We start from the raw sequence: 144,179 nt of genomic DNA on the forward strand, positions 1-144,179 counted from the left end.
TGGGTCAGGCACGACTTAATCTTCAAGGTGACATCTCTGCTTTTCAACACTGTAAAGAGGTCTTTTGCAGCAGATTTGCCCAATGCAATGTATCTTTTGACTTCTTGACTGCTGCTTCCACGGCTGTTGATTGTGGATCTAAATAAAATGAAATCTTGGACAACTCCAATTTTTTCTGTTTATCATGATGTTGCTTATTGGTTTAGTTGTAAGGATTTTTGTTTTCTTCATGTTGAGGTGCAATCCATACTGAAGGCTGTGGTCTTTGATCTTCATTAGTAAGGAAGTTTCCATTTCAGCAAGGAAGGTTGTGTCATCTGCATATCACAGGTTGTTAACGAGTCTTCCTCCAATCCTGATGTGTCGTTCTTATTCATATAATCCAGCTTCTTATATTATTTGCTCAGCATGGAGACTGAATAAATATGACGAAAGGATACAACCCTGACATACACCTTTCTTGACTTTAAACCACGCAGCATCCCCTCATTCTGTTTGAAATATTGTCTCTTACAAGTTCCTCATGAGCATAATTAAATGTTCTGGAATTCTCATTTTTCTCAACGTTATCCATAATTTGTTTTGATCCACATAGTAGAATGCCTTTGCCTGGTCAATAACACACAGATAAACATCGTCATGGATTGAATTGTGTCCCCCCCAAAATATGTGTCAACTTGGTTAGGCCATGATTCCCAGTATTGAGTGGTTATCCTCCATTTTGTGGTTATAATTTTATGCTAAAGAGGATTAGGGTGGGATTGTAACTCCACACCTTACTCAGGTCACCTCCCTGATCCAAGGTAAAGGGAGTTTCCCTGGGGTGTGGCCTGCACCACCTTTTATCTCTCAAGAGATAAAAGGAAAGGGAAGCGAACAGAGAGTTGGGGACATCATACCACCAAGAAAGCAGCACAGGGAGCAGAGTGTGTCCTTTGGACCTGGGGTCCCTGCGCCTAAGAAGCTCCTTGACCATGGGAATATTGAGGGCAAGGACCTTCCTCCAGAGCCTTCCCCTGGAGTTGATGCCTTGAATTTGGACTTTCAGCCTACTTTACTACGAGAAAATAAATTTGTCTCTGTTAAAGCCATCCACTTGTGGTATTTTTGTTATAGCAGCACTAGATAACTAAGACAAACATAAGCAGCCTCAGTTCTACCCTAATATTAAAACCTGTTGGCGTTGAGTCGATTCTGACTCATAGCACTCGTATAGGAGAGAGTAGAACTGTCCCATAGAGTTTCCAAGGAGTGCCTGGTGGATTTGAACTGCCGACCTTTTCATTCACAGCTGTTCACACACTTAACCACTATGCCACCAGGGTTTCCAAATATTATACAACAAAATTGTATAAAAACATAATATTTTATTATAACAATAAATGTCCTTTGATTTGATTTAACTTTCTCTTAAAAGCTACCTCACAACTTTGTGTCTGGAACAAAGATAATTGTTTCTGAATTTCACCTTTAATTCTACAGTTTTGCTGTTAACTTGTCCAAGAAAATCGTTGTCATGGTACAATTGAATATGGATTTCCTGTATAAATAATTCATCTAAGATATTCTAAGTATAATCAAATTCCCAGGTAGTAGTTCCAGAGAATCTGAGGCCAACTTCAACTTATTTGTGTTACAGACATCGATGTGATTTGGTATTTGGTATTTGAGTTCATTCGGCACACGTGTGCCCATGTGTATTGGGAGATAGAGGCAAGACAACAAAATGTGCAAGCCAGCCAACGGCATGTCCCAGTGTTGCCTGGAGCATCATTCCACTTGCTCTTATACAATGTGGTCTCAGCATTACCCCTATCAAGAAGTCTTCCTTAAATCAACAATAGTTTAGCTAGTAAAGAATGTCTGTCTTGAGCACTGTACTCTTTTAAACTACTGTTTAAAAACAAACAAAAACGAAAAAACAAACCCTTTGCCTTTGAGTTGATTCTTACTCATAGCTACACTACAGGACAGAGTAGAGCTACCCCATAGAGTTTCCAAGGAGCACCTGGTGGATTCAAACAGTCAACCTTTTGGTTAGCAGTCATAGCTCTTAGCCACTATGCCACCAGGGTTTCCCACTACTGTTTACATGGGGTCAGATTGACAATGGTAACGCAAAAGGTTAGATGGGAAGCTTAGGGGGAAGTGAGTTTTTGTAACGGTGGAGGGATAATTCAGAAAAGGAGGGTGAGAATGGTTGCACAACTTGAAGAATATAATCAATGTCGCTGAATTATACTTGTAAAAACTGTTGGATTGGTATATGTTCTGCTGTGCATGTTTTCAACAATAACAACAACAACAAAAAGAGGTGGGCCCTGCCCCTGCCCCTTGATCTGAGTGGGCAGCGACTGGAACGGCCTCTAGATGGGAGCAACATTGTGACTTCTGCTTGGTCTTCTGGGAGGCTCCTTTCCTGAGCCTCCGCTTGACAAGTCCTCTCTCAGAATGCAGTCACATGGTTTGAGCAGCCCATGCCACGTTGAGAAGCTGCATTTGGAGACTGGTAAAAATCCTCAGCTGCACAAGCCTTCCGTTGATCATTGTGCAGGTGAATCACCTGACAGTGAAGAAGCCAGCTTTGAGGGAATTCCCTTGTCCATCCCTCAGCAGTAAGACCTTCCCCATTTTGATTTAGAGCCACATAATCAAACAGAGAAGTTGGAGGAATTCCTCAAATTCCTTGAGCATAACAAAATAGTCGTTAAATACAACAAAATTTGCCACTGTTTGTGACACAGGAAAGATAATTAGAACAAGTAAATATGATAGGAGTAAATGTTTCTTGCCTTAAATTACTTGCAGCATTCTTCTAGAAATATGCTATCAGATCATCCTAAAGCAGATGTGGATGTTCATTTGTTCGTTTTTTGTAGAGATGATGCATCCCATTGAATGATGTAATTTTATTTTGGATGACGTGTCTTATTTCGTTTGAATTTATGTGGTGTTTACTTGAATTTGTAAAAATTGGATCTTTCACTTTAACTTCTTTACCACCACGCATACAGCTTTGAGATCATTTGTCACACTTAGTCTTTCTTTCAAATACGCAAGCTCAGGGGATTTAGAGCCCTTGAGATAAAATTTCTGAATGTAGGAACCATAATTGGGTGTAACGAAGAGAAGTCAGAGTGAAAAAAATCTTTCAATGTGAAGCTAAGAGGTTTATGTATATATCTGTATTATATATACCCAACTGCTTTTTAAAAGATTTAAGTCCATTTTGATCCTAAAGTTTGCTTGTAATTTGGAAAAGTTCACATTCTTCAAGTTAAAATTCTTAAATGATTTAAAATGTTGGAATATTACACAAGAGAACATTGAAATGAATGTGTACAGTCTTTTCCTATAAAATGTAATTCTTGTTTGGCTTAAGCTTTAAGCTAAAATTTCATTATGATCATTGTGTCTGATTATAATGTGCCAATTAACTGTTCATTAGTCTCAAAATTTTGAAAGAAAGTGGATGAAAACTTGAATCAAGTGGCAACAGCATAAATTTCAAAATCCTGTTGGCTTTTTCATAATGATCTTGCCAAAATAATCCTCAATTTACTGCAAAATATACTACACAATGAAAGATCATGCCTAGTGTAACCATATAATTGGAGTCCAAAAGCCTTGAGTGGAAACAATTGCTATTATTATAGACTGTAACTTGCTAATTCTGCAAAAATAAATAAATGAATAAATAAATATTCCAAGGCAAAAAACTGAGAAGAATGATTTGTAAGTTGAAAAATATAAGTGACACTTAACATAATGAGAAAAATTATTCAGTATTAGGGAAAAACCAACCCACTGCAGTCAAGAATGATAAATGAACACGTGCTTACTCAGTGAAAAATAAAAGACTGCTCAAGAGGAAGCCATGGTAGATAACCGAGAAGAGCGACTACAGTAGGACTTTTTGCCAAGCTCTTGTCTCCGGCCAAGAGTTGAGAGGTTGACTGGTGAGAGAAGCATTCTAACTCTAGAATAGAGTATAGAGGTTGGCATCAAAGTAAATATTGGTATTTTAAGTCTAATTATAAGCAAACAAGATTACAGAAGAGTTGTGAAGAGAATTTGATTATCAGCAGAAGGACAAAAACAAAAAGTTTGAATCTCACTTCAGAAGCTTATGGCCAGGTGTTAGTGAGGCTTTCAAAACCAAAACCAAACCCATTGCTGATGAGTCAACTCTGACTCCTAGCGGCTGTATAGGACAGAGTAGAACTGCCCCATAGGGTTTTCAAGGTGCACCTGGTGGATTCAAACTGCTGACCTTTTGGTTAGTAGCCATAGCTCTTCATTACTATGCCACCAGGGTTTCCCAGTGAGGGTTAAAAAAAGTGAGGGTTAACAGGTCTAAATTGTAGTTTTCTTACTTGTGGAAATGGGAAAAACAAACAAATGAACAAAAAAACCCAAAATATTAAAAAGTACCTAGTAGCAATTAGTGATAATAATCACTACCATTGATTTCTGTTAAAAAATTGAGATGAGGGCTGTGAACACCCAGCTGTCTCCCTCCAGTTGCGGATTTGAGGAAAGATCCAACCATCAACCGCGTATTAGTGACAAAATCACTTACCAAGGCTGATCAGATACATCACTGTTTAGGATAAAGGAAGAAAATGGAAAAGCTGGGTTTCTGAAAATGTACTGAATCCCAACGAAAGATAACATCCCTGAAAATAAATGCTGGAAGAGCACATGCAATTTCCGAGCAGTTGAGAATCTTCAATAGAATACATGACATTCTGAAAAAAACAAAAAATATAAAGGTAAAGAAGTGAAAGAAATGAGATGAAATTAAAAATATAACCATAATCCACACTAAGGCAGTCACACTACCCATCCTTGTCATTCACTCTCTACCCTTCTATGTGCCGTTTCACACCTTCTGTTCTCTCCGCCAACACTCCACTCTTCCTCTCCCATCTTCATTCTCAGCAGAAGACCATGTTCCTTCCTTCACTGATAAAATTGAAGTTGTCACAAGAAAACTTTCACAGACATCTGCCAGCAAATCTACCACCAACCACCAACTCTTCTCACGTACTTGGACTTCCCGCTTGTGAGTAAATATGAACTATGAAGCCCCTCTCTGAAATAAATGACTCCACTGGTTGGTTTGTTCTCGGAATCCCTGGGTGAGGCAAGCAATTACCATGCTCAGCTGAAAGCCAAAAGATTGGAGGTTTCAGTCCACCCAGAGTTGCTTTAGAAGAAAGACCCGGTGATCTACTGCCCGAAAAATCCGTCACAGTTGTACTCTGACACACGTGGGGCTGCCATGAGTCAGAGTCTATTCCGCAAGTGGTTTGGTTTGGTGTATTTGTTGTCGTCTTCTCTTAACTACTCAAGGACAAAGTGTAAGCCATTTCCCCCTCTCTTTCTCATTCAAGTTTCTCTTTCTACTGGATTGTTCTCATCAGCACACAAACATGGTGTTTTATGTCCCATTTTAAAAATAACCTTTTACCCTGCAACAATGAGCTCAAGCATAAAAAGACTGTGGAGCTGACTCAGTATCAGGCAGTGTTTCGTTCTGTCCTACACACACAGGGTCAGCATGAGTTGGAACCTACTCGATGGCACCTAACAACAACAGCTACCCTACTTTCCCACCAACTGCTGTCTCCTTGCTTTGCTCTCCGTTAAAACAAAATTCCTCTGAAGAGCTGTCTACACTTGCTGTGTTGGATTTCTATCTTCTTCTTATCTCTTCAGCCTTCTTCAGCAAGTCTTTTGCCTCATTATCCCACCATAACTGCTCACCAGGTAACCTCCATGTTGCAAAACCCAAGGTCATTTCTCATTCCTTTATGCTACTTGACAATATTTAACACAGTTGATTACTCCCTCTTCCTGAATCCACATTCTTCCTGTGGATTCCCACTCCTGTGGTTTTCTCCTACCTGACTGGTTGTTTCCTGTGTTCAGTCTCACTCTCTCTCTCATTGCAGTAAGTATATATAAAACAAAACATTTGGCTTTTCGACATTTTTTCATGTACGATTAATTAGCTCAACCATGTGGTGCAACCATCGCCATTAGCAATCCATCTATTGCTAAGATTTTGCAATCCTGCTCCCCAGTTCCGGGGAGTGAGCCCACTTGCTAGCACTAATCAGAGACCTAAACTTAAAGGGACAATAATAACAGGACGACTTTGCAGACATTTGCGTAGGGGGTATGTTAAAGAGTTTGGGGAGGTCCTATGAATATTGTTTGCTTTTTAAAAAAAAATTTATACTATCTATTGCAATAATAACACTTCTGGAAACTTAAAACCCAAGCAGCTGTAAATTTTACTCTGTTTTCAAGATGGGAAATCCTCTTTTATATACATAGTTTGGGAACCCCATGATTTTTACGGCCCCTTAGAATTTACCTGCATTTAACGCTTTGAGGGAAGCTCACTTGCCATTTCATAACATACATTAAATTCAATGTCCACTGTCCACTCACCCAGTTCTCCTTTGCCAGAGAGTTGCTGAATAATAGTTTTAGTCTTTTATTACGTTTACATAACAAAAGTCAGATTTTCGTAACTCTTTTATTTCTAATCTCATTTTTCAATATCTATATGGATAAAGTTACCTCTTTATCATTTCTGGTATATTTTTATTTATCCACCCAAAATTGTACTTTCTTGTTCTTTTTAAATAAAAGAGAATATTATTTTACCTTATGAAATGTGCATGAAATCACAGAAGTGAAACCATCAGGATCACTCATGCCCTTTTTTATTATTACTTTCAGTAGCAATATATTGTAGGTTTACTCCAATTCAACAGCAGAGCTGAATTATTGTATGTATTTTGGCATCTTTCTTTGAACACTGAAAGGCAATATAAAAACATTACCACAAACAGCTTTATCTGAACAAACGTGAATTATTTACCTTTCTTTTTTACCTGAGTGTTGAAAATAGCTCTACAGGATTTGGTAGAACAGGTCTATATCCAAAACGAGAGGAAACAAAATTGTGTCTACATTGCACGTGCAACATTTATGTGCCTAATACAGGGCACACACACACACACACACACACACGTCCTATAACAGATGGATGCAACACCTGGCAGTGGATGCACAAAGCACAGAAAATGGTTAATTCTTCCTGAGGACAATGCGAAACCAGGAAGGTTTCATAGAGGAGCAAACTCTTGAAGTGACTCTTTGAAATTCATGGCAAGAGCATTCCTGTGAGAGGGAACATTTTCACAAAGACCTGATGCCCTAAACTACCTGGTGTGTCCAGGAAACAAGGAGCAATCTCACATGACTGTTGCACACAAGTGGGTCATGGGGATGGGGTCAGATTCAGAGAGCAATAAGGCCGGAGAAAGGGGCCTCCTGGGACATATTGGGAGCTCCCAGCAGGGAGCTTTCACAGGGGTCTAAGTGGGTTGCACCATGACAAGATTTGTGTCTTACAAAAATTACTTCAGAAAAGAATGTGCAAAACTGAAGCCAGATGGTGGCAGGTGGACAGTTAACACAATATGCCAAGTGAGAAAACCAGTGACCAAGTCAAGGAAAGGAATGAAGAAATACCGAACTATACTTAAGAGTTAGGATAATCTATTGAGTGATTTTGAGGGTAGAAGCATGGGACTCAGGGAGGCAAGCTAGGAATTCAGTTCCAAACATAGAAACATACGAGGTAAGATAAAAATGTTAAAAAAAAAAAAGTTCAGTGCAAATAGTGACAATAAAGATCTAAAGTGGAGTAGAACTGGCAGCACCTGGCACCGGCCAGCAGAGAGCTGGGCCGTGGGCAGGGCCAAGGAGGACTCTTAGCAGAGCCTGGGTAATCAAGTCAGGAAGACTCTGAAGGAGACTTCTGTCCCTGGAGGGATCTGGATGGACGGTCTTGGGGCTCCTTTACAGCCCTGAGAGTCTGAAGTTTTAAGATGGATCCTGAAGGTCTGTATGGTAAGTGTGACGGCGTCTCCAAGACCAGGCTCAGTGACTTGCCAGGAGGACTCACAGGAATCAGTATATAAATCATACTCTTGTCTATGACTTATTACAACCAAAGGATGCGAAGCAAAAACAACGGAAGGAAAAGGTGCATGGGTCGAAGTCCAGAGGAGATCAGGTGGGAGCTTCCAGAGTCTTCTCCCAGTGGAGTCGCACAGGACATGCTTAATTCCCCAGCAACACGTAGTGACAAAAAGTGTTGTCCACCATGGAAACTCTTTAGGGACCCAGCTCCCAAGGTTTTTATTGGCGCTTGGTGATATAGGCGACCTCTACCTAACATGTACCAGAATATCCAGAAGCCCGGAAGGAAGGAAGATGTTCAGTATAAACCATATTCTTTGCACAAACAGGCTAGGCATAGAGTTGTTGTTGTTGTTGTTAGGTATCATCAAGTCGGTTCTGACTCATAACGATCCTATGTACGAAACACTGCCAAGTCCTGCACCATCGTCACAATCGTTGCTATGTTTGAGCCTATTGTTGCAGCCACCGTGTCAATCCATCTCGCTGAGGGTCTTCCTTTTTTTGTTGACCCTCTGCTTTACCAAGCATGATGTCCTTCTCCAGACACTGGTCCCTCCTGATAACGTGTTCAAAGCACATGAGACAAAATCTTGCCATCCTTATTTCTAAAAAGCATTCTGGCTGTACTTCATCCAAGACAGATTTCTTCCCTCTTTTTTCTGGCAAGCCAGGGTATATTCAACGTTTTTTTGCCAACACCGTAATTCAAAGGCATCAATTCTTCTGTCTTCTTATTTATTGTCCAGCTTTCAAGTGTGTATGAGGCAACTGAAAAAACCACATCCTGGGTCAGAGGCATCTTAGTCTTTAAAGCGACATTTTTCCTTTTTAACACTTTAAAGAGGTTCTTTGTAGCAGATTTGCCCAAGGCAATGTGTCATTTGATTTCTTGACTGCTGCTTCCATGGGTATTGATTGTGGATCCAAGTAAAATGAAATCCTTTACACCAATATTTTCTCTGTGTATCATAACTTTGCTTATTGGTCCAGAGGTAAGGATTTTTGTTTTCTTTACATGGAGGTGTAATCCATACTGAAAGCTGCAGTCTTTGATCTTCATCAATAAGTACTTCAAGTTCTCTTCTCTTCAAGCAAGCAAGGTGGTGTTACCTGCATATCACAAGTTGTCAGTGAGTCTTCCTCCAGTACTGATGCCACATTCTTCACATAGTCCAGCTTCTCAGATTATTTGCTCAGCATACAGATTGAATAAATATGGTGAAAGGAAACAACACTGGCACACGTCTTTCCTGATCTTAAGCCTTGCAGTATTCCCTTGCTGTCTTTAAACAACTGCCTTTTTGTCTATGTACAGATTCCTTATGAGCATAATTAAGTGTTCTGGAATTTCCATTCTACACAATATTATCCATAACTTGTTACGATTCACACAGCCGGATGCCCTTACATAGTCAATAAAACACAGGTAAACATCTTTCTGGCTTTCTCTGCTTTCAGCCAAGATCCATCTGACATCAGCAGTGATATCCCTGATTCCATGTCCTCTTCTGAATCTGGCTTGAATTCTGACAGTTCCCTGTCAATATACTTCTGTAACTTTTTTTTGAAATATCTTCAGCATAATTTTACTTTCATGTAATTTTAATGATGTTGTCGTTGTTGTTATTAGGTGCTGTTGAGTTGGTTCCAACCCATAGCGGGACCCTTTGTACAAGAGAACAAAACACTGCCTGGTCCTGTGCCATCCTTGCAATCATTGTTATTTTTGTGCTTATTGTTGCAGCCACTGTGTCAATCCATCTTGTTGAGGGTCTTCTTCTTTTTCACTGACCCTCTACTTTACCAAGCAGTATTAATGATATTCTTTGATAATTTTCATATTCTGTTTGATCATCTTCTGTGGAATGGGCATGAATATGGATTTCTTCTAGTCAGTTGGCCAGGTAGCTGTTTTCCAAATTTCTTGGCATAGATGAGTAAGCACCTCCAGCATTGCATCAGTTTATTGAAACATCTCAATTGGTGCTCCATCAGTTCCTGGAGCCTTGGTTTTTGTCAATGCCTTCGGGACTGTTTGGACTTCTTCCTTCGATAGCATTGGTTCTTGATCAGATGCCACCTCCTAAAATGGTTGAATGTCGAGCAATCCTTTTTGGTACTGTGACTCTGTGTATTCCTTCCATCTTCTTTTGATGTTTCCTGCATAGTTCAATTTTTTGCCCATCGAACCCTTCAGTATTGCAACTCGAGGCTTGAGAGTTTTCTTCAGTTCTTTCAGTTTGAGAAATGCTGATTGTGTTCTTCCTTTTCGGTCTTCTAGCTACAAGTCTTTACACATTTTACTATAGCACTTTACTTTGTCTTCTTGAGACATCCTTTGAAATCTTCTGTTCAATTCTTTTACTTCATCAAATCTTTCTTCTGCTTTATTTACTCTGTGTTCAGAAGCAAGTTTCCGAATCTCTTCTGACATCCATTTTGGTCTTTTCTTCCTTTCCTGATTTTTAAATGACTTCTTGCCCTCTTCATGTATGATATCCTTGATATCATTCCACAACCTGTCTGGTCTTTGGTTATTGGTGTTCAATATGCCAAATCTATTCTTGAGATGGTCTCTAAAGTCAGATGAGATATGCACAGTTAGCCACCCTTATTATTTAGAAAACATTTTATATCTGTGTAGGGGACTGCTTAACTACCAAGTTCCTAGATGCTGGCCAGCAGGCACCCTTGCAAGAAGAGCTTTCTAAACCTAAAAGTCTCAGCCTTGCTATGTGAACTCTTTTCTGAACAGTGGGAGGCAAGGAAAAAAAGGAAAGTTTGCTGCCAGCTGGCTGAAGAGGATTAAGGAAACGGATAAATCCAAAATCATGACAAGCCTTCAACCAAGGACAATGATTGAAAAGACGTGTTTGTTGAAAAGCGGAAGAGTCAGAGGGGAAGAAGGGAGATGATGAATCTTATTTTGAATTTAAGTAGCCCAGGTGGTGAATCAAAGTGCTTGACTACTAACTGAAAGGTCAACAGTTTGAACCCACAGAGAAGCTACATGGGAGAAAGACCTGGTGCTCTGCTTCCATAGAGATTATAGCCTAGGAAAACCTATGGGGCAGTTCTACTCTGTCCTATAGGGTTGCTCTGAGTTGGAATCGACTTAACGGTAACTAACAACAACAGGTTGAATTCACTGAATCTCAGGTGAGGTAAGAATCTGAGTGTGAATATCCAGCATTAGTGGTACAGCTTTCTTGACAGAAATGATTGAACACAGGGTTTAAGAACAAGATCTGTGGGTGAGAAAGTTTTAAGAATCAGTATGAACTTGAAGTGGGCAAGGTTCTCTTTTGTTTACATTTTGTTTTCAATAATATTTAAGTACATTGATGACTGGTTTCAATATTTTCATTTTACTTCTATAACTGGTGACAATTAGCTCAGAAAAAGAATTTTTTTCTTATATACTATTATGGATTAAATTATGTCCCACCAAAAGATACGTTAAAGTCCTAAACCCTGTGACCCTGAATGTGATCTTGTTCAGAAATAGGGTCTTTCAAGATGTTGCCAGATAGATTACCATAAAGCCATACTGGAGTAGAGTAGGTCTTAATCCTGATCCCTTCTGACTTTATAAAAAGGAAGAACAGACATGGAAACAGAGATACATAGGGGAAAGGCAGATGCCATGTGACTATGTATCTCTGAGCCAAGGAATGCCAGAAATTGGGAGAGACAAATTGGGAGAGACGAGGAAAGAGCTGTCCCTAGAGTGGACAGAGAGAGAGCATAGCCCCGTGCTGTGGAGGCCCTTAATTTGGACTTCTAGCCTCCAGAATTGTGGTAAAATGACTTTACGTTCTTTAAAGTCACCCACTTTGTGTTTTGCTCTGGCAGTCCTAGGAAACTAAGACACATGTCCAGAAGGAATTTTTGAAACTAAGGCACAGGTATAGGTTTTGAGAAAAAACAAAACAAGATGCATACTATCAAACTGTATTTGTTCAGTTACCTTTTGTGTGTAAGGAAATGAACCAGGTACTTTGTATTTTTTTGTTAGTTGCCATCAAGACGGTTCCAACTCAAGGTGACCTTATGAATCACAGAACAAAACGTTGCCTGGTCCTTTGCCATCTTCATGATCTTTGATGTGTTTGAGTCCATTGTTATGACTATTGTATCAACCCATCTCATTGAAGACACATTAACAACCTGTGGTTTTCAGGTGGCACAACCTTGCTTGACAAATGTGAAAATGACTTGAGGCACTTACTCATGAAGGTAAAAGATTACAGCCTTTGCGTGGATTACACCCAAACTTGAAGACAATGAAAATCCTCTTACTGAGTTGATAAACAACATCATAATAAGAAGAAAGTGAAGTTGTCAATGTTTTTATTCTACTTGGATCAACAATCAGTATCCATGGGAACAGCAGTCAAGAAATCAAACAATGTGCTGCATTAGGAACACCTGCTGCAAAAGACCGCTTTTAAGTCTTAAAAAGCAAAAATGTCACTTTGATGACTAAGGTATGCCTGACCCCAGCCAAATTGGTTTTTTCTCTTATGTGTCCAAAGTAGGCGAGCTGAAGTCTCATCATTTTTGCTTCTAAGGGACATTCTGGTTGTATTTTTTGTAAGATCGATTTATTCGTTCTTCTGGCAGCCCACAGTATACTCTATATTCTTTGCCAACATCACGGTTCGATGCATCAATTCTTCTTCTGTCTTCCTTGTACATTGTTCAGCTTTTGAATGCATATGAGGTGATTGAAAAGATTTGGACAGGCTCACCTTAGACATAAAAGTATAATATATAATTATAATTCACACATTATTACATAATGTATAAACCAAAACTCGTTGTCTTTGAATCAATTTATACAGAATTATTACACCTTCTGGTGAATAATGAATTAGATACAGTTTCTCCAGTTCTAATATGAAAATTCGGTAACAGGTATTTCAACAGAGACAATGATTGATTACTTAAAATTGCTATTTTCAAAGGTTTTGCAAGCACTGTTTTCATGAAACTATCCGTAATGCATTCTGAACTACATTTCCTTGGGAACTATTTTGTCCTGGATATTTGAGATGATAAATAAAATATTTATAATCTCACTTCTTTATTATGTTTTTTAGTACTCAACTTTTATTTTCTGATCACAAATTGTTTATAACTCACTTTTACCCTTTCATCTAATATAAAAAAGCTTTATTATTATTATAACACTAAAATCAATACCTACATGTTATAAATTCTCAATGACATTGCAATGCTCTAGAAAATTTATCCTTAATATATTTTTATTTTTAAGTTGTTTAGGATTCATAAGAATTTGCAAAAGTAGTACCAAGAGTCTCTGTGTACCCTTACCCAGTTTCTTCCAATAATAATATCTTACATAACTATAGCACAATGTCAAAATCAGGAAATTGGCATTGGCAGATATTAACTATGTGTCATGGATTGAATTATGTCCTCCTCCAAAAATGTGTGTATCAGTTGGGCTGGGCCATGATTCCTGGTATTGTGTGATTTTCCTATATGTTGTAAATCCTGCCTCTATGATGTCAACGAAGGAGGATGGGCGGCAGTTGTGTTAGTGACGCAGGACTCGTTCTATAAGATTGGATTGTGTCTTGAGGCAATCTCTTGATATGTAAAAGACAGAAGCAAGCAGAGAGACAGGGGGACCTCATACCACCAAGAAAGCAGTTCTGGGAGCAGAGCAAGTCCTTTGGACTGGGAGGCCCTGCGCAGGGAAGCTCCTAGTCTAGGGGAAGATTGATGAGAAGGCCAACAGAGAGAGAAAACCTTCCACTGGAACTGATGCCTCTTTGTTAAACCCATTCACTCGTGGTATTTCTGTTATAGCCCACCCCACCCCACTGCTGTCGAGTCGATTCTGACTCATAGTGACCCTATAGGACAGAGCAGAACTGCCCTGTAGAGTTTCCAAGGAGCGCCTGGCGGATTTGAACTGCCGACCTCTTGGTTAGCAGCTGTAGCACTTAACCACTACGCCACCAGGGTTTCCTCTGTTACAGCAGCACTAGATAACTAAGACATTATAGTACAGACATTTCTCAAATTTTATCAGTTTTTATATGCAATCTATTTTTTTCATGGTGGGAGAATATACAAGACACAGACCTGGTCCATCACCACAAAAAATTCTTTCCTGTCACCTCTTAAAAGACACAAACTTCCCCAACTCTAACCCCTGAAGACCACTACTCTGCTCTCCATCTCTATAATCTTGTCATTTCAAAAATGTTACATAAACGGAACTGCATGGTATATTTTGTCTTTAATATTGACTTCTCTTGACTCAGCATAATGGCCTTGAGACCCACCCAAGGTATTATGTATATTAATATTATTTATATGATTCAGTGTTCCTTTTTGCCCAAAACATTCACATCTATTTTCAAGTCCTGACAAAACTGTAAGTAGAGAGAACCGGGTCCTGGTTTCACGGAATAAAGTTCCATGAATCCACAGATGATCATACGGACTCGGGGAAATCAGTCCTCACTTACTCCCCAGCTGAGATCCTTGTTCACCTAGAAGACTGAATTTTGCCCTTAAAAATAAACATGGAATGAGAGCTAATTCATTCATCAAGAACTTACTGAGCATATGTTATATGCCAGGTACTGTATCACACATAAGAAAAGAGACAGGCACTCTCTCTGCCCTCATGAAGCTAAGAGGAGAAACAGAGGGAGAGGGAGAGAAAGCAGCAGAGATTGATTATTATTTTGTCATTGTTGAAAATACACACAGCAAAACATATATCAATTCAACAATTTCTGCATGTACAATTCAGTGATATCGATTGCTTTCTTCAAGTTGTGCAACCATTCTCACCCTCCTTTTCTAAGTTGTTCCTCTACCATTAATATAAAATCACTGTCCTCTAAGCTTCTTATCTAAAATTTCAAGATGCTGTTGTCAGTTTTATCCCATATAGGTAGTTCTTTAGAAAAGCACAGTGATCAAGGCAGACATTCTTTAAATTAGGTTAAACTACTGTTTGGTTTAAAGAAGATGTCAGGGAATACTTTTGGTTTAAGGTTTAAAGATTATTTTGGGGATTCGTCTAGCCTGAATTTCATAAAAATTTGAAATTCTCTTCCACGTTTTTCCCTTTTTTATCAGGATTCTTCTAAAGAATCTTTGATCAAAACATTTAGTAATGGCAGCCAGGGAGAGATAGACTATTAATCAACAATCACACAAATACATAATTACAAACTGTGCTGCTAAGGGCTATAAGGGACATATATGGTGCTAATATGGGGATTCATGAAGTTTCTCGTAAGTGACGTTTGTGCTCAAATCTGAATAGTGTGTGGAATTAATTAGGCAGAGATGATTCCAAAGACATCGTATGAAAAACATGCAAGAGGAAAGGAACAAAGATTCGTTCAAGAATTGAGAAGAGGCCACTGAGTGTACAATCTAGCAAACAAGGAGATAGAAAGAAATGTTCTAGAATCATGCAAGGCCATCTGGTTAGGTTAAGGATTTGGGTATTTACCCTTAGATTGATGGAAAAAGTTTAGTCAGGAGGATATTATGACCAGGGTCTCTGAGTCAGTATTGACTTAAAGGCAACAGGTTTACCAGTTTTTAGTATATTAGAAATATCACTGGGATTCTGTGGAGAATAGTTTGAGGCATAACAAGGACATCGACTCTGAGGTAAATATACTCACTGACCAGTAGGCAGATTTCATCTTCCCTGACAGGCCTGACTGCGATGAAGGGTATCAGTGGTCCTTCTGGTCTGGGTGGAAGACGACTGTGACTGGTTAGTGATGTTTACCACAGAGACAGGTACTTACCATCTGCTTATCATTCCTGGACTAGGAAAACCAGTATCCTGTTTGACTGCCATGGTGTGTAACAAAGTAAGACACTGCCAAAGAAGGTTCTAAGCCATCTATTGAGTATTTATATACAGACAAGAACATCAGCAAGGGAAATCCCAGAGGCTTTTGCAGACCTTGACATCAGCTTCTCCTTCTGTCTCGGTAGAGCCTCTTCACCTTACTCAAATGAGGACACTAATCTGGGCACCGCATGGGGTCAAGTGTACCCTATACGGTTGATGTATTATTGTTGCTGTTATTAGGTTCTGTGGAGTTGGCTCCAGCTCAGGGCAACTCACGTATAACAGAATGAAACATTGACCAGTCCTGCACCATCTTTACCATCACTAGTATATCTGAGTCCATTGATGTGGTTAATATGTCAACCCATCATTGAAGGTTTCTCTCCTTTTCTATGAGTCTCCACTTTACCAACCATGATGTCCTTTTCTACTGTTGATGAATATAGACTATTTGCTGCACAGGAAACTCTCTGGACTAGAGCTGAATACTTTTGTCCACAAGAGTCTGAAGCAGTTAAACATTCTAACGTTAGCTCCCTTCTCTTATTCTGAGTAATGCAGGCCAACTAAACTTCTAGTAAAATCTGGCTTTCCCATTTTAGTTTTCCTACAAGGAGATAATATACTGTTGTCAGATGCCACCAGGTTCTAACTCATAGTGACCCTATGTACAACAGAACAAAACACTACCTGGTCCTCCACCACCCTCATAATCATTGTTATGCTTGAATGCATTGTTGCAGCCACTGTGCCAATCCGTCTCATTGAGGGTCTTCCTCTCTTTCGCTGACCCTCTAATTTACCAAGCATGTTGCCCTTCTCCAGGAACTGATCCCTCCTGATAACATGCTCAAAGTATGAGAGATTCAGTCTCTCCATCCTTGCTTCTAAGAAGCACTCTGGTTGTACTTCTAAGACAGATTTGTTCATTCTTTTGGCAGTCCATGGTATATTCAATACTCTTCTCCAACACCATAATTCAAAGGTGTCAATGCTTCTTCGGCCTTCCTTATCATTATTCAGCTGTCATGTGTATATGAGGTCACTGAAAACACCATGGCTTGGGTCAGGCACAACTTAGTCCTCAAGGTGACATCTTTGCTTTTCAAGACTTTGAAGAGGTCCTTTACAGCAGATTTGCCCAATGCAACGAGTCTTTTGATTTCTTGGCTGCTGCTTCCATGGCTGTTGACTGTGGATCCAAGTCAAATGAAATTCTGGACAGCCTCAATCTTTCCTCCATTTATCATGATATTGCTTATTAGTCCAGTTGTGAGGATTTTTGTTTTCTTTATGTTGAGGTGTAATCCACACTGAAGGCTGTGGTCTTTGATCTTTATCAGTAAGTGCTTCAAGTATTCTTAACTTTCAGCAAGCAAGGTTGTGTCACCTGCATAAGGCAGATTGTTAATGAATCTTCCTCCAGTTCTGATGCCCCGGTCTTCTTCATATAGTTCAGCTTCTCAGATTATTTGCACAGCATACAGATGGAATAAGCATGGTGAGAGGTTACAGCTCTGATGCACATCTTTCCTGACTTTAAACCATGCAGTACCCCCTTGTTCTGTTCAAATGACTGCCTCTTGATCCATAAACAGATTCCCCATAAGCACAATTAAGTGTTCCAGAATTCCCATTCTCCACAATGTTATCCATAATTTGTTATGATCCACACCGTCAAATACCTCTGCATAGTCAGTAAAACTCAGGTAAACATCTTTCTGGTATTCTCTGCTTTCAGCCAGGATCCATTGGACTTCAACAATGATATCCCTGGTTCCACATCCTCTTCTAAATTTGGCTTGAATTTCTGGCAGTACCCTGTTGATATACTGCTGCAGCTGCTTTTGAATGATCTTCAGCAAAATTTTGCTTGCATGTGATATTAATGATACTGTTCAATAGCTTCCACATTCAATTCTATCTCCTTTTTGAGAATAGGCATAAATACGGAACTCTTACTGTTTGTTGGCCAGGTAGCTATCTTCCAAATTTCTTGGCATAGACAAGTGAGCACTTCCAGTGCTGCATCTGTTTGCTGAAACATCTCAATTGGTATTCCGTCAATTCCCAGAGCCTTGTTTTTTACCAATGCCTTCAGAACAACTTGGACTTCTTCCTTAAGTACCATAGGTTCCTGATCATATGTTACCTCCCAAAATGGTTGAATGTCACCCAACTCTTTTTGGTATAATGACTTTGTATTCCTTCCATATTATTTGATGCTTCCTGTGTCATTTAATATTTTTGCTGTTGAATCCTTCAGTATCACAACTGGAGGCTTGAATATTTTCTTCAGTTCTTTTGGCTTGAGAAATACTGACCATGTTCTTCCCTTTTGGTTTTCTATCTCCAGGCCTTTGCACATGTCATTATCATATTTTGTTTTCTTGAGCTGCCCTCTGCGATCTTCTGTTCAGCTCTTTTACTTGATCTTTTTTTCCTTTTGTTTTAGCTACTTGGCGTTCAAGAGCAAGTTTCAGAGTCTATTCTGTCACCCTTTTTGGCCTTTCCTTTCTTTCCTGTCTTTTTAATGACCTCTTGCTTTCTTCATTTTTGATGTCCTTGATGTTATTCCACAACTCTTCTGGGCTTCAGTCATTAGTGTTCAAGGAGTCAGATCTGTTCTTGGATGGTCTCTAAATTCAGGTAGGATATATTTAATCTCACGCCAGGACGGTGAGGCCAGCCCCTTCCAGTACTATGGACTGGGAGCAAAGGGATAGGGGGATGGTTTCCCATAGAAAACTGGGTAAATCTTGGCAGAAAGAAGAGGAATAAACCCTGAACGTGTGAATTCAACCGATACAACAAATTATATACACTTTTTTTTTTTTTTTTTTTAGGGAATAGACTTTCTTCAGATTAAGAGTACATTTTGCTGTTTATAAACTTGTGCTCCAAGTATCATCTTTGTCTATGGTTTTCGAACTTTGTCAAGTTATTCATAAGACCAAAAGCCTCATCCCATGACCATGTTAAATGGCCAAAAGTAGCAAAATCAGTGAAATGAATGGAAATAGAAGTACCGTTTAGAAAGGCTGTTAGTGATGAGGGCATCTGATTCTTATTATGTGCCGTAAGCAAATGGCATCCAGGACAGAGCAACAAAGCTGTACTCCAAAGGTCACCAAAAAGATGTCCAAGTGCTTAGGGGACCAGTTGAATCCCTAGCAGCCCCATGCCACACCATGTGACTAGACAGGAATGCCAGAGTTCTGTCAGATGCATTCCTATTTCTTTGTCCCCAATACAGCACAGGGCTTATGCTGGTCACTCAACCAATGTGGGTTGAAAGGATGAAGGGGTAAGTCAACATCTCTTTTTCTTAAGAATCAATGTATTTGATATTCTTTAGTTACTCCTTGGAGCAATTGTGATAAAACTTCTATCAATGATTCATGGATATAAAAAAGACACCAGAAAAAAAATTAAGTGAATAGTAGAATAATTAAGGATGAATTTAGTGGCTCAACTCAGATTAATATTTAACTCAGTTACTACCTGTTTTTTTTTTTTTTTTTTTTTTCCATTTCCATCTTGGACCCCTCTGAGAATCTGATCAAAATAAATGGTATTCTTTACTGGAAAGTGCTCCCACACTCATTGTTTGGTGTGGACTTTCAGGTTGGGCTTCAGTCCCTTGATGTCCACCCACGGGTACTCTCATACCCTTCAGTGTCCATGGTCTCAAGGGTAAGGAGCCCCTATATTACATAATGTAGTCTGGAGCTCTCTAAGAGAGATTCCTGGACTGAACCGGTCTCTATCAATACTTAGAATCCTTTTTTTTTTTTTTTAATTTCCTTACAAGATATTCACTTATATCTTTAGAGAGTAGGTTTGCATACTCAGGGAAACTGACTAGACAATCATGAATGCATCTAGATTAAAAAATGAATAAATCAGCATTTAACACACAGAGCCATGGGGGTGATTGTTGTGCTGCCTTTGTTGTGCGCCGTCAAGTTGATTCCGACTCACAGTGACCCTATAGGACAGAGCGGAACTGCTTCCTAAGGTTTCCAAGGCTGTAATCTTTATGGGTGCAGATTGCTAGGCCTTTCTCCTGCAGAGATGCTGAGTGGATTCAAACCACCAATATTACGGTTAGCAACTGAGTGCTTAACTATTGGGCCACCAGGGTCCTTTGGTGATAATTACAATTACAAAATCCAAGCAGTAAAATGACCTTGAAGACAAAGAAGTCAAGAATCCAATTTGGACCCATTTCATAACTTAAAGTTCAAGAGAATGGCATCCACATTTACAACAACCACAATTCTATTTATATGTCTAAGTCTACTTTTTAAAGTGTTTTGAATAATAAAACTGTAATAATTTCTGTAAGTATAATTATCATGATTCTTTCCTTTCACACTAGTATTCTGAGCTAAAATAACACTTTAAAAATATTACAACCAGTAGTAACATGGCAAATTCAAGCAAATGGGTATGTTATTGGTAAATTAATAAAAATGTCTTGAAAATATTATTAAAATTAATGAATAATGACATATAAGTACATCTCAGAAAGACTACATTTCAGGAAGATCTTGGTATAATTGATTATTTAAGACAATTGTTGTCGCCGTTGTTAGCTATCACCCAGTCAGCCCTCAACTCGTGGCGGCTCCATGCACAACTGAATGGAATGCTGCCTGGTCTTGGGCCATCCCCAGGAGGGGTTGTAGATTGAATTGTGGGTTGTGGTTTTCAGTGACTGATTTTCAGAAGAATATCACCAGGCCTTTCTTTCTAGTCTGTCTTAGCCCGGTAGCTCCGCTGGAACTTGTTCAGCAACATAGAAACACAAAAGCCCCCACTGACAGACAGGTGGTGGCTGCACATGACGTACGTGGGCTTGGGAATCAAAACCAGGGCTCCAGACTGTAAGGCAAGAATTCCACCACTGAACCACTGCTGCCCCCGTATTTAAGACAATAGAAACGTTATTTCATCTGTGAAGAATGTCCTGAAAAATTTGTTTAAACTAAGACCCTGAAGAATATGTTCTACTTAACAATACCCAGTTTTCTCTATAATTGAAGAGATTTGTAAACATTTGGACTTCCTATACACTTACAGATATTTCCAAGCTGGACTGCTGATGGCTAGATGTTGGGTGTTTACTGTTGTTATTAGATGTTATCGAGCCGGTTCCCAAGCAGAGCTACCCTATGTACAACAGAATGAAACACTGCCCCGTCCGGCACCATCCTCACAATGGTTGCTGTGTTTGAGCCCATTGTTGTAGCCACTGTGTCAATACATCTTGTTGAGGGCATTCCTCTTCTTCACTTTTTCACTGACTCTGTACTCTGCCAAGCATGACATCCTTCTCCAGGGACTGATCCCTCCTGACAACATGTCCAAAGTATGTGAGATGCAGTCTCGCCATCCTTGCTTCTAAGGAGCACTCAGGTTGTACTTCTTCCAAGGCAGATTTGTTCATTTGGCAATCCATGGTATATTCAATATTCTTCTCCAACACCATAATTCAAAGGCTTCAATTCTTCTTTGGTTTTCCTTATTCATTATCCAGCTTTTGTATGCATATGAGGTGATTGAAAATAGCGTGGCTTGAGCCAGGAGCACATTACTCCTCAAAATGATATTTTTGCTTTGTAAGAAGACACTTATTTCAAGAATCCAGTACTGTTTCTAACTTTGGCTTCAAGGCTCTTATAATTTACTTGAGATGAGATTAATGCTCTTTTCTCTGTATGGAGTTTTCTGTGCCACCCTCATGAAAATTTTATAAACCACCGAATAGGTAAACTGAAAATGGAAAGAGATGAAATAGTAATTGGATAAGGAACATGAATCTTCAAGACAGTTCCTGAAAAATTCCTTCTCTGAATATCTTGCTGCATTACTTCGTATCCTTTTGATGTGCATTAAGTAAAAAAAGAGGTGTGAGAATTATATAGGATAACACACCTTCCTGTTGCAGTGAAAGGGGTGTGCCTCATCCTGTTGTTGTTGTTGTCCATACGTGCCCTTGAATTGATTTTCAACTAATAGTGACCCCATGTGACAGAGTAGAACTACCTCATATGGTGTTCTTGGCTGTGATCTTTATGGAAGCAGATCACCAGGTCTTTCTCCCACAGGGCCACAGTGTGGATTTGATCCACCAACATTTAACATTTAAGCTGAGTGCTTAACTATTGTACCACCAGGGCTCCTTGTCTGTTCCTGTAGTAAGCCAGTTGCTTCAACTTTGTTTACTTAACTTCCTGAAAAATACTACCTCTCTTTTGTATCTTTACCACCTCCCATTACCCAAACTTTCCTTCTGCTACTGTCTCAGCTCAGTCTAATGTGCGCATCTAAACTGCCTGAGGAACTTGGCTCTAACGCTGGCCTTTCTGCTCCATTCTCAATCCATGGCAGTATGACTGCTGCACATACTCCTGATGGAACTGCTCTAGTGAAGGCCACCGATGACCCACATGTCATGAAACCCTGGGGACACTTTCCTTCTTGCAATGTCAGTTACCTTTGCCCCTTCCTCTCTTTCTTTCTGGTCCTGGGGGCTGCCTCTGATCCCCAGACCCGGCTGAGTCTGCCCAGCTTACACTCCCAAGTGTCCTACATGTAACCTGACCCTGTGAATGCCAGTAAATTTTCATTAGTCCCTAGACCAGATTTGGGCTGCCCACATGCCTAGAAGGGCCAGCTGTGACTGTTAATTGACTTCAACAAAGGGAACAGCAACAGGTAGAAAAAATCAGAAGGAAAATCATCACCCAGACCCCATTCCAAAGGAAAAGGTCTGACAAGAACCATATCACCCTGTTTCTTGGCTGCTGTAATTTCTGTCTTCTAGAATTTTCCCTTCCCAGTACTTCTTTGTGGCTAACATTTTACTTCCCAAATCACATATAAGTCCTGTTTCCCCATAGCTTGGGGAATCGGATCTGAGGAACTTCCTCCTGGCTCCTTGCTGTGTGCATTGCGATAAAGTTTCTTTCTCTTTTTAAAAGGTTGTTGTCCACATTATTGGCAGGCCTGGGCATGCTGGACAGAACTCACTTTCTTGGGTTTGGCAACAATTTTGACGCCCAACATGGGGCCAGAGGGTTGCACAAACCCTCCATCTGGAGCCCGACACCCCCTCAACCATGAGTGGAACATCTACCGACCCTCAGCGTGCACCAAGCCTCTTGTTTGGGAGGATGGGGTGGGTCTTCTAACCAAGACCGAGGTGATGACTAGCCAAAGGTGCTTTTACTTTGAGAATTAGAAACTAACTCAGGTATGGACACCCACCAGGTAATTGCCCTTGATAGGGCTTATATGGGTTGGGTGGAGACAATACAGTAATGAATATTTAGTGGGCTTCTTTCAAGGGGTGGGTACTTCTCAGAATGGCAGTGCATGTTAATTAGGTTGTGCACCCATCTGGAATCCAAGATGGAACCTGCTGATATTCAAGATTGAGTCCTCTCGGCAGCCCTTGGCATCACTTATTATGGGATATAGCGCAAGCACACTGATCTTTGGCACTACATCACCATCTTCAGAGGGCTAAGGAAGGTTAAACAGCGATCACACTTTGTTCTGCACATGTGGAGCCTGTAAAGGAGGAGGGGACTAGGAAAATATTAAGAAGGAGATAGTAATTCATGGATTGTTTCAACCTTTTCTCATGTTAACAGAGTGAGTTCCTGTTTACCCAGCTTCTAGATGGTAATCTTTTAAAAGCTCTTTTGTTCCACGAGCACTGTTAACCCTATCTGTCTCACAACAGGGTGTAGTTCCTGTTTATCCAACTTCTAGATGATAATCTTTTAACAGCTCTTTTGCTCAGCCACTGGCACAGTTAGCCCTATCTGTCTCAATCCCCCCTAAAAGATTCCATACTCATGATTGTGAGGGCGTAGGGGTGGAGGTCTCTTCTTCTATAACTTCTTCAAGCTGACACCAGGTTGTTAGCCTGCATAGCAGAGTAGAAATCTCTCCCTATCTGGTCTAAAATTTTGTAAGGACTGGCGGTCTCACTTTCAGGAAGGGGCTGGAAACCCTGCATCATCTTGGAATTGTTGTAACCTGGAGGACACAAACTTTTTCAGAAGCTTGAGGAGACAAGTCCCCTAAATCAGAAGTAGAAATATAGCAACTAGGAAGCCCCAAAAGAGGAGAAACCAAGTAATAGAGGGGAGTGCCTCCCACACTGTCCACCAAATATCTTGGCCTCCGCCTCTTTCGTTTCTCAACCTCACAATGTTCTTTTCTTTATATTCTCTGTGTCTGTCTCCCCTTTCTTTTGGCCTCTCTCTTTCTCACATTCTCATTTTCTAGAACTCTCCCCAGTCTCACCTTCTAGTGCTCTCTCTATAATCTTTGTCTCTCTCACTCATCCTCTTCTCCTCTATCCTCCTGTATCACGTAAGTGCTTGGGATTGGAAATTGGGAAGTATCTGGAGGGTTGAAAGTAGGACTAAGGCACCCCTATTAAGGGTGATTGAAGCCCTACTAAGACATCCTTGTTACTTTCTCCGACACTCCCCCTAGCCAACGGCAGAGAATAGGCACCCTAGTTTCTGGTTGACTGCAGTCCTGATTCTAGTTCTGTGGTGGGGAAGTACCTGAAGGATTGAAAGTAAGAGTAAGACATCCCCATTAGTGGGGACTGAAGCCCTAGTGAGACATCCCTGTTACTTGGTCCGCCTCTCCTCCTAGCTGACAGCAGAGAACAAACAGTGTAGTTTCTGGTTGACCTTGATCAGTTTTGGGCTCTGGTTCTGAGTGAATGGGTGTGTGTGAGTGAAATATGGGAAACCAACCTAGAGCACCTTTACTGGTGCTCTTTGGTTTTTCATGCGGATTCTAATTACTGTCTGGGGTCACTTAACTATGATACTATCTTACAGTTGTATGTGTTTTGCAAAAGAGAGGGAAAATGGGATGAAATAACCTATATACTAATGTTTATTTCTCTCTGGAAAAATAAAAACCTACAAAAACAGTGCAAGCTAATGTTGCAGGGGAAAAAGGAAGGGAAGAAAAGCCACACCAGGAGAGGCTTGGGGCCAAGGCCAGGCCAGAGAAATAGGATGATTGATAGAGGGCCAGAGTTGTCTGGTTCCACCCAGCCAGAAGCCCAAGTCCACATGCATATAAATGGGAAGCTAATAAAGGTGTGGAAAAGAGGAGACAAATATGAAATGTTCTGAAAAGTGTTTTGTGTTTAGGATTATGGTTTTATCTCAATGTACTATGGATATTGAGGATATTGAATGTTTCTCCTACCTAACGTTGTAAAACAGACCAAAATGTATTCTAGAAATGAATATTGGGTGTTAGAGATTACAGAGAGCATGCAACTCTGCCTTCAGCCAATACTTAATTGGATATGCTAAAAGGGGAGCTAGTATTTACCTGGGAGAAACACCGGCTTTTGGTTTCAAGCCAGTAGTCCTATGTATTGAGTGGGGGCTTAGGTTCAAAACCCGAGCACCACCAGATTTGCATTTATTGGTACCTCTTCCACCTAGAGGTGTAGGCCTGGTCCCCAGCTTAGCACCAGCTCCTTTGGCCCTCCTAGCCCCGGAATGGGTGGCCCTTGCAGCCACTGCAGCAGCAATGACTTCTGCCCCTTTGGTGGAACCCTCTGCGCTACCCCTCCAGCGGACTGCTCACTGGCCCTTCATGAGTCAGAAATCCCCAGTCCTGCCCCGGGAATAGTCTCTCCAGCGCACATCCTTATGGGGTGCAATTTGGCCAGGGATCCACCCAATCTCCTCAGGGCAATTTCCACTGGGACAAAAGCCTGCTGGACCGGATCACAATGTGGGGTTTATCTGGGCCCATATACTGTTTGTTCTCCACCTCTGACCTATATAATTGGAAAGACAATCTCCCAGCATATAGAAATGACCCAAAACTCACAGAAGGTTTATTTGTGTCCTTCTTTGCCACACATCATCCTAACCGGGCCAATACTCAGTCACTCCTAAATATGTTTCTAACTCCAGAGGAACAGACGATTGTTTTAGAAAAGACAGGGCAAGAAGCTGACAGGTTGCGTAATCTCAACCCTCAGAATGGCACTACACTCCCGGTAGCCCAGGCTGTACCTACCGTAGATCCACACTGGGACTCAAACGATTGGCTGGGGGCAGGACAGCTAGAACACTATAAAAACTGTTCAATAGTTGGTTTGCAGCAAGGGGCCCCCAAACAGAAGAACCTTAGAAAAGTTCAAGATGTACAACAAGGCCCCAAGAAAAATCCCTCCAGCTTCCTATAATGGGTGTACGAAGCATACCTCAGTTTAGTGATATAAACCCTGAAGACCCAGAGAAAGCCAGGTTAATCAATATGACTTTCACCAGTCAAAGCGCCTTTGACATCAGGCCGAAACTTCAAACGTTAGAAGGAGGTCCAGGAATGAATATTTCACAACTTGTTGAGATTGCCTTTAAGGTCTTTAATAATTGGAACCAGGTACAAGAAAAAAGGAAAAATCAAAAAATGAAACAACAGGTTACAGTCCTGGCAACAGCCCTTGGAAGTAACCCAACACCCAGGCAGACCTCGTGTGGGGTATGTCCTCACGGGCCTCAAAAGGGCCGATGGCCAAACCAAGCGCCACAAAAGCTAGGCCCCAGACAGTGTGCCTACTGCAAACAAGAAGGTCACTGGAAACAGGAGTACCCCTTGCGACCTACCCAGTCCAGGCAGGGAACATAAGAAGAAACCCATAACACAACTTCCACAGCTGTCAGCCAGTGACTCAACTGCCGGGACCAGGGGCTCCTCTACAGGCCACTCAACCAATCCCCATTTTCCCCAAGTAGCCCTGTGTTACAATGACTGTGGGTGGACAACTTACTGAATTTTTAGTGGACATGGGCACAACCTATTCAAAATTAAACGCCCTGAAGTGCCCACTTTCTAAAAGAAACATGACCATTACCGAAAAAAAAAATTACTGAAGTGTCTGAAAAATCTGCCAGTAAACAACCTATGGACTGTCACTGTCAAACACAGGCAGAGGCAGCACACAGCTCCAGGGCCTGGCGAGACAGTCACCATCCTCACTTCACCCCAAACCCTGGCAGGCCCGTGACAGCGAAGAGCATCTTGGCTGGTGGGACCAGAGGAACGAAAGCCTACTAGGGATGCCTTTTTTGAATAACGTACTATGGTCAACAGAGGTGGCAGTCATACCCTGCCTAGGGCACCAGAAGGGAGAGTGTCACATAGTTAAAGGATCAGACGGCCAAACAAACCCCTAGAACAAAAACCTCTGCAATTTACTTTGCTTTATGTCCTAATCTTCAGCTATTAGAAAACCCCCAGTGCACTGAATGTGATATAAACAGAGCTTACGAATGGGGCTTTGACCTTAATAACAGAGCAGAAGATGGGTGGTTGTACAATTCCCAAGGACAGGTGTTAATACCAGAACACCTGACACACCCGATAATAAATGTAGCTCATGAGAGCACACATTATGGTCGGGATGCTGTGCTTCACTGGCTAGCCAAACTGATTAAAAGGTCCCATCTACAAATGACTATCCAGAAAGTAGTGCAACAATGTGTCACCTGTTTGAGGAACAGTCCAAAAACAGGCCCACCACCTCCCACACCTGGGGTACAAGCCCACAGGACTGGAGCTGAAGACTGGCAAGTAGACTTTACAGTTATGCCAATGGCTACAAGTGATTTCAAGTATGTTTTAGTGTTTGTAGATACATTTACCGGATGGGTAGAAGCCTTCCCCTGCTGAACGGGGAAAGGGATCTTAGTTAAGCAAAGCTCTCTTTGAGGAAATTATTACACATTGCCCTGTTGAGAGTCCTGGTGGCCCCTAGAAGCAGGCTCCAATTGGGCCCCTATGACATGCTGTATCAAGACCTTTCTTTCCCTCAGAAACCTAGTTCTCATAACGAGTGGGATGACCATCATCCTCGTGGCCAGCTTCAACCCACGTGGACTAGTCCTTACGAAGTTCTTCCAGTGGCTCACTCCCCAGTGAAGGTAGCCGGAGTCAAGCCTTGGACCCACTACGCCAGGGTAAAGTGTGTGCCACCACTCCAAATGGCCCTTAAAGGCTTCACCCACTGGCATTGGTCACCAAAGTGCAGACTATTTGTGGGACCAGAAGGACAGCCAACTTCTGGAACTCTTAAAATAGCAGTGGAAGTATAAGCCTCTGAAAGCTTAAGACACAACGTACGGATAAGTGACCTCTTTCTGCTAGTAGCCTCTTCTATCTTTTAAGCCTTCTTTGCCTGCTACACCCAGGAAAATTCAACCTAGGCCCATAAAGCTCCATCCTGTGTCAGCAGGAAGTAGCCAGATGAGTCACTGACCCTTATCCCTTAAGATTAAGGATTTGCTATAATTCGATGTGGGGGTGGGGGGTTGTAACCTGACCGTACAAATGCCAGTAAATTTCCATTAGTCCTTAAACCAGATGTGGCCCACCCACAGGCTCGGAAGGGCCAGTGTGACTGTTAATTGACCTCAGTAGAGGTCTCAGCAACAGGTGGAAAGCCTTAGAAGGAAAATCATCATCTGGACCCCATTCCAAAGCAAGAGGTCCAACAAGATCCACATCACCTCCTGTTTCCCGGCCACCATGATTCTTGCCTTCTAGAATTTTCCCTCCCCAGTACACCTGCACTGCTCCTGTCTTGCTGCCCAAATCACATTTAAAGCCCTGTTTCCCCAAAGCTTGGGAAGTTGGATGTGAGGAACTTCTTCCTGGCTCCTTGCTGTGCGCATTGCATTAAAGTTATCTTCTCTTTTTCAAAGACCTGTGGCCCGGTTATTGGCAGGTCTGAGTGCGCCAGACAGAACTCACCTTCTAGGGTTTGGCAACATATGCTTCTCCCAAGGCAACATGATTGAACTTTGTGAGGATTCCAGGCTTATTGTCTTCCAGGAAGGTGGTGATCAGGTCACCAGCATTTTCCCAGTACCCAGCACTGCACTTGACACATAGAAAAATAACAGTTGGCGTTGAGTTGACTCTGACTCTCGGCGACCCCGTGTGCGTCAGAGTAGGACTGTGCTCCACATGGTTTTCAGTGTCTGATTTTTCAAAGGTAGATCACCAGGCCTTTCTTCTGAGGTGCCTCTGGGTGGACTTGAACATCCAACCTTTCAGTTAGAAGCTAAGCATGTAACTATTTGCACCATGCATGGCTCCATTTGGCACATAGCAAGTATTTAAAAATTCACTGCTGCTAATTGAATAAGTTCTGTCTTTCAGAATCTTAGAATCTTAAGGATGTTTGATTTAAAGTGAATAAGTTTTTGGATTTTGTAATTTCCAAAACATTGTTCAGATGGCTTACAATGTCTTTGTTAAGAAAGAATGAATACCAGAAGAATAGCCTTAAAAGACTAAAAAAAATTTTATTTACAAAAAATTAACTTTTACATCCTGTAAACTCCCATCAGCATGAAAATAAGTGTCATTGTTCATTTAGGTAATCATGTAGCAGCGTTCCTGAAGAAGATAAAATGGTGTCGTTTTTTATTTCTCATGGAAGTCCATCAAATTGTAATTCCCTGGGGAAGGGGGTGTCTAGATTACTAAGAGAAAAATCTCCTCCATGACTACCTTTGTGACTTCAGCCTATTTTTACTATGACTATTCAACAGGTCATGGGCCTAACATTGTGGTGACACACAAAACATATCATTCCATCGCTGATTTTATTCCTTCCTGTATTTCCTGGCACTGTCTGTCTTACTTCCTTCATAAACAGCACCCAGGATCTATCACCGACCAAACGCAGAACTACATCCTTGCAGAACACCGGTGGGGTTAGTGTCGGCCTTCAAAAGCAATAAAAGCTTCTCAAACAAGAACACCGTGGTAGAGACACCTGGGTCCTTATTCTGAGTCACAGGTTGTGTGGACCACAGTGGAGCCTATAACCTGCTATCTGAAACGAGTGGAGAGAGACCCTCGGGTGCTGACTTGGGTCGCGACACTATTTTATCTCACGCGTCGTGATAAGAGCCTTTTTAGATCGATGGGCTAAAAAAACCAAACCTGCTACTGTTGAGTTGATTCTGGCGCTTGTATTGACCCCATATGTTGCAGATTAGGACTGAGCTCTATGGGGTTTTTAGCTGTAATCTTTACAGAAGCAGATTACCAGGCCTTTCTTCTTTGGTGCCACTGGGTGCATTCGAACCTAGAACCTTTAGGTCAGTAGTCAAGCTTAAACCATTTACACCACCCAGGGATCTATAATTAGGCGAGAGGGATGCTTTGGCTCAGAACACCCTGGCTGGGATGCTGCGTGGTGAGGGCAGGGGCTTGTGGAAAGTCCAGACGGCCCATCTGTGCTCAGCGCTGCAGGCACCAGGAGCCACAGAGGCCCTGGCACTACCCTGTCCTAGAAAACAGCCAGACTATTGGGCCAGACAAGGCATAGAGGACACACACGAACAGCAGAAAGTGAAAAATAGCACATGCCCCAAAGCTAGATTAAACTGGGGCGGCTATAAATACTATAGAAATTCATAAAAGAAGGGGGTGAATGGGGTCGAACTCTCGGAAAAGGCTTTGGGAGGATGAGTGTCTTTACTGTTTGGTTTAGATCTTCAAAAAGAGAGGGCAGCACGTTTTCATGCAACTGTTTTGAGGAACAGGAGTAGCTGGAGCAAAAGCCCGGCAGTGATCCCGATCTGGACTCAGAGGGCCCAGAAAATCAGGGGACGGAAGCGGAAATAAGAACGAGGATGAGCAAATAAAGCTGCAAAAGCTGGTGCCTAGTAAAATCACTCAAAATACCTGTGAATATTTCTACTGAACCCTTGCAATAATAGTTTAAAATAATCATCAACTTTGAGTAAAGGTTCTTTTACATAAGTAGGAAGTAGAAAACAACTTTGAAATTCCTGCAGTCTTTATTTTCAGAGACGATTTTGGAAGGGAAAATAAAATACTTGTTTTATAACAAAGAACAAATTAATGAAGTTTTTTGTTTGTTCGTTTTGTTTTTGCAAAAGACCAGAATAGGAGGGGCTCCAATAAAATTTTAAAACTAACCGAGGAGAGTGGTAGTATTTGGGTCTGGTTGTGGGAAGACCCTCAGCCTTCCATCCATAGACTGGGTGCTGATGGCTTTGGAGCCAGACGTCAGCTCTTCTTGGTGGTCGTCCTGTGATTGGCCCCTTAATTTGATTTTTAGCTAATTCTATTGAGGCTTCAAAATTTCAAAACAAGTTCACCAAGATCACACATGGGCCCTTGTTACTGAAATAACAAGTTTAGGCTAATGTGTATAGTTTGTGCTCTTCTGGATACTATTTCAGAATATACCAACCATCATGAAGGTGGCACAGATCCAGGCAATGTTTTGTTCCATTATACACAATGTGGCCATGAGTTGCAGCTGACTCAAAAGTAACGAACAACAACATTCTGTCCAGATACTAACAGTGGTAGTGTTTGGCAAAGAATAGACTCATCTGGGGGAAACCAAGTCTCTGGATTTTAATTCATATCCCCCAGAGCATTGGAACAACCCTGACAAATATTGAATATACCATGAACTGCCAGAGAATGAACAAATCTGTTTTGGAAGCAGTACGGCCAGAATGGTCCTTAGAAGCTAGGATGGTGAGACTTTGTCTCATGTACTTTGGTCATGTTATCAGGATGGACCAGTCCCTGGAGAAGGACATCATGCGTGGTAAAGTGGAGGGTCAGCACAAAAGAGGAAGACCCTTGACGAGGTGGATTGACACAATGGCTGCAACAATGGGTTCAAACACAGCAACAATTGTGAGCATGGCACAGGACCAGGCAATGTTTGCTATGAGTCAGAATTAACTCGTTGGCAGTGGATATGCCACAGGGTTGCTATGAGTTGGAACCGACTTGAGGGCACCTAACAGCAGCATCATGTCTATAACTAAGGAGCCCTAGTGGGGCAATGGTTAAGGACTTGGCTGCTAATCAAAAGGTCAGTGGCTCAAACCCACCAGCCGTTCTGTGGGAAAAAGATCCTGTAATCTGCTCCCATAAATATTACAGCCTAGGAAACCTTATAGGGTTGTTCTGGTCTGTAACACACGGGATCACCATGAGTCGGCATCAATTTGAAGGCAACGGTTTTTGTTTGTTTATTCATGATGTCTCTGGAGTCCGCTGGTGGTGCAAACAGCTAACATGCTTGGCTGCTAACCTACAGGTCAGTGGTTGGAACCCACCAGCCACTCCGAGAAGAAAGAAGTGGCAATCTGTTTCTGTAAAGATTCCTGCCTTGGAAACCTCTAGGGCAGTTCTACTCTGTCCTGTAGGGTCTCTATGAGTCAGAATCGAGTCAGCAGGAAGAAATATTTCTATAACTTAAACATTTGTGATTTCTACTTTCCAAGAAGTCACCATTACCCATTACTCTCACTTTTCTATTTAGAGGGAGAAATTCCATCTATTTACCCAGCTTTTATATTGGCCTTTTAAAGCCCTTATTTAACAATTATTTTAAAGCTGACTCATCACCAAACTTATTACACATATTTATTTCTAGAAATTATAAAATAAATAAAAGTATAAAAAGGATTTATTTATATCCCTAGGATCTAGAATTAACACAGAGAATGAATATTTTCCATATATTAGCTTCCATTTTTCTTTAGTGTAATCAATTACCGAAGTGTTCTGTGGTCATTAGAGAATATTCACAGTCCACAGTTATAATTTCTCTGGCATTGTAAATAGGTAATTTAGTGTTAATGCTAATTTCATCTCTCTAGCTTTTTAAATATTATGTGAATATATTTCAGTGCTGTTAAATGAATTTATTTCCAAAAAGTTTATGATTGCTCAACTTCCGAGACATTTATTCTGAGTCATCTCCTAATTGGATGAATTTCATTGTTTTGTCACTCTTGTTTTCCCAGGAAGGCTTAGAGAGTACCATTTCCTGAGATATTTCAGGCTGGCAAAGTTTTGCCATTCATCTGTCTACTCAACTAACACATTGATTATGTAGAGTACCCTTGAGTCACAGCTCCCCAGAACTTTACAGATCTTCCTTCTAGAGAAATATTCGATTCTAAAACATATCCACTGCCCACGAGCTGATTCTGACTCATAGAGACCGTATAAGATACAGCAGAACTAACTGCCCCATGGGGGTTTCAAGGCTGTTAATCTGTACAGTAGCGAGCAGACTGCTATGTCTTTCTCCAGCAGTGGATTTGAACCATTGACCTTTCAGTTAGCAGCCAAGTGCTTTAACTACTGTGCCAGCAGGGCTCCTTCTAGATAACAAGGCCAGCCTAATTTTCTCTCCAGATGTCTCAATATTTTCTTTTCCTTCAAAAGGAAAGCAGAAATCTTTAATCAGTCAACTAGTATTGGTATTTTGCCTCAGAAGACCCTGGAGTATGAAGTTATCAATTGACCTGTAATTCAGTATTTTATCATTTCAGGAGAAAATTTTGCTATATCTTCAATTTTTTTTCAAATACACCTTTTTCATTTGCTGAATTCTCTAATTTTGAAATAACAGCTACCTTACGTCTTCCACACCTCTTCACTTTTTCCTAGTTTATTTATTTTTGGTTTTATATGTGTTCGGGGATTATCTCAAGTATTTCCTTCAGGCAAGTGATTTGATATTTCTCAGCACTGTTCTAGTCCTTGCTCTGTCTGATTCATTATTTTGATCTATAATCATGATGTTTTAATTCTAATTGTGGTTCCCTAGTTGGAAACCACTCTTTGCATTTCATTTTCTTCTTTTTTTTTTAATTCTGTGTCCGAGCTCTTTAAAATGGATGTTCTTGCATTCTGTATCCAGAGACAATTATGAGGGTTTTTCTGTCATTCTACATTTTCTTCTAATTAAATCCATCATCTACTTTTACTTATGATGCCTAGTCCTCCTTATCCCGTGTTTGAGTGTAAAACATTCCATCTTGTTCATGACGATCAGATGCAGGCAGGCATCCTGCTGCTCCTCTCACGGCAGTAGGCTGACTCAGTGAATCCCGTCCTATCCTTTTGGGTAGCAGTGTTATTTTCTCTCTAGAAATGCAGTGCAGAGGCGTTTTTTCCAGATTCATCCACTTTTCTGTAGCCTGCAGGAATAATGGGTTCAGAAACTCCACAAAGGTGGTCTTCTCTTTCCTCAGACCCTGGGCCTCTGTCCTCTTTGAGTTTGTTAAATATCCTAGATGAGGCTTGTTACCATGTCTTAGCGGCCCAGGCTGCTATAACAAAATACCACAAGGTAGGTGGCTTTAAAGAACAGAAAAGTATTTTCTCCCAATTCTGAAGGATAGAAATCCAAATCAGGGTATAGTCTGTGTTTGAGTCCTTCTAAAGATTCAGGGAAAGAAACTATTCCATGCCTCTCTCTAGCTTCTGTGGTGCCCGCTGGCCACATTTGGCATTACTTGGCTTGCAGCTATCTGCCTCCATTGTCACATGGCCATCCTTCCTCTGTTCTGTCTGTGTGTCTCCTCTTACATAAGGACACTGGTCATACTGGATTAGAGCCCACCCTCCTCCAATATGGTTGTTAGGTGCCCTCGAGTTGGTTCCTACTCACAGCGACCCCATGTACGACAAAACGAAATACTGCCCGGCCCTGCGCCATCCTCACAATAGTTGCTATGTTTGAATCCATTGTTGCAACCACTGTGTCAATTCTTCTCATTGAGGGTCTTCCTCTCTTTCATTCACCCTCTACTTTACCAAGCATGATGTCCTTCTTCAGGGACTGGTTCCTCCTGATTTTACCTCCTGTTAGTCTAGTCTACCTGATAACATCTTCAAAGACTATTTCCCAACAATGCTGCATTCACGGGTATTGGGATTAGGACTTCAGCACATCATTTTGGGGGATACAATTCAATCCACAACATCATACATTGTGTTGTTTTTGTTAGTGAGTGTGAGTTTTCCTAAGAGATAATTCCCTAATATTTAAGATCATTCTCAATTCAGAATGAAGCTGTAGAGCTTCAAAGTGGGCAGAGAAAACAGCCTTCTTTTCCACTGTCCTTAATTTCATCCACTTTTCCTCCACCAGAAGAAGAAAAGGTTAAGCCCTCAATTTGATCATTTCCAAGTCTGAGGTACTAGTGAGCCCTGCTGGGATTTAATCAACTCTCATCACAGCTCTTTGGCGGGAGTGGGGCTGAGCTTAAGGCAGGAGCCACGCTGCAGTTATCTGCTCCCCTCCAGAATTTCATTTTTATTTCCTTGGCCATGCTTAAAAAATATACATATACATATATACACACATATATATGTGTATACATTATTATTATTGGCATGAGGTCATATCCCTTCTGAGGTGCAGTTGCTGTAGGTAATATTTTTTTCTCACTTACCTGAGTCCAGAGACATCTTCTGTAAACCTAAAAGAGGAGTCATAAATAAAATATGTTACGAGGATTAACACACGCCGTTAAATAAGCTGCTGCTGATTTTATAAGTGAAAATGTGGTTGTATCACGTGTGAATCACATTGAACATATATGTATCTGGAGTGGAGCTCTTCACTTTCTCTACCAAAACTTCACTGAATTACACATTGCTACCAATGTCACTCACACAGTGGTTACAGAGCTTGGCTGCTAACCAGCAGTTCAAACCCATTAGCCACACTGCTTGGAAATTCTATGGGGCAGTTCTACTTTGTCCTATAGGGTTACTGTAAGTCAGAATCGACGATGACAGCAGCGGGTTTGGTTTCTGGTCTGGCCTTCATCTTTATAGGCCTGCGTCCTAGGCTTCTTGCTCCCCTCAGTAACCAGGTGGTACTAATTCTACTTTTTAAATTCTAAAATAGGGCATTGTTCTTATCTAGAGTGTTGTTTTGTTTAGCTTCACATAATTCCTTGCCAGATTATTTGTAATAGCTTTGTGGTATCCTTTGCCCTCCTTCATGTTCCCCTCCTCACACGCAAATACTTGATCTGGTTTTTATTATGTTAGAGTTTTTTTTAAAACTCATGTATTTTAATTTTCTTGTCCTCAGAGAATTGAATGTATAATGTCAATCACATCTCAGTATGCAAAGCCTTTTTTTTTTTTTGTCCCTTTCATCTGCATCCAATTTTGTTATCCTTTCTGTGGGGACACTGACTCTAATATGTTTAATCCTAATTTACTTCCTGCATACTATCTACTATCTATGTAAGCAACTAGTGCTTATGGAAATAAGCAAATATTTACACAGACACAATTTATCAAACAAGTTTTTAATATACGAAAGTAAATCTATTAGTTTTCATTACATGTGAATGGTGAGCAAATACTGCTGGTTTTTATTTACAAGTTTTAAACAAATATATAATTCTTTTGTGGCACAATGAGCTCCTTCATATGGCCTTTGGCCTTGGTTCTTTGGAAAAACAGTTTGGGAGATTTCCCCTAAGCCCTGAGGAGTTGTTACCTTTGCCCTGGTTCTTTTCAGAAGCCATGTGAGGAAACTGCCAGATTGCTTTCTAGCCCAGAGGGTTGTTACTTTTGCCCAGGGGAGGAGCCACCTGTCTCTACCTGCAGAAAATGTTACTTTTGTACAACACCCGAGTTGATTGACAACTCATGGGTAATTGAGGATTGGTTGAACTCTGGTCTGGTGAGGGAGGCCTCACCTTGTAACTGATGAGGATAAGGATGTATAAATGGCTGAAACAGGTTTTCAAGGCCTCCTGGTTGACAGGAACTGGTAGAGGAGCATGTTATTTGGGACTCAGAGATCCCTCTCAGGCCTGGTAAAAAAGGCTGCAGCTGAGGAAGCTTCCAGATAAGAGCTGTCAGAGAATCAGAGCCACATGAAAGCAGAGCATCCCAAAACTGCAGCACTGGCTATGAGCTGGGCCGGTTAGCAGTGGAGAGGTTGATGGCAGACACCAACAGCAGAGAGGCCTGACAGCGGAGAGGACCAACAATGGAGCACTGCTGCTAGGAGAGCAGCAGCTGAGAGAACTGTGTGGGCTGGTATGCTGGCTATGAGCTGGGCCAGTTAGCAGCAGAGAGGCTGACAGCTGGGAGGCGGGACCCTGGAGAGGCTGATGGCAGAGAAGCCTGCATGACGGGGAAGGCAACTGCCCAGCCGAGAAGCCACACTCACTTATCACTGGAGAAGGACAGTGTCGCTGACAGAGAACTGTCTTAGAGCTGTTCCAGCAGAGAGCTTATCTGCTCCACGAGCCTATTTGCTCTGAGAGCTATCCTTGTCAGAAGCTGACCTGGACTGAAGGAGGAAGGATGTGCTCTATATTCTGGGGGAGCCTTCCAGACCTTGCACGTGTTGTTCCTAAGTCACTCCTGTTACTAATGCTAAGTTGTTGCCTTTTACTTCCCTAATAAAGTGTATAACTGTGAGTATGATCTGTGAGTTCTGTGTGGCCATTGCAAAGGGTTCTCCAACCCAGCAGATAAGTAGATAGTGCTGTGGAAGGGGATGGCTGGTGTCAGAAGTAACGGAGAAGGGGGAAAGCAAAGGCAAATCTGACCTCCACCTTATAGGATCCAGCTTTTTGCTGATACCGATTCTTATTCCTCGTGAATTTAGACAATTCGTTATGCTATATTACCTCTGTATTTAAAAAATGCTTATGCTTTTCACTCATAACTTTACTTTTGAGATGTATCTATAACTGTAAAACCCAAACCAAACCTGATGCTGTCAAGCCAATACCACATCGTATTTTCAACTATTGTGTGATATTTTAAGATACTTATCTACCAGGTTTATGTATCTTTTTTTTTTTAGTGATTTTCGATCTTAAAAACAATGATGAAATAAGCATTCTCATAGATGTTTTTGTGAGCCTGACTGAGATTTCCTTTGAGGCAGGTGACCAGATATCCAGATTTGACTGAGTCATTCATGGTTTATGCCTGCTGTTGATCAGATACTATTTTTATCACCATCTTTCATTCCACAGAGCACAACAAATTATTTTTTCAGCCTCCTTTTAAGTATATATATTGGGGTAAAACCGTTGGGTTTTAAGTCAGCATTTTATTCAATTTATTCTTCAAAATTCCTGCATCTGTTTAGGTTTCCAATAAAAGTTTATTTTTCCACATTGCCTTGCCAGGATGTGGTATCTAAGTTTTGAAACTTTTAGCAGTGATGGAGATGTAAAGCAGCATTTCAACTTTCAGTATACTTTTGCTATTAATAGGCACAGGAAGAGATGCTCTCACTTATTGGATCTTCAGATTTCCTCACTATGAAGACATCTTTGTAGATATTCTGCCAACTTACCTACTGGTCCATGTCTCTTTTTCCATGTTTACTTTAGGAACTACTAGGGTAGTCTAGATAAAAGCTGTTTTTCAGCTATATAGGGCACAAATCTCAAGTCCTACTCGATCATTTTCCACTTGTTTCTGGTATACTTTTCAATTTTAAAGTAGCCAGATCTATAAAGTTCTTAATTTTGGAGACCTTTCCTTAATACTGTTGCAAAAAGAAAAGTAAAGTAAACAAGCAGCACAAAGACTAGAAGAAAAAAGACAAACATTGTCATATTCTCTAGGGAATATTGAAATCTACTTAGAAAACTAAAAAAAAAATCAACAGGCAGACTAATGTTAAAATGTGACCACTGAGTGGTTGTGAAAATCATCACATGCATAGTATTCCTGAAAATACGTTTAGAAAATGTAACAACATGCCGTTTGCCTAAACAGGAATTAATCTGGTACACATTTTTAAAAATCAATTAAGTAAAATAAAAGTATGAACAAATGGAGCTTTGACTAAACATTTTAAAGATATACATCCTCCCTAGATTAATTAAAAAAAAAAAAAAAGCAGTTCCAGTAGGAAGGATCCTAAAAGATTTTAGGGTAATTGGACAGTTTCCAAAATTTCTTTGACAGAGTAAATCTTCCCAGGTTTAGACACCAATTCTGAAAAAGGACACGAGGGGACTTATTCTAATGTATAGGAAGGGACATTGCAAAGCCAGAGTCTGACACTCTTGAAGGTATAGAAAAATGGACCAAAGCCAAAGAACAGAAAGAGCCTAGAAGACAAATAGCATTTATCTAGATCCCAGACACCATGAGCCTAGACACTGGCAAACTACTCACCAAGTAGAGAAAATAAAATTGGATCAGTATCTCAGTCTACAGGTGTTAGAAAAATCTCCAGATAGATTACATTAAATGGCTATAAGAAGAAAACTATGAAAAATATAGGAGAATAGGTTTTTAAGACACTCTTCCGCATACCAATGTCGTAAACAGCTTGCAAATCTCAGAACACAGCAATTACTGGGTGATGAAAATGCTCTTGTTTATCTTGTCACTTCACTGAGTATAATGGGTTAAGAAGTATCTTGTTTTCTGCCAGACAAAACTCAAATGTTAGCCTATTCCTCATGAAAGAACTAATAGCCATACCTCAAAACAAGACGTCCCAGCCTCTTGGAGCCTGATGTGAGTCAAATTCCTGCTCACAGCTTTCCCTAAACACCCTGTGCACTACCAGCACAGATCTCATTGACTTTTTTTTTTTTTTTTTTTTAATTTTTATTAAGCTTCAAGTGAACATTTACCATTCCAATCAGTCTGTCACATGTAGGTTTACATACATCTTACTCCCTTCTCCCACTTGCTCTCCCCCTATTGAGTCAGCCCTTACAGTCTCTCGTTTCGTGCCAATTTTACCTTCTTCCATCTCTCTCTATCTTCCCATCCCCCCTCCAGTCAAGAGTTGCCAACACACTCTCCCGTGTCCACCTGATTTAATTAGCTCGCTCTTCATCAGTATCTCTCTCCCCCCCACTGACCAGTCCTTTTCATGCCTGATGATTTGTCTTCGGGGTTGGTTCCTGTCCTGTGCCATCAGAAGTTCTGGGGAGCATTGTCTCTGGGATTCCTCTAGTCGCAATCATACCATTAGGTGTGGTCTTTTAATGAGAATTTGGGGTCTGTATCCCATTGGTCTCCTGCTCCCTCAGGAGTTGTCTCTTGTGCTCCCTGACAGGGCAGACATCGATTGTGGCCGGGCACCAACTTGTTCTTCTGGTCTCAGGATATTGTAGGTCTCTGGTTCAAGTGGCCCTTTCTGTCTCTTGGGTTCTTAGTTGTCGTGTGACCTTGGTGTTCTTCCTTTGCCTTTGCTCCCGGTGGGTTGAGACCAATTAATGTATTTTAGATGGCTGCTTGTTGGCATTTAGGACCCCAGGTGCCACAATTCAAAGTGGGATGCAGAGTGTTTTCATAATAGAATTGTTTTGCCCATTGATTTAGAAGTCCTCTCAAACCAAGTTCCCCAGACCCCAGCCCCTGCTTCGCTATCCTTTGAAGCTTTCATTTTATCTCGGAAACCTCTTTACTTTTAATCCTGTCCAATTAGGCTGACCTTCCTTGTTTTGAGTGTTGTCTTTCCCTTCACCCAAAGCAGTTCCCATCTACAGATTGATCAATATCATTGACTTTTTATAATCACTCCCTCTACCACACTAGGCCAGTGGGTCTCAACCATGATTTTGCCCAGCTAGAGGGACATTTTCAAAACTCCAAAAGCATTTGTGATTGCCACAATGGGGGGCAGGAGAATACTGGCATCTAGTGGGTAGAGGTCAGGGATTCTGCTAAAACCCTGCAATGTACAGGACAGCCTCCCACACCACAACAAACAATTGTCCAGCTCCCATAAGTCTCAACAGTAGAGTCCCTGGGTGGAACAAATGGTGAAGTGCTCAGTTACTAACCAAAAGGTTAGTGGTTAGAATCCACCCAGAGGCAACTTGGAAGAAAGGCTTGGTGATCTGCTTCTGAAAGCTCACAGCCTTGAAAAGCCTATGGACCATAGTTCTACTCTGCACATGTGGAGTTACTATGAGTCTAAATCAACTCAACAGCAAGTGGTCTTGGCTAACGTCGATAGTGCCGAGACTGAGAAACCCTGGACTAGACTATGAACATCTCTGAGACAAAGCTGTGGCCTCCAAATCTGCACCCTCATCAGTGAGCACAGGGACTCAGACAGAGCTGAAAACCAAATATTCCCTACTGAAGAAATTACCAAATGAATCAACTTATTGCTGCTAAAGGACAGCTGTAAAATTCCCTTACCCCCTTCCTTTCTGTGCAAGACTGGCTAAAGCAATGACTTGTGCAAACTTCAAGCCCAGACAGATAGAATAGTAGTTGGTTTCTACTTCTCAACTCCCATTTTCCATCAAGAACCTCATGAGTGCATGGCAAGTGAAACGTTCTCAAAGGAAGGTAATCAAGAATGCAATTATGGGACAATAATCCTACAAACACAGGTATTAATGCATGGTGCAGCAGCAAAAAAAAAAAAAGAAAGAAAGAAAAAAAAAAAAGCCCTACAAAATAGGTGAACCCAAGACAAATCCCTAACTTAAAAGCTATTCCAAGTCATGACTTACCCTGAACTGGCATTTAAAGATGCTACAATAATTTTTAATTAGAACTGATTTTTTAGAACCTCAACTATCCTTCCTACAAAAACAACCTAAGGTGGATTTTAAAAGCCACGTTTCTACTTTAGATAACTTACATAGCAAGGTAAGAATATATATGAAATACAAAATGGGAAATGGAAGTTCATATTTACATTCAGAATCTCCAGTAATTTTTACAAATAGAAATGTTTTTCTACAAGGTTCGCCCTTGCTGTGTGGTAAGAGATGACATTTTCTTTAATGGCCTAAAAGCAATCTTTGTGGCTCAATTACACAAAGATTGGTTTCACTGGGATAATGACGAGATGCAGCCCCAGGCTACTGGTTTACCATCAGCTCTTGTTATTTTCAAACGGACAGGTTCTTTTTCGCTTTTTTGGAGGTAGCATGATTACTGCCGGGGAGCACGTGGACATCATCTTACTGCTGAGGGAACCTGTTGTGTGTCATGAACAAAGGTGGCAGATCACAGCGTTGCTTTTATTGGAGGGTAGGGAGGAAAACACAACTACGCATCTAATTTGCTTCAAATGCCAATATCCTGTGAAGGTTTTCTAGCTCACTTGTTTTCCAGGACTAGCACCTGAGGGATTGTGTTAGGGCTTCTCTAGAAGCTTGTCCTGGCTCTTCAAGTGTGGGGGACCTCCGGGCTGGGCAGATGGATGGGAAGGTGATACTAGCAAATTTAGTTTATGGGGACTTTACTCAGAAAATAGTGATAAATAATTCGGCTTTACCACACAGAGGAGACTTACAACAAAGGTGGGAGGAGAGGGCTCTGGGCAGAGAAGAAAGGCTGACAGAACACATGGGGGTGAGGGGTGCTTCACAAAGAATGTATCTAGCCTGGTGTCCACTGAGGACCTTAAACTACTCCAGCTCTACTTGCGTGTTGCCCACCCGAGCCAGACGCCTCTCCGTTCCCCAAGCCACAGGCACATGTCTGACTGTAACGTTCTCTGCGTGGTTGCCAAGGAATAAGATTTGCCAAAATTGTGCATTTTTGCTTTTCTCCTAGTTCAAAATTAGAAACCTATGTTTCTCACTTCCACTTGAGTAGTTCAGCATGAACTGTTTTCCTCATTTTATTCAGAGAAGTTTAGTCAAAACAGTTATCAGTTCAAAGCTGACCTGCCAAAAAATAAGACATGGCAAGACTTACTTTATTAAATGTGTTTCTTTACAAACTAGCAAATGCATTCAATTAGCTGAGACATGGTCGTGCGTCCTGAGTGCCATCGTTAGTGTTCCCTCCAGGTAGGAACATGCTCACAGCGTCATTAAGCCAGGGAGAGAAGCACGAAGAGCCATGTGGGGCTGTCACGTGCCCCAGTTCCTGGTTTGAAGTAGGGACTACTAATGGGATCCAGGACTTTCCATCTCTGGGTTTCTGTCTTTAGTGTGATCATGGTTACAGTTGAAAATAATTACCAACCAGGATGGCCCGCAGAGAGCTGGAGACTCTGACACAGAAACCCCTCCTGGGGCATCCCATTGGGCTTGGTGCCAGGCACGTCCCTGCAACGGTGGGGGTCAGGAGCCATAAATATTGTTAGAAGGCTCAGATGTCATTGCTGGGCATTTAGAAAGGCAGATGGCCACATCCTGGTCCAAGACTGGTCTTGTTGGTTGAGAGTGGTCGATGAAGAAAGCTAGGACTCAGACACAAAGGAGACAAATAACAGTTATCAATGCATTATAGTTCATGAGGTGAGAAGACAGGGAAGGAGGGAAGCCAAGTTTATCCATCACGAACCAAGCGTGCTGTCTCTCTCTCACATACTCATATATTGGTTTTCTTTAGTCCTCACAAGAACCCTTTGTGATAAGCAGTTTTATATCTTAATTTTCCACATAAACTGAGGTTTATAGTGATAGTATACCATACACAGGATCACACAGTTAGTGAGAGCTAGAGCTTGAATTTAAAAACGAAATAGACAGACAAGAAGGAAAGCAAGACTGCATATATCGTGTTTACAATTATCTAGCTTGTTTCCAGAATCAAGGGCAGTTCCAGGTACATGATAAGCACTTAATTTCATTAAGTCTGTGACAACAAAGCCCACATTATTTCCATTATATTCACATGCCTTACTAGGAACTTCTGATCCATTTTTGCCCAGTTTCAGGGCTTCAAACCAGTTCCATCATGGCCTACCAAGCAAAACAGGAACAGACCCAAAGTTTTAGGATTTGGCAGATTTGGCACAGTGCCTGGAATGGGCAAAATTACAGGTTGAAGCTCTGGGATAGGAGACTTGGGAGAGGTGTAGTGAGCCCTTTCAGGAGTCTGATGCATGAGACTGGATTGTTGGCAGGACTGTAGGAGAACAACACACATTCAAAGAGGCCTGATCAGCTGCCATCGTTGAGCAGGATGCCACCATCTTTGAGCTGGGCAGAGCTGCTTTGGACTATGCTCAAAATCTGAGGGCAAGATATTTGGTTGCTATGCAAGGCATATGCTGCCCTTGTTCTGTAAGAAGGAGATTAAGTTTCCAGCAGGGCTACAACCTGTAATTTTTCCTGTTCCAGCTACCTTTCCAGTTAACAGTAACTTAAAAAATTTGGGTCTGTTCCTGTGATACTTCTTCGGCCATTACTGAACCAGGGAGAACCAGTTCGAAGCCCTGCCCAGTTCACACATTCTGGAGTTCCTGGGTGGCACAAATAGTTAACCTCTCAACTTCTAACCGAAAGGTTAGTGGTTTGAACCCATGCAGAGGAACTTTGGAAGAAAGGCCTGATGATATCTCAAAAGGTCTAAACCAAACCAAACCCATTGCCATTGAATTGATTCTGACTCACGGTGACTTTGTGTGTTATAGAGCAAAACTGAGGTCTGTAGGATTTCCTTGGCTGTAATCTTTTGGAATAAGATTGCCAGGCCTTTCTCCCATAGCACCACTGGGTGGGTTTGAACTGTCAAGCTTTTAGGTTAGCAGCTGATTGCAAACTACTTGTACCACCCAGGGACCTTCTCGTCACAGCCTTGAAAACCTTATGGAGTGCAGTTCTACTCTGCACATATGGGGTCACCATGAGTTGGAATCAATTGAATGGCAACTGGTTTTTTTTTTAATTTTTTTGATGCATTCTAATGAAGAAATGTCTATGGAGCTATAGGGCATAATATTGAATATACCATGGACTGCCAGAAAAACGAACAAATCTGTCTTGGAAGAAGTAGAGCCAGAATGCTCCTTAGAAGAGAGGATGGAGAGACTTGGTCTCACGTACTTCGGACATGTTGTCAGGAGAGGCCAGTCAATGGAGAAGGACATGTTATCAAAAGAGACTAGTCCCCGGAGAAAGACATCATGCTTGGTAAAGTAGACGGTCAATGAAAAAGAGGAAGAGCCTGGATGAGATGGATTGACACTGTGGCTGCAACAATGGGCTGGAACATAGCAATGATTGTGAGGATGGTACAGGACTGGGCAGTATTTCATTGTGTTGTACATGGGGTCACTATGAATCAGAATCAACTCAATGATACCTAACAACAACAACATAGGTCATAATGGAGCTGCCATTTTCCTGCCATGAAGTTCAAGTATTCACTTAAATCCATTCTTATTATATGATTATGGAGACCTGGTGGCGCAATGATTAAGTGCTCAATGGCTAATTGAAAAGTTGGTGGTTCAAACCCAACCAGCAGCTCCACAGGAGAAAGACCTGGTCATCTGATCCCGTAAAGACTACAGCCAAGAAAACTGTATGGGCGGCTCTACTCTGTGCATGGGGTCACTATGAGTCAGAACTGACTCACTAGCGCCCAACAACAGCATTATGTGACCAGTGCTGTGCTTTCAGTAGCAGGAGAGTGAGGGAGATGAGCTAGAGAAGACGTGGATGACACAGAGCCTGCTCTAGAAACACACTAGTCACTCATACAGGTAACACTTAGTGAGCATCTGCCACATGGATAGGGTCATGCCAGGTGCTGGTGACGCAAAAGGGCCAAGCATCCCCTTTGCCTTCCAGAAGCTTCCATTCCCATGACCCATATACCTGGCCATTTCAGCACAACCGGCTCTCCTATGCTCCTCATTTGTTTGAAACTATAAATTCAAAGGATTCTGGTATTTTCAGGAGCTACACCCTGCTGACCCCTGATCTATGCTTTTCACTTTGAGACTAATATCAATTTTAATATCAATTCTGGTAATCAGAGCAGCTTTCTATAAAGGAAATGAGTCTCAGGAATTTTTAGTACTTTCCTCAGTATGGTTGATAAGAGAGCAATATTTGAAGTTAACACGCCTAACTAATTCAAATGCAGCTCTAATACTTAATGGCTGTGGGACTTTGGGAAAATTATTTAACTCGCAGAAGCTCAGATTACTCATGCAAAAGATACTGATAATAATGGCACATACTTCAAAGACTTGGCATAAAGATTAAATCAACGCATTTTTGTAAAGTGCTTGGGACATTGTCTTGAACATCACACATACTCAGGCATGCAAACACACACACTCTTTCACATACACACACTTAATAAATCACATAGCAAGTAACTGACAGACATGGGGTCTGAATTTCAGTCTTCTGACTTGAAATACGTGGACACAGGTTGTTTTGTTTGTCTTGTAGAGGGGTGCAAACCACCTAAGAGTCCATTGGGGGGAAAGTCAGAGTGACAATCATGGAAGAGATAACAAAGCAGCTAACCCAAATTAGAACAAGACGTCAGTGAGTTCAAGAAATAAGTTTTCAGTGGAAAGAATGGAATGAGAATCCATGCAGTTGATATGAGTAGGCTCAAAGATATTAGTGATATGGTAAAGAAGGCAGGTATTAGTTTTTTAAAATTTTTTTATTGAGGGTCAAGGTGTGATGAGATAGTTGTCCTTTTAAGTAACTTGGAGAAGGCATCACGGAGGAGTGAAACTGGGGCCATGGGCAGGTTGTCTGGGTCAGGAGCTGAGATGAAGGAAGGCCTTAAGGAGTCTTGGATTTCTGAGAAACTATCTCTGGGCAGGATGAAAAACAGATAAATTACTCTCTTTTTGTTGCTACTGTCTTGAATTGTGACCTATTTACACTGCTGTCTCTCAAAAGAATCTACAAATACAACTTCAAGGCTCGTGTCATATTTAAGTTATTTTTTCTCCCCTTTGGAATCAAGAGAGCACTATTTATATTTCTCCCTGTTTCTCAGGGTTATTGAAACATATGCATGGCTTTGAATCTGACTGCTAGTGCAGGGTCCTAGCTGGAAATACTATAGTATTACTTTCAGGACTCACAAACATGGCTAATTAAAACATACGCTTGAGAGAAGATCACACAGAGGGCACCACAGCTAAGCGCGACAGATGCAGCTGTGTGATCGTTGCTGGAACAATGTTTATTTGCAGCTAGGTTTTCCCCTCTAATTTACATTATCCCTTAGCTGTCTATGTCTACCTTTTAGCTGAACAAATGAATATGTGAACTAAAATGCATTGTTTTTGTTTCTGGCTTCAAGTTGGTAGAGAGTCTTCATTAAAATAAACTAGATTAGTTCTTTACAGCGATAAAATGAAATTTCCAATTTAAAAAAAAAAAAACTTCAACTGAAATAGATACAGGAGAATATAAGCATATTCTTTTAACATTAAGTCCATTTTCCACTGTTTTCAGACGAGCTCCTGGTAAATTAATTAAGCCTGCACCCCTGCTGGGCGGAGTCCCTTCCTCATTACTCTGTTTCTGCTCTCCTCTCATTGTCACCAAAAGACCTTGAGGCCAAAAATAGATGCTAATTATCTTCCACCTTTCCCCCTCACTGTTCAAAGCAGAGCATGGATGTGTTGACAGTGAGGCCCCGTTAAAAGGGAGCTCATTAAACCCATATGGAATGAATGGACTCACAAGAACAAAGGTTCTGTGCTCAGGGTTAAAGATGAATAAATAACAATGGCTGACTTGAAGATACAAATAACACAAGGCACAAGCATAGATAACTAATCTAAAGGGAAAAAAAAAAAAAAGAAATTAGCCACCTTTCTATATTTAAGTGATACCTCTGCTAACTAAAAGCTCAGGAATTCGAATCTACCAGACACCCCTTGGAAGCCCTATGGAGCAGTTCTACTCTGTCCTCTAGAGTCACTATGGGTTGGAATTGACTCAAAGGCAATGGGTTTGGCCTTTTTGGTCTATATTTAATTAAAGAGGAGGAAATGTATTAAAATATAATGGTAACAGAGCACCTCTTCACCTGCTGCTTCTATACGGAAGCACCCTATGTATAGTAACAAACGCTTCACAGTCACGCCTATTGTCCTGTCCAAAGGAAACTTAGCTTAAGGAAGAGATCACCTGGGAAGGCACCCCAGTGTCTGCAGGCTCCTGTGTCAATGGAACTGTGTGTAGGTCTGGGCCAATCTAGAGACTCAGGGGACGTCTGGGGCTTTCATCCTGTTCCGCCACAACCTCTTGCCCTTATTGAGGGTTAAGTTGAGGATCATCGTATGAGTGGTCATCGTGTGAAAAATCATCTCCCCACCAAATAAATTACTTCCATATCCCAAAAGGAAATAGAAAGAGAGAGAGAGGGAAAAAAAGCAAACTAAATACCAATGATATGTAAAAATGTAGCTCAGGTGACTGGTTTGACCAGCATGTAGTCTACTGTCCGAAAACAACAAAGTTAACTTCTCTAAATGGGCATTAATATGCCAATCTGGATCACGTTAGCATATACCCTAACCAGCCAATAAAAATCTGTCATAATGTTTCTACTTTCAGGATTCACAAACATCCCATATACAACACCCCTATGGAGTAGGAGCCTGGTGGCATAGTGGTTAAGAGCTTGGCTGCTAACCAAAAGGTCGGCAGTTTGAATCCACCAGCCAATCCTTGGAAGCCCTGTGGGGCATCTCTACTCTGTCCTGTAGGGTCGCTATGAGTTGAAATCGACTTGAGGGGAACGGGTTTGGTTTTTTGGGCGGAGTAGAAAAGTCGGGTATTTTATTCTTGAAGGTCCGAGGATAAGTGAACTTCAGTGACTATATAAATTATCCAACTCATAAGTGGCAGAAATGGAATGAGACCTTAGTGTTTTGACTTTCTTAACCAGCGCTTTTACTGATACTTAGTGACAAACAATTTATATTATATATGAGAGTTAGACTGGCTGGATTAGTGAAAATTACGATTCATTCGTGCCATTAAAGTTTCACTATTTGGGGATATTTTCCTGTGCCTAAAACTGAAGGGGGAAAAACTTAAGTTCACAAATCACTGGTCTCAATGAATGAAAAAATAATTTAGTACATTTTTATTATATGTTGTTGTTAGTTGTGGTAGAATCAGTTCCCACTCATAGCAACCCTATGTACGACAGAAGGGAACACAGCCCAGTCCTGCGCCATCCTCACAATCATTGCTGTTTGAGCCCATTGTTGCAGCCACTGTGTCAGTCCATCTCATCGAGGTCTTCCCCTTTTTCTCTGGCCTTCTTCTTTATCAAGCATGATGACCTTTTCCAGGGACTGCTCCCTCCTGATAACGTGTCCAAAGTATGTAAAACAGTCTCACCATCCCTGCTTCTAAGGAGCGTTCTGGCTGTACTTCTTCCAAGACAGGTTTGTTTGTTCTTCTTGCAGTTCATGACATGCGATATTCTTTGCCAACACCATAATTCAAAAACATTAATTCTTCTTTGGTCTACTGTATTCATTGTCCAGCTTTCATATGTAGTTTTTATTATATAGCCTCTATCCTTTATAAAGAAATAGCTTTATCTTCTAGGCAGGTGGTCTTTACAACTTGTTTGTATAGCCCCTAGATGAATTTTGAAAAACTATTTCTCACTCACAAGGTCCCTGGGTAGTGCAAATGGTTTGCACTGAACTACTAAGCGAAAGGTTGGTGGTTCAAACCCACGTGTGGCAATGGGGGAGAAAGGCCTGGAAATCTGCTTTTGTAAAGATTACAGCCAAGAAAACCCTATGGAACTCCATTCTGCTCTGTAACTAACGCACACAGTCACCATGAGTCACAATTGACTCAACAGGCTTTGTGTTTGTTATGCTCTCACACATTTTTTTTGAGTTAACATCTAAAAATGGTATTTAAGAATTAAATATTTGTATGATGAATAAATACATTTTCACCAATATTTTTGAGCTGCAATTCTCACTCATTACCAATGCCTAGCATATAGGCTAATTGACAAAAATGACCCTCATTCTCAAACCTTTTTTCAGAAACAGTTTCAGAGAAACAGTGACTTTATATTTTATTTAAAATAAGCATGCTAACTGATGCTCGCATGACACCTTTATCACTTTTTAAATCTACTTCAGAGATAGAGATGATAAGTATATGTAGAGAGGAGAGGAGAGAAAAAAGAGAAGAGAGAAAGAGAGAGGGAGAGGAAAGAGAGAGAAAAAAAGAAAATGAAGGGAAAAAAGGAAAGGAAAGAAACAGCCTTGGCGTGACTTTTTGTCTGGCCAAGTAAGGTCTGACACTTCAGTGTTTCTTACTGAAGGTTCCTCTGCGTTGCTCTCATGGGGCTCTTCCTCAGAGGTAGAAATGCCAGATCACAGGTGAGTTTGATGCCTTGTGGTTTGTACACCTCAAATGCATGCACTTTATGAAGACAGGCTGAGGGAGAAGCTTACCTGCCACCTGTGAAGTGGGAGAAGGGCCACCGTGAAGGTGGAGGAGATCTGAAAACCCTATGCATCACAAAGATGCGATCTGCAACCGATCATGGGATGGTGCAGAATTGGCAGTGCATCTTTCTGTTGTGCATGGCGTTGCCATGAGTCGAGGGCTGATTCAGGACCGCCAACAATAACAAGCATGACCCCAAGTTCTTTTTCTCACAACACTTTGAGGCAGCTACTATGGTTATCCCTGCTGAATGGATGAGGAGCTTGAAGTACAGAATGGTTGAGTGGCTTCCCCAACGTTGCATAGCTGGAAAGTACAGGGACTGGACCTGTACTCCACACAGCTCCGCCCCACAGACCCACCCACTCAACCACAACACCAAGCTTGTCTGGAGTTGCAAGATGCGTATGGGTGGACTGTCTTTTTCTTCTTTGGAAATCAAATTACAAAGAATAAATAAGAATTTTAAAAAGAAACACCTCCTGCTGGAGCCCAAACCAAACATACTGTGCTAGTGGTGGACAAGCTCAAAGTGAGGAGAAACCATTCTTACTCAAAGAATTTCAAGGCAGCAACTGACAGCTTCACGCCTGTATGAGCGATGGCTGTTCAGACCATGGAATTCTCAATTACAGACAGGGTGGCAGAGAAGTCCCCATTGTGGAGAAGTGACAGCTGTGTTGGGAGCAGCAGGCCCCTGTGAAGCTGATGAGGCTGTGGATAAGTGTTTCCTGTCTCGGTTTATGGGGTTCGTGGGGATTTAATTACTGAGCTTTTTTCTCCTTCCTTTTACACTTGCAAGAAATAGACACTGAGTTTCAGCAGTAATGTTCAAGCCTGCTGCAGTTTTCTGGCAAGAAAAACAGCTGAAAAAACAACTGTAAACCATTAAAAAAAAAAAAAAAAAAGAAGAAAATCTAGAAAACATCTGAGTCGCCTAATGACTTATTTATGGCAAACATTGAGATATTTTTTATCAATAGCATATATTTTAAATAGAGGTGGCATAATTATGTTTCAAATCTTCATGGAGACCTGTGCACCCAGATAATGAGGTGTGTAGAGAGACACGGATACCAGGTATCTTGGTAACTAAACCTCTGTCTTGTCTTCATCTACTAACTGAAGATAATAAATGCCAGGGGTTTCTGTGGGTTAATTAATGTTCTAGGAAATGGAAGTATTGCTATTATGAGTCCCAAAAACAGCATAAAGAAATTTTCTCAGCAACAATGAGCATATCACAAAGAAGACACATTCTGAGATGGTTGTCTTGGATCTAATTGTGCTTCCATATGAGGAAAAAAGGACTTTGTCTTCATATGGTGGACAGTTGTAAGTGGGCAGAGTTGAGATCAGAGAGACAGGAGGAAAGAAGCACCCAGAAATATGCACCTGAGCATTTATCATCCATCCGTCCATCCATCCATCCATCCATCCATCCATCCATCCATCCATCCATCCATCCATCCATCCATCCATCCATCCATCCATCCATCCAATCTGTCTGTCTGCCTGACTGCCTATCATCTATCTATCTATCTGTCTGTCTGTCTCTCTGTCTCTGTCTGTCTGTGTCTGTCGGTCGGTCGGTCAGTCTGTCTATCATCTCTCTATCTCTCTCTCTATCTATCATCTATCTTTTATCTATCGACCTACCTACCTATCAATCCATGTACCTAGAAAAATAACTCTTTCTTTTCTGTTTTTGAGAGCTAGTCTATTTCCAAGTTTGTGAGACTTCATAAGCCCCAGCGCACACAACTTCTTGGGAATCTGACATTTAGAAAATGGTTGTACCAACTCTTGAGAGGCTAGGACTCATGGTGAATTTGCCAAAAGCAATTCTTCCTTCTTGGCTATCTCTGCACCCTGATACTGGAATCAGACCCGGTCCAAAGGCTCAACTTCCCTCTGCAGTCACTTATTCGGCAAACAGGCAGCTTGGTTACATCCTAGTGGAGTGGCCGTGCTAAGGAAATGGAGATCTTGCTGCTAGGACTTAGGAAAACACACTGGAGAGTCAGTGTGGAGCACTTTGGACAAGGGCTGGTGGGTAAAGTGTGGATGCTAAGAAGAGGGAGAGGGAGGCTGAGGTTCGATCAGCTGTCAAGGCAGAGACACATGTCCAGGAAAAGAGAAAACAGCCTACAGCATGATTTCTGCTGGAACCTTCCCCTGCCTCTTCCCTCTCCTCTGAGACTGACTGCAGGTGTCCCTGAATCTGGCCTGGCCCCTGCATCCCCCAGTGTCCCTTCTCCCTGCTTCAGGGAGCTCAGGGGAGAGGGTTGGTTCACTGATGCAACTTCGTGTGGTACGAGGGGTCTGGGTCCAGCTGTGCTGACGACAAGGCATCTGAGGGTTCATGTCCTCCAGAAGGCCAGGGTCCCACAGCATGGAGAGAAGTGGAAAGATACAGGTGATTGAGAACAGGTGCAGGAGCCACTCTGAGAAGGACGGTCAGGAACAGAGGATCTGGGCAGACCTGCCTTCCTGTCCCGTGCAAACCCTGGAGGAGGCAGAGATACTGAGGGATTTCCTCCCAGTCTTCCTTTCCTACTATAAACCCCTTTAGGTCAGGGTCTTTTTCTAAGGTGCAAAGTCTCAGTTCTATAACTAAAAGTGCTATCTTTGCATCTCTCATAATCGATTATTGAAAACTGGACATTTTAAATAATAAATTATCAGAGCTCTTGAAATCAGATCTCACCGACCCCCTCCCCAAGGGTTTGTTGTTGTTATTTATTATTGTTACTGTTGCTGTCTTTTTTTTTCATTAAGTGACTTTTTTGAGATAATTCTGTAAAGTCTGTATTTCTCTGTCATGGGTGGGCACTGATGTCTCTGCTTGGTTACCTTAGTGGTCATCTAATGATTTTGCAGGGATTTCCTTAAATGGCTTGAATATGTAAGTCTCCAGCCTTTGCTGAGAATCACTGTGTGTGTGTTTGGGCATGCCGTAATTGCTCTATAAGACAGTTTACAACTCTGCCTTAGCCTTTACTTCCTGTTTGTGCAGAGGCTCAAGATCAGCCAGAGGTGAGAGACTGTGACTTTCTCGGGCTCCTTCTGTGTACCTGGACAGGCCCACACAGGTGCATGACCTTCTAGATTTGGGAAATATATGGAAGCTTTACAAAGCCCTGTGGACATCTCTTTCCACAGCTTTTCCTCTCATGTTTGTTGTCAAACTTCTTGTTTGCTCTGCTATCACCATAGGCAGCTGTGATGTTAAACATTTGCTGCTGATTGTTTTCCAAAGAGCCAAAAAAAAACTGTTAGCACAGATTGAGCTCTGAGTTGGAGATGAGTCTTCAAATTGTGGCATGTAGGTAAATGACAGACAAATTGAATAATAATGATCCTCTGTGAGAGGGCTTTTGAGGAGCTCCAAACCTGTTCTGCCCCCCACCCCGCAGCAGTTCCTAGACTGATGGTTTCCATGGCTGCCACGACTCTAGGCTTTTGGTTTTTAGTGCTTTCATAGTGCTGAGAAGAAGACAATGAGAATAGTGTAAATTAAAGCCCTGCAAAACGCTCTGTTTTTACTGACATTCATCCATTTTTCTTAAATACTCCAGGAATTGTTGAAAGACTGGTTAATTTCCACAGTTTTGAAAAGGTCAATTTTGACAATTTTTCCAGTGTTCTTTTTGCTTATTTGAAGGAACAGGTTTTGGAGGGTCATGATTCTTGTGCTCCAGAAGTGGCTCCACCTAGTTGATTTCGGAACGTGGGATGTGTTTCATTGATTTAATACTGTCTTCCTACGGCCATCTAAAAAGGATCCCCGGTGGCGAAATGTCTAAGTGCTCAGCTGCTAACTAAAAGGACCGTGGTTCAAACCCACCAGCTGCTCTGGGGGAGAAAAGACCTGGTGATCTGCTCCCATAAAGATTATAGCCTAGAAAACCCTAGAGGTAGTTCTACTCCGTCCTATAGGATCGTTATGAGTCGGAATCAACTCGATGGCACAGAACAACAACATTCCTACTTAAAGTCCCTAGGTTGTGCCATGGTTTGAGCTTGACTGTTATCCTAAAAGTAGGTGGTTCGAACCATCCTAGCAGCATGGCAGAAGAATGGCCTGGAGATTTCGATCAGAGCCATTGAAAGCCCTATGGAGTACAGTTCTACTCTGACACACATGGGATCGCCATGAGTCAGAATTGACTTTGATGGCAGCTAAAAACAACAATGTGCTCTAGCCTAACTTGATACATATGCCAGAGAAAGAAGAGTCATTTCCTTTGCAATTATAGGTGATGTTCACCTTCTGAGCAATGGTGAGCGAGACGTCTGTGGCTTGTTTGTGTAGCTGATGTCACCTTTGAAAAACCTTAAAATTTTGGAAAATAACACAGCTCAGTAGTGTCCTTCAATTCTCCTTGTCAGGATAAAAGTCTCTGTAATCATTTCTCAGTGCCTGCGTTTTTTTTTTCTTTTTAACTGGAGAAAACATTTTTTCAAAATGTTGCAAAATGTCTGAAATGTGGAGAAAATAGAGTGCCTTACATTTTCATAAACATTAAGGAAAACAGAAGTAGCATTTGTGTGCCCAGAGTTACAGTTGCATTCTCAAAAGGGAAAAGGTAAATATGAGCCATAATGCTTTCTAAGTGCAGCAGGTATAAAGATAGCAAATAGATTTCATGACCTGTACCACAAAATATATGCCTTATTTAGAAAGGTTTGAATATCTCTTTTTTGATCAAAATTACAGCTATTTATTTTTCTTTTGTGTACTATAGGACAAGTCTTGGTGAGTAAAACTCTGAAATAAATTATAGGGCTCTCAAGTTATTCGGTACTAAAAAGTCAACTTAGGAAAATTTAGCTAATTTCAGATTTGAATCTAATGTTAAAATTTGGTCTTCACTGACTTCACTCACTGCATACTTCCAAAGAATTTCAGTAGTGTGTATGTGTCTCTGTGTGTCTGTGTCTGTACATGTGTCTGTGTGTTTCTGTGTGCGTGTGTCTGTGTGTGTATCTGTATGTGTTTTACCCACTTATCTAGATTTAAAAAAACAAAAAACAAATCTGTTGCCATCGAGTTGATTCCAACTCCAAGCAACCCTATAGGACAGAGTAAAATGGCCCCATAGGGTTTCCAAGGACTGCCTGGTGGATTCAAACTGCCAGTCTTTTGATTTACGGCCCAGCTCTTAACCGCTGTGCCACCAGGGAGTACCCATTAATTCAGTTTTAGAGCTGAAATTAAAAGAGAGGCTTCATAGCCTTCTAAGGAGCCCTGGTGGTGCAATGGTTAAGCCCCTGGCTGCTAACAGAAAGGTCAGACATCCGAACCCACCTGCTGGCAATCTGCTCCCATAAATATTACAGCCTTGGAAACCCTATGGGGAAGTCCTACTCTGTCCTATAGGGTTGCTATGAGTCAGAATCGACTGAAGAGCACACAATAAAACAAAAACAGCAAAGCGGTCCAGGCCCAGATGCATCTCAGCACTGTCCTGGGAAGTGACTGCATTTTATCTCTACCAGGGAAGTTCAGAACATGCCTCTCAGGTTTTGAAACGTACAGCATGAAGTAAACTAGACTTTGTTAGTCTAAATTAGTCCCATGCCATGCAGGCCGGCGTGTCTGGAACTTTCTCCTTTAGGTGCTGGAAAGGTCAGGACCTCAGGAGGGACTGCTTCACTGCTAAGTGTGGGGGGGGGGGCGTGGGGTGGATTTTGCAGTCACTCACACTAACGTCAGCAGGGTGTTTCTTCATTGCTCCTGTTTATTTTTGTTTGCTTTTTGCTTGCTTGTTTTTAAACTTCCTTTGAGAGAGAAGATGAGCAGATGGGGAGAGAGGCCCAGAGGACAGAGATGTTCAGCAGGGGTGGGAAAGGAGTGCCTGGTCCTGTGGGGAAAGCTTCCAAGGTGGATCCTGGCTCTACAAGGGCCTGTGCGCCACACCCCTGAGTTGTCCTGCCTTTGAAAAGTGGTCGTCTGTGCTTTCAGGAAGTCTACTGAGAGATGAGACGTGCAATTTCCTCCCTTCACAGGAAGTCCTGGGGGCAGTGGTGCCTGGAAGAGGGGCAGGTATTGCAGTTGGGGAGGTGTACCTGTGGTAACACAGTTCCTGATGCAGAGGGCAGGACCAGCACAGTCTCCTCCAGAAAGCCATTGCTAATGACAGCTCTCCTGCTGAAGGCCTCTCACCCATTGTTGTTGGCTATGCTGCTTGTCAGGTTAGATACCCTGCACCTGCTATATGTTACACATCATGAGTAGCATAAGGCCAGCGTGGGGTCTATGGTACTCTGATTGAAAGAAACAGTTGAATTCACACTGGACTTTGTGCTGTTTTGCCATCATCTTCTCACCTTGGTTCTACTTTCTGCTCTGCCTGATTTGTGAGCACCATCGCACAGCTCTGAACATGAAACGACATCTCCCTCATTGAACACCAAGAAGCCTTTGTTGAGGGCAGGGGACAGAGGAGCTCCCATCCCCTCTTGTTGCTCAGGTCCACTGTGGTGTTTACAAACCTCAGAGGCACTCCTGTGTCTTGCTGTTGAATGCTCCTGTCTCTTTTGAAGCCAATAGAACACTCTTATAGGGAGTGCATATTTATGGCACTGTTCAATCAAGTATTGGCCTTAAACATCGTGTGTAGGTCTAGTTTATAGTTAAAACCAGAAGGCACATTCTATGATTTGGCTGAGATTGGAAGCTATACAGGACAGCTACACATGGTTTTGCTCACAGTGAATTGGAAGTTATGAATAGCTATAATTCATGGGTATTTATGCTCTGGGCCAATTTTAGGTCTCAGCAGGGGACATGCTAGTGCTTTAAAGGGAGAACTATAACCTATTCCTAATTCAAATGTCTCCTTCATCTACAATAGATGTATGTCTGCCTTAAGAACGCTAGATCTTTCAGACAGGCGAAAATGATAAAATTTCTGGTTAAAAGCAAACTATTTTTTACCTTTTCAGTAGCTTTGAATTGCAATTCTCCCTAAAAGACACATTAAAAAAAAAAAAACAAGTGTTGAGAATTGGGTAAAATTCCAACACCTACTCTGATAGTGATGTTTCTTTAATATTTTCCTCAAAGCGCTGGTGTTGGTTGATCTCTGTTGCAGAATGTATGGTTGAAAATATTGTCACATAACTTTGTAGTTGTTGTTGTTAGGTGCCCTTGAGTCGGTTCCAACTCATAGCCACCCTAAGTACCACAGAGAGAAACACTGCCCGGGCCTGGGCCATCCTTACAATCGTTGTTATGCTTGAGCCTATTGTTGCAGCCACTGTGTTAATCCATCTCATTGAGGGTCTTCCTCTTTTCCACTGACCCTGTACTTTACCAAGCGTGATGTTCTTCTCCAGGGACTGATCCCTCCTGACAGCACATCCAAAGTATGTAAGATGCAGTCTTGCCATCCTTGCTTCTAAGGAGCATTCCGGTAGTACTTCTTCCAAGACAGATTTGTTCATTCTTTTGGCAGTCTGTAGTATAGTCAATACTCTTCGCCAACACCACAATTCAAAGGCTTCAATTCTTTGGTCTTCCCTATTCATTGTCCAGCTTTCACATGCATATGAGATGATTGAATATACCATGGCTTGGGTCAGGCGCACCTTAGTCTTCAAGGTGACATCTTTGCTTTTCAACACTTGAAAGAGGTCCTTTGCAGCAGATTTGCCCAATATAATGCATCTTTTGATTTCTTGAGTGCTGCTTTCATGGGTGTTGATTGTGGATCCAAGTAAAATGAAATCCTTGACAATTTCAATTTTTTTCTGGTTTTCATGATGTTGCTCACTGGTCCAGTTGTGAGGATTTTTGTTTTCTTTATTTTGAGGTGTAATCCATACTAAAGGTATGGTCTTTGGTCTTCAACAGTAAATGCCTCAAGTCCTTTTTACTTTCAGCAAGCAAGGTTGTGTCATCTGCATAATGTGGGTTGTTAATGAGTCTTCCTCCAATCCTGATGCCCCATCCTTCTTCATATAGTCCAGTTTCTGGGATTATTTGCTCAGCATACAGGTTGAATAGGTGTGGTGAAGAGATACAACTCTGACACACACCTTTCCTTGTCTTTAAACCACTCAGTATCCCCTTGTTCTGTCCGAATAACTGCCTCTTGATCTACATACAGATTCTTCACGAGCGCAATTAAGTGTTCTAAAATTCCCATTCTTTGCAATGTTATCCATAATTTGTTATGATCCACACAGTCGAATGCCTTTGCATAGTCAACAAAACGCAGGTAAACATCGCCTACTTACTTTAAATTTTACTCACTTAAATAACCTTTGCAGCACTGAGCGTCAAATGAACAGCAGGTGGACCAAGGTGCAGGCTGTGGGGTCTACCTCTAGTCCACATGCTCAAATGCCTGCTGACAAGCTGTGATGAGCTTGGTGGCCCAGGCTGCCCACCGGTAAGATGAGGCAAAGAGGAGTCTGTGTCGCAGGTCTGTGGGAACCAAGGCAGTGCGTGAGGAGTGGTAGGAACAGGTCCAGCCATGGGAAGTCCTGGATGATGGGGACTATTATTGGCATAAACCTCAAGGAAGCTCAGACCCACCACCTCCTGCTCTGATCCTGGTTTCTGCACTAACAGTTAACACACTGAACTTCAGTTATTTGTTCACCTTTGGTTTCCTTTTCTCAGAGTTCCACAAGAGTAGGCACTACAGCTTCCTTCTCTTTGCCCCACTGCCTGATACACAGAGGTACTCAACAAGTAGATATTGCAAGAATGAACAAACAAATGAATGAATGATTCTACCAGTCCAATCCTTCAGTGGTTCTACAGTTGTCATAATGTGGAAAATCCTTTCTTCTGGCTGTGGCCCACCTCACAAGCTGGGCTACTTGAGTGACTCCAAAAGGAATTCAGCCTCAAGACAGACTGTACTGCCCTCAGCTCCCGAACATGCCCCAGGGGCTCTTGCTTTCACTTGTGATACCCTGTTTCTTACAGAGACCCACACTGAAAACAGTGACCAAGATCTATATGGACACATTAGCCAGTACACTTCAGGAGCAATTCCCTATGATTTTGAGAGAATTTCTTTAAGACTTTATCTATACATGATTTTAAAAACCGTACATTAATGCATAATAAAATCACAATTAACTAATTATGTTTCAATTTTACTTATAAAATTAGAACATGACTAGGTTTGATTCTTAACAAAGTCATGCACTTCTTGGGGGAAAGTAATTTCCTATTTTAATTTTGAATCAATGTTTTTAAAGTAATAATTCCAATATTCCCTTGCAATTTAAAAAGTACAAATTGTCTATTATCCTCTGACACATAAATAAAGCTTGTTAATGTTAATTAAATATCATTTGAGAATAACTTTTGCTTGGAATCAAATGGAAGGATGAATAGAATCAGAGACACAATAATATAAATGCATAAACTTGATTATAAAGAACATATTTTAATTCAAGAATAGATTTCATACATCAAACGCTAATGACTGAAGACAAGACAAGTTGTGGGATGACATCAAGGGCATCATACATGAAGAAAGCAGAAAGTAATTAAAAAGACAAGAAAGAAAAAAAAGACCAAAATTAATGTCAGATGAGACTCTGAAACTTGCTCTTGATAGTCGAGTAGATAAGAAATGGAAGAAATGATGAAAAAAAAAGAGCTGAATAGAAGAATTCAAAAGGTGGTTCAAGAAGACAAAGTAAAATATTAAAATGACATGTGGAAAGACCTGGAGTTAGAAACCAAAATGAAAGAACATGCTCACCATTCCTTAAGCTGAAAGAACTGAAGAAAAAATTCAAGCCTCCAGTTGCAATATTTAAGGATTCACTGGGCAAAATATTGAACAATGCAAGAAGCATAAAAGGAAAATAGAAGGAATACACAGAGTAACTGTACCAAAAATAATTGGTCAACATTCAACTTCAGGAGGCAGCATATGATCAAGAACAATGGTACTGAAGGAAGAAGTCCAAGCTGCACCGAAGGCACTGGCAAAAAACAAGCCTCCAGGAATTGACAGAACAGCAGTTGAGATATTTCAACAAACAGGTGGAGTGCTGGAGGTGCTCACTCATATATGCCAAGAAATTTGGAAGAGAGCTGCCTGGCCAGCCAACTGGAAGAGATCCATATTTGTGCCTATTCTAAAGAAAGGTGATCCAACAGAATGCAGAAATTATTGAACAATATCATTAATATCACCTGCAAGTAAAATTTTTCTGAAGATCATTCAAAAATAGTTGCAGCAGTACATGGACAGGGAACTGCCAGAAATTCAAGTCAAATTCAGAAGAAGGCATGGGATAAGGAATATCTTTGCTGATGTCACATGGATCAGGGCTGAAAGCACAGAGTACCAGAAAGATGTTTACCTGTGGTTTATTGAATATGCGAAGGCATTCCACTGTGTGGATCACAACAAGTTGTGAACAACATTTCAAAGAATGGGAATTCCAGAACACTTAATTGTGCTCATGAGGAAACTGTACACAGGCCAAGAAGCAGTTATTCAATAAGAACAAGGGGAATACTGCATAGTTTAAAGTCAGGAAAGGTGTGCATCAGGGCTATATTCTTTCACCATACTTATTCAGTGTGTACGCTGAACAAACAAACAAGAAACTGGACTGTAAGAAGAAGAATGTGTCATCAGGATTGAAGGAAAACTTGTTAACAAACTGTGATATGCAGATGACGCAACCTTGCTTACTGAAAGCAAAGAGGATTTGAAGTACTTACTTATGAATATCAAAGAGTACAGCCTTCAGTATGGATTACACCTCAACATAAAGAATACAAAAATCCTCACAACTGAACCAATAAGCAACATCATGATAAACAGAAAAAAGACTGAAGTTGTCAAGGATTTCTTTTAACTTGGATGCACAATCAACACCCATGGAACCAGCAGTCAAGAAATCAAATGGCTTATTGTATAGAGCAAATCTGCTGCAAAAGACCTCTTTAAAGTGTTAAAAAAGAAAAGAACAAAGATGTCACTTTAAGAACTAAGATGTGCCTGAGCCAAAACTCTTTGTCTTTGAGTTGATTTCTACTCATAGCAACCCTATAGGACCGAGTAGAACTTCCCATAGGATTTTCAAGGAAAAATTTGGTGGATTCGAACTGCCCACCTTTTGGTTAGCAGCCGTATCTCTTAACCACTGGGCCACCAGGGCTCTTGAGTGCCTGACTGAAGCCACAGTTTTTCCAATCGCCTCATATACATGGGAAAGCTGGATAGTGAATAAGGAAGAAGAACTGATGCCTTCGAATTATGATGTTAATGAAGAATATTGAACGTATCATGAACTGCCAGAAGAATGAACAGACCTGTTTTGGAAGAAGTACTGCCAGATGCTCCTCTGAAGAGAAAATGATGGAACTTCATCTCATGTACTTCGGACATGTCATCAGGAGGGACCAGTCCCTGGAGGAGAATGTCATGCTCGGCAAAATAAAGTGTCAACCAAAAAAAAAGGAAGACCTTCAACAAGATGGATCGACAAACTGGCTTCAACAATAAGCTCAAAACATAACAAGGTATGTGAGGATGGTGCAGGACTAGGCAGTGTTTTGTTCTGTTGTACATAGAGTCACTATGAGTCGGAATCTACTGGATGGCACCTAACAACAACATTTTAATTACAGTATTTTTACACAAATAATGCACTCGTTATACATTTTTTGCCAACCTCAAAGCAGCGTCCATTTTGTAATTTTGCTATGCCATATGTTATATAGGTGGGTACCTTCTTTGTGTGGTCAGGTTATTTGCAAATACGTGGCAATATAATTCATTTAATTTTACTTGAATATAATGGAAGAAAAAGAAATTGGTGCAATGCTGAAAAATTGTTGAACTTATATTAAATCTCTTTTATCTGTAATGAATAATAATTTCTAAAAAAAAACTTCTCTAAGGTTATAAGATTATCAGAGACTAAAGAATGATTGGGAGTCATTTCATTTTTGTTGTCGCTTTAACCATGTTTAGATTTTGATGACATAATTGATTTCCTGTCATGGACGATGAGCCCCTTCCCCCGGCTCACATTCCGAGGTAATGATGTGACACATTTTCACTGTTGACAATATGTCACAGTCCCAACAGTGTCAGCATTACCCTTTTGTTGGTGCGGCATTTATATGCAGTATGCTCACAGCTGGTCTCTTCCCCGTGGCTTCTCCACTTCTGTGTTCCTTATTTTGACTCATTTCTTGGCTGGATTTTGTTTGTTTGTTTGTTTTGTTTTGCTTGCACAGTAGCTCATAGGTATAAAACTTTCTGCATATTCATGTGCTGGTAAAAACTCCAGGGCCATAGTGTTCCTTGGAACATTGCATCCCTTTCTCTGCTTCCTCAAAGGGTTGGTGTTCCTCTACTCTGCTTGGCTCAACTTCTCCAGTAATGTCTTGGTTGAAATGCCATCACTAAATAATGTACTGTTCTATTTTGCTTTGCTTTGTTTGTTCAATTTTGTTTTCAGGAAATGTCCATGGTTGCTTTATTTCTTGAGTGGGTTGATGATTTCTATTGTGTCTGTCATCTTCATACTTGGGAGAAAGATTAACTGGGTTATAACACCCTTGGATCTTACCAGAAACTTGTATATCATCCCACTGTCTTCCAGCAGTGAATGTTGGTTAAGTATGACTTAAACAACTGTTTTGAATAATAGTTGTTTTAACTGGTCTTCCTTGTAGGCTTTTGGATATTATCCTATCATTGATAGCATTGTACTTCAGGATAGATCTTGAAATGTTCTTTTTGATGATGAATGTAATGCTATTCCTCTTCAAGTTGTCATTCTGGATGTTGTAGACCATATGATTGTCCAACTCAAAATGACCAATACCAGTTCGTTTCAGCTCACTAATGCCTAGGATATCGAAGTTTGAGTTCCATTTCGTTTTTGATGATTTCCAATTTTCCTAGCTTCATACTTTGTACACTCCACATTCCAATTATTGATGGATGTTTGAAGCTGTTACTTCTCATTTTCAACAAGAGATACCATTGCTGATGTCAGATCGATCCTGGCTGAAAGCAGAGAATACCAGAAAGAGGTTTACTTGTGTTTTATTGACTATGCAAAGACATTTGACTATGTGGATCACAACAAATTATGCATAATATTGTGAAGAATGGGAATTCCAAAACACTTAATTATGCACATGAGGAACCCGTACATAGATAAAGAGGAAGTCATTTGAACAGAACAATAGGATACTGTGTAGTTTAAAATCAGGAAAGGTATGTGTCAGGGTTGTGTCTTTTCACCATACCTACTCAATCTGTATGCTGAGCAAATAATCCAAGAAGCCAGACTCTGTGAAGAAGAAGGGGCATCAAGATTGGAGGAAGGCTCATTAACAGCCTGAGTTATGCTGATGACACAACCTTGCTTGCTGAAAGTGAAGAGGACTTGAAGCATTTATTGTTGAAGATCAAAGACTGCAGCCTTCAGTATGGATTGCATCTCAACGTAAAGAAAACAAAAAACCCTCACTACTGGACAAGTAAGCAACGTCATGAAAACTGGAGAAAAGGTTACAGTTGTCAAGGATTTCATTTTACTTGCATCCATAACGAATACCCCTAGAAGCATCAGTGAAGAAATCAAAAGACACATTTCATTGGGCATATCTGCTGCAAAAGACCTCTTTAAAGTGTTGAAAAGCAAAGGTGTCACCTTGAAGATTAAGATGCGCCTGACCCAAGCCATGGTATTTTCAATCACATCATATGCATTTGAAAGCTGGAAAATGAATAAGAAAGACCAGAAGAGAATTGATGCCTTTGATTTGTGGTGTTGGCAAAGAGTATTGAATATACCATGGACTGCCAAAAGAACAAACAAATCTGTCTTGGAAGAAGTACAACCGGAATGCTCCTTAGAAGCAAGAATGATGAGACTGCGTCTTACGTACTTTGGACATGTCAGAAGGGATCAGTCTCTGGAGAAGGACATCATGCTTGGTAAAGCACAGGGTCAGCAGAAAAGAGGAAGATCCTCAAAAGGTGGATTGACACAGTGGCTGCAACAATGAGCTCAAGCATAGCAACAATTGTAAGGATAGTGCAAGACCAGGCAGTGTTTCATTCTGTTGTGCACAGGGTCACTGTGAGTCAGAAGTGACTCAACGGCACCTAACAACAACAACATGATTGTCTTAGGGCATTCCTCATCTGAGGCCACCTGAGTTTTTGGTATTTTTCTCTGCCTCCTGTCCTCAGTCCCCGTTGCACCACCGAAACCTGCTCATTTGCTGAGAGTTGCGTGGCCCCAGTGCCTTTGTAGGGAGCCTCAGATTCCACCCCTTTATCCATGCCAGTTGCCTCCTGCCTGCTTGCCTTTGTTAAGTTGTATTATGCACAGCCCCTGCCCCACCCATGTTCAAACAGATGGTCACCCAGAAAGGTCAAAACACCAGAAAGGCCAAGGTTTCTAGCCTCTCACCCTAGGCCTGTGTGATTAAAAGACAATGACACAACTTAGGAAAGCCACCTTTCGTAATAATAGCTTACACAAAACTTCCAAAACTAAAACCATCAGATTTCCCACTCAAATTCAAGACTAAACTGGTGTTTAGGGCGCCACGATCTCAGGTTTGCTCAGCAAAGCCCCAGTCACATCTGTTACCATGCATTCAGTGTATCTTAGCAAGCATCTCAGAGTTTTCATAATTTAATGGAGTATTGATTTTAATAGTCAGAATAAAGTAAGATGGGTTAGGTTTAGTGGACTGCCATGTGGTCCACCCACCTTCACCATGACTTCATCTCATAGTGTGGGATAGAGGTGCAGACAACAGATCATTCACTTTACTTGTGAGTGAGTCTGAAAGGCCACCAGAAACAACCTGTCTCTTATAATTCTTCCTCGTAACCATATGGAGTGCAAAGGAAACCAGTTTTTATGGTGACTTTTTTTTAATCAGCAGCACTTGACTGCTAACCGGAAAGCTGGCAGTTCAAAACCACCAGCAGCTCCGCAGAAGAAAGTGTGGTAGCCTGCTTGCATAAAGATTCACAGCCTTGGAAGCCCTGTAGGGTCACTATGAGTCAGAATCGACTCAACAGCGGTGGGTTAGTCAACATTTTATGGTAATTGTACACGGAGCAATGATGTTGTACTCTTGGATATCACTGTGGTGATTTCACTCCGGTATCTGGGCTCCAAGCAGAAAGCACCAGTGAAGGCTCAACACACAAGCTCTGCAGCTGGCCCCTTGGGGTCTTTGAAGTGCAGTGGGTCTCTCTTATACAGGACCTTTCCGGGTTTGGGTTTTTAATCTGTCAGAAATGATTGATTGGGCCACAGTCTGCCCTGTGATTGGTCTATTTTATTCACCTTTCAGGGACTGGTCAATGAAGTATGCAAATAGTATATAAAACCACCAGATATGATTGGGTGACTTGCAACGATTGGTCAGTTTGTGGTCCTGCTTTTGTATGTATCTAAATACATATAGTATATATTTATTTTTTTTAGGTATATATCATATATATATATTTTTTACTATACATTTTTTTAGATACATATCGTATACATATATATATTTTCAGATACATACAAAAGCAAGACTTGTTTTAAATACAGGGAATGTGTAGTTTTATCCATAAAATTTAGTTCTCTAAGTTAACAGTTGCCTCCTAAATCTCTCATTAGATACTCACTCTACCACTCTATCCTCCCCTCGGTGGGTTTGCCATATTGTGGAAACCCTGGTGGAGTAGTGGTTAAGTGCTACAGCTGTGAACCAAAGGGTCGGCAGTTCAAATCCACCAGGCGCTCCTTGGAAACTCTGTGGGGCAGTTCTACTCTGTCCTATAGCGTCACTGTGAGTCAGAATCAACTCAACAGCAGTAGGTTTGGATTTGGTTTTGTTTAAATACATATTGTAATAAGAAATAGTCACATTAGGGAGATAGTGGCTGGAGAATTCATTTCCAACCCCTCACTTTCTCCTTCAACTATCTGGTAATGAGAGTCAGTCACATTAGGGTGATGGTGGCTGGAGAATGCATCTCTGACCCTTCAAGTTCTCCACCAACTATCTGGGAGGCGTAAGGGCCAGGCTGGCAGGTGGTAGGATCTGGAGACAGCACCTGATCTGCAGACCCTGGGGGTCTTCAGGGGGAAGATCCAGGGTGGCCTTCTCTGCAGAGCTGCGTCTGAGCACAGAGGCTGGTAGTTGAGAGCTGGGTATGAGGACAGGCTCTACTTCTGATTCAGGAAATGCTCATCCAAGTGTGCTGAGCTTTTCCGTAGGGAAGACCCCACTCTCTGCTCCCATGGCATCTTGGGGGCCATGGAGATTGCTCCACTGACCCGATCCTGGTACCTGAGGCTGGAAGAGGCCACGGTGGGCACCAAGAAGGCCTGGAGCTCAACAGAGAGCTGGAGGATTGCTGAATGGTTCACTCTGGCCTGCAAGGATGAGGATGGCTTTGCTTACCATTATTGGTGTTTTTCTCTACTCTGTAGACCTTGAACACTGATCTGTTTACTGAGAGTGTGCAAAGCTATAAGACAGAAAACTAAAAATATCATCACATGTAGAGGTTTCAGCAGCCAGGAGAGTGAGGCCAAGCTGGACACGTAGGTCAGGTGCCACCAAACTAGGTAGAACTTCTGGGGAATCCCATAGGTCTTAGGTCACTTATTTGTGTAGCTGCTTATAAGAGCAAATAAACAAAGTTTATATAGGTTTTACCATGAGCCAAGTGCTGTTCTGACAGAAAAAAAAAAAGGAATTAAAATGCATAATTATACAGTATTAGAGTACTTGAGCATACTGTGTTTATTTGGGGTTAGATTGTGTTGTGTGGTCTTGATCTTTTTGGAAAATCTTTTTTTTTTCTTTTAAAGTGGCAAAAGAGCTTTTTTTAAATGGTCTTTTATATTTCAGTGTGTTTAATATCCTGTTCAGCACATTTTCTTATTCCTAGAAGATGAGCCTGTAACTTACAAGCCAGGAAAAGAAGGCCATTCACATATTAGGTTATGTAGTCTTTGTATTTTTAAGGGTGGGTGGGTGTGATTTTGCACCAGAAAAGTAAAGCTTAAAATGACACATCACCCCTAAGAAACTTTTCATTTCACACACGTCTCAAAACAAACAAACAAAAAAGTTATAGTAAAGGATTTTTATTAAAAGTACTCAGCAGTAAAATCAATTGTTACTCCAATTAGAGTAAAAACTCATTCAGTAGCTTACAAGAAATTAGACAAAGCTGAAGGGAGGGTTAAAGATCCAGAAGGTCATTGTGTAGAATACGCAGAATGAAGCTCAGAGAAAAAGTGAGATGGGATATAAAACAGAATAGTGAGAGACACACTCTCTTGTTGTTGGGTGCTGTCAGTTGGTTCTGACTCAGCGACCCTGTGTGACAGGGTAGAACTTCCCCCGAAGGGTTTCCTAGGCTGTAATCTTTACAGGAGGAGGTCACCAGGTCTTTCTCCTGCACAGCTGCTGGTGGGTTGAGCTGTCAACCTTTCGGTTAGCAGTCGAGCTCTTAATCGTTGTGCCAAGATCTAAGATAGCTGCAGTTCAAGACCCAGAAAGAGAGTAGAGACATAATAGCTCAAAAATAAAATATAAAGCAATAACATTTGAGACTTTTTTAAAGCTGATAAAAGATATGAATCCACAAATTCAAGAAGCAGCATAGATACTAATACTTAGACACCTCCTCCCCCCAAAAAGCCCATAAACATAATACCTAAATATATCATGGTGGGACCAATAGCTGAAAAACAAAGAGAAAATCTTAAAAGGAGAGAGAGGAAAATCTAATAACCTACAAAAGAGAACAATGATAAGAGTAGCTGACTTTGTCAACAAAAATGATGTGAGATATGGAATGTCATCTCTAACATGATGGAAGAAAATAACTGCTAATGTTGGCTTATATATATATATATGATAAAAATACCCATCAAGAATCGAGATGAGAAATAAAAGATTTCCAGACTCCCGGGAAAAGAGTAAGCTGAGATGGATTGAGAGGTAACTCATCCTTTTGGTAGGTTGCTATAGAAAGCATCCCCCACACAGAACTACAGCCTGCTCTGGTGGGGTTACACACGATTCTCACTAATTTTCAAAAGGAAACTAGCAAGTATTAAAGGATGGATCTTCTTTCTCAAATCTTCGTAATGATGGTAGAAACAATCGTGTTTTTCCATCAATATTTGTAAGCACAGTATCATATTACTTTTTTACACCTTCTTACTTCGGTAAAGGATGCAGGGTAGGCAACAGTAACTGGCAGTTCTAGTCATTCTCAAACACACACACACACACACAACCACAAATACAAGGCAGTGTTTTCAAACCATGAGCGCTTAAAGACAAATTATTTTAACCACACATTTAAAAAAAAAAGAAAAAAAGCTAAATTTTGGTAAAAATTATTTCCCGTTGGTTCCATTTATGAAACAATTAAAAATGTCAGGCCGCTATTCTGTATAATCATATCCATTTATTGCTTGATGAAACAGTTGATGTATCACTTATATTTTATGTGACACACATGATTAAAGTTATTTTGTTCATTTTTTTAAGGCTTTAGAGCTTGAAAGAAGGAAAGATTGGAAAGACATATACAGGAAAGAGGAAAAGATGAAAAAGGAGCCTATGTGTCGCTCTATCTGGGAGCCCCTGTGGTGCAATGGATAAAGCGCTCACCTGCTAACCGAAGGGTCGGTGGAACCAGCTGTTCCCAAGGGGAGAGATGTGGCAGTGTGCTTCCATAAAGATTACAGCTTTGGAAACCCTATGGGGCAGTTCTTTTCTGTCCAATAGGATTGCCGTGAGTTGTAAATGACTTGACAGCAGTGGGTTTGGCTTTGGTTTTTTAGTTCTATCTGAATTTCTGTGTAGTTAAATAAGAATAAAAAATCTTCAAAGCTAAGAAGAAAATACACTGCATTTTTGGTCTTAATCACCTAAGCAATGAACAGGAAAGTCAGTGCAATGAAACACTCAGAAATTGTTGAGAGCTGTCTGAAGACAGTGATGGCCTGAGAGAGCCAGGGAGGGCCCCAGAAGTGCCCTTGTCCAGGTTTTTGCTCGTCGTATACGAACTATGGAGCCCCATTGGCATAGTGGTTAAGAGCTTGGCTGCTAACCAAAAGGTCGGCAGTTCAAATTCATGAGCCTCTCCTTAGAAACACTATGAGGAAGTTCTATTCTGTCCTGTGGAGGTGTTATGAGTCAGAACTGACTCTACGGCAACGGGTTTGGTTTTGGTGCTTTTACACTAAAAACATGCAGTTTCTGGGTGGCACAAACGATTAAGAGCTCACCTGCTAACTGAAAGGTTGGAGGCTTAAATCCACCCAGAGGTGCCTCAGAAGAAAGACCTGGCAATCTACTTCTGAAAAACCAGTCACTGTGGAGCACAGTGCTACTGCGACACATGTAGGGGTGCTATGAGTCAGGGTAACTCAATGGCAACCAGTTTTAAATTAAAGAATGCTGACACAAATGTACAGAACACACACTACACATGCAGGTATACACATATCTTTCACACACAAATAGAATCACTCTATCTCATTCGATGGTACTATCAGATTTTAATTTGAAGACCTCCACAGGTGTGTGCCCCAAGTATCTCCTGCCCTCCTGCAGCCCCACCTCTGCCGAGGGCTCTGTGCCCTGCCGTTGACATGTGGCAGAGTTGGAGGAGCAGTGTCAGCTCATCCCCAGTGGAAAGCTGTTTTCACCATGACTGCTGCCATACCCGTGGTCTTTGCTTCTTGGTTGGATTAGCTTTCTATCGCTGCTTCAAATAACGCACATCTATAATATGACTCAAACAAAAACTAGTTTTTTTTTTATAATATGACTCTTCTGGAGGCCAGAAGACCAGCAGTTCTCCCTGGGCTAAAACCAAGGGGTCAGCAAGGCTGTGTTCCTTCAGGAGGCTCCAGGGCAGAATCCATTTTCTTGCTTTTTCCAGCTTCTAGAGGCCACCCACATTCCTTGGCTCCTGGCCCCATCCTCCATTTGCAAAGCCAACAGCAGCTGGTTGAGTCTTTTTCATGAGTCAAATCTCTCCTACCTCTTCTTCCATTGCCCTGTCACTCTAACCCACCCTCTGTGTTTCTTTTCCTCTTTTACATTGGACCCATGAGGATAACCCAGGGTAAGATCAGTTGCTGCCAAGTGGGTCCAGACTCATGGTGACTCCTTGTGTGTCAGAGCAGACCCATGCTTCATGGGGTTTCCAACTGTTGATTTATCAAAAGTAGATTGCCAAGCCTTTCTTCCGAGGTGACTCTGGGTGGACTCATACTTCCAACTTTCTTGTTATCAGCCAAGCACTTAATTTTTCACACTACATACCAACCCAACCAACCCACTGCCATCGATTTGATCCTGACTCATAGCGACTCTATAGGACAGAGTAGAACTGCCCGATAGAGTTTCCTAGGAGTGCCTGGTGGATTCAAACTGCCAACCTCTTGGTTAGCAGCCATAGCACTTAACCACTACGCCACCAGGGTTTCCTCGCACCACATAGAGACTTCAATTCTGGATAATCACCCTATTTTGAGATAATGGGTTTTTTATTTAGCGTCAGGGTTGGAGGAAGACTCATTGACAACCTGAGCTATGCAGATGACACAACCTTGTTTGCTGAAAGTGAAGAGGATTCAAAGCACTTACTAATGAAGATCAAAGACCATAGCCTTGAGTATGGATTACACGTCAACATAAAGAAAACAAAAATCCTCACAAGTGGACCAATAAGCAGCATTGGGATAATCGGAGAAAGGATTGGGCTTGTCAAGGATTTTGTTTTACTTGGATCCACAATCAACACCCATGGAAGCAGCAGTCAAGAAATCAAAAGACGTATTGCATTGGGCAAATCAGCTTCAAGAGATCTCTTTAAAGTATTAAAAAGCAAAGATGTCACTTTATGGACCCAAGCCATGGCATTTTCAATCACTTCATATGCATGTGAATGGTGAACAATGAGTAAGGAAAACCCAAGAAAAATTGATGCCTTTGAATTAAGGTGTTGGCAAAGAATACTGAATAACCATGGACTGCCGGAAGAACCAACAAATTTGTCTTGGAAGAAGTACAGCCAGAATGCTCACTGGAAGCAAGAATGATGGACTTTGTCTCAAATACTTTGGACATGTTGTCAGGAGGGATTAATCCCTGGAGAAGGACATCATGCTTGGTAAAGTAGAAGATCAGTGAAAAAGAGGAAGACCCTCAACAAGATGGAATGACACGATGGCTACAACTATGGGCTCAAACATAGCAATGATTGTGAGGATGGCACAGGACTGGGTAGTATTTCCTTCTATCGTACTAGGGTCCCTAAGAGTCAGAACTGACTCGACAGCACCTAACAACAACATTTAGCAAACTTAATTCCATCTGCAACACATTTCCCTTTTCCCCCAGGATCTGGGGGTTAGGCAGGGAAGTTTTTAGCAAGTAATTTTTCTACCTACCTGACTTACTTTTTTATTAAAAATAAATCTGTACTAATAAAATAAATAAGTACTAATTCACATATTTAACGAGTGTACAAATTCTGGAAAGTAACAGATTGTGACTGAAAACCAGGGAGAAGCCAGGAAAATGAAGTAAGATCTATAAAAACTCATCTAGCCCCCTCTCTGGGATCTGATGTCAATCTCCATCCACAGAAAGGCAGTTATTAGGGTCAAGTTGTAAGCAGTATTCTGTTGGAAAAAGAAAATACAATGGGCTTAGAAGATAGCTAATGGTAGGGCAGACATGAGGAAGGCAGAAAAAATTTCCCAGTGACAACGTATGGCAAGTTGAAATAAGTTCTCTTCAACTGTGCAAATCTCCTTTGACATAACTAGAAAATTAGGGCTCTCAAGAAACCAAACCAAAGCCAAACCTACTGTCATCAAATCAATTCCTACTCACAGTGACCCTACAGGACAGAGTAGAACTACCCTATAGGGATTCCCAGGCTGTAATCTTTTCAGAAGCTGACTGGCACATCTTTCCCCCACGGAGCAGCTGGTAGGTTTGAACCAACAATCTTTCAGTTACTCATTGAGTGCTTTAACCACTTCCCCGCCAGGTCTCCTTTCCCAAGCAACAGCAGATGCGAAATTCCATTTGCTAATTTAGGCTGCAAAATAAAATTATAACTAGTGTCTTATGGAGTGTCATTTACGTCATTAGAAAAAAAAAAAAAAAAAAGACAGTTCAGGGTGGCTGACCTGCTTCCTCTCACTTCCTGTTTGCTTTAATTATTCAACCACATTTGATAGAAATGAAGCCACTAAAAGGAAAAGAAAATGAGTCACAAAGATATCAGCTCATTATAAATAAATACAGCGTTTTACTGAAAACCACATCTCAGGTTCCAGGATCCCATGATGAACTCATACACAAACCCATCAACATAGAGCTCCTGTAGCCTTTCCAGCTGCTCTTGCGGGAAGCTAGAAGATGCTTATCATGGCCTTGCTTTGCTCCATTGAAGTTCCTGGGTGGTGTAAATGGGTAATACTCTTGGCTGCTAACCAAAAGGTTGGAAGGTTGAGTCTACCCAGAGGTGCCTCAGAAGAAAGACCTGGCTAGGTACAAAAGGAAAAGAAATAATGATGTAAAAGAGCTGAACAGAAGATTTCAAAGGGTGGCTCAAGAAGACAAAGCATTATTACAGTATGTGCACTGAAGACATTGGTGAAAAACAAGGCTCCAGGAATTGATGGAATACGAATTGAGATGTTTCAACAAATGGGTACGGCACTGGAAGTGCTCACTCGTCTATGCCAAGAAATTTGGAAGACAGCTACCTGGCCAACAGACTGGAAGAGATCCATATTTATGCCTATTCCCAAGAAAGGTGATCCAACCAAATGCGGAAATTATTGAATAATACCATTAATATCACATGCAAGCAAAATTTTGCTAAAGATCATTCAAAATTGGCTGCAGCGGTATATCAACAGGAAACTGCCAGAAATTCAGGCCAGATTCAGAAGAAGACGTGGAACCAGGGATATCATTGCTGATGTCAGATGGATCCTGGCTGAAAGCAGAGAATACCAGAAGGATGTTTACCTGTGTTTTATTCACTATGCTAAGGCATTCAACTGTGTGGATCATAACAAATTATGGATAACATTGCGGAGAATGGGAATTTTGGAACATTTAATTGTGCTCATGAGAAATCTGTACATGTATCAAGAGGTAGTCGTTCGAACAGAACAAGCAGATACTACGTGGTTTAAAATCGGGAAAGGTGTGCGTCGGGGTTGTATCCTTTTAGCATACCTATTCTATGTGTATGTTGAGCAAATAATCCAAGAAATTGGAGTGTATGAAGAAGAACAGGGCATCAGGATTGGAGCAAGACTCATTAACAACCTGTGTTATGCAGATGACACAACTTAGCTTGCTGAAAGTAAAGAGGACTTGAAGCACTTACTGATGAAGATCAAAGACCACAGCCTTCAACATAAAGAACATACGCCTCAACATAAAGAAAACAAAAATCCTCACAACTGGACCAATAAACAACATTGTGACAGAGAAAAGTTTGAGGTTGTCAAGGATTTCATTTTACTTGGATCCATAATCAACACTCATGGAAGCAGCAGTCAAGAAATCAAACAACACATTACTTTGGGCAAATCAGCTGCAAGAGACCTCTTTAAAGTGTTAAAAAGCAAAGATGTCACCTTGAAGGCTAAGGTACACCTGCCCCAAGCCATGGTGTTTTCAATTGCCTCATATGCATGGGGAAGCTGGACAACGAACAAGGAAGACTGAAGGAGAATTGACACCTTTGAATTGTGGTGTTGGTGAAGCATATTGAATATACCATGGACTGCCAAAACAATGAACAAATTTGTCTTAGAAGAAGTGTAACCAGAGTGCTCCTTAGAAGCAAGGATGGTGAGATTACGTTTCACATACTTTGGACATGTTATCAAGAGGGATCAGTCCCTTGAGAAGGACATCATACTTGGTAAAGTACAGGGTCAGTGAAAAAGAGGAAGACCTTCAACGAGGTAGATTGACACAGTGGCTGCAACAGTGGGCTCAAGCATAGCAATGATTGTGAGGCTGGTGCAGGACCAGGCAGTGTTTTGTTCTGTTGTACAAAGGGTTGCTATGAGTGGGAACCGACTTGATGGCACCTGACGACAACAAAATCTACTTTAAAAAATCAGCCATTGAAAACCCTATGGAGCATCCTGTGTCCTGGGATGACAAATGTGAAGAAGAGAAAGAGAAAATGGATATTTACGCATGAAAACAGCAGAGGCTAACATGCAATGCAGCATAGTTAAATATCTTTTTTTCTTAAAGCATTAAGATATATAACAGTACTTTCCACTACTCAGTACTACTTTAAAGAAATATTAGAAAAGATTCATAATTATATGGATCTAGAAATACCTTTTCCCCTCTAATTTTTTAAACCACCAAAATGTGATTTATTTTTCATTTATCCCGCTGGCTAAAAAACGTTTCAAATTTAATCTCTGTTGTTTTCCAGAAGATGGATTGGTTGGGCAGTGGGTTTGCATCAGGAGAATTAGCCCCTCACTTTGCTCATCTATATTTCATTTCCATCCGTATTGTCCCTGATGCCTGTTCCTTTCAGTAACCAAGGGAAATTAACTATCGAGTCTCCAAACCAGAGGTCTGAGCGTACTTCCTGGGCCTGGAGCAGCACTCACCACCAGCTTCTTTACAACTCCCATCGTGTTCAAAGGTGAGTGATTCCTTTCTAGCCTTCCCTCCTCACCCCTCTGTGATGCCTTCAAGAAATTAGCCCAAACTCTAGTTCAGAGCCCTCCGCCATTAAGGCCAGATGTTGCAGGCCTCTGGGGCTCTCTGGACGATGTCTGGGAATTAAAACAGAACAGTAAATGTAAAAACAAATCTAGGGGGAGGTCTTCCTTTGGTGCTCATGTGAAGTTTCAGTGTCCTTTCTCAGCCAGGGCTTGTCCCTGGAGTTCTTCCCGCCCCCCCGGGGCATCTAAAGCTGCTTCCCACAGAGAGGAGCTCACCGGAGTCTTGAAGTGTTGGCCATGCAGCTGGTTGGGTGGATAGATGTGACAGTTACTAGAACATGTAGAGACGCACGACTCAGAAGGAGAGAGGAGATTTGGGTCAACTTCCCCAAGACAAAGTTGACCTTATGTATGGCTTTGTTCCCCATTCTCCATGGCAGATTTCTAGGCTGACAAAAGTGGGGGTACTAAAAATGAGGTAACTGTCCACCAGCCATCATCCAAAGGACAATTTGCCCTAAGTGAGAGAATCACTGACAGGAACAGGGGTGCACTGTTTGTTTACTTCAGAAACTCACCACTGTCTTAGCAAACATGCATTTTAGAATAAAATGTGAACAAGAAGGCAATGACTCCAAAAGTAGCATAGAAATAGAAGGCCCCGACAGGCCACTAAGATAGACTCTATCAGTGATGCCTTCTGATGAGCCCAGGCTGGTGACACAGATGCCGCTGGTCCCTGTCCCCAGCTTTGATGCCTGATAAGGTCTGTGCTTCTGCTTCAAAGAGAGAATGCGGCTCCCTCCAGCTGCCCCCAGAACAGGTCATTTGGCCAAGCATTAGTGTGCGAAGGAGCTGGTGTTACTGAATATGTTATAGGACACTTGGAGGAAGACATTTCTGTTTTGTATTCCCATTTAAAAGTAGCTCCCCCCCCCATTCAATGAATTTATATTCTTGTTGCAGTTTACTCTCTCCAGAATGAGATGCTGAGTTGGAATTTGGGTACCAATGCTTATTAAGAATCAGCCTCTGTGAAACAAGTGGGCAGAGGGAGAAGATGAACTGTGTCACATGACCAGGGAAGCCTAGTCCAGCCCAGTGAGGAGCTCTGGAGCAGCTGGTACCATCAGGCCAAGATGGCCAGGCCATTGTACCATTGCCTCCCTCAGTCACCACGGCTGCTTCAGATGGTGGTACTGTGAGTTGAACCATGTCCCCACCCCGAAAGATAAAATAAATCCTAATCCCCTGTACCTATGAATGGGCCTTGTTTGGTGATAGTCTTTGCAGGTATACTTAGTTAACATAAGTCTGTACTGGAGGAGGGTGAGCCCTAATATGATTGGTATCTTAATAAGCAGAGGAGAAAAGATACAGACAGACATGGAAGGAAAACAACCATGTAAAGATGGAGGCAGAGATGGAGTGATGTGGCCACAAGCCAAGGAGCAACTGGAGCCACCAGACGGCAGAAGAGACAAGGAAGGTTGAGAGGCTTCTGCCAGCACTCTGAATTTGGACTTCTGGCATCCAGAACAGTGAGCAAATACGTTCCTATTTGTTGAAGCCACCTAGTGTGTGATAATTTGTTACAGCAGGTCCAAGGCACTTGCCTAGGAGGGCTGAGCACCCCATGCTGAGCAGTAGAACCTGAAGGAACCAGCTCCTGGATGTCCTGCCATTCCAGCTCCTTGCAGCTGGGCAGCTGGCCCTTCCTTGAAGGGAGTCTAGGTCATGCATCTCTGTGTCATACTCTCCCTATTTCTTCTTCCATGGCACCTAGTGATCATCCTCCCCTTACTCTGCCCTCATATGCTAAACCCTCCTCTCTTATACAGAAAAACACCAATCTCGCTTAAGTGCCTGGCAGTGAGCTTACTTGAGGATTCCCTTGGGGGTCTCACCCCCATTCCCCAACTGGCTTATAAAGCATTGCTTCCAAACACACACACTTCTTGGAGATTTCTGATAAACACAGTGCTCCCCATTTCCCTACAATTATTTGACAGAGAAAATGTCAGGAAGCAAAATAAAGATCTTCACATGATGAATCTAAGTCCATGTCAAACATCTCAGGTCAACAGCTGTTGTGAGGGTCTCAGGGAAGCCACAGAGTGATCTGGAGGCACTGGACACACTCTGCAGTTTCTGGACATCTGCTTATGTCAGCGGGTAGAGCAAGGGCCCATTGCATCCTTGTCCAGTCCTGAAACCCTGATGGTCTATGGGGCGATAACTCTCAACAGCCACTTTGGGGTGTCCCATAACTTCTAGGATCTCCTGGGACTAAATTATTTCAAAATTTCAACTAAACGTGTTCAAGTAGAGAACTCTGTAATTTTGGAAAAAGGAAATGAGAAAGCATGATCATACATCATCCAAAATGGCAGACAAATCAAGAACTAATAAATCTCATCATATACAAAAGGTAAACTACAATTTCACACTGTGAAGGTTTAGGTCTGTTTTCTGTCTGAATATTTCTATTTGGTCAGTTCAAGAACTTCTAGGGAAGGGATTTGGGCCAAATTTTCTCCTCTCTGAAAGTTTGCATGTTCTCTGTCTTCAGCTAGTTTGTCAACCCTCTGTATCCATCACAGCGCCTAAAAAATGTCTAACACGTGGTCAATACTTGAAATAAATATTTTTTGGTTAAACCAAATAAATCCATAGTTCTGCTCATTGCCTTGACTATTTATTCTTCAAAATGTTTCTGTTAGCACATTTCCCCTTGATGAATATCATTTCACCCACATTATGTCTTTTATCTGTCCATTCTGGTCCCTACATCCAGAGCTGAGTGTGTCCCACTCAAACGTGTGATGGCTCTGGTCCTGTTGATTCAGCTCTCCCAAGGTGCGTGTCAGACCAGCCTTTTTCCTGAAGTTATTCAATAGATTGACATTCTGATCAGGGAAAGGTCCTTGGAAATAGACTGCCAATCGGTGTACAAATCACAGACAAATGAAATCATACCTTTACGTCTCAGCAAAATGTGACTTTGAATCGTCGCCTAAGGGAACAAACCATTATGCCTCATTTAGCCACTTTGCTAGATACCGTTACAGCTGCCTTCAATTTAAGAAAACACAATTTGTTCATCAATGTGTAGATATAAACCCACCCTTCTGACCCAGAAAAGACAGCAGAGATACGAAATTGTTTTGTAGGTGAGGGAGGACTGTGGATGTTATCCAAGAGCTTGTCAGGGTTCTGGAATGCAGGTGCGGAGATGTTCTTTTTGATTAGCTCCTCCTGGGCGGATCCCAGCTCAAGGAGATCAGAGTTTGCTCTGGGCCCTGATCTCACTGCACGGGTTCAGAGAAATGTCAGCACATGCTGAAAGTACAGCTCTCAGGAAAGCAGAAAAGAAAGCTGGTAATGACCACCACCAGGACTCAGGGCCAAGATAGTCCATCAGATGCCAGACCAGTGAGCCTCCGTGTACGCACGATGCAGACAAAGCATGTTGGTACAACAGCTGGCAAAATGAGGAATATCCTGATGTTTCTACATCAGGAAGAAACAGTTCATTTCATTGCATTTGTTTCAGGGAAGGGTTTGTGCGTCTAAACCACAGAATGGGTTAAGGATTTCAGCTGGTGGGCTGGGGGGTGGTGCAGATTTGAACACACAAAGCAACTTCTCTTCTTTCATTATGCTAGGAATGAAGCAAAGCTGCTCCTGTTGATGAGAGTGAGATGTGTTGTTAAAGTGTTTAGTTAGAACATAACTAAACGACATGATGGACGCATTTAATGTCGCTGAGCTATACGTGCGAAGATCGTTGAAATGCTAAATGTTTTGTTACCTATATATTCACCACAGTTAAAAAGTGTTATTAAATTAAAGAAAAAAAAAAATAATCAGTGGAATTCATCCAAGTCTTGTTGGGAAGAGGTTTTGCCATCCCCTTTTCAGTCTCTCAGTGAGCCCAGTGGGTACATCCCCTTGGCCATCAACTGAACAAAGACGAACACTGATCTTTTTTGGACAAACACTTCCCCAGGGTGATGTTTTCAAACAGGGGCAAGGGAACTTCTGAGGCCTGAGATGTCAGTTGGCAAAGCCCAAAGCGCTGCTCAGAGCAGCCGTGGTGAACTGGGAACAAAATGGTGAAAACTCTGGATTGTGGTTTTCACGTCGGACCCCATTTCTGTACCTGTCAGGTTCCCGGGCTGCCGTGCTGCCCCTGACTGCCCAGAACTCCTGGTTCCGTTCAGGAGCATCCGCTATAGGTCCTGTCACTTCGTAACCTATAAGCATCACCCTCCTCCACATGCACACAAGTGCACACATGTCTGAACCATTAAAGCTTGCCTGCCCTCACGTTCCTCTTCTCAGAACTTGAGCAGGACTTAGACTCATTCATGGTAAATGTTGTCGTTAGCTGTCGTCGAGTCAGCCCCAACTCATGGAAACCCCAAGCACAATGGAATGGAACCCTGCCCTGTCCAGTACCATCCCCACTCATCAATCAGAATCTTTTAAACAATATTTCCCTCAATCATAGTAGCAACGAATTGAGACAGATTTTATCTAGGAAGTTACCTAATGGTAATTAAATTTATAATCAATACTGCTTTTCTTCCTAATAGGAGTTCTTGAAAACACAGGTTTCAAAAGTAATCCCCCGAAGCAATTCACCCCTACATTATTTTTGGAGTCCCTGGTTGGTGCATAGGAGCCTTAGAGATGCAGTGGTTAAAGCACTCAGCTGCTAACTGAAAAGGTGGAGGTTTGAACCCACCAGCTACTCCTCTGTCCTGTAGGGTCGCTATGAGTCAGAATCGACTCGACAGCAGTGGGTTTTTTTTTTTTTTTTGGTTTTGCTTGGTGCAAATGGTTAACACACTTGGCTGCTAATTGTAAGACTGTAGGTTTGAGTCTACCCAGAAGTGCCTCAAAAGAAAGGTCTGGGGATCTACTTCCGAAAAACCAGCCACCGATAGCCCTACGGAGCGCAGTTCTGTTCTGACACATGTGGGTCCGCTGTGAGCCAGAGTCCGCTCTACAGGAACGGGTTACATCACTTTTAGGAAAGTCACAAATGCACTAAACACTGCTCTAATATTTATTTCCCACGTTTCTAAATAAACAGAGTGTATGTTTTGATGAGGTTGAATCATGCTGTTCTGAGTAAGATACCGATTCTCTATTCCTCTCTTCTTTTCACTTCTATGTGTATCTCACTGAATTGTGTGATTCACAAAATGATCAACTCAAAGTAGCGTGGAACTCTTCACAATATTGGTATCTTCCACTTTTACATATGACTATGATTTTCACGAGCAGTAACAAGAAATACTTTACACAAGTTAAATGCTGCTCACTTTTCCAGGTGACTTGTCATTTACCCCCATAAGGAGGAAGAAATAATCAAATATAATGTCAGGGGTCGTGTTTATGAGAAGACCCGGGAAGTACACGGCCCCCATTTTTCTGCAAAATGAGAAAACTGGTTTAAGTTTGAAAAGTCATTTTCAGAGCTGACACCAGACAGACTAAAAATGGCATCTGGTGACAAATTTCTATTGTGCCCTAATCACAGATGGAAAAAGTGGGAATGTAAATGGCTCCTCCAACATCATTATCCGGGGCGATGGCATCATCCCATTTGGCAGCGGCAGCTGGGCTGGCTTTCCTGACTCCTGTCCTGACTCCCTTCTGCATTTACCAGGTGTCTACGAGCTCTATAGGACATGGTGTAAAAGCTGACTTGCTGCTTCAGAGGCTCGTGACAACACAGATTTCATCCCATCCAGTCAACACTAAACACTGTTTACTTGGATAGAACTATAGCTTTAATTAGAAACGTGAGAACATTCCACAACTAATTTTTTTTTTTTAACACAGAAATCTCAAAAAAAGTTCTCATCTATTATTGGTCTCTAGGAAACTACATATATGCATAAGTATATATATATGAGCACGTGTGTATATATATGTGTGTGTGTGTATATATATATATACATATATATATATATGTTGTTAGGTGCTATTGAGTCGATTCTGACTCACAGCGACCCTACCTACAACAGAGTGAAACACTACCAGGTCCTGTGCCATCCTCACAATCATTGCTGTGCTTGAGCCCATTGCTGCAGCCATTGTGTCAATCCATCTGGTCGAGGGGCTTCCTCTTTTTCACTGACCCTCTACTTTATCAAGCATGATGTCTATATATATGCATTTATACATATACATGTATATATAGAGAGAAATATATAGATATATGTATTTGTTGTTATTTGGTGCTGTTGAGTCGGCTCTGACTCATAGCAACCCTACGTACAAAAGAACGAAACACTGCCCAGTCCTTCACCAACCTCACAATCATTGCTATGCTTGAGCTCAATTTCCAACCACTGTGTCAATCTATCTCACTGAGGATCTCTAATTATTACAATTTAATTTGCTCAACATAAGAGATGGTAATTTATTTCATATACTTACTAACTTTTTCAGAGCTTATGATTTAATATATTTGCATAAAATGAGATGGGAAATGCTGGCTAAACTCTCTTTTGCTTGCAATATCCCTTAAGGAAACTTTATGATTAGTTTACAAGACCCCTCCAGGGCAGGTGTTAATATTAAATAATGAGAACATATGGTAGGACTGATTCATTGTGGCCTACCCGAAACAAAATCCTTTTGAGGTTAAAAAAAAAAAAATTCACACAATAATTTTAAACAAATACTCCTAATAGGGCGAGAATCACTTAAGCTTTATACCCTTGATTGATCTTCAAATTCTGTTTCCAGTTAAACATGATGATAACCAAACCAAACAAAACCTACTGCCATCAAGTAGATTCTGACTAATAGCAACACTATACCATAGAATAGAACTGCCCCATAGGGTTTCCAAGGCTGCAGGTCTTTATGGAAGGAGACTGCCACATCTTCCCCCCACAAAACATGAAGATAGGTGGAATTAAATAAAAGCCTTGGGAGCCAGGCAATGCGTTTGCCTTTAATAACATAATTTTACATGTAGGCTTCTCAGATTTACTAGTTACAACTAATGGTTTCCTCAGATCAAACACATCACACATTTGAACGAAAGAGATGTAATTCCACAAATCTGCTCTGAGAAATTCAAGAACAATTACCGTCAAGAAATACAGACTCAGGACCAAGCAGCAGTTACATACCTAGCAGATTTCTCTCCTTTGGAGACCTACGGGAGATTTCAAATTAGTGCACAGAGAAGCCATGGTTTAGAATTCCCACCCTTAATCTTTTAGCCTGCAGAAATATAGTAGCTGAAAATGACAGTTTGCACAGCAGCCTCTTGTTAGGTCTTATCATTATAAATCTACACGTTTTTGAAATTTTCTGCAGCCCTGGGAATGGGTTTACAATTCAAACATCATTTTGAGGTGCACCGCTCCTTCAGGAAAGCAAGACTGCATCATTTAGGGGTTCTATCTACTCTCAAGTGTAGTTCTGCCATTGCATCCAGATAACAGCGCATGGTGTACACTCTTTTGCAAGAAAACAACCATATTTTACCTGTCACTGCATCTCCAAGAATAATCCAGTTCCTGGTGTAGAGCTGGTGGTTCACACATCTTTGATGGCTGTCCTGGAAAACAAGGTGTCTTGTCCCACATTTCTGTTGCATCTCCTTTGTACCAAGTATCACGTGGACACCACTTAGCTCACAGGAGAGATGTGCTGACCAAATGGTAGATTGTGCTCACGCTTCTTAATTTACGATCCCGGGTTCCCTAAAGTGCAAGGACAACACAGTGTTTTTCATCCTAGCAGTTCTTCAATCCTGCTCCTTCTGTTTGTGCACATTCAGGACAGAGAACCTGGAACTCAGGTCTCAGATTCTGGGTGGGGAGAGGGTGTGTAGGGCATCCTCACATTTCCCAAACCAAAAATGGAGAAAATCACACAACAAGTCAACTTGGTGCTGTTTCTGCTGCAAGAGGCTTCCCCTTCCCCAGGAGGTGGCTCTGAATGTTGAAGGTTGGGGTGTCTGGTTCATTCTGCTGATACAGAAAATGGAGGAACAATGTAAACTGGGACACCCCTGAAAATTTGGGATGTCCACACTTTAGGATTACAGAACGGAAAGATGTTCATAATACAAAAAAGCCTATTTTGTGAAAATTTAGAAGAATCAGGGTTAGGCCAATCCCCGCCCCCCCCAAAAAAAACAAAAACAAGAAAGTTTCAGCTCATATATTCCCAGTGTACCTCCTCAGAGTAGAGGGGGCATAAGTCAACTTTGAAGGCGGGCGTTTTTTTTCCATGACATCCTGACCACAATGTTCATCAATCATTGGATAGAAATCACATCTGACTTGGCAATTCTGAGCTTCCATCTGTCTCCAACATGCTACTTTGGCTGTATATATCCAAATATACATTTTATAATGAGACAGAATACAGAAAGACAGGATTCTTGTGGAATGTAAAGTTGATATTCTGTTACACATTAGTGCATTTTAATCCTGGCCTGGAAATTGCATTTAATTGTATGTAACGTTATAGTTAAGCGTAGTATACATAACGTTGTAATATAAGACTTCCCTGGACACGAATGAGAATGAGGAGAGCCATGTCACTCTCTCTCTCTTCCTTGTGACTGAGGCAGGATGAGAACACCAGTGATGGTTAGCTTCTTCCCTTTTCCTAACTGAAGAAGGTGGTTCCCTCCCTCGCCCACCCCCTTTCAGCCTCTGGAGACATTTTCAGTGCAGTTTGAGTGACAAGACTCAGACAGAAATCAATTCGAGAACAATGTGATCAATGATGAAGTAACACAGGATGATCCCCTGCTGAACCGCGTGGAGACACAGAGCTGGCCAGCATACAGGATCCTGTTTGCACGGATACCAAGACGGGGCAGTCAGGAGCCTTCAGTCCTGTAAAGAATCTAAAGGGTTTTAAATGCATGGAGTGCTGGGACCCCTGATAAGTGAGGGTAGAAGTATTATTCATTATCCCATGGGGAAGCACTGGCCAGTAGGGCTGTGTTCTCAGGACTCCAGTCACTTTGCCTGTGTGTGGGAAAAATGGGAGAACACCGCCCCACAGGTCTGGCTCACACGTCCTCAGAGGCAGCCTCTGACCTAGGAAGGCTCACCTGTGCACCTCATACCTTGACCTTCAAGAGCATGGATGTAAGTGCAGACCCTCCAAAAGGGAAGACACAAGGGGCGTTTGTTCAGAGCTGCTATAACAAGGGAGTCAGCCACCATCAATTGTGTTTGGCAGAGACCCAGAGGCGGGCTGGGAGTGGGAAGCACATAGTAAATAAAGTGAAGGTTTCAGGGGTCTCTAGTAGAGGGGGTGGCGTGGGAAAGTGGGGGGCTTCATGTGTGCCCTCGTAGAGGGGTGATGTGGGAAAGGGGAGTCTTCATGTGTGCCCTGGTGGAGGGGTGATGTGGAGAAGTTGGTGTGATCTGACTGGAACTGGGGTGTCCAGTGGGATTGGTTGAGGGGGCATATTTGGCTTCCTTTGGTTGGTCCTGAGTTGAAAGTAATTAGTGACCCCACATGTTACAAAATAGAACTTCTCCATATGATTTTCTTGGCTGTAATCTTTATGGATGCAGATTGCCAGGTCTTTCTTCCATGACACCTCTGGGAGGGATCAGATTGCCAACCTTTAAGTTAGTAGTCAAGAGTAAACCATTTGTTCCACCCAGGGACCTTCCTTAAGATCACAGGCATTGAAAACCTGACAGAGTGCAGCCCTACTCTGAAACACGTAGCATCGCCATAAGTCAGAGGCAACTTGACCGCAACTGAAAAAAAAAATGAATATAATTCTGATATTTTATAAAGCAAAGTACATAATTAAATGTTCATTATCAAATAAGACAAATTAGACAAACATTTCATAACCTAAACACGTAATTTTTAATATTATCTTGAAGAATCATGTTCACTGTGAGCCTGACACAGTTTTTTAGATGTAAGTTTGGCATTTCTGGGACTATTTCTGCACAGTTCTCCCTACTTCTCATGGACTTCTGCCTTTCCACCCAGACAGACACCCAAATCCCCCAAAGTCTCCCCTCAAGAGTTTTTTTTTTTTCCACTCATTAAACCAAACCGAACCCGTTGCCATCAAGTTGATTCTGACTCGTAGTGACCCTATACTGTCACCTATTTCTGCATTTGACTTGAATTTTAATCTAGATAAATCTGGATTTTGAGATATTGAGGTCTTTATTTCAAGTGCTAGGAAAAATTGCACATAGAAAAATTATCTGTCTTAGGAGAAGTACAGCCAGAATGCTCATTAGAAGCAAGGATGGTGAGAACTTCATTTCATATGCTTTGGGCCTGTTATCAGGAGGAACCAGTCCCTGGAGAAGGACATCATGCTTGGTGAAATAGAGGGTCAGAGAAAAAGAGGAAGACCCTCAACGAGATGGACCCTCAACGAGATGGACCCTCAACAAGATGGACTGACACAGTGGCTGCAACAATGGGCTCAAGCATGACAAAGATTGTGAGGATGTGCAGGACCAGGCAGTGTTTTGTTCTGTTGTACTCAGGGTCGCTATGAGTAGGAACCAACTTGATGGCACCCAATAACAATGACAAAGGGAAAAATTAAGGCAATGGAAAATGTGGCAGGAAGTACCTGGTGACTACCTATACCGAGACATGAGGAGTGTCTCTCTGAGGAGTTCACTCTAATTTGAGAGCCACCTTAAGAAGAGCCACCCTGGGGGTGGTAAGCAAAATGCCCGAAGGCCACAGTAGGCGTGGGGACTTGAGGATCTGAGTGGGGGAAAGGTGAGGGAGGCTGGAGCCTGGGCTGACTTGACTTTACTTCATCTCCAATGTCACTTCCTCAGAGTCAAGACCCATGTGCCTAGGCCATTCTCAGTTGCTCATTCTCTCCACACCTTTACCATTTCCTTCAGAAAATTTACCTCAGCTTCGCTACATCTCTTGCTAGTCCTTGTGGTGCAAACGGTGAGCGTGCATGGCTGCTAAATAAAGGTCGTAGGTTTGAGCCCACCCAGAGGTGCCTCAGAAGAAAGACCCAGTGATTTACTTCCCCCCAGGCACAGCTCTCTGCAGCCCCAGAGTCTCCTCCACAGGCTAGGTGGCCTCCATGGGGAGGATGCTGTGAAGGTGGTCACCTGCTAAACGAGGGAAGGGCTGGTAGAAGTGATGGTTAGTTTTCCAAGTCAGAAAGAAGCCACTTAGGGAAAGAAGTTGATACTAAAGTTAAAAAGCCACTGGGCTTCTGGAGCCCCTAGGTGGGGCAAACAGGTAGTGACATGCTTGGTGGCTAACAGAATGGTTGGAGGTTCAAGTCCACCAAGGGACATCTCTAAAGAAAGTCCTGGCAATCTATTTTAGAAAAATTGGCCCCTGAAGACTCCATAGAATGCACTGGTACTCCGACACACGGAGGGTTGCCTTGGGTTGGAGTTGCCTTGATGGCAGCTTGTACTGTGTCTACACATGGAGGGACCATTTACTACCTTGTGGTCTCACCACTCTCGCCTGGTAAATATCAGACTGGGCATATTTGGTAGACCTCTTTCTACTCAAGTGTTCTAGAGTCTAAGAGAAACATTTTATATGGAATTCCTGGGGTGTAAAATTCAGTATACCTTCCTTCAGCAATGAACAGAGGATTAGGGTTTAAAATGGTCTTGGGGTGCTGGTGCTTATACCACAAGGGGGTGCGAGGGAGGGCTGATGGCTGGCCCCACGTGGGAGACAGAGGGAACAGTGTCATCTGCCTCACTGGTTTTAATGCTAAAGTGGACAAAATTGGAACCCATACTAGAATTTAACAAATACAAGTGGGTGGATTTGCTAAAAATAGCCCAGTTTTCTGCGCCTCAAGATAAGGAAACACGATCCAGTAGGAATTTGACATATTTAAAAGCAGAAATTCAGCTGCTTTTGAGCAAGAAGATTACTTTTTATATATTTAATGTGATCCTATGTTCTCAGATAATGAATTTAAATTATGTGTTACACTTTGCTGAGAAATGAAGTCTATTTGCCTGTCAGTGATATACATTCCTGGGATTTGTCAGGTACCTTCTTGTCGACAAAGTATCATAGATTCAGATGGACAAAATCGTGTTAAATAATTGTACCCCATAACTGCCGCGGCTTTGTAGTAGATTAGAATCAAGGAGCACATCAGCAGAGACATTAAATTATGATGCAATCTCCATTTTAGTTAATATTCTTTTTTTTTTTTTTTTAATCAGTTGCAGGGAATTTTAAAATAAAACCACCTTGACTGAGATACAAGTTTTGGGATATATAGAAATAATAAAGATGCCTGTTCTTATTCTTTTCATCTAAATGTACATTAGATTAAATTTTCCCGTGACCAACTCTATCAACAAAGGCGTAAATCTAGAGGGATAATTCTTGTGGGCAGCCGTTGGGCTAGATGGTTTTCTAATGTGAAACGTAGAACCCGGATAACAACAGGGAAGGGTGGGAAGGCTCCCTGTGGTTTGTCCTCAAGCGGCTGTGGACACAGCAGAGAGAGACTGTCCCTGTGGAAGGCGGGGCAGCCACGTTTGTGTCTGTTAGTGTGAAGCCGGCCACACAGCTCTCACACGGTATTTACTTCTAGGTTGGCTGTTGGTTTATTGTTGATTTCATTTTTAGTTCCTCATGGTAACTTTCAATTATCGTTCCTCACAAAGTGAGAACATGGTGTTTATGCATGAGTGTGTGTGTGTGTGTGCCCCAACTGGGTGCTTCTGTGTTTGTGAGTGTGAGTGAGCGTGTGAGTGTAAGAGTGTGTGTGTGAGTGTGTGAATGAATGTGCTACTGGATGTGAGTATGTGTGACTCCATATGTATGAGGGTGTGTGTGAGTGAGTGTGTGAGTGTACGAGAGTGTGTGTGTGTGAGAGTGTAAGTGTGTTAACGAAAGTGGGACCAGATATGAGTGTGTGTGACTCTGTTTATGTGCAAGTGTGTGAGTGTAAGAGTGTAAGAAAGTGTGAGTGTTAGAGTGTGTGTGAAAGTGTGTGAGAATGAGTGTGACAGTGTGTGTAAGTGGTGTGTGTGTATTCAAGAGAGTGTGTGTAAGTGTGAGGTTATATGTGACTATGTCTATGTGTGAGAGTGTGTGTGTGTGACTCTATGTGTGTGAATGTGTGTATGAGACTGTGTAGGTGAGTCTGGGTGGCTGCGTGTGGGACTGTATGTGCCACTTATTTAAAAGACTTAGGTTTTCCATATTAAAATGTGTTAGTGTAAATTTTGATTTTTAACTGTAGGCTGTACTTTTAAATACACTTAACCTGGAAAAACTCATGGAGTCAAACCACTCTGGGCACCTATGACGGGCCATGGTGGAATACCATCCATTTGTAAATTTTTACAGGCAGTTGGTTACAAACTGATTTTTGTTCAAATGCAGTTATCAAAAGGCCGTGAACAATCTGATTACTTCTTCAAGATAATTTACTTCTAGTCATTCAATCCAGTGAATGTTGAAGACATGGCCATGGGGTAGGAGAGAAGCTACATTGGCAATCCTTTCCAAGGTGAAAAACTGATTAAAAAAAACATATTATCACAAACCTTTCACAGTCATTGGCCACTCTATACCAGAGACAATGGTAATTAATTTATTTAAAAGGCCAGCCCTGGGTAATGTAGGGTAATGGGCACTTGCCTCTTTGACTTGGAAGACTTAACGATTCCCTTAGACCCACGCAGAGTCCAGTGAGGGTCTTCATCCTGGGAAGTGACCCGGAGACGGGTGCAGATAGGGCTCAGAGGATAAAGGTAGCATTGTCAGCTTTGTCACCAGGGCTTGTGGGGGTTGAGGTCAGTCTGTAACATTTACATGTCTCAGTTTTCTCATCCATTAAATGGGGACAGCTCTGCCAATGTTTCTAGAATTAGCGATGATCAGGTGAGCATCAACTATCAGTGTATGTGTGTGAGTGTGTGTGTGTCTGTGAGAGAGAGCGTGTGTGTGTGTGCGAGTGAGTGAGTGTGTGCATTGGGAGGAGGACGGCAAACTGTGGAAGTTACAATCTAGAGCCAGGGATGGGAGCCCCAGAGCAGCGGGCCCAACAGGCGGTGCAAGAGGTGGGAAGCCAAGGATAATGGGCAGATCACAGCTAAAGTTAAGGAGTATCTGGGAGAGGCTGAAACAGAGATACAGGGATACAAGACCACACCCTTCTCCCATTCTCACACCAGCCCCCTCCCACCACTCACTCACACCGTAGGTAATGGTGCAGGTAGACATAACCCACCAACCGCCTTCCAGTCGATTCTGACTCATAGCTCCCCTACAGGGTTTACAAAGAGGGGCAGGTGGGTTCCAACTGCCTACCTTTTAGTTAGCAGCTGAGCTCTTTAACCACTGCACCTCCAGGGCTCCTTAGGCCTAACCAGGTGTAGTTAATACCTGAATACCTGAGCATCAATATCCGAGTGTGAGCGTTCTACCCAGTTGGTTGACAAGGTCCCATAAATTTGAAACCAGCTGCATTGTAACAAAACTTCACTACTTAACGGCAATTTTTTCTTGCAGATTAAGACATTTAACATTTAAATTAAACATGTGCAACTGACATGAAAGTAATAATTAGAATAAATTAAAAGCGAACTTCATTTTGACCGCCAAGACTTTCTCACAGCTGTCTTTGTGTCAGCTCTGACTTACGTCGGCCGCATGTGTGTCAGAGTAGAGCTGTGCTCCATAGGGGTTTCAATGGCTGATCTTTTGGAAGTAGATCACCAGGCCTTTCTTCTGAGGCACCTCTGGGTGGATTGGAACCTCCAAACTTTTAGTTAGCAGCCTAGAGCATTCACCATTTGTTCCATCAGGGGCTGCTTTCTCATACGCCCCAAGCCAAATCTGTTGCCTCTGAGTCAATTCCAACTCATAGAGACCCTACAGGACAGAGCAGAACTGTCGTCTCATAGGGATTCCAAAGAGTGGCTGGTGGATTTGAACTGCTGACCTTTGGTTAGTAGCCAAAGGCCTAACTACTGTACCACCAGGGCTCTTTTCTCATACAAGGGGGATGTATATTTCCCTAAATTAAAGCAGCCTGTAAAGTCTGCCCTGCTCTGCTCCCAGAGACGCTGCGTTCTTCTGCCCTGTCCCATGGTTAGTCCATTATGTTTCCCATGAAGGGGTGGTTGTGCTTACAGGTGCAGAGGTGATGGAGCGCATATGCCCACTGGAACGCCCACCATCTTGGGTTATGTCCCAGGCTGTGAGTGTCTTTGGTCACTGTCATGGATTGAAGTATGTCCCCCAAAAATGTGTGTATCAACTTGGTTACGACGTAATTCCCAGTATTGTATGGTTGTCCTCCATTTTGTGATTGTTATTTTATGTTGAGAGGATTAGAGTGGGATTGTAACACCACCCTTACTCAGGTCACCTCCCTGATCCAATGTAAAGAGAGTTTACCTGGGGTGTGGCCTGCATCACCTTTTATATCTCAAGAGATAACAGGAAAAGGAAGCAAGCAGGGAGTTGGGGACTTCATACCACCAAGAAGGCAGCACAAGGAGCAGAGTGTGTCCTTTGGACACGGGGTCGCTGAACGTGAAAAGCTCCTTGCCCAGGGGAAGAGTGAGGACAAGGACCTTCCTCCAGAACCAACAGAGAGAGAATTCCTTCCCCTGGAGGTGATGCCCTGAGTTTGGTCTTATAACCTACTAGACTGTGAGAAAATAAATTTTTCTTTCTTACAGCCACCCACTTATGGTATTTCTGTTATGTTGTCGTTGTTGTTAGGTGCCATTGAGTTGGTTCCGACTCATAGCTACCCTATGCACAACAGAACAAAACACTGCCCGGTCCTGCGCCATCCTTACAATTGTTGTTATGCTTGAGCTCATTGTTGCAGCCACTGTGTCAACCCACCTTGTTGAGGGTCTTCCTCTTTTCTGCTTACCCTGTACTCTGCCAAGCATGATGTCCTTCTCCAGGGACTCATCTCTCCTGACAACATGTCCAAAGTATGTAAGACGCAGTCTCACCATCCTTGCTTCTAAGGAGCATTCTGGCCGCACTTCCTCCAAGACAGATTTGTTCGTTCTTTTGGCAGTCCATGGTATATTCAATATTCTTCGCCAACACCACAATTCAAAGGCGTCAACTCTTCTTCGGTCTTCCTTATTCATTGACAAGCTTTCACATGCATATGATGTGGTTGAAAATACCATGGGTTGGGTCAGGCACACCTTAGTCTTGAGGGTGACATCTTTGCTCTTCAACACTTTGAAGAGGTCCTTTGCAGCAGATTTGCCCAGTGTAATGTGTTTTTTAGTTTCTTGACTGCTGCTTCCATGGCTGTTGATTGTGGACCCAAGTAAAATGAAATCCTTGACAACTTCAATCTTTTCACCATTTATCATGACATTGCTCATTGGTACAGTTGTGAGGATTTTTGTTTTCTTTATATTGAGGTGTAATCCATACTGAAGTCTGTGGTCTTTGATCTTCATTAGTAAGTGCTTCAAGTCCTCTTCACTTTCAGCAAGCAAGGTTGTGTCATCTGCATAATGCAGGTTGTTAATGAGTCTTCCTCCAATCCTGATGCACCGTTCTTCTTCATATAGTCCAGCTTCTTGTATTATTTGTTCAGCATACAGATTAAATAGGTATGGTGAAAGAATACAACCCTGACGCACACCTTTCCTGACTTTAAACCAATTAGTATCCCCTAGTTCTGTCCGAACAACTGCCTCTTGATCTATGTAAAGGTTCCTCATGAGCACGATTAAGTGTTTTGGAATTCCCATTCTTCACAATGTTATCCATAATTTGTTATGATCCACACAGTCGAATGCCTTTACATAGTCAATAAAACACAGGTAAACATCCTTCTGGTATTCTCTGCTTTCAGCCAGGATCCATCTGACATCAGTAAGCATATCCCTGGTTCCACGTCCTCTTCTGAAACCGGCCTGAATTTCTGGCACTTCCCTGTCGATATACTGCTGCAGCCATTTTTGAATGATCTTCAGCAAAATTTTGCTTGCATGTGACATTAAAGATATTGTTCTGTAATTTCCACATTTGGTTGGATCACATTTCTTGGGAATAGGCATAAATATGGATCTCTTCCAGTCAGTTAGCCAGGAAGCTGTCTTCCATATTTCTTGGCATAGAGGAGTGAGCACCTCCAGCGCTGCATCTGTGTGTTGAAACATCTCAACTGATATTCCATCAATTCCTGGAGCCTTGTTTTTTGCCAATGCCTTCAGAGCAGCTTGGACTTTTTCCTTCAGTACTATCGGTTCCTAATCATATGCCACCTCTTGAAATACCGTGGGGGCTTGTGTGTTGTTGTGATGTTGGAAGCATTCAGATACCAGCAGGGTCACCCATGGAGGACAGGTTTCAGCTGAGCTTCCAGACTAAGACAGACTAGGAAGAAGGACCCGGCAGTCTACTTCTGAAAAGCATTCGCCAGTGAAAACCTTATGAATAGCAGCGGAACGCTGTCTGGTATAGTGTTGGAAGATGAGCCCCCCAGGTTGGAGGGCACTCAAAAGATGACTGGGGAAGAGCTGCCTCCTCAAAGTAGAGTTGACCTTAATGACGTGGATGGAGTAAAGCTTTCAGGACCTTCATGTGCTGATGTGCCACGACTCAAAATGAGAAGAAACAGCTGCAAACATCCATTGATAATCAGAACCTGGAATGTACAAAGTATGAATCTAGAAAAATTGGAAATCATCAAAAATGAAATGGAAGACATAAACATTGATATCCTAGGCATTAGTGAGCTGAAATGGACTGGTATTGGCCATTTTGAATCAGACAATCATATAGTCCACTATGCTGGGAATGACAACTCGAAGAGGAATGGTGTTGCATTCATCGTCAAAAAGAACATTTCAAGATCTATCCTGAAGTACAACGTTGTCAGTGTTAGGATAATACCCACATGCCTAAAAGAAAGACCAGTTAATACGACTATTATTCAAATTTACACACCAACCACTAGGGCCAAATACGAAGAAATAGAAGATTTTTATCAGCTGCTGCAGTCTGAAATTGATAGAACATGCAATCAAGATGCAGTGATAATTACTGGCGAGTGGAATGCGAAAGTTGGAAACAAAGAAGAAGGATCAGTAGTTGGAAAATATGGCCTTGGTGATAGAAACAATGCTAGAGATCGAATGATAGAATTTTGCAAGACCAATGACTTCTTCATTGCAAATACCTTCTTTCACCAACATAAACGGCAACTATAGACATGGACCTCGCCAGATGGAACACACAGAAATCAAATTGACTACATCTGTGGAAAGAGATGATGGAAAAGCTCAATGTCATCAGTCACAACAAGGCCTTGGGCCGACTGTGGAACAGACCTTCAGTTGCTCATATGCAAGTTCAAGCTGAAACTGAAGAAAATCAGAGCAAGCCCATGAGAGCCAAAATATGACCTTGAGTATATCCCACCTGAATTTAGAGACCATCTCAAGAATAGATTTGACCCACTGAACACTAGTGACCGAAGACCAGAAAAGTAGTGGAATGACATCAAGGACATCATCCATGAAGAAAGCAAGAGGTCATTGAAAAGACAGGAAAGAAAGAAAAGACCAAGACGGATGTCAGAGGAGACTCTGAAACTTGCTCTTGAGTGTCCAGCAGCTAAAGCAAAAGGAAGAATTGATGAAGTAAAAGAACTGAACAGAAGATTTCAAAGGGCCTCTAGAGAAGACAAAGTATTATAATGACATGTGCAAAGAGCTGGAGATGGAAAACCAAAAGGGAAGAACATGCTCGGCATTTCTCAAGCTGAAAGAACTGAAGAAAAATTCAAGCCTCGAGTTGCAATAGTGAAGGATTCCATGGGGAAAATATTAAACAACCTAGGAAGCATCAAAAGAAGATGGAAGGAATATACAGAGTCATTATACCAAAAAGAATTTCTGTTATAGCAGCACTAAATGACTAAGACAGTCACCATTGGTTGCTCTTCTCTCCGTCTTTTTCTACTTGCATGTACTGCCGTTCACTGAAGACACACTGACTGAGGGTCTGTGATACATAGACACAGAGTGACCATGTTTAAGAGGAGATGAAACAGGCCTTCCACCCCTGTGGTGTCCACTGCCCACTGAGGGAGACAGGTTCACTGTTCCCACATGCCTGGGACCACGTGATGGCACACACACACACAGCGGGGATGAGGTGGATGGGGGCGGCCCTCTGAGGCTGTGACAGTTGGGGACATCTCTCTGGGCTCTGTGACTCTAGATGTCTTCAAGATGTGATGTCCAGGTGAAAGGACAGGGGTGGCCAGCAGAGGGAGCAAGAGAGCATCAGGTGTCCTAGCACCTGGAGATTCCGCTTTCTTTAACCTTTCCCGCGCGTTCTCTCTGTCTCTTTTTCTCTGTCTCTCCTTCTCTGTCTTTCCCTCTCTCTTCCCTCGTCTCTCTCTGTATCTGTCTCTCTCTTCCTCTCCCTCTGTCTCATTATCTCTGTCTCTCTCATTCTTTTTCTCACCTACTTTTAACCTCCCACAATGAACCCAAGGGAAGGCTTTCTTTGTTGTGGAAAGACAGCAAGTGGCAGAACGGTCACACCACTGGTGTGTTATTAAACCAGCTCTCTAGGAAAACAAACAAAAACTAAAAAAAAAAAAAAAAACAGTTTTGTAGATTTGCCCATTTCTCTTGCATAAATAGGAGCCCTGGTTGCACAGTGGAAATCCTGGTGGCATAGTGGTTAAGAGCTCAGCTGCTAACCAAAAGGTCAGCAGATCGAATCCAGCAGGTGCTCCTTGGAAACTCTATGGGGCAGTTCTAGTCTGTCCTACAGGGTCGCTATGAGTCAGAATTGACTCAGTGGCAATGGGTTGGGTGGCACATTGGTTAAGGAGCTCAACTGCTGACCAAAATGTCAGAAGTTTGAACTCACCAGCTGCTCTGAGGGAGAAAGACATGGCAGTCTGCTTCTGTAAAGATTTACAGTCTTGGAAATCCTACGGGGAAGTTTTACTCTGTCCTATAGGTTTGCTATGAGTGGGAATTGACTCCACTGCAACACGTTTGGCTCTTGGTTTTGGTTGCATAAATACTCCCACCATGCCTCATTTCAGGTTGCTGACGCCTTAACAAGAGTCTTGCAATATTCTTGCGTTTTCAGTAGTCAGAGTTCTAAGCTGGCCAGCCCCAGTCCATCCCTGCCCTGGAAATGACAACCACTTGCATAGGTAAGGAGCTCTCATCTCTAGCATTCTCAGCATCTTCTCTTCAGAACAACCTCCAGGGTTCTCCCAAGGGTGGCATGTCCCCAGACAACTAGGTGACTGAGCTCCACGTGACTGGTGGGGCCAGCCACCTTCCTGCTCTCCCCAGTGTGCACGGGGATGGAGCAGCAGAGGCCCAGCATGTGGACCGCACACAGTGAGATCCTTCTGCTTCCATCCCATGAGGGACGGGGATGCTTACAGAGCAGGGAAAGAGGAGATGCCACGGGCAGGAGTGAGGGTAGGATAGCAAAATGTGGAGCAAAGACAGTAGATCCTGCTCCTCTGAAGTGTTTAGGAAACAGGGGAGGAGGGTAGTGGGAAAACCCTTCCCAGGAAAGACTGTGCAGAGGAGCTTCTAGACAAAGAATGAGGTCGGCTTCCCAGAACTATATTCAGGAAAGGCCAGATGATCAATTTGACTAATTAATCCCTGTGAGCATCCTTAGTGTAAGTCTGACTCCTGGAGACAAGGAATCTGAACTGAGATTTGCATTTGCAAAGAAACCAACTTTGGGTGCAGGTTTTCCAGGATAATTGGGGCCCACACTTCAGGGAAAACTTGGTGGTGAGTACAGAGAAGAGTCCAGATCTGAACCCTGCTCCCTTGTCTGAGATGGTGACTACAGAGAGGGTTTGCCGTTTTACACAGACGAGGGGAGAAGGGACAGCTTTGGGGTAACAGGGGCTTAGGCTGGAAGTGTGTTAAATGTAACGTGGGCATAGGCGAGCATGGGAGAATTTTCATGCATCAGAAACAGCTGAAAACCAGGGTGAAGTAGAGCTGAGGAACTGTTCAGGTGGTGTGTGAAGTCCAGAGCAGTGTTACAAGAGAGGAGCACAGGACCTTTAAGAGGGAGGTGGGATGGCACTGGGAGTTCTGGGTGGTGTTCTACTCTGACACACATGGGGTCACCCTGAGTCACAGTTGGCTCAAACGCAACTGGTCTTTTTTTTTTTTTTTAATGGCACTAAAAACTCTGAAGCAAGGAGGACAGGAGCACATGGATTGGTGTTTTCCTACTTTTATTGGGGCTTTTCTACTTTTACACTTAAGATGATAAAAGTTATTAGGAATAATTACAGTGCTTGCAAATTCTAATACACATTCTCTAAACTAGGTAGATTGAGGACTACGGGAATTCCAAAACACTTAATTGTGCTCATGAGGAACCTGTATATGGACCAAGAAGCAGTCATTCAAACAAAATGGGATGCTGTGTGGTTTAAAGTCAGGAAAGGTGTGCTTCAGGGTTGTATCCTTTCACCATACTTATTCAAACTGTATGCTGAGCAAATAATCTGAGAAGCTGGACTATATGAAGAAGAACGGGATATCAGGATTGGAGGAAGACTCATTAACAACCTGCGTTATGCAGATGACACAACCTTGCTTGCTGAAAGTTAAGGGGATTTGAAGCACTTATTAATGAAGATCAAAGACCACAGCCTTCAGTGTGGATTGCACCTCAACATAAAGAAAACAAAAATCCTCACAACTGTACCAATGAGCAATGTCATGATAAATGGTGAAAAGATTGAAGTTGTCAAGGATTTCATTTTACTTGGATCCACAATCAACACCCATGGAAGCAGCAGTCAAGAAATCAAAAGACACATTGCATTAGGTAAGCCTGCTGCAAAGGACCTCTTTAAAGTGTTAAAAAGCAAGGATATCACCTTGAAGACTAGCGTGTGCCTGACCCAAGCCATGGTATTTTCAATCACACCATATGCATGTGAAAGCTGGTCAATGAATAAGGAAGACCAAAGAAGAGTTGACACCTTTGAATTGTGTTGGCGAAGAATATTGAATATACCATGGACTGCCAAAAGAACGAACAAATCTGTCTTAGAAGAAGTACGGCCAGAATGCTCCTTAAAGGCAAGGATGGCGAGACTGCGTCTTATATACTTTGGACATGTTGTCAGGAGGGATCAGTCCCTGGAGAAGGACATCATGCTTGGCAGAGTACAGGGTCAGCAGAAAAGAGGAAGACCCTCAACAAAGTGGATTGACACAGTGGCTGCAACAATGAGCATAACAACGATTATAGGGACGGCCCAGCACCGGCAGTGTTTCATTCTGTTGTGCATAGGGTCGCTATGAGCTGGAATGGACTCGATGGCACCTAACAACAACAACATCCTTCTTTCAAGGACTTAACAGCCTTGTCTCCAGCCTGTTGTTCACAGGAAGCAGTGACTTCATGTTAGGCGACTGTGTATCTGCTCGGATCTGGATCATTTATCACCAGTCCCTCGAAATGACTACTTTCCCTTTTATTTTGTCCCTCACATTTCCCAGGTCGTAGGTTATCCTTAGAGGGCAGTGGTGGCTCAATGGTAGGATTTTCATCATCCATACCAGAGGCCCAGGTTTGACTCCCGGCCTATGCACCGCCTGTGCAGCCACCACTCGTGTGTCAGTGGAGGGTTGAGTGTTGCTGTGATGCTGAACAGAAGCTTCCAGACTAAGATGGACTAGGAAGAAAGGCCTGGGCACCTCCTTCTTAAAATCAGCAGACTAGGAAGAAAGGCCTGGGCACCTCCTTCTTAAAATCAGCAGACTAGGAAGAAAGGCCTGGGCACCTCCTTCTTAAAATCAGCAGACTAGGAAGAAAGGCCTGGGCACCTACTTCTTAAAATCAGCCGGTGAAGTCTATGGATCACAATGGTCCCATAGGCAACAGATCACGGGGATGGTGCAGGACTGGGCAGCGTTTTTGTCCACTGTGCATGGGATCGTATTGAGTCAGGGACTGACTTGAAGGTACCTAACAATAACAACAGATTATCCCTTAAAAAAAACCAAGTATGTGGTGAAACCTATGTGAAATTGTGCACCACAGATTAGTAAGTAAACACAATTAAGCTTGTGCTTGCCTTGCTTCCTGGTTACTCTCCCCTTCCACTCAGGTGCCATGCAAACAACAAGCCCAGATGTTAGAGCAGGGCTGGCACCTTGAACAGCCAGAAACTGCAATTGTTTAGATCTCACACATGGAAAATCTGGCTTTGTCATTCCTCTGGGACCTTTAATTTCCATACAAACATTTTTTCTAAAAGATGGGAGGACAAAAACTATAAGACCATTAAAAAAAAAAAAAAGTCTTTTAAAAACTTGAAGCTGCAATGAAATTTGACATTTGAACTTTAAAGAAAAAATGAACTAGCTTTATCTGGTGAAGTTATTACAGGTAAAGGTTGATTCAGCTAAAATTCTTTATCAAAATGGCAGTTGGGACGGTTGCAATATTGAAAATAAATTGAGTTATGTCTGTGCTCTTTGAATGAAATGATTAAGCCGGGAGACAAAGCCCTGAATGAGATTGGGATTCACTTGGCAAAGCTCTTGACCTTTCCTAAATTTTATCAGAGGCAGAGCCGCCTTCTCTGTGGAAGTGAATTTCCCACACCTCGCTAAGGCCTTGCAGGTGCGCCCTGCGGCAGGTCTGAGAACGGCAGGAGGCCCTGATGGTCCCCTAGTGCAGAAAGAAGGAGGGCTCAAGCTGGCTGCAGAGAATGAACCACAGAAGTAGAGAAACACGTTTGGATTCCACCAGCACAGTGTTCTCCACTTAGTTAAAAATACATAAAATAGACCCAAGTCAGTTTTCCTCACACCTGAAACTTCATGATGTAACTTTCCGTTCTCAAGTTCTGGAAAAGCTGTTTGCAAAGCAGCAAGCTAAGGCTGCAGTGAAGTCAGAAGGAGACAGGCCATTGGCCAAAATGTGGCCACAAGTCAGGCCAAACGGTCTTGTATGAGACCCTCAGTGTAGGACTCTGTAAGTGGGAATGCTATTTAAGAAAATGTGACGCAGCCGCATCAACATCTGCTCTTCTATTTGATCAGTGGAGGCTCAGGATACTCAAACCATTAAAGAAACTACAGGGTTACACTCTGAGCTGTAGATGGAGGGTTGGGAGTCTCTGTCTACACAGCAGGTCCACTACCAGAGAGAAGCCTTGCTGGTGTCAGCAAACATACCCTGACATTCCCTCCAAGGACAGAGTCCTCCAGGAGCATGCTGTGGTCTTACATTGGGGCTTTGTGATATTATTATAAGCTTCTTTGCCACATTTAGATGTTAACTCACTTCTTTCGCCCTATTTTTAAAAAAAATATTGAGTGATGACTACTTGCCATCAAATCATGATTTATAATCCAATCAATAAGTCATAGGAAGTTTGACAACAAAATAACCCGATTTGTGTTAACTAATGGAACCCCAGTGGTGCAGTAGTTAAGAGCTCAGCTGCTAACCAAAAGGTCAAAAATTCTGAATCCACAAGCTGCTCCTTGGAAACCCTATGGGGCGGTTCTACTCTGCCCTACAGGGTCGCTATGAGTCGGAATCAATTCAATGGCTACAGGTTTAAACCCTATGCCCACAAACTCGATAACTTAGATGAAATGGACCAACTCCTTGAAAGATACAACCTAGGAAAACTCACACAAGGAAAAATAATCTGGATAGGACTATATCTATTTAAAAATTTGAATCAACATTTGATAACCTTCCAAATCAGGGAGTGTTAGGCCCAGGGTGTTTCACTGGTGAATCCTACCAAATATTTAAAGAATTAATACCAATCATTATCAAACTGTTCCAAAAACTAGAAGAGTAGAAAATGCTTCTCAGCTCATTCTATAAGGCCAACATTACCCTAATAATGAAACCAGACAAAGACATTATTAGAAAGGAAAATTGCAGTTCAGTATTTCTCAAGACCATAGATGCAAAAATCCTTGACAAAATGTAGCAAATCAAATCCAACAATGTATAAAAAATTATACACCCCAACCAAGTGGTAATTATTTCAGGTATGTAAAGCTGGTTCAATGTTTCAAATCAATTAATGTAATTCATCATATCAACAGGCTAAAGAAGAAAAACCTTAGGATAATATCAATAGATACAGGAAAAGTATTTGAAAAATCTAACACTCATTCATGATAAAAACTCTTAACAAGCTGGGAATTGAGGCAAGTTTCTCCAACTTGACAATAAACATCTACCAAAACCCAAAACCAAACCCGCTGCCGTCTAGTGGATTCCGGCTCATAGCAACCCTATAGGACAGAGTAGGTTTTCCAAGGAGTGCCTGGTGGATTCGAACTGCCGACCCTATGGTTGGCAGCCATAGCTCTTAACCACTACACCACCATGGTTTCCAAAACGGACCTGATAATGTGTGGTAGTGTCAGACCTCCTCTAACTTCAGAGGGGAGAGAGAGAATCACCATCAACCCAAAGCTGACTATTATGAGGTGGAGATCAGACATACCTCCACTCTCCGACCTTTTTACCAATTCTGACACCAGTCATCCCTCCCACAGCACCCTCTGCTTCTTGGCTAGGTTCAATAACTCTTTACAGTGGCCACACAGAACTCACAGACCATAGTCATGATTATTGGGCTTATTAAGGAAGTAACAGTTTACAACTCAGGATCAATATCAACTTGGAAGTAACAGAAACAGCTCAGGGGACAGCATGCAGTTCTTTGATCAGAACAGCTTCTTCCTGACCCTGCCCACAGACAGGCCTCTGCTGCTGAGCTCTGCCCAGTCCTGGCCTTTGCCCTGCTTGGGCAAGTGTTACAGCAATTTAGCTCACATACAAGTGCACAGAGACACACCACTCTGCCAAAAAGCCTCCTGCCCAACAGTGCTCTGCTCTCTCGCTCCATGGGTTGGTGAACCCACTACAGTCTTCTGCTGGTCTCATGCTGCTGCCGTCTCATGCTGCTGTTGCCTCCAATATTATGGCTCCTGGGTCTAGGAGGTTCTCAGTGCAGGGACCTTGGCCCAAAGGACCTGCTCCACCTCTGGCTCTTCTTCTTGATGCTAGTAAGGTCCCTTCTCAACCTGCGTGATTAGTTGTTATCGAGCATTGCGAAATGGCAAAATTGACCAATCCCACTGATGGGACATAGGTACATTATTTGCATAGTCCCAGCCAATTTTGGCAATAATTTTACATACCTTATTTGCATAGTCCTACCCAATCATTTTGCAGGAGATGCAAGACCACAGCTAGAAAGGCCACATAAAAAGAGAAGAAAGTCATTGCCCTGTAGACCTCCAGCTAACATCATACTTAATGGCAAGAAACTAGGTGCTTTCTCCATGTCACAAATTGAATCAAGTCCCCCAAAATTTTGTCTCTCGGCTAGGGCATGATTCCCAGTACTGTGTGGTTCTCTTCCTCCATTTTGTGATCTGATATAATTTTCATATGTTTTGTAATTCCTAACCTCTGTGTTAATGAGGCAGGACTCAATCTTGACATCCTTGCCTCTAAGGAGCATTCTGGCTGTACTTTTTCCAGGACAGATTTGTTTGTTCTTCTGGCAGCCCATGGTTATTCAGTATTCTTTGGCAGTTCCATAATTCAAAGTCATCAATTCTTCTTCAGTCTTCCTTATTCATTGTCCAGCTTTCACATGCATATGAGGCAATTGAAAACACCATGGCTTGGGTCAGGTGCACCACAGACCTTAAAGTGACATCTTTGGTTTCTAACACTTTAACGAGATCTTTTGCAGTAAATTTGTCCAATGCAATCTCTCCTTTGATTTCTTGACTACTGTTTCAATGGGCATTGATTGTACATCCAAGTAAAGTGAAATTTTTGACAATTTTAATCTTTTTTCCATTTACCATGATGTTGCTTATTGGTCCAGGTGTGAGGATTTTTGTTTTCTTTATGTTGAGGTATAATTCATACTGAAGGCTGTGGTCTTTGATCTTCATCAGTAAGTGCTACAAGTCCTCTTCATTTTCAGCCAGCAAGGTTGTGTCATCTGCATATTGCAGGTTGTCAGTGAGTCTTCCTCCAATCCTGATGCCACATTCTTCTTCATATAGTCCAGCTTCTTGGATTATTTGCTCAGCATACAGATTGAATAAGTACGGTGAAAAGATACAACACTGTCACACATCTTTCCTGACATTAAACCACGCAGTATCCCCTTGTTCTGTTCAAACAACTGCCTCTTTGTCTAAGTACGGGTTCCTCATGAGGACAGTTAACTGTTCCGGAATTCCCATTCTTCACAATGTTATCTGTAATTTGTTATGATCCACATAGTCAAATGCCTTTGCATAGTCAAAACACAGGTAAACGTCTTTCTGATATTCTCTGCTTTCAGTCAGGATCCATGTGATATCAGCAATGATATCCCTGGTTGCACATCCTCTTCTGAAGCTGACCTGAATTTCTGGCAGTTCCCTGTCAATATACTGCTGCAGCCACTTTTGAATGATCTTTTGCAAAGTTTTGCTTGCATGTGATATTAATGATATTGTTTGGTAATTTCCACATTTGGCTGGATCGCCTTTCTTTGGAATAGGTACAGATGTGGATCTCTTCCAGCCTGTTGGTCAGGTAGCTCTCTTCCAAATTTCTTGGCATAGATGAGTGAGCACTTCTAGTGCTGCATCCGTTTGTTGAAACATCTCAATCTGTATTCCCTCAATTCCTGGAGCCTTGTTTTTCACCAATGCCTCCAGTTCAGCTGAACCTCTTCCTTCTGTACCATCAGTTCCTGATTATATGCTACCTCCCAAAATGGTTGAACATCGACCAATTCTTTTTGATATAGTGACTTTGTGTATTCCTTCCATCTTCTTTTGATGCTTCCTGCATCATTTAATATTTTCCCCATAGAATCCTTCAATATTGTATCTTAAGGCTTGAAATTTTTCTTCAGTTCTTTCAGCTTGAGAAATGCTGAATGTGTTCCTTCCTTTCAGTTTTCTAATGCCAGTCTTTGCACATGTCATTATAATATTTTGTCTTCTGCAGCCACCCTTTGAAACCTTCTGTTCGACTCTTTTACTTCCTCATTTCTTCCTTTTGCTTTAGTTACTGCATATTCAAGAGAAAGTTTCAAAGTCCTTTCTGTCATCCATTTTAGTCTTTTCTTTCTTTTTAATGACCTCTTGCTTTCTTCATGTATGATATCCTTGATGTCATTCCATAACTCATCTGGTCTTTGGTCATTTGTGTTGAAAATGTCAAATCTATTTTTGAGATGGTCTCTAAATTCAAGTGGTATATTCTCAAGGTCGTACTTTGGCTCTTGTGAACTTGTTCTAATTTTCTTCAGCTTCAGCTTGGACTCGCACATGAGCAATTGATGGTCTGACTCGTAGTTGTACCCTAGCCTTATTCTGACTGATGATATTAAACTTTTCCATCATCTATTTCTATAGATGTAGTCGATTTGATTCCTGTGAATTCCATCCAGTGATGTCAAGTTGTATAGTCATGGTTTATGTTGTTGAAAAGAGATATTTCCAATGAAGAAGTCATTGGTCTTGCAAAATTCTATCATGGGATCTCCAGCATCATTTCTATCACCAAGGCCATATTTTCCAACTACTGATACTTTTTCTTTGTTTCTAAATTTTGCATTCCAATCACCACTAATTGTCAATGCATCCTGATTGCATGTTTGATCAATTTCAGACTGCAGAAGTTGGTAAAAATCTTCAATTTCTTCCTCTTTGGCCTTAGTGATTGGAGTGTATATTTGAATAATAGCTGTCTTAACTTGTCTTCCTTGTTGTTGTTATTATTGTGTACCATTGAGTCGATTCCTACTCATATTGGTGGTATAAGACAGAGTAGAAGTGCCCCACAGAGTTTCAAAAGAGTGGCTGGTGGATTTGAACTGCCAACATTTTGATTAGCATCCTGAGGTCTTAATCATTTAGCCACCAGGGCTCCATCTTTCTTGTAGGAATATGGATATTATCCTATCACTGACAGCATTGTATTTCAGGACAGATTTTGAAATGTTCTTTTTGACAATGAATGCAACGCCATTCCTCTTCAACTTGTCATTCCTGGCATAGTAGATCATATGATTGTCTGATTCAAAATGGCTAATACGAGTCCATCTCAGCTCACTAATGCCTAGGAGAATGACCTTCATGCATTCCATTTCATTTTTGACAATTTCCAGTTTTCCTAGGTTCACACTTCGTACACTCCACATTCCAATTATTAGTGGATGTTTGCAGCTGTTTCTTCTTATTTTGAGTCTTTCTGCATCAGCCAATGCAGGTCCCAAAAGCTTGACTCCATCCACATTATTAAGGTAGACTCTATTTTGAGGAGGCAGCTCTTCCCCAGCCTTATTTTGAGTACCTTCCATCTGAGGGGCTCCTCTTCAGGCACTCTCTCAGACAGTGTTCAGCTGTTATTCATAAGGTTTTTACCAGCCAATTTTTCAGAAGTAGACTGCCAGGTCCTCCTTCCTTGTCTACCTTAGTCTAGAACCTCAGCTGAAATCTGTCTGCCATGGGTGACTCTGCTGGTATTTGAATACCATTGGCATAGCTTCCAGCATCACAGCAACATTCAGGCCCCCACAGTACAAAAATCTGAGAGATGTCATAAGTACAAAGTAATTTTTACTATTTTAACTTTTCATAACTTGCTTAAAAGCCTCTAATGAACATCAGTTTATATTAAAGAAACAAGTTCTATAAAAGGGCTAAAGAGAAAAAGAGGTAATAACAAAAGAGAAAAATACATACAGAGTCAATAGTATTAGCAAAAAATGTCCAGCCTCTCTAGTAAAATGCTAAAAATTTAATAAAATAAAATACCATTTCCCTCTTAGTGAGTATGGAGAGTTTTTCCTTATAAATTTTAATGTCCAGACTAAAAGAGTGAATGTGTATAGAAACAGGCACTCTTATGCACTGCTGGAATGAGGGAAACAGACCCGTGTTACTTGGAGGCCATTCAGCATGTACACAAAAATCTTTAACAGTGTGACTCCTTGATCCTGCAGTGCAAAGGCTAATCACTTATTCTAGTCAATTTATTAGCTGTTTTAACAGTAATTTACTTTTATCACAGAAGAGTTTCTGAAAATAAAGGGGAAATCATCTATATTACTTGCAAATAGAAGGTTTTGGGGCTAGGGTCTGAAGGTGGGATGGTCTTTGGAGGGAAGGAAGCATGTGTCCCACCTTAACAGGACTGAGGGCACAGGTAGGCCACTGGAAATGTTCACTTCTGATTGTTGCTTTTTTGCTATGTACTGAGAGTGAAGGGAACAGAGCATGTAGGATCTGAAAAGATTGGAGGCATTTTGAAATAGATTCACTGTGAAGAATAGGAGGGAACATTGGAAAGTTACACAGAACAAGAAGGGGTAATGGCTCCATGGACAAACAAGGCCAGGTATGAGTTTTCTCACAGACTACTCAGCAGTCCAAATGCTGAAAGAGAAGGGTTTTCCTCCAGGATTGGAATCTATTTAGGAAGGCATCTCGAAAGGTCATTGGTCAAGGGTCCTCAGGATGCAGACTATAGAATGGCTGAAGGTCTGGGGCCCCAGGTGGGTTGGAAGGAAGTGGATTTAGTAAAAGCTCATGGAGAAAGTCAGAGCACCAAAGGCCTGAGACCTTAGTGAAGTTCAAGGACCAGTATATGGGCAGAATACAACCAGAAATCTTAGAACTCAGGATGGCAAAACTTCATCTCAGTAACTTTGGACCTATCATCAGGAAAGACCAATCCCTAGAAAAGGACATCATGTTTGGTAAAGTAGACGGTCAGCAAAACTAACGGAAACCCTCCAGGAGATGAACTTGCACAATAGCTACAACAATGGACTCAAGCATACCAAGGATCATGAGGATACCATAGAAGCAGGCAGCATTTCATTCTGTTATACATGGGGTCTCCATGATTTGGAGTCGACTCAATAGCAATTAACAACAACAACATAGGGTGGTGATGGAGCAAGGGAGCTGTCAAGGGAAGAAGCTGTGCTGTCCATCCCTCAGGACAAGGTGGACCATAATGTTGTCACTTGATGCTGCCAGATAGATTGCATCCACCCGTGGGACTAAAGTGAAGTCTGGGGAAGATGAGAGATGAGGGCCTCCCAGAGATAAGAGGTTCATGGCTTTCTCTTCACAATACCCCTTATTTTTTTTCAGGAGAATAACATTCAGATTGGAGTCTCTGGGTGGGACAAATGGTTAAGCCCCAGACTACTAGCCCAAAAGTTTGGAGTTTGAACTCACACAGAGGTGGCTTGGGAAATAGGCCTAATGATCTGCTTCTAAAATATCATAGTCTTGAAAACATCATGGAGCAGTTCTGCTCTACACGCATGGGGTCACTATGAGTGAGGATGAACTCCACAGCAACTAACAACAACAACATTCAGGTTACAAACAGTAATTTTTAACAATCTCTTTATTGTTCTGTGGCATAAGGGAAATAAGTGATATTTATTCATCTTTAAAAAAAAAAAGGAGGTGAAGCCAAGATGGCGAAATAGATGCTTCCGGCGAGCCCTCTTTACAACAAAGACCAGGAAAAACAAGTGAAATGAATATATTTGTGACAAGCTGGGAGCCCTGAGCATCAAAGGCAAGCTTAAACAACAAACCGAGGGGCGGAGGAGGAAGAGACCATTCAGAAGTACAGAGGAGTTACTGGACCTGAATTGAGGGGAGCCCTCAGGTACCATTCCCAGAGCAGCGGCGGGGGCGGCGGGCTGAAACTAGCTTTTGGCTGCAGTATCCTCAGGGAGAAGCAGCCAGCCACACAGCCCACTCACACCTTTGGAACCTGAGGAGAATGACGCTCTCGACAAAACCTAAGTACCTGCGTACATTTTACCACGCCCCCAACCCCCAAGACGGCTTCAGCAGCCGGATCCCTGGGCCTGAGATAGACCCTAGTGAGCACCTAGAGCCATCCTCCCAGCCTTGGGCAAGGAAAAAATTTGCAATTGGGTGGAAAAGATACTTTGCTAGCTCCATTAACTAGGGGAGCTCAGGACAGAAGCAGCTCCTGTCCAGGCATAAACCATCCATGGACCTTGAACACCTTTTCCTTCTGCATGGACCACTGTGGGCCTATTTTGGAGAATAGGCCTTTGTTGGCAAACTCCAACCATTTCAGTGGTGCAGTGGAGAGGTGGGTGTTTGACATTTGACATTGCTTTGCCTATTAAACAAGGTCCTCACCTACCCACAACAGGGACCTAAGGACTGGTAGCTCCACTCAGGTCACCCAGCCACCCACGACAGGGGTCCAAAGATAACTGGTACCTCCCAGTCCTTACAACCAAAAACTTTGGGTGCCCATGGTCCCTTTGCAGAGCCCACCCACCAGCATGCTCTAGGGAACAGAGATGTGTTTTCCTCAGAGACACTTGGGGGTCAGTTCTCAGCCCCCTGCCTTGTTCAAATCGTGACCCCCTGCTGCAATCAGATACCAGTATATACGTCAATCACCCTTGCCCCTCTAAGACTGTAGGACAGAGCTTGTACCACACACTTGATAATCAGCTACCTGGAAACTTAAGCCGAATTCTTACAAGAAAACTGAATGGACTCCTGGACTGATACGCCTGATAACAGCTCTAGCCAGCTGGGGACAGGACGTCAGAGCTGCAAAAGCAAAAATAATCAAGCTAGCTCACTCGAGCAACCCATAGGGGTATACCAAAACAAAACAAAGCAAGCAGCTATGACACAGTAAGCAAGCATAAACTAGTACAATAACTTACAGATACCTCGGAGACAGCAGTCAATACCAAGGCACATAAAGAAACAGACCATGATCACCTCAATAGGCTCTCAAAACAAAGAATCCAGGGATCTTCTAGATGAAAGTGCATTCCTGGAATTACCAGATGCAGAACACAAAGGTTTAATATACAGAACCCTTCAAGACATCAGAAAGGAAATGAGGAAATATGAAGAACAAGCTAAGGAACACACAGATAATGCAACTGAAGAAATTAGAAAGATTATTCAGGAACATAATGAAAAGTTTAATAAGCTGGAAAAATCCATAGAAAGACAGCAATCAGAAATTCAGAAGATTAACAATAAAATTACTGAAGTAGACAACTCAACAGAAAGTCAGAGGAGCAGAAATGAGCAAGCAGAAGCTAGAATTTCTTAACTCAAAGATAAATCACATGACACTAATATATTTGAAGAAAAATCAGATAAAAGAATTAAAAAAAAATGAAGAAACCTTGAGAATCATGTGGGACTCTATCAAGAGAAATAACCTACGAGTGATTGGAGTACCAGAACAGGGAGGGATAACAGAAAATACAGAGAAAATTGTTGAAGATTTGTTGGCAGAAAACTTCCCTGATATTGTGAAAGATGAGAAAATATCTATCCAAGATGCTCATCGAACTCCACATAAGGTAGATGCTAAAAGAAAGTCAGCAAAACATATTATAATCAAACTTGCCAAAAGCAAACATAAAGAGAGAATTATAGGAGCAGTGAGGGATAAACGAAAAGTCACCTACAAAGGAGAGCCAATAAGAATAAGCTTGGACTGCTCGGCAGAAACCATGCAGGCAAGAAGGCAATGGGATGACATATTTAAAAAAATGAAGGAAAAAATTGCCTGCCAAGAATCGTATGTCCAGCAAAACTGTCTCTTAAATATGAAGGTGAAATTAAGACATTTCCAGGTAAACACAAGTTGAGGGATTTCGTAAAAACCAAACCAAAACTACAAGAAATACTAAAGAGGGCTCTGTGGTTAAAAAATCAATAATATCAGGTATCAACCCAAGACTAGAACACTGGACAGAGCAACCAGAAGTCAACCCAGATAGGGAAATCCAAAAAAACAAAGCAAGATTATAAATAGATAAATAATAAAAAACTGGGTAACAGCGATATTTTTATGTAAAAGAAGACAACATTAAAGTAATAAAGAGGGACTAAGAAATGTAATCATACACCTTCCATACAGAGAGGAAGATAAGGCGATACAAAGAAATAAAAGTTAGTTTTAAATGTAGAAAAATAGGGGTAAATAATAAAAAAAATAAAATAATAAGGTAACCACAAAGGAGACAAACTATCCTACTCATCAAAATAAAGTACAAGGGAAAAATACAGACTCAGCAGAAACAAAATCAACAACAACAAATATGAGGGAAGGACAATATATAAAGAAAATCTACTCAGCACGTAAAATCAAGTGGGAAAAAGAACCTGTCAACAACACACAAAAAAAGACATCAAAATGATAGCACTAAATTCATACCTATCCATAGTTACCCAGAATGTAAATGGACTAAATGCACCAATAAAGAGACAGAGAGTGGCTGAATGGGTTAAAAAAGAAGATCCGTCTATATGCTGCCTACAAGAGACACACCTTAGACTTAGAGACACAAACAAACTGAAACTCAAAGGATGGAAAAAATATATCAAGCAAACAACAATGAAAAAAGATCAGGAGTGGCAATATTAATTACTGACAAAATAGACTTTAAAGTGAAATCCATCAAAAAGGAGAAGGAAGGATACTATATAATGATTAAAGGGACAATACACCAAGAAGATATAACCATATTAAATATTTATGCACCCGATGATGGCTGCAAGATACATAAAACAAACTCTATCAGCATTGAAAAGTGAGATAGACAGCTTCACAAAATAATAGCAGGAGAATTCAACACACCACTTTTGGTGAAGGACAGAACATCAGAAGACACTCAATAAAGGCACGGAAGACCTAAATGCCGCAATCAACCAACCTGACCTCACAGACATATACAGAACACTCCACCCAACAGCAACCAACTATACTTTCTTTTCCAGTGCACATGGAACATTCTCTAGAATAGACCACATACTAGGTCATAAAGCAAGCCTTAGCAGAATCCAAAACATTGAAATATTACAAAGCATCTCCTCTGACCATAAGGCCATAAAAGTGGAAATTAATAACAGGAAAAGCAGGGAAAAGAAATCAAACACTTGGAAATTGAACTATACCCTGCTCAAAAAAGACTGGGTCATAGAAGACATTAAGGATGGAATAAAGAAATTCATAGAATCCAATGAGAATGAAAACACTTCCTATCAGAACCTTTGGGACACAGCAAAAGCAGTGCTCAGAGGTCAATTTATATCAATAAATGTACACATACAATAAGAAGAAAGGGCCAAAATCAAAGAACTATCCCTACAACTTGAACAAATAGAAAGAGAGCAACAAAACAAACCCTCAGGCTCCAGAAGAAAACAAATAATAAAAATTAGAGCTGAACTAAATGAAATAGAAAACAGAAAAACAATTGAAAGAATTAACAAGACCAAAACCTGGTTTTTTGAAAAAATCAACAAAATTGATAAACCACTGACCAAAGTGACAAAAGAAAAACAGGAGAGGAAGCAAATAACCCGAAAAAGAAATGAGAAGGGTGATATTGTAAAAGACGCAACTGAAATTAAAAGAATCATATCAGATTACTATGAAAAATTGTACTCTAACAAATTTGAAAACCTAGAAGAAATGGATGAATTCCTAGAAACACACTACCTACCTAAGCTAACACAGAGGTAGAACAACTAAATAGACACATAACAAAAGAAGAAATTGAAAAGGTAATCAAACAACTCCCAACAAAAAAAAGCCTTGGTCCAGAACGCTTCACTGCACAGTTCTACCAAACTTTCAGAGAAGAGTTAACACCACTACTACTAAAGGAATTGCAGAGCATAGAAAAGGACGGGCTACTACCAAACTCATTCTATGAAGCCACCATATCCCTGATACCAACACCAGGTAGAGACATCACAAGAAAAGAAAACTATAGACCTATATCCCTCATGAATGTAGATGCAAAAGTTCTCAACAAAATTCTGCCAATAGAAATCAACAACATATCAAAAAAATAATTCACCATGACCGAGTGGGATTCATACCAGGTATGCAGGCATGGTACAACATTAGAAAAACAATTAATATAATCCACCACATAAATAAAACGAAAGACAAGAATCACATGATTTTGTCAATTGATGCAGAAAAGGCATTTCACAAAATTCAACACGCAGTTATGATAAAAACTCTCAGCAAAATAGGACTAGAAGGAAAATTCCTCAACATAATAAAGGGCATTTATACAAAGCCAACAGCCAAACCCCCCCCCCCCAAAATGGAGAGAGCCTGAAAGCATTCCCCTTGAGATCGGCAACCAGACAAAGATGCCCTTTATCGCTACTCTTATTGAACATTGTGTTCGAGGTTCTAGCCAGAGCAATTTGGCTAGATAAAGAAATAAAGGGCATCCAGGTTGGCAAGGAAGAAGTCAAAGTATCTCTATTTGCAGATGACATGATCTTATATACAGAAAACCCTAAGGAATCCTCAAGAAAACTACTGAAACTGATAGAAGAGTTCAGCAGAGTATCGGGATACAAGATAAACATACAAAAATCAGTTGGATTCCTCTACACCAACAAAAAGAACATCGAAGAGGAAATCATCAAATCAATGCCATTTGCAGTAGCCCCCAAGAAGATAAAATACGTAGGAATAAATCATACCAGAGACACAGAAGACTTATACAAAGAAAACTACAGTACACTTCTGCAAGGAACCAAAAGAGACTTACATAAGTGGAAAAACATACCTTGCTCATGGATAGGGAGACTTAACGTTGTGAAAATATCTCTTCTACCAAAAGTTATCTACACATTTAATGCAATTCCAATCCAAATCTCAATGACATTCTTTAATGAGATGGAGAAACAAATCACCAACTTCATATGGAAGGGACAGAGGCCCGGGATAAATAAGGCATTACTGAAAAAAAGAACAAATTGGGAGGCCTTGCTTTACCTCATTTTAGAACCTATTATACTGCCCCAGTAGTCAAAACAGCCTGGTACAGTGGAATATATATGGACCAGTGGAACAGAATTGAGAATCCAGACATAAATCTATCCACATATGAGCAGCTGATATTTGACAAAGGCCCCAAAACAGTTAAGTGGGGGAAAAGACAGTCTTTTTAACAAATGGTGCTGGCATAACTGGATATCCATCTGCAAAAAAATGAAACAAGACCCATACCTCACTCCATGCACAAAAGCTAACTCAAAATGGATCAAAGACCTAAATATAAAATCTAAAACGATAAAGACCATGGAGGAAAAAATAGGGTCAATGTTAGGAGCCCTAATACATGGCAGAAACAGTATACAAAACATTACTAAGAATGCAGAAGAAAAATGAGATAACTGGGAGCTCCTAAAAATCAAACACCTATGCTCACCCAAAGACTTCACCAAAAGAGTAAAGAGATTACCTACAGACTGGGGAAAAGTTTTTAGCTATGACATTTCTGATCAGCGCGTGATCTCTAAAATCTACATGATACTGCAAAAACTCAACTGCAAAAAGACAAATAAGCCAATTAAAAAGTGGGCGAAAGATATGAATTAGACACTTCACTAAAGAAAACATTCAGGTAGCTAACAGATATACGGGGAAATGTTCACGATCATTAGCCATTAGAGAAATGCAGATCAAAACTACAATAAGATTTCATCTCACTCCAACAAGGCTGGCATTAATCCAAAAAACACAAAATAATAAATGTTGGAGAGGCTGTGGAGAGATTGTAACACTTATACACTGCTGGTGGGAAGGTCAAATGGCACAACTACTTTGGGAATCGATTTGGGGCTTCCTTAAAAAGCTAGAAATAGAAGTACCATAGGATCCAGCAGTCCCACTCCTTGGAATATATCCTAGAGAAATAAGAGCCTTTACACAAACAGATATATGCACGCCCATATTTATTGCAGCACTGTTTACAATAGCAAAAACATGGAAGCAACCGAGGTGCCCATCAATGGATGAATGGATAAATAAATTATGGTATAGTCACACAGTGGAATACTACGCATCGATAAAGAGCAGTGAGGAACCTGTGAAACATTTCATAACATGGCGGAACCTGGAAGGCATTATGCTGAGTGAAATAAAAAATCATCAGTTGCAAAAGGACAAATATTGTACAAGACCACTATTATAAGAACTTGAGAAATAGTTTAAACTGAGAAGAAAACATTCTTTTGTGGTTACCGATGGGGAAGGGAAGGAGGGTGGGAGAAGGGCATTCACTATTTAGATAGTAGATAAGAACTACATTAGGTGAAAGGAAAGACAGCACACCATACAGGGCAGGTCAGCACAATTGGACTAAACCAAAAGCAGTTTTCTTCTGAGGCCCTTTTAGTCTGTGCTGACTTTCTCCTGTCCTCTTCCAATTTAGAATAAGACAGGAGAGGAAAAGGCTTTTCGAGTACACCACAAGGTCTAACACCAATAAACTGGAGAAACAGACAGGGGTCTGGCTGGGGTTAAGAAGAACCCCATAACCTGGATGGCACAAATCCTGCTAGGCTACAGGAGCAGGTTTTTGGGGAGGACCTAACCTGGTCACCAATGGAATGGAGTCAGCGCTAGAAAGATCTGTGTTGGGCTGTTTGCACCAATAGAACACTGTGTTCCAGCCACCCTAGACTTGCCGGAAGAAACCAGCACCTCTTTCCCCCCTGGTTTCCCGTGTTCCGAATGTGGTATTGGCCCTGGCCCAGCCTTTCTCTCCTTGTTACCCACCCATAATTCTCACCTCTTTCCATAATCCATGGTTTCAGTTTGATTTTGTATATGAAGTTGGGTTTTGTTTTTTGTTTGGGCTTTTTCTTTTTTTGATAAACCAAGGTCAAAAACAAAATAAAACACTTCAGCACCACCGCATACAGCTGAAAGAGCCCTGGTGGCATGGTAGTTAGCTTGGCTGCTGACAGAAAGGCCGGTGGTTCTAACCCACCAGGGGCTCTGCCGGAGAAAATACCTGTTAATCTTCTCCTGTAAAGATTACAGCCTTGGAAACCCTATGGAGGCAGTTCTAACTCTGTCTTACAGGGTCGCTATGAGTCGGAATTGGGTCAACAACGCATAGCTAGGCCTCCTATACCTGATCTATATCCTGGAAGGTTCCAGATAGAACACAACCTTTCCACTGCTTTCACTGGAACTTGGAAATAGAGAAAAGGAGAAAGACAGGGTGCACGCTGTCCATCTTATAGAGAGGTTTCCATTGCAAAAGGTCTAGGTAAATTTTGAACAGAAATGTATGATGTTACTAACACATCAATTCAAGGGCTCCTTTTTCTTTAAGGAAACAGCTATGGATTAGCTCTCACTAACCCAGTGCTCTGAGCAGGCATACCTGAGAAGGACTGCCTCAGAATTTGCATCTCCAAGAAGCTAATTGATCCATTTGGGATCCAAATTTCAGAGCTTTGTTAGCCCCAGGCTCTGACTCTTTGAGCTAACAATGCACTTGGTTGAAACTTGGTCAGGAAAGTGCTTCCAGTTTTCTTTATCTCATTGTATTGCACTTTCGCCCAATTCCTATGCAATTCAGTTGATCTGAAACCGATAGATAATTAAAGTTTGATAATCTGCTGGCCCTCAGGCACATTTCTACCTGGGCAAAAAGGAGAGTGAATCCTACTACAGCCTGGGTCAATCTCAGCCTGATTTCCAAGGGGAGCCAGTAGGATGGCACTTCAAGAAAGGCCTTGGGGTGAGGGGTCATCAGTAAATGGGACACACGTGAGTAATGGCCCTCTTCATGTTTCCAATTTGTAGAAATAATTAAAATCCTCTGAATTTTTTTTTTTTTGTTTTTACTTCACACTTTGTGCACACTTGAAAGTAGTAATTCTGTGGAGTGTTTTTCCCTCTTTAAAGAAGTTTTCCATAAGGGGAAGCCATAAGCCAAATCCCCAGGGCATCTCAGCCAGCCAATTCACACAAGGTCTGGGGTTTGTGAAGACTGCAAAAAGCCTGCTTCAGTTTTCCCCCAAGGCATTGGTTAAAGAATACATGTGTAAAGGATGGTGAGGAGAGGCTGGGTCTTAACATCAAGGCCACACTCTCATGACCTCACATTCTCACTGGCACTAGACTCCCAAACATCCTGGGCCACCTGCAAAGCACAGATGTCCCATGGAGCTGAAAGATCACATGGGTCTACCCTTCTGGCCTGGGGAGACATGACTCTGAGGTCCAGGGTGGCTCCAATCAGGGTGAGGTGTCAGGCTTCTCACAATCCCTAGAGCATCGTACTCACTTCTCTGGTAGGTTCCAGAGGGTGCTTTCGGGAGAGAAGCTGAGAAATGTCACACTGGCTTTATTTGAAGCCATTCAAATTCAAATGCTTATGAAGATTAGAAAACAAACTGGTGGCATGACAAGTTTGTATCATGACAGTGACTCAGGAATTCCAACCACCATCAACAGGTGATATATATTGCATATTGGTTGACTCGTAAAGCCAAGAGAGTAAGAATGTTTACATGGCTATCACAGACATGGTCTTTTGACATGGGGAGGGGCAGTGGTGACAATTTATTGACATGGCCCCATCTCTGTGTTCTGAGGTGAATCAGTCACACACTAACCTGTGTCTCTGCTACTCCCCCATCCCATGTCCACACACACACAGACCAGAGCAGATGTCTGCCAGTGTGACTGCCTTCATGGGGCACCCTGACCTTAGGTCTAGAGGGACTTAGGGAGGTCTTCATTCTTCTGACTTACCTGGATCATAGGTGACTTTTGACAATACTGCAGTAGAAAGTATCTTAAAATAACTTCAAGAGATTCAGGGAAGCCATTCCCCTTTATTACCAAATTCCACTGCAATTCTCTCAAGATGTGATTGGTGCTTTCCTGCACCTGCTGCATAGGACACAAATAATGCAACATAAATACATGAAGTGTTATTTTAAACCTGCACCATAACCCCCTTTATCTCTCATGTCAGGTGCTACCTGCAGTCTTTGAAATCACTTTTGTACAGAAACAATTTAATATGAAACCATTGGCACTTTCTGTCCAAATTCACATGCTCTTCTATGTAATGATGTTAACATTAACCCCTCCTCAATGAAGTTGTAACGTTCCTTAGAATAATCCAGTCAGTATCTCCAGCAGTTCCACCAACCCTCAAAACCCAGATGTCTGAGGGGTTTTTCTTAGATTATGTGCCACAAAGTTACAATAGCTTGTATGAGTTGGTGAGCATGAACCCCTATGGGTGGGTTATCCCAAACTCCATGAGTGCCAGGAATATGGATTCCAGGAGAATTAAAGCCATTTCTCACAGGTGAGGGCGGCCTCTTATAGATAGCAGCATTGAAGAATTATCAAAAATATTGATCCCTCAGAAGAAGAAGGAGGGTCAATCAGGCTGAACTCCAGTTATCCCTGCAGTGTGCTCTCTTCCCTTCAAAGACAAGACAACTAAATGAGTTTTTGCCCCCAGTTCTCTGGATGGATTTAAGAAACCACCCATTCTAATTTAAAGCTGATCACAACAGAGTAATGGTGCTTTCTACCGAAATGGAATGAGTAACCAAAGAAGGCATGCAAACTCTGCTTAGGGAAGCTTACAAGGATAAACTAAAAATAAAAATCCCCAAATAGCAGAAAAATCACCAGCCAGGGCTAGAAGATGAACTTTGTGACCAATTCATCTCCAGAGGCTTAAGGGTCTTTTAAATTATATTATTATTATTATTGGTAATTCTGTATTTTGGAATAGGTCCTTTGCATCTCCTTAGATCAAAATCCTTATTTAATCCATTGCTTGTTTCCTTTGGGAATAGTGACATTTAAGACAGCCCATAACTGCCACTGGGTTTCTGTTCCTCCCATCTTAATGTCAGCCCAATCAATAGTTGTTAATATTCTTTTTACCAAATTTGTCCAACAATAATTTTATCAAGTCTTGGCTTTAGCAGCATTAGAGGGCAACAGATAGAAAAGAGAGAGGCATTTTCCCAGTCACTTTTAAATCTACATTAATGAAAAGAAACCTTGGTTTACTGTGATTCACAGCCCTGTTTGCAGGTGCTGGGCTCTCCTGAGCAAACAGAATGAGAAGCTTCAGGCTCAAATAGCCAGAGACCACATCAAAGGCATACACTGCCCACATCCCTGCTCCTTTAAACACTAGAAATGTCTGCAAAGGGAATAGCCATGACGAAAAACACAGTCGTTCTTTCCACAGACAAGAACGAAGTGCAGGTCTTTGCTGAAGCTCATCAGAACATTGACTTTGGGATAATTTATGAGCAGATTTCACCTTTTTTCCTCCCTCAACTTTAGAAACTGTCCAGAGATAGCTTTAGGCAAAATATCAGAGAGGAAATTGTGTCCTAGTTCTTTTGTATCCACCATTCTTTCTCCGCCATGCTGTCTGGCAAACCCTCCATTCAGTGGGCTGGTTGTTCTCCAGGTATGGGTTGGATTAATAATGAGGCAGGCTGGGAAACACACCCTCTACAGTAAGAGTCACTGAGATGTGCTGGTTCCCACCCCAAGTGTACAAACAATTCACACAACAATGGCCTTTTGTGAATTATAAAACTACAGGGCTCAAACAATAAGGGATTCAGGGTATAAAGGAATGGAAGCTTTTGGGAAAGACAACACCGTCAGCACCCAGACGGTGCTCATACCAAGAAGGTGGCTGTTTTGTGACGGGCAGGTGGGAGCCATGTGTGGCACGATGTTCTCCAGAACCACTGCTGTCCAATTCCACCAATCAGCCTCCACCCTTAAAGCATGTGGTGGCACAAAGCTGGAAAAGGACCCAGGTGATCTGGTGCCAAGTGGATGAGTTCTCTTCACTTTGGGACCAGTGCGGGTTAGCAGGGGTATCATTCTCCACAGCAACGTTCATGAGGTAACAGCAATCCTGAATTTTGCAGAACACCACATGAGGCTCAGGAAAAGGAGAACAGGGCAGGGGTGGGGGGGGAAGCAGATAATGTGGGAGAGTTGAAATTGTGAATTTATAGGTTAAAATCTCCTGAACCTAGAATTTTAAGATATTTATTTCATCAAGCAGGAAAATTCTAGGTTTTCATAACCCAGACCTGACACTCCCAGTAGAATAATGATTTTTGTTTACTGCTGCGTTAAATTCTCAATTTGAGAAAGATCAGAGTTAATCATTAGTGTAATTCATAATTTATTTGGCTCGTGTATTCGAGCACACTGGGGAGATGTTTGAAATCCTCTAAATTTCACAAAGATAACGTACACACATAATGCACACACATGCATTCTCTCTCTTTCTCTCTTTCCCTCCTATCCAGTATGAGAAGTGGTTCAGGTTATAGGAAGATAATTGGCACATCCATGTAAAGGAATATGTAAATATGTAAGCACGAGATATCCCAAACCCATTGCCACTGAGTCAATTCCGACTCATAGTGACCCTATAGGACAGAGTAGAACTGCCCCGTAGAGTTTCCAAGGAGCGCCTGGAAGATTCAAACTGCCAACCTTTTGGTTAACAGCCGTAGCACTTAACCACTACGCCACCAAGGTTTCCAGCATGAAATATAAGTTTATCTTATGATTATTTAAACTTATAATGACAGCCACCTAAAGAATTAAGAGTGTGGATAGAAAGCCTATAGACAGAGGCTTCAAATGTGCTTGTGACGTTTGGCTTCCTTCCTGGTTATCTGTGAACCACTTTGGGAAAAGCATTCCCAGGTGGCCCAGACACGGCAGACTGTACCCCAGAATGAACACATGGAGAGCAGGCCAAAAACTTCTCTGAAGCCTGGAGTGCAAACCAACCTGACCTCAGCCTAGATTAGCTCAACCACGGCTGGCTCGAAGAACTGTGAGCACCAGCTTGTGCAAAGCACTGAAAGGTTGAGCATGTCTGTACACAGAAAAAAATTGACTAATGCAAAAAAAAAAAAAAAAAAAAATGCAAAGGCTAACTTAATTTTGAGGCTTAATCAAAATATGTAATTTAATAGCACCACAAAAGTTAAGGTAGGGGAAGGGCAGTTTCTTGAAGGATTGGTATCATGGATTGAATTATGTCCCCCCAAAAATGTGTGTATCAACTTGTTTAGGTCATGATTCCCAGTATTGCACAGTTGTCCTCTATTTTGTGATTGTAATTTTATGTTGAGAAGAATTGTAACACCACCCTCACTCAGGTCACCTCCCTGATCCAAGGTAAAGTGAGTTTCCCCTGGGATGTGGCCTGCACCACTTTCTCTCTCTCAAGAGATAAAATCAAGGGAAGAAAGCAGAGAGTTGGGGACCTCATATCACCAAGAAAGCAGCACCAGGGGTGGAGTATGTCCTTTCAACCTGTGTGTCCCTATGCCTAAGAAGCTCCTCAACCAGGGGAAGATTGATGAGAAAGACCTTCCTCCAGAGCTGACAGAGAGAGAAAGCCTTCCCCTGGAGTTGACACCCTGAATTTGGACTTGTAATCTACTAGATTGTAAGAAAATAAATTTCTTTTTGTCAAAGCCATCCATTTTTGGTATTTCTGTTACAGCAGCACTAGATGACTAAGACAATAAGGTATTGATTTCTGATAGGACAATGATTTTTATAGATACTAAATATTTGACAATGTCTGGGCATGTTCACCATGAGCTCCTGCCATTCCTGGGGATCTTGACTTTCCAAAGAGGATGCCCATGCCATTGTAAGCTAGGATAATTGTAAGTCTGTTAGTTCAACACTCATCTGTCAGTTTGTCATATTATAGTGGCTTGTGGTTGCCATGATGCTTGAAGCTATGCCAATGGTATTTCAAATACCAGCAGGGTCATTCATGGTGGACAGGTTTCAGTGGAGCTTCCAGACTAAGACAGACTAGGAAGAAGAACCAGTGGTTTAATTATGAAAAAAATCAATCAGTGAAAACCTTATGAATAGTTGTGGAACATTGTCTGATATAGTGCTGGAAGATGAGCCCCTCAGGTTGGGAGGAACTCAAAAGGCAACTGGGGAAGAGCTGCCTCTTCAAAGTAGAGTCCACCTTAATGATGTGGATGGAACAAAGCTTTTGAGACCTTCATTTGTTGATATAGCAAGACTGAAAATGAGAAGAGCTTCAAGCATCCATTACTATCAGAACATGGAAAGTACAAAGTATGAATCTAGGAAAATTGAAAGATGTCAAAAAAGAAATGGAAGACATAAAGATCAATATCCTAGACATTAGTGAGCTGAAATGGACTAATTTTGGCCATTTTGAATCTGACAATCATACGGTCTACTATGCCAGGAACGACAAATTGAAGAGGAATGGCTTCACATTCATCAAGAAGAACGTTTCAATCTATCCTGAAGTACAACACTATCAGTGATAGGATGCTATCCATGTGTCTACAAGGAAGACCAGTTAATACGACTATTATTGAAATTTACGTATAACTTGTCTTATTCATCTAGTGCTGCTATAACAGAAATACCACAAGTGGATAGCTTTAACAAGAGAAGTTTATTCTCTCATAGCCCAGTAGGCTACCAGTTTGAGTTCAGGGCATTGGCTCCAGGGGAAGACTTTCTCTCTCTGTCTACTCTGGAGGAAAGTCCCTGTCATCAGTCTTTCCTTGGTCTGGGAACATCCCAGCACAGGAATCTCAGATCCGAAGGACTCGCTCTGCTCCTAAACACTGCTTTCTTGGTGGTATGAGGTCCCCCACTCTCTGCTTGCTTCCCTTTCCTTTTACCTCTGGTAAGATAAAAGATGGTGCAGGCCACACCCCAGGGAAACTCTTTTTACATTGGATCAGGGATGTGTTATAAATCATAACCTCTGCCTGTGGTTAAAGAGGATTAATGTGGGATGTAACACCCTTGCTCAGGTGCTGAGCAAGGGTGTTACATCCCACACTAATCCTCTTTAACCACAGGCAGAGGTTATGATTTATAACACATGGGAAAATCACAAAATGGAGGACAACCACACATGGCCTAACCAAGGTGACACATATTTTGGGGGGATACAATTCAGTCCATTATACAACTACTAATGCAAAAGATGAAGAAATGGAAGATTTATAACAACTTGTGCAGTCTGAAATTGATCAAACAAGCAATCACAGTGCATTGGTAATTACTGGTGATTGGAATGGGAAAGCTGGAAATGAATAAAAAGAATAGTTGGAAAATATGGCCATGGTGATAACACAATACTGGAGATTGCATGATAGAATTTTGTAACACCAATGACTTCTTCATTGCAAATACCTTTTTTCAGCAAAGTAAATGGTGACTATACATGTGGACCTTGCCAGATGGTATACACAAGAATCAAATCGCCTACGTGTGTGAAAAGGGACTATGGAAGAGCTCAGTACTATCAGTCAGAACAAGGCCAGGGTCTGACTGCGGGGCAGACCATCAATATGCAAATTCAAGTCGAAGCTTCAGCAACTCCATGAGAGCCAAAATATGGCCTTGAGTATATCCTACCTGTATTTAGAGATGATCTGAAGAATAGATTTGATGCATTGAACACTAATGTCCAAAGACCAGATGAGTTGTGGGATGACATAAAGGACATTACACATGAAGAAAGAAAACGTCATTAAAAAGGCAGGAAGAAAGAAAAAAACCGAATTAGATGTCAGAAGAGACTCCGAAACTTGCTCTTCAACATCAAGTTGCTAAAGGGAACAGAAGAAATGATGAAGTAAAAGAGCTGAACAGAAGATTTCAAAGGGTGGTTTGAGAAGATAAAGTATTATAATGAAATGTGCAAAGACATGGAGATAGAAAACCAAAAGGCAAGAACACACTTGGCATTTCTCAAGCTGAAAGAAAAAAACCAAGGCTTGAGTTGCAATATTGAAGGATTCTACAGGGAAAATATTGAAAGACACAGGATGCATCAAAAGAACATGGAAGGAATATAGAGTCACTGTAACAACAACAAAAAAAAATTGGTTGACATTTAACCCTTTCAGGAGGTAGTGTATGAACAAGAAATGATAGTACTGAAGAAGTCCAAGCTGCACTGAAGGGAATGGTGAAAAACAAGGCTCTAGGAACTGACAGTATACCAACTGAGATGTTTCAACAAATGGATGCGGCTCTGGAGGCGTTTACTTGTCTATGTCAAGAAATTTGGGAGACAGCTTCCAGCCAATCAACTGGAAGAGATTCATATTTGTGCCCATTCAAAAGAAAGGTGATCCAAGAGAATGTAGAAATTATTGAGCAATATGATTAATATCACAAACAAGTAAAATTTTGCTGAAGATAATTCAAAAGTGGTTGCAGCAGTATATTGAGAGGGAACTGCCAGAAGTCCAAGCCAGATTCAAAAGAGGACCTGGAACCAGGAATATCATTGCTGATGTCAGATGGATTCTGGTTGAAAGCAGAGAATACTAGAAAGATGTTTACCTGTGTTTTATTGACTATGGGAAAACATTTGACTGTGCGGATCATAACAAATTAAGGATAACATTGCGAAGAATGGTAATTCCAGAACACTTAATTTTGCTCAGTGGGAACCCATATATAGAATAAGAAGCAGTTGTTCAAAGAGAACAAGGGGATACTGGGTGGTTTAAATTCAGAATATGTGTGTGTTAGGATTTTATCATTTCTCCATATTTATTCAATCTGTATGCTGAGCAAACAATAAGAGAAGCTGGACTATATGAATGAGAACATGGCATCAGGATTGTTGGAAGACTCATTAACAACCTGAGTTATCCAGATGATATAACCTTGCTTGCTGAAAGTGAAGAGGACTTGAAGCACTTACTGGTGAAGATCAAAGACCACAGCCTTCAGTATGGATTACACCTCAACGTAAAGAAAACAAAGATTCTCACATCTGGACCAATAAGCAATATCACGATAAACGGAGAAAAGATTGATATTATCAAGATTTCACTTTTCTTGGATCCACAATCAACGCCTATGGTAGCAGCAGTTAAGAAATCAAAAGATGCATTGCATTGGGCAAATCAGCTGCAAAAGATCTCTTTAAAGTGCTGAAAAGCAAAGATGTATCTTTGAGGACTAAGGAGTGCCTGACTCAAGCCATGATATTTTCAATCACCTTTTTGGGGGGGATTAATATTCTTAGAAACCCTGGTGGCGTAGTGGTTAAGAGCTACGTCTGCTAACCAAAAGTTAGTCAGGCACTTTGAATCCACCAGGCATTCCTTGGAAGCCCTGTGGGGCAGTTCTACTCTGTCCTATAAGGTTGCTATGAGTTGGAATTGGCTCGAGGGCAACAGGTTTTTCTGTTTTTTTTTTTTTAAATGCTTGCAAAAGCTGGACCATGAATAAGGAAAATGGAAGAATTGATGCCTCTGACTTATGGTGTTGGTGAAAAATATTGAATATACCATGGACTGTGAGAAGGAACAAGTCTGTCTTGGAAGAAATACAGCCAGAGTGGTTGTTGGAAGGGAGGATAGCATGTACTTTGGACATGTTATCTGGTCATATCCCTGGAGAAGGACGTTATGCTTGATAAGGTAGGTTATTGTTGTTAAGTGCAGTCTAGGTGGTTATGACTCATAGCAACCCCATATACTTCTTCCAAGACAGATTTGTTTTTTTGGTGGTCCATGGTATGTTCAATATTCTTTCCCAACACCATAATTCAAAGACATTTATTCTTCTTCAGTCTTCCTTAAAGTAAGGTAGACAGACAGCTAAAAAAAGAGGAAGACTCTCAACGAGAAGGATTGACACAGTGGCTGCAACAATGTTTTCAAACACAGCAACAATTGTGAGGATGGTACAGGACCAGGCAGTGTTTCATTTTGTTGTACATGGGGTCACCTATGAGTTGGAACCAATTCAAGGGCACCACCAACAACAACAACATTAACTGATATCATGGCCTAATTAAAAAAAAAAATCTTATTTTACCTTGTCCTCCCCTTTTTAGACTTTTTCTTTAACTTCCTTTAAATTTATTTAGGAATGAATTATTAATGCAATGATAAAAATAGTAAGAGAGAGAAAGAGAGACTCTAAGGAAGATTCTATGAGGTTTGTATCATAGCTTATGAGCAATTACCCCTAGAGCAATCTTCAGGTTTCCCTTCTCTTCCACCCATACCAAAATGAGCAATGACGATGTGGTTCCCATGTGGTTCACCATGGTAATGGCATCAGCTCAAGGAAACTTCCACTGGTAGGGCAACAATGCCTCACAGTGGCATATTAAAAAACTCAAAACTGTCAAACCAGGAATACCTCCATGTTGCCTCTCAGATTCTGTCCACAAACCAAGGTGGCTACAAGTTGTCACTACCTGTGCTGGGTGTACTACAATCTGCTGGAAGTGGAGGGTGGTAAAAACTCTGCCATGGAAGATCAAAACTTCCCCCCCCCAAATAAGCCAACCTTTCATACATTGGTAGTAAGAATGTAAATTGGCATGTCTGTGGAAGAAAGAAGAATTGATGCATTTGAACTATGGTGTTGGAGAAGAATATTAAATATACCATGGACTGGCAGATGAATGAACAAGCCTGTCTTAGAAGAAACACTCATGGAATACTCCTCAGAAGCAAGGATGGTGATACTTCGGCTTTCTTACTTTAGATACATCCTTAAGAAAGACCAACCACTAGAAAAGGACATCATGTTTGGCAAAGTAGAGGGTGAGTGAAAATGCAAGAAAACTCTCAATGAGATGGATTGATACAATAGCCGTGACAATGGATTCAACTATCATGAAGATGGTGCAGGACAAGGCAATGTTTCATTTTGTACATGTGTTTGCCAGGAGTCAGAGTCGACTCGACAGCAACTAACAACAACTAAATATAATGTGGTTCTCCGGATTTGAATTTTGGAATAGAAAAGGAACATTGGGGGGAAACCAAAGAAATGCAAGTAAAGTTTGGAATTTAATTGATAATAATGTACCAATGTCATGTTTTTAGTTTGGGCAAATGTACAGTCATTATATAAGATGTTAACATTAAGGAAAACTGGGTAAAGGGTATATGGAAACTCTGTGCTGTCTTTGCAACTTTTCTGTAAGTCTAAAATTTTTCCAAAACAAACAAAAAAATAACATATTTTTTTAAATGTCAGGAGTTTTTACATTAAAAAGTAATAATAATGCCACACAGACACACTAGCAACCTGATAACAGTTTTGGATTATCCCTGTTCACACGTTCAGGTCACCCACAGACTTCCAAGTCTGATCATGTTCCCTTTTGGAACAACACCCAGTATATCACTGATTTTGTTTTTACCACTTGGTTCTTCATGGTTCATAAAAATAATCTATTGCAATGGGGCATCTCCAAGAATATCTGTATTGCCATAAATGAGTTTACATGCCAAGAAAGTCAATGGGTTTTCTTGTTGTCTTATGTCAGAAATAATTTCCTGGCATTGTAATTCCTGTTAATAAAGTTGGATACATGACACAATACAAAGAGAATCAGGTGATCCAATTCATCCAGCTTGAAGCCACTTGGCATACAGCGTGATTTGCTATGTGATGGTACTCTCTCAAATCCAGAAGACACGTGTAGAAACTTGAGGAAGCAGAAGGTCTGTTTTCTGGCTTTAGGGATTTTCTTGATGTATTTGGAAAAACCACTCTAATGATTTGAAGATTTAAACTGTACATGTCACATCTTAGGAGAAAGTTAGTGAAGCCTTTGAGTTTACGGTTTCCTCCCTAATAAACTCAAGCTCCCCAGACCCCAGTTTGTTTTTAGCTGTGAAACAACCTACTCCCAGAGCAACACTGGATCAGACACTCCAGCTGCCTAGCAGCAAACAGCCCTGGTGATGAAAGCAGCTCTTCATGTGGATAATGACAATAATACTTAATTGAATTAGAATTTCACGCAGATAATTTCCATCAATAATTAATATGTTGTTGGGTCAATAAGATGGCTGGATTTCGATCAATATTACATCATAAGGAAGTAATTGCTGTGTACTTCAATACCATTTTTAAAAGTCTGAAATGGATTACAATATCTTATTTCCTTAAGGAGCCAAGTCAGCATTTTGCTGAAGGATAAAGTCATACATGGAAATGCTTAGTGCATCGCTCAGGGCCACTGAGAAAATTAATAACAAAACCGGGAATGCAATCCTTATCTTCTGGAATGCAGTTCTGGGTTCAGTCATCAAAGCCACACTTTTCCCACTTGGTTGGACTCAGGACTCTATCAGCTTATGTCGAACCCTTCAGGCACACGATGGTGCCTTATTGGAAGTGATGAAAATGCTAGGAAAGAGGGAGGTTCCCCATGGTTTTGTCTGGTCAATGTTCCTATCACCGCTTAAAAAAACTGAGCAGTTTCTTTCCTAGATAACAATCGTGAGAATTCAGCCTAGCCCATGTCTCTCCAGGCATTTCTTCACCAAATGGGCATGGTTCCCCCTCAGCCCCTTCTCACACATCACCTTGGAGCTTATGGTCTAGAGTGGTTTAAAACACAATCACACAATGTATTTAAATGAAATTATGTTTAATTTTGCAAAAGAAAAATGGCAGATCTTATCAGAATAAATAAGAAAAATGAGTTCAAATGCAAAATGCTACAAAGAGTTCCCTGCGTATAGCTAAGAAAATGACAAAAATGACAAAGTATACAAAGTACGTGTAATGTTAAAAATGGGAAATTAGGAAAATTCCGTTTGTTTTTTTGATTTCCACTTAGAAAATGTATTGGATCATAGATCTTACATCAGAAGTTTGAAAATCAATTAAACCGGTAGTTGTTGCCAGTGGATAATAAGTTACAATTTCTTAACATTTTTTCTAGAGCCAGAATAACCACATCTTTTGAAGAATAAACCTAGCTTCTTAATATTGCTTAAGAAACTGAGACAAAATTTATAGGGCCATGGTTGGGGACTACTTTGAGCTAGGGTGGCCACACAATTTATCATCCAAAACGGGACAATTTCACAAGTGAAGGTGTACATAAAAAGAGTAATATATTTTAGATAATTTATTAACTGATACATTTGTTCTATTATGCTGACATACCTGTGAAATAATTTCATAACTATTTTCAAAAATACTCCTTCTAACATGACATATTTTCATGAAAATTAAAGCAAAATTTAAAACAAAACCTTTATGCTGACTGTTGTTTATTATTAGCTGCTGTGATCTAGTGCAATAAATCGTCTGAAATAACACAGAATCGATACCAGGATCAGCACAAAGCTGGTTCCTGTGAGGTGGAGTTCGGGCAGACCTCCACTTTTCATCTTCTTCACCATTGCTGAGACCAGCCATTCCTCTACTTCTCTGCTGGGTTTCAGTAATTCGTTGCAGTGTCCACTCAGAACTCACAGATCATCCCGCAGTTATGTGGTTTATTAGGGAAGTAACAGGAACAACTTGGGGTCAGGATCAGGAAGCATATAGGGAGAGTCTGGAAGGCTCCTGAGGTGGGGAGCAAGTCCCCCTCTTCTTCAGTGCAGGGCAGCTCTCAGCCTTTCTTTCAGCCATGCAAACAGGCTGGCAGCAGACACCCCCTCTCGGTCATGCACACCCCTCCCTGCCATATATGCCCCTCTTGCCCCCTCAAGACAAGCCCCTTCTTGGCCCTCGACCTGGTCCACCCTTTGGCTTAGGGATGCATCTCTTGGCATAGCCAGTGCATCTGTCACTGCCAAAGGCCACCCATCTTGGCCACACACTGCCTTCAGCCTCTCTGCTACAACTGACCCGGCTCATAGCCAGTATAGCAGCTTGTTCATCTCTCTCGGCTGCTTTCCTAGCAGTAGCCTTCTGCCGTAACTGCCAACTCTTCCACAGGGCCTCCTCTGGGCCTCCCACCACTGGTTCTACTGCAGGACCCTTTCAGGCCTCTTGACACCTTCAGTGTTACAGCCCTCGACTCATGTTACAGCTGTTTCAGTAAGTTCCTCACCTCCTCTCTCTCTGCTTTTTTTTTCTTCTCTCCTTGCTTCTAATAACTTCTGTGGGGTTGGCTGCTTATAGAAACAGACTCCTTGTTGCTATGAATTGGAATCCATTCGATGGCAACAGATTTGGTTTTTTGCTTTTTGTCAATTTCAAGGCATGGCCCTCTAGCAGGACTACAAACCAAGCAATCCCTTCAAATCACTCAGATCCACTGGGTGGATTTTTCAAGCCTCTATTTGTTGTTTTTTTTTTTTTTTGCATAGCATGTATTTGCATAGCAAATAGAACAATCCCTGCAATGTACACAAAATAGACCAATCACAGGGCAGATTCCGGTCCAGAGCTGGACAAAAACTATCAAACCATGAAGTTGTTTATTGCTTACCCTGAAATTGCCAGTGAACCCGGGGTATCTTCTGTATAAACTCTCTGGGGTAGAAAACCACCTGGGAGCCTCCCCCCAAGTTCCTTCTCCAAAGAACTAGGGTAAAGGTAACTCCTCAGGGTTTAGGGTAAAAACTGTCCCAAGCTGTTTTTTTTTTTTTTTCAAAGAACTAAGGCAAAAGGCCACATAAGGGAACTCACTGCAGCACAGCTGCTATTGAACAAGCGGTGATTCATAGTGACCCCACACACAACAGAATGAAACACCATGGGGTTCTTCCTCATCCCAATGATCAGTTGTGGGTTGGACCATTGTGATCCATGAAGTTTTCCTTGGATGATTTTTCAAAAGATCTCCAGGCCTTTCTTTCTAGTCTTAGTCTGTAAACGTTTCTTTGGAATGGGCATAAATATAGATCTCTTCCAGTCAGTTGGCCAGGTAGCTGTCTATCACATTTCTTGGCATAGATGAGTGAGCACAGAAGACTTGAAGCACTTACTTATGAAGATCAAAGACCACAGACTTCAGTATGGATTACACCTCATCGTAAAGAAAACAAAAATCCTCACAACTGGACCAATAAGCAACATCACAATAAATGGGGAAAAGATTGAAGTTGTCAAGGATTTCATTGTACCTGGATCCACAATCAACATCCATGGAAGCAGCAGCAAGAAATCAAAAGACACAAAGGACCTTTTTAAAGTTTCGAAAAGCAAAGATGTCACCTTGAAGACTAAGGTGCACCTGACCCAAGTCATGGTGTTTTCAATCACCTCCTATGCATATGAGAGCTGAACAATGAATAAGGAAGACTGAAGAAGAATTGACGCCTTTGAATTATGGTGTTGGAGTAGAATACTCTATGGACTGCCAAAAGAAGGAACAAATCTGTTTTGGAAGAAGTACAATCAGAATACTCTTTAGAAGCAAGAATAGTGAGACTATGTCTCACATACTTTGGTCATGTTGCAGTCCCTGGAGAAGGACATTATGCCTGGTAAAGTAGAGGGTCAGCAAAACAGAGGAAGACCCTCGGGGAGATGGATTGACGCAGTGGCTGCAACAATGGACTTAGGCATAACCACGATTGTGGGGGTGGCGCAGGACCAGGCAGTGAATTGTTCTGTTGTACTTAGGGTCGCTATGACTTGAAGCTGACTCAATGGCACCTAACGACAACAGCAATGATGATGGCAATTAATATACTTAGAAAATCAAAACTCTAGGGAAAATGCTAAACTGGGCAAGATGTTCAGACAGTAGTCAAAATCAAATTGTGCCTAAACAGGAGTAAAAGCCACTCAATTTTGACCTGAGGGAAAGATGCCACAGTAGTTGTTCATCTCTGCCTCTCAGGGTTGAGGTCTATTTTATTAGTTGGGCAGAAATCCTGGCTCCGTTTTGCCTGTGCCAAACTCCAGGACGTGAATTAGACTAATCTGAGTAAGGTTTCCCTGAAACAAACATTATTCTAAAGCGTGTAAGAGAATATGAAATTCTTTTGATGTTTTGATAATAGCATATCCTTTCAGAAAATCATAAGAACAGAAAGTGACCCTCATCCATAATGAAAGAATCGGCTTTAACTGAAAAAAAAAAACAAAAAACTATCTCTTCAGTCAAAGGCATCAAGCAAAGACTCATAGATGCTGCTTCTCCTTTTGGACAAGATGGACTGATGGGAAGAGCTTGCATTCACAGCTAGCTCGGATGCCAGCTGAGTCTCCACATAAATGCCGTTGTGAGTTCCAATGCTTTTCAAATCTCTCCCATCCCCTTAATGCCCTCAAGAGGGAAAAAAATAAATGATTAAAACATAAAGTTGATGTATATTTTAATAAATTAGAGGCTCAGGAACAGCTATGGTCAAAATTTCTCTGTCTCTGTTAAATTTATAGCCTGAATTCTTTTAAAAATTTTTTTTTAAGTTTCAATTTTTATTGGTATAAAAATACAGATAACACAGCTTTTGCCATTTCAACATTTTTTTCATTTTCCATTTTCCACTCCCCTAAACAGAAACTCCTTGCTACCTGAAAAATGACTCCCTGCTTTCCTTGACCGTCCTGCCCCTGGTAACCACTGTCAAACTCTGATCTGTATATATTTGCCTATTCTAGGTGTTTTGTATAAGTGAGAACGTATGAGTTCTAAGAAACACATGGATGTTCACAAAGATAAGATGGTAATTATAGGGACAACTGAGTAAGGGCGTATGGGAACTCTTCGTACTAGCATCATAAATTTTCTGTACATCCAAATCTTTTTTATTTTAATAAAAGTTTTATTTAAAAAAAAGTGTGTTTGTGTGCACGTGCATGCTTAGGAGGTTTTTTCTACCATACTGTGATGAAATAAGTTCCTTCATGTGGCCTTTTGCCTTGGTTCCTTGGAAAAAAAGTTTGAGAGATTTTTTTCTCTAACCCTGAGGTGTTACTTTTGCCCTAGTTTTCTACGCCCAGAGGGTTTGTTACTTTTGTCCAGCTTGATTGACATTTCCTGGGTAACCTGTAAACAATTTTCTGATTTAATATTTTTTGTCTAGCCCCAGGCCGAAGTCTTGCCTGTGATTATTCTGTATCACGTACCTTGCAGGATTTGTTGATTTGCTATGTAAAAAAAAAAAAAAAAAAAAAAAATAGTGGCTTGAAAATTCCCCCAATAGAATTGAATGACTTCCAGGTACTGGTTGGTTTGTGGTTCTGCAAGGAGGGCCATACCTTAACTTTGAAAGGGGGAGGCGGAGCCAAGATGGCAGAATAGACAGACACTTCCATTGAGCCCTCTTTACAACAAAGACCTGAAAAAACAAGTGAAATGAGTACATTTGTGACAAGCTGGGAGCCCTGAGCATCAAAGGCAAGCTTAGACAACGAACTGAGGGGCAGGGGAAGGAAGAGGCCGTTCAGAAGCGGAAAGGAGTTACCGGACGTGAATCGTGGGGAGCCCTCAGGCACCATTCCCGGAGCAGCTGCGGTGGCAGGGGCGGCGGGCTGGTCCTGGTGTTGGGCCTCAGTTTCCTCAGGGAGAAGCAGCAGCCACACAGCCCACTCACACCTCTGGAAACTGAAGAGAACGGCATGCTCTCTGCAAAAGCTAAGTACTTGCGTATATTTTACCGTGCCCCCCTCCGCACCCCCAACCCAGCTTCAGCGGCTGAATCCCTAGGTCTGAGATAGACCCGGGTGAGCACCTGGAGCTGTCCTCTTGGCCTCGGGGAAGGAAAAAAATTGCAACTGGGGGGAAAAGATAATTTGTTAGCTCCATTAGCTGCGGGGGCTCAGGACAGAAGCGGCTCCTCTCCAGGCATAAACAGTCCGTGGAACTTGAGCACCGTTCCCTTCTGCGTGGACCTGTGTGGGCCTATTTTGGGAGAATAGGCCCTTGTTGGCAAACTCCAACCATTTCAGCTGTGCAGTGGAGAGGTGGGTGTTTGAAGTTTGACATTGCTTTGCCTATTAAACAAGGTCGTCACCTACCCACAACAGGGTCCTAAGGACTGGTGGCTCCACTTGGGTCACCCAGCCACCTGTGACAGGGGTCCAGGGGTAACTGGTACCTCCCAGTCCTTACAACAAAAACTCTGGGTACCCATGATCCCTCTGCAGAGCCCACTCACCAGCATGCTCTAGGGAACAGAGACGCATTTTCCTTAGAGACACTTGAGGGTCAGTTCCCAGCCCCCTGCCTTGTTCAGAGCGCGACCCCTGCTGCAATCAGATATGGGTATATACGCCAATCACCCCTGCCACTCTAAGACTGTAGGACAGAGCCTGTACCACACACTTGATATCAGCTGCCTGGAAACCTGAGCTGAATTCATACGAGAAAAGTGAATGGACTCCTAGACTGATATACTTGATAACAGTTCTAGCCAGCTGGGGACAGGACGTCAGAGCTGCAAAGGCAAAAATAATCAAGCTAGCTCACTCAAGCAACCCATAGGGGTATACCAAAACAAAACAAATTAAGCAGCTACGACACAGTAAGCAAGCATAAACTAATACAATAACTTATAGATAGCTCAGAGACAACAGTCAGTATCAAGTCACATAAAGACATAGACCATGATCACCTCAACAGGTTCTCAAAACAAAGAATCCAGGGATCTTCTAGATGAAAGTGTATTCCTGGGATTACCAGATGCAGAATACGAAAGTTTAATATACAGAACCCTTCAAGACATCAGGAAGGAAATGAGGCAATATGCAGAACAAGCCAAGGAACACACAGATAGAGCAACTGAAGAAATCAGAAAGATTATTCAGGAACATAATCAAAAGTTTAATAAGCTGGAAAAATCCATAGAAAGACAGCAATCAGAAATACAGAAGATTAACAATAAAATTACAGAATTAGATAACTCAATAGAAAGTTGGAGTAGCAGAATTGAGCAAGTAGAAGCTAGAATTTCTGAACTTGAAGATAAATCACTTGGCACTAATATATTTGAAGAAAAATCAGATAAAAAATTAAGAAAAATGAAGAAACCTTAAGAATCATGTGGGACTCTATCAAGAGAAATAACCTCCAAGTGATTGGAGTACCAGAACAGGGAGGAATAACAGAAAATACAGAGAAAATTGTTGAAGATTTGTTGGCAGAAAACTTCCCTGATATTGTGAAAGATGAGAAGATATCTATCCAAGATGCTCATCGAACTCCACATAAGGTAGATCTTAAAAGAAAGTCACCAAGACATATAATCAAGCTTGGCAAAACCAAAGATAAAGAGACAATTATAACAGCAGCAAGAGATAAAAGAAAAGTCATCTACATGGGAGAGCCAATAAGAATAAGCTCGGACTACTCTGCAGAAACCATGTAGGCAAGAAGGCAATGGGATGACATATTTAAAAAATTGAAGGAAAAAAATTGCCTGCCAAGAATCATATATCCATCAAAACTGTCTCTTAAATATGAAGGTGAAATTAAGACATTTCCAGATAAACACAAGTTGAGGGAATTCATAAAAACCAAACCAAAACTACAAGAAATACTAAAGGGAGTTCTTTGGATAGAAAATCAATAATATCAGGTATGGACCCAATGCTAGAACACTGGGCATAGCAACTAGAAGTCAACCCAGACAGGGAAATCCAAAAAAAAAAAAAAAAACCCAAAGCGAGATTAAAAAAAAAAAAAAAGCCCAACACAGGGTAACAGCAATGTTATTATATAAAAGAAGACAACATTAAAATAATAAAGAGGGACTAAGAAATATAACCATACACCTTCCATATGGAGAGGAAGATACGGCAATACAAAGAAATAAAACTTTGTTATAAATTTAGAAAAATAGGGGTAAATAATAAGGTAACCACAAAGGAGACAAACTATCCTACTCATCAAAATAAAATACAAGGGAAAAATACATACTCAGCAGGAACAAAATCAACAGCAAATATGAGGAAAGGACAATATATAAAGAAAATCTACTCAGCACATTAAATCAAGTGGGAAAAAGAAGCCGTCAACACACAAAAAAAGACATCAAAATAATAAAACTAAATTCATACCTATCCATAATTACCCTGAATGTAAATGGACTAAATGCGCCAATAAAGAGACAGAGAGTGGCAGAATGGATTAAAAAACACGATCTGTCTATATGCTGCCTACAAGAGACATACCTTAGACTTAGAGACACAAACAAACTAAAAGGATGGAAAAAAATATATCAAGCAAACAACAATGAAAAAAGATCAGGAGTGGCAATATTAATTTCTTGCAAAATAGACTTTAAAGTTAAATCCATCAGAAAGGATAAGGAAGGACACTATATAATGATTAAAGGGACAATACACCAAGAAGATATAACCATATTAAATACTTATGCACCCAATGACAGGGCTGCAAGATACATAAAACAAACTCTATCAGCATTAAAAGTGAGATAGACAGCTCCACAATAATAGTAGGAGACTTCAACACACCACTTTTGGTGAAGGACAGGACATCCAGAAAGAAGCTCAAAAAAGACACGGAAGATCGAAATGCCACTATCAACCAACTTGACCTCATAGACATATACAGAACATTGCACCCAATAGCAAATTAGGTCATAAAGCAAGCCTTAGCAGAATCCAAAACGTTGAAATATTACAAAGCATCTCCTCTGACCATAAGGCCATAAAAGTGGAAATCAATAACAGGAAAAGCAGGGAAAAGAAATCAAACACTTGGAAACTGAACAATACCCTGCTCAAAAAAGGCTGGATTATAGAAGACATTAAGGATGGAATAAAGAAATTCATAGAATCCAATGAGAATGAAAACACTTCCTATCAGAACCTTTGGGACACAGCAAAAGTGGTGCTCAGAGGCCAATTTATATCAATAAATGCACACATCCAAAAAGAAGAAAGGGCCCAAATCAAAGAATTATCCCTACAACTTGAACAAATAGAAAGTGAGCAACAAAAGAAACCCACAGGCACCAGAAGAAAACAAATAATAAAAATTAGAGCTGAACTAAATGAAATAAAAAAAAAATTAGGAAACAGAAAAACAATTGAAAGAATTAACAAGACCAAAAGCTGGTTTTCTGAAAAAACCCACAATATTGATAAACCATTGGCCGAACTGACAAAAGAAAAACAGGAGAGGAAGCAAATAACCTGAATAAGACATGAGATGGGCAATATTACAACAGACACAACTGAAATTAAAAGAATCATATCAGATTACTATGAAAAACTATACTCAAATTTGAAAACCTAGAAGAAATGGATGAATTCCTAGAAACACACTACCTACCTAAACTAACACAAACAGAGGTAGAACAACTGAATAGACCCATAACAAAAGAGATTGAAAAGGTAATCAAAAAAATCCCAACAACAAAAAAAGCCTTGGTCCAGACTGCTTCACTGCAGAGTTCTACCAAACTTTCAGAGAAGAGTTAACACGACTACTACCAAAGGTATTTCAGAGCATAGAAAAGGACAGAATACTACCAAACTCATTCTATGAAGCCACCATATCCCTGATACCAAAGCCAGGTAAAAATACAACAAGAAAAGAAAATTATAGACCTATATCCCTCATGAATGTAGATGCAAAAATCCTCAACAAAATTCTAGCCAATAGAATTCAACAACATATCAAAAAAATAATTCACCATGACCAAGTGGGATTCATACTAGGTATGCAGGGATGGTACAACATTAGAAAAACAATTAATGTAATCCACCACATAAATAAAACAAAAGACAAGAATCACATGATTTTATCAATTGATGCAGAAAAGGCATTTCACAAAGTTCAACACTCATTCATGATAAAAACTCTCCTTAAAATAGGAATAGAAGGAAAATTTCTCAACATAATAAAGGGCATTTACACAAAGCCAACAGCCAACATCACCCTAAATGGAGAGAGCCTGAAAACATTCCCACTGAGATCGGGAAACAGACAAGGATGCCCTTTATCACCACTCTTATTCAACATTGTGCTGGAAGTCCTAGCCAGAGCAATTAGGCTAGATAAAGACATAAGGCGCATCCAGATAGGCAAGGAAGAAATCAAAATATCTCTATTTGCAGGTGACATGATCTTATACACAGAAAACCCTAAGGAATCCTCAAGAAAACTACTGAAACTAATAGAAGAGTTCAGCAGAGTATCGGGATACAAGATAAACCTACAAAAATCAGCTGGGTTCCTCTACACCAACAAAAAGAACATCAAAGAGGAAATCACCAAATCAATGCCATTTACAGTAGCCCCCAAGAACATAAAATACTTAGGAATAAGTCATACCAGAGATGTAAAACACTTATGCAAAGAAAACTACAATACACTTCTGCAAGAAACCCTAAGAGCCTTACATAAGTGGAAGAACATACCTTGCTCATGGATAGGAAGACTTAACTTATAAAAACGTCTATTCTACCAAAAACGAGGTATACATTTAATGCAATTCCGATTCAAATCCCAAGGACATTCTTTAATGAGATGGAGAAACAAATCACCAATTTCATATGGAAGGGAAAGAGGCCAAGGATAAATAAGGCATTACTGAAAAAGAAGAACAAAGTGGGAGGCCTTACTTTACTTGATTTTAGAGCCTATTATACTGCCACAGTAGTCAAAACTGCCTGGTACTGGTACAACAACAGATACATGGACCAGTGGAACAAAATTGAGAATCCATCCACATATGAGCAGTTGATGTTTGACAAAGGCCCCAAAACAGTTAAATGGGGAAAAGACAGTCTTTTTAACAAATGGTGCTGGCATAACTGGATACCCATCTGCAAAAAAATGTAACAAGACCCATACCTCACTCCACGCACAAAAGCTAACTCAAAATGGATCAAAGACCTAAATATAAAATCTAAAATGATAAAGATCATGGAAGAAAAAATAGGGACAATGTTAGGAGCCCTAATATATGGCAGAAACATTATACAAAACATTACTAAGAATGCAGAAGAAAAACTAGATAACTGGGAGCTCCTAAAAATCAAACACCTTTGTTCATCCAAAGACTTCACCAAAAGAGTAAAAAGACTACCTACAGACTGGGGAAAAGTTTTTAGCTATGACATTTCTGATCAGCGCCTGATCTCTAAAATCTACATGACACTGCAAAAACTCAACTGTAAAAATACAAATAACCCAATTAAAAAATGGGCAAAAGATATGAATAGACACTTCACTAAAGAAGACATTCAGGTAGTTAACAGATATATGAGGAAATGTTCATGATCATTAGCCATTAGAAAAATGCAGATCAAAACTACAATGAGATTTCATCTCACTCCAACAAGGCTGGCATTAATCCAAAAAACACAAAATAATAAATGTTGGAGAGGCTGTGGAGAGATTGTAACACTTCTACACTGCTGGTGGGAAGGTCAAATGGCACAACCACTTTGGAAATCGATTTGGGGCTTCCTTAAAAAGTTAGAAATAGAACTACCATAAGATCCAGCAGTCCCACTCCTTGGAATATATCCTAGAGAAATAAGAGCCTTTACACAAACAGATACATGCACACCCATATTTATTGCAGCAGTATTTACAATAGCAAAAACATGGAAGCAACCGAGGTGCCGATCAACGGATGAATGGATAAATAAATTTGGAATACTACACATCGATAAAGAACAGTGAGGGATCTGTGAAACATTTCATAACATAGCGGAACCTGGAAGGCATTATGCTGAGTGAAATTAAAAATCATCAGTTGCAAAAGGACAAATATTGTATAAGACCACTATTATAAGAACTTGAGAAATAGTTTAAACTGAGAAGAAAACATTCTTTTGTGGTTACTGAGGGAGGGAGGGTAGAGGAAGGGCATTCACTAATTAGATAGTAGATAAGAACTACTTTACATGAAGGGAAAGACAGTATACCATACAGGGGAGGTCAGTACAATTGGACTAAACCAAAAGCAAAGAAGTTTCCTGAACGAACTGAATGCTTCGAAAACCAGCATAGCAAGGGCAGGGGTCTGGGGACCATGGTTTCAGGGGACATCCAAGTAAATTGGTATAATGAAATCTATTAAGAAAACATTCTGCAGCCCACTTCGAAGAGTGGCACCTGGGGTCTTAAACGCTTAGCAAGCAGCCATCTAAGATGCATCAATTGGTCGCAACCCACCTGGATCAACGGAGAATGAAGAACACCAAGGACACAACGTGATTATGAGCCCAAGAGAGAGAAAGGGCCACATGAACTAGCGACTACATCATCCTGAGACCAGAAGAACTGGATGGTGCCGGGCTACAACCGATGACTGCCCTGACAGGGAACACAACAGAGAACCCATGAGAGAGCAGGAGATCAGTGGGATGCAGACCCCAAATTCTCATAAGACCAAACTTAATGGTCTGACTGAGACTGGAAGGACCCCGGTGGTCACAGCCCCCAGACCTTCTGTTGGCCCAGGACAGGAACCATTCCCAAAGCCAACTCTTCAGACATGGATTGGACTGGACAATGGGTTGGAGAGGGATGCTGGTGAGGAGTGAGCTTCTTGGATCAGGTGGACACTTGAGACTAGGTTGACATCTCCTGCCTGGAGGGGAGATGAGAGGGTGGAGGGGGTTAGAAGCTGGCGAAATGGACACAAAAACAGAGAGTGGAGGGAGAGAGCGGGCTGTCTCGATAGGGGGAGAGTAATTGAGAGGGTGTAGCAAGGTGTATATGGGTTTTTGTGTGAGAGACTGACTTGATTTGTAAACTTTCACTTAAAGCACAATAAAAATCATTAAAAAAAAAAGCAAGAAATAGAAATACCATATGATCCAGCAATACCACTCCTAGGAATATATCCTAGAGAAATAAGATCCATCACAAGAACAGACATATGCACACCTATGTTCATTGCAGCATTGTTCATAATAGCAAAAAGATGGAAACAACTTAGGTGTCCATCAACAGATGAATGGATGAGCCATGAAACATACACGCAGTGGAATACTATGCGATGATAAAAAACAATGATGAATCTGCGAAACATCCCAGAAATGATGAATCTGGAGGCCATCATGCTGAGTGAAATAAGACAATCACAAAAGGACTAATACTGTATGAGACCACCACTATAAAAACTGGTGAGAAGGTTTACAAACAGAAACAATCTTTGGTGCTTACAAGGGAGGGGAGGGGTGAGGATGGGAAAACACTACACAATAGATAAGTGATAACCTTGTTGACGGGTAAGGGAGTACACAATACTGGGGAAGTCAGCACAACTTGTCCAAGATAAGGTCTTGGAAGCTTTACAGACACATCTAAACTCCCTGAGGAACCGAATTGCTGGGCTAAGGGCTGTGGGGACCTTGGTCTCAGGGAACACCTAGCTCAATTGGCATAATATAGTTTATAAAGAAAATATTCTACATTCCACTTTGGCGAGTAGCATCTGGGATCATGAAAGCTTGTGAGAGACCATCTAAGATAGTACACTGGTCTCACTCCATCTGGAGCAAGGGAGGATGAAGAAAACTAAAGACGTAAGGGAATGATTAGTCCAAAGAATTAATGAACCACAATTACCGCAGTCTCCATCAGGCTACGTCCGGCACAGCTAGATGGTGCCCAGCCACCACCACTGACAGCTCTGATAGTGATCACAATACGGGGTCCCAGGCAGACCTGAAGAAAAATGTACAATGAAGTTCTAACTCGCACACACAAAAGACCAGACTTACTGATCTGACAGACTGAGGAAACCCTGAGAGTGTGGCCTCCGGACACTCTTTTAGCTCAGTAATGAAATTACTCCTGAGGTTCACCCTTCAGCGAAAGAATAGACAGGCCTATAAAACAAAATGAGACTAAATGGGCACACTAGCCCACGGGCAAGGAAGAGAAGACATGAGGGTACAGAACAGCTGGTAAGGAGGAACCCGGGGTCAAGAAGGGGTAGTGGGGTTGGCAACGAAACAAAACAATACGTATTAATTGTTTAATGAGAAGCTAGTTTGCTTCTCTATTGTGATCACTATCAGAGCGGTCAGTGGTGGTAGCTGGGCACCATCTAGTTGTGCCGGATGTAGCCTGATGGAGACTGTGGTAATTGTGGTTCATTAATTCTAAACCTTCATCTAAAGCAGAATAAAAAAATATGAACAAACTATGTAAAAAAAAAAATTGAAAGGGAATTTGCTTTTATAACTAGCCAAGCCTGTATTGGTTTTTAGAGGCAAGGAGAGAAGAGAGAAGCAGCAGAGAGAAAGGAGGCAAAGAACCTACTTAAAGAGCTATAATATGGGTCGAAGGCTGTAATACTGAAGACAACGACAGGACCTGCAGCTGGATCAAGGGCTGTAACACTGAAGACAACGACAGGACCTGCAGCAGAACTGGGTGTGACAGATGTGGAAGGGGCCCCGCGGCAGAGCAAGCTGGTCCACTGCCCCTGGGCTGTGCCAGTTAGCAGTGTAGAGGCCGACAGTGGGGAGGCAAGCACAGCTGAGAGTGGACATGCACAGGCAAGAGGGGCCATCGCCGCTGAGAGAATGGCCTGCTGTGTGACCAGAAAGAGGGCCTGTCCTGAGAAGGCTGAGAGGAGGCCTGCAGAAAGGGGGCGTTCACAGACGAGAAGGGACTGCCTACTAGCAGGGCTGAGGGCAGCTGAGAGAGCTGTCCTGGTTGGAAGCTGTCCTGCACTGAAGAAGGGAGAGATGTGCTCTCTACCTCAGGAGAGCCTTCCAGACCTTTCCTACGTGCTTTCTGACCCTCATCCCAAGTTGTTCCTGTTAACTTCCAAGCTGACCCCGACCCCGATTTGTATCCCCTTGCTTCCATAATAAACCACATAACTCTGGCCTGTGAATACGGTCTGTGAGTCCTGTGTAGCCACTGCAATGAATTATTGAACCCAGCAGAGAAGCAGAGAGTGCCATGGGGGGAATGGCTGGTGTCAGAAATGGGGAAGGAACTGGAGAGCGGAAGTGTGTTTGACCTCATCCACCTCATGGGAACCAGATTCTGGTTCTTATGCCTCAGTAATTTCAGACGAGTTCTGATTCTAGAATATAGATGCAATTCCAAGTGATGAATTTCATAGGGAAAAACAAACTAAAAACCAAAAATCATGGGGCAGAAATCCATTGGCCTGTTGCTCCACGACCCCCAGTTGCATACAAGTACATTCTGACTCATGGCGACCCCAGGCGGGTCAAAGCAGAGTTTTGTTCCACAGGGTTTTCAGTGTTTGATTTTTCAGGAGATCATCAGACTTTCTGCAGAGGTGCCTCTGGGTGGACTCAGACCTTCAGCCTTTCAGTAGGCAGCCAAGCACATTAACTGTTTGTCCCACCCAGGGACTCTGGAGTGTCACTAAGTTCCATATAATTGTCTCTTTCACTATTCTGATTGTCTTTAATTCAACCTTTTTATTTTGATTTTAACAGTATCCAAAATAATTATCCTTTACAATGCTCAATGAGGTAACAACTGAAGTGTATTTTCTTTTCACTAGTGTGAAGATGAGGACATTCACCTCAACATGGATTCGCTGAATGAATACCTGTCCTACGTTGGGTTCTAAGGCTGGAGCTTCGAGGATTGCTAGGGAAGCAAGGTGAAACCTGATTTACAAGGTCGACGTGGACAGGGAAAATTGTCTGCTGCCGTACAACATACAGGCACTTACTTAAAACTCTCTACAACCTTAATACTCCTAAAGATATTGCATATTTTGGAGGAACAGCTGGTGAGGTCAATATACAGTGAAACCTGTGAGAGCCAGAACATGACGGGGCTGCCTTGTGCTCCCAGCTGTCAAAAGTTTTCTGCCTTTGACAGTCTTACCACTTTCCTACCACTTGTTTTGGTGGAAAATATTTGCGTTTTCCTTCTCTGACAGGTTTCCTCCTGACAAAGGTTCCAGCTTTCACAGGTTTTACTGTATTTCAAAATTCCCATTAATAAAGTCACCTATTCAACCATCCTGAGCAATTTATCCATGTGATTAGGAGCTTACTCTGGTTTGGCGGCCACAGAAAATGTAGATAAAATGTTCTCCCTTCAAAATGATAGATTCTGATTTCTCAGTATCTCAGAGGAATCGGACAGATACATTAAAAAAAAAAAAAAAAGGCATGGCATAGAACAAATTGCTTTTAGAAATGTCGGTTTATAAACGATCGTGTTCACAAAGGGTTGAATGCCCACCATTCATCTTAAAATCATAAAATGTCAGCATGGGAAGGAATCTGGTCTCATTCTCATTTTCACATTCAGTCAGTGACAACCCATGTAATGGCATAGCTGTATTTCTAAAATGAACAAAGAACAAACATAACTCTCCAGTACCAGTATTCTGTTTAAGAACTTGTATCATCCTTTATAGTAATTGACCTCTTAAACATTTCACATTTCACATGCTGTTTTCTTTCTCTTAGTAACACAAGCTGTTAACCTAAAGGTTGGCTGTTCAAACCCACCAAGAAGCTCTTCAGGAGAAAGGCCTGGCAATCTGGTTCCATGAAGATTAAAAATCCATTGCCGTCAAGTTGATTCTGACTCATAGCGACCCTATAGGACAGAGTAGAACTGCCCCATAGGGTTTCCAAGGCTGTAAGTCTTTATGGAAGCAGACTGCCACATCTTTCTCCCGAGGAGTGGCTGGTGGATTAGAACCGCCAACCTTTCATTTAGCAGCTGAGCACTCTAACCACTGCACCACCAGGGCTTCTTCTGTAAAGATTACAGCCAAGAAAACTCTGTGAAGCAGTTCTAATTTGCGACACATGGGGCTGCCATGAGTAAAAATCAACTTGATAGCAACCAAAACCAAACCAAACCCAGTGCCGTCGAGTTGGTTCCGACTCATAGCGACCCTATAGGACAGGGTAGAACTGCCCCATACAGTTTCCAAGGAGTGCCTGGCGGATTTGAACTGCCAACAGGTAATAATAATTCCTTTCTCTGGTCCCTTCTTAAATTCCAAATAGCCAGGAGGGCAGCATACATTTATAGATTTCTAGAGAACAGAGCTCATTTGCAATGGACAAGGGCATGGTCTGAGGCAGTTCTGGAACAGTCCAGAGGGGAAGGGAAAGGAAAGAACACACATCCTTGCAGGAATATCCAGGACATGCCAGGTTTCCCCTGTCACATTCCAGGTTCTTCTGTAGACGTATGTTCAGCTTGCATAGTCATTCATTCCCCGCCATAGAGCCAATTCCCTTGTAAAGACATACTGTCCAGCATTCTTATTTATTGGTTCACAGCCATATTTTCCTACTCCAGAACGTAAACTCCTAGACAGAAATTCACGTCAGTTACTGGCTAGCTCTTTAGCAGTTGTTTTAAGTGTTAAAAAGCAAAGATGTCACATTGAGGACAAAGGTACACCTGACCCAAGTCGTGGTATTTTCTATCACTTCATATGCATGTGAAAGCTGGACAGTGAATAAGGAAGACTGAAAAAGAATTGAGGCCTTTGAATTATGGTGTTGGCAAAAGATAACTGAATATACCATGGACTGCCAGAAGAATGAACAAATCTGTCTTGGAAGAAGTACCACCAGGATGCTCCTTAGAAGTGAGGGTGGAGAGACTTTGTCTCATCTACTTTGTATAAATTAGAAAATAAAATGCAAAGAGACTAAAGGACCCATAACAGGTGTGTCAGACCTGAGGATCAGATCTTTTGCTTCCAAGTGAACAGCAAGAAGCCAGAGGTTTCCTTCGTTTTTTTTGTTTTGTTTTGTTTCAACACCTTGACTATTGACCTAAAGCAAGAGTCAATAATATTCTTCTGGGCATCATTTTGACCACAATTTTTGATGTTGTTCTCCTTTGCTTGAAAGCATAGGCCTAATATCTATTTGTGATAAGATTCTGGGCTGGTGGCAGATGGTCCCATTAGCATCACCACTAAGGTGGCTGACTTTTTAGGAAAAATCCAAAATAGTTTATGGGAATAGAATTAGTATATATATTTTATTTCTTACAAAATTTTATATTTAGCCTCTTCCTCTGTAGATTATTTTTACTCGGTTCTTAAAAATTTAGAAGCCTTATGCCATAAAAAAAAAATCTCCATTCACATATTTGTTACTAGTTGTCGTTGAGCCACCGCCAACTCATGGGCTCATGGTGGTGCCATGTACAATAGAATGAAATGTTGCCTGGTCCTGTGCCATCTTCACGACTGTTGGTATGTTTGAGTCCATTGTTGTGGCCACTGTGTATCCTGAGTGCCTTCCAACCTAGGGGTTCATCTTCCAGCACTATATTGGACAATCCATATGGTTTTCACTGGCTAATTTTTGGAAGTAGATCACCAGGCTTTCTTCCCAGTCTGTCTTAGTCTGGAAGCTCTGCTGAAACCTGCCCACCATGGGTGACCCTGCTGGTATTTGAAATACTGGTGGCATAGCTTCCAGCATCACAGCAACATGCAAGACACCACAGTATGACACACTGACAGATGGAGGGGTGGACACTTCATATAGTGTAAGCAAGTTTGCAGTTAAGAATGACATGACCGTGTCATTGCCAACAGTATCAAGAAGCTTCTGTGTCTTTGGTGGGACAGGGAGAGTGACTGAAAGGGAAAACCTCCCTCTTTCACCAGAATTGTTATAGAGTAGTACAATGACTATTTTTTTTCCAAACAAAATATTCACATAGATCAGATAAACGTTCTGCAGGATTTAAGAATTGTTTACAAGTCATTTGTAAAAGGTTTTGCAAAAGTATAGTCTTGTAAATTTTATCATATGACATCAAGCCAGGTTTTATGTTGAAATGAATAAATTCATTCATTCAAAAAGCACCAAAAGCCTGGTTA

Source organism: Loxodonta africana, chromosome 2 (assembly GCF_030014295.1).
Source record: "Loxodonta africana isolate mLoxAfr1 chromosome 2, mLoxAfr1.hap2, whole genome shotgun sequence".
NCBI lineage: Eukaryota > Metazoa > Chordata > Mammalia > Proboscidea > Elephantidae > Loxodonta > Loxodonta africana.